At 42.0% G+C, this 142,447-nt stretch overlaps 4 protein-coding genes and 2 long non-coding RNA genes across 16 annotated transcripts; 2 read left to right on the top strand and 4 right to left on the bottom strand.

Annotated features, from left to right (window-relative positions):
• Nucleotides 1–24,629: 24,629 nt before the first annotated feature.
• Nucleotides 24,630–38,112, bottom strand: LOC135296433 (uncharacterized). Its single transcript, XR_010358545.1, has 2 exons — nt 32,796–38,112; nt 24,630–30,944 (listed from the first exon to the last, which is right to left on the bottom strand). It is a non-coding gene; the product is annotated as an uncharacterized LOC135296433 (long non-coding RNA).
• A 3,261-nt stretch (nt 38,113–41,373) lies between these two features.
• PRDM13 (PR/SET domain 13) lies at nt 41,374–48,371 on the bottom strand. The gene is made up of 4 exons (XM_064415772.1): nt 48,231–48,371; nt 46,458–46,589; nt 46,239–46,359; nt 41,374–42,839 (listed from the first exon to the last, which is right to left on the bottom strand). Exons 1-4 carry the CDS (start codon nt 48,369–48,371, stop codon nt 41,374–41,376), a joined length of 1,860 nt encoding a protein of 619 aa, XP_064271842.1.
• A 12,122-nt stretch (nt 48,372–60,493) lies between these two features.
• LOC135296432 (uncharacterized) lies at nt 60,494–66,168 on the bottom strand. The gene is made up of 4 exons (XR_010358544.1): nt 64,580–66,168; nt 62,927–63,121; nt 62,377–62,481; nt 60,494–62,247 (listed from the first exon to the last, which is right to left on the bottom strand). It is a non-coding gene; the product is annotated as an uncharacterized LOC135296432 (long non-coding RNA).
• Nucleotides 66,169–66,282: 114 nt separating this feature from the next.
• CCNC (cyclin C) lies at nt 66,283–83,666 on the top strand. 2 transcript variants are annotated; one of them, XM_064412789.1, is made up of 12 exons: nt 66,283–66,440; nt 67,334–67,440; nt 70,916–71,000; nt 71,246–71,315; nt 72,767–72,818; nt 75,394–75,449; nt 76,706–76,741; nt 78,148–78,239; nt 78,953–79,020; nt 79,302–79,381; nt 81,159–81,277; nt 81,936–83,666. In XM_064412789.1, the coding sequence occupies exons 1-12, from the start codon at nt 66,409–66,411 to the stop codon at nt 81,988–81,990; spliced, it is 852 nt and encodes a 283-aa protein (XP_064268859.1). In that variant the 5' UTR covers nt 66,283–66,408; the 3' UTR covers nt 81,991–83,666. The 2 variants fall into 2 exon arrangements, with proteins under 2 accessions (XP_064268859.1, XP_064268860.1); XM_064412790.1 differs by lacking the exon at nt 70,916–71,000 and having other exon boundaries at nt 66,423–66,440.
• Nucleotides 83,667–85,222: 1,556 nt separating this feature from the next.
• On the bottom strand, nt 85,223–87,655 carry TSTD3 (thiosulfate sulfurtransferase like domain containing 3). Of its 2 annotated transcripts, none has more exons than XM_064412791.1 (4): nt 87,501–87,655; nt 87,225–87,380; nt 86,772–87,008; nt 85,223–85,548 (listed from the first exon to the last, which is right to left on the bottom strand). In XM_064412791.1, the coding sequence occupies exons 1-4, from the start codon at nt 87,601–87,603 to the stop codon at nt 85,511–85,513; spliced, it is 534 nt and encodes a 177-aa protein (XP_064268861.1). In that variant the 5' UTR covers nt 87,604–87,655; the 3' UTR covers nt 85,223–85,510. The 2 variants fall into 2 exon arrangements, with proteins under 2 accessions (XP_064268861.1, XP_064268862.1); XM_064412792.1 differs by having other exon boundaries at nt 86,849–87,008; nt 87,501–87,652.
• A 1,992-nt stretch (nt 87,656–89,647) lies between these two features.
• USP45 (ubiquitin specific peptidase 45) lies at nt 89,648–139,347 on the top strand. 9 transcript variants are annotated; one of them, XM_064412777.1, is made up of 18 exons: nt 89,648–89,797; nt 97,885–97,994; nt 101,887–102,056; nt 103,573–103,676; nt 104,067–104,167; nt 112,574–112,719; nt 113,944–114,039; nt 116,129–116,259; nt 124,013–124,100; nt 127,439–127,520; nt 128,499–128,590; nt 130,570–130,626; nt 131,952–132,095; nt 133,354–134,023; nt 135,682–135,779; nt 136,171–136,257; nt 136,696–136,849; nt 138,225–139,347. In XM_064412777.1, the coding sequence occupies exons 2-18, from the start codon at nt 97,895–97,897 to the stop codon at nt 138,356–138,358; spliced, it is 2,454 nt and encodes an 817-aa protein (XP_064268847.1). In that variant the 5' UTR covers nt 89,648–89,797; nt 97,885–97,894; the 3' UTR covers nt 138,359–139,347. The 9 variants fall into 9 exon arrangements, 6 of the variants coding, with proteins under 6 accessions (XP_064268847.1, XP_064268844.1, XP_064268845.1 ...); XM_064412774.1 differs by lacking the exon at nt 89,648–89,797 and adding an exon at nt 90,422–90,440; XM_064412775.1 differs by lacking the exon at nt 89,648–89,797 and adding an exon at nt 91,518–91,536.
• The last annotated feature ends 3,100 nt before the right edge of the window (nt 139,348–142,447 follow it).

Below are 142,447 nucleotides of genomic sequence, written 5' to 3'. Positions count from 1 at the left end.
CCCAAAATCCTAGAATGGCTTGGGTACCTTGTCCTGAGATTCAATGTCTAAGGAGGCAAATCTGCAGGCTTTATAAAATACAAGTTACTTGTTTGAATGCTGTTGTGTGGGGTTAACTGGTGTCACTACCACCTTCACTTGCTCCAGAAACTCTGAATTTGAATGTCAGGAGCTTTTGTGATGGATTGGTCTGTAAATAATTAGCACTGCTTTGTTGAACACTAATTGAGCAGCTGTGCTGGATGAAGTCTCAAATTAGATGTTACAAACTGAAAAGGACCAAATTTTCTTCTTACTCCAGCCTGATCCCAGAGCACCAGAGCTGTGAAATCAGAGTATGGCATGGCCTCAAGGGCCAAATTCACCCCTGGGTGAATCCTTTATGAGTCATGTGTTCATAAACCAGCCTCACAGGGTGAAAAGCTTCTGTTTGTCAGGAACAATGATGATAACTGGTAGTCTCCTTATCCAGCCTTGGATTTGCCATGTGGCTTACCAAGAAAAACAACCAAGAGGGGAATGGATAGAAGTCATGCAAAGTTCACTCAAACAGCAACAGTATTGTTTTGAGTTTCTCTTCTGAAAAAGAGCATACCTGTAGATTCCATTGCTCCTTACCTTTTTAACACTGGGATTTTATGATGCTGTACACAAATAGGCCATCTTTTCTCCACCAATTTATATCTCTTTACATGAGAAAGAACTCCCACCACCTTGAGGGGTGGGTGAGGACACTTGCTACTCTCGTAACACTCTCTCTTCACCTGTTTCTGAGATTTCCCAACTTCATTTTCCAAATTCCAACCCCTCCAGTTGCCCTATCAATATCAGTTCTCAATTGCATTCTTATGCCTTTCTTCCTTCATTGTCTTAGCATTGATTTTCAATTACTCTCCAGTTTCCCAAAATATCAACCACATACATCTACAACCCCACTGCTTCCCCTGTATTCCTCCTAAAAGCAATCACTGCACACAAAGCTGCATGCATATAGCCACTATTTTTCTCCCTTCTCTAATCTCAACTCCTTCTAACACACAATCATGTTTTCAAATGAGATGGATCATTTTTACTTCTGAACTAGGAAAACAAAGAACAAGATCAGCCTTCCACTTCAGCTTCCTGAGATTAGCTTCTGACTTCCTTCCTGACAAGAGTCCAAACATAAAGCATTCAAGGAATTTCCAAGCAGTTTTTCACGTTCTAAATACCTTTCCAAGCTTCTTTTGGCTGAAAAGACTATAAATTCATGAGGATGTTAGCCATCCCATGGCTTCATTTGCCAGTGAATAGTTATTTGTGAAAGAAAATCCCATTATCATGTACTGTTCATTACTGGACTTCTATACCTCCTCCAGCACCTACCAGCAATTTCACCTCCTCAGCATTGGATTTCTCTCAAACTTTCAAACATACCTTCTCTTACTTTACCACATCACACAGAGTAGCAGTTACTGGAGCACCTCATCCCCTGTATCCCTTTTTGTCTCCCTCAATCCATGAGATTCCCCTCCAGGTTTTATTCATTTTTTTCTTCATTGTTTTCTACTTTTCTTCAGGAAATTATCACCATATGCTTGCTCTGTTGCAATTCTTTTTTCCCAGGTGGGATCTTCTTTTGGCCACTATTACAACCAGTATAGCTGGCTAGGACTAACTTAGCATGGCCTTTCTCATGTCAACCTAAACTGAAAGTGCAGCCTCAATCTCTACATCTGTCTTCTTCCAGCCACTACAATATCCTAGCCAGGTGCTATGGCATTCTGTCTGAAATATTTAATCTTTGTCCTAGATGTTACATAACTGGAACTCAGTTCTTGGACTTGATTTCTTGACCACAGCATGACAATGCACAGATAAATGACACTTGGGTTTTATATCTTATTCAGGTTCTAATGAATTCATAGCCTGGTCCATATGGCTTTCTCCTGACTATACTAGATGCTTTCAGATTTGTGGGAAACTGTGAGATTACTCCTGAGATATTTTGACTGTCATTCCCATGTGTTAACTTGCTGCTGCTATTTCTTCTGCTACATGAAACTTCATTCTTAGTCTTCATTCTTTGACTTTGATTGATTTAGGGACCAAGATAATTTTACTTCTCTCAGCCTTGCTGCTTCACACCTGTTTCCTTAATGATGCCAGTAAAGACAGTCTGAGGGCAATGGCTGGTTTCCCACCCTTTGCCTTATTCTGCCCACTGGTGGCACAATGGCCTGATCAATGATATTGCCCCATTCTAACCCCTGCTCAAAATTGATTTATTCCATGGCACTCACTTTCAACAGTTCAATTTGTTCATATTAGAAGTCCTGAAAGAAGAGGAGTGATGGAGAGTGGGGGAGGTGAAGGAGTTAATGCTGTTTAACCAAGAAGTGGGGAAGGGGAGGCATCTCACATGAACCCACTGATGATTTGAAGCCTCATGTATTCCCTTCTCTCAATGCATACATATTTTTTAGACTGTGTTCCCATAAGAAGAGAAAGCATGCTATACTCTACCCACAGGTAAATGCACAGCCAACAATCTGGCTGTGTTTATTACAAAAAGATGTGCCCACATGGACACATAAAGAAAGAATGCTGTGCCATTAAGACTACCATTATCCACCCTGTACTGGATACCCTGAAGTGACCAACCTTCCTATGGCCACAGGAGCTGATGGCTGTCACCCCTGCTGCAGTGCATGCTGTGGAGTCTGGAGCAGGCACACCCTGGAGCCTCTCCACCTCTGGGGTTTGAGCCATGCCCACTTACAGCCATGTGGCTGTTTCTGGAAAAAACATCAGAATAAATGTTACTCCTGAGGATACCTAATGGTGTAGCTCAGGCAGAGCTACATCAGCAGCCCAATGATAACTAACATAAGGCAGAGCAGTTTGCTGGGGTTTAATTCAAAAGATCTTCTTTTAGTAATAAAGTCAGGAGCTGGAGGAGATAGCTGCATGAGTGACAAATAAGAAAGCAATGTTATGCAAAACAAAAAAATCTTTGTAGTGAGAACTTGGAGCAACAAGCCTCTTCAGCATCTCAAACTGTGCAGAATGCACTAAAGCATTTACCAGTTTAGAAAGCAAGTATCACTGGAAAGCTGATTTTCTAGGCAATATGTTGTGTCTTCTGTAGAACCCAGCTGAGCTAATTAAGACCATAGTCAAAGATTTTTTTCCCAAATTGGAATTAATATTCCTATTCTCTTTCATTTCATAGACCTGAAATGACCAGCAGCTCTTCATTATTTTTATTCCTATTCTTATCTTTGTTGTCATCTTCAGATATGTCCTCATCTGCACAATACCAAACTACAAATTAGCTTTATTTTTGAGACAGAAGTGTTCCTAAGCTTACAGTGCAAAAATCTATACACAACTTTATTCATTTTAGAAAAATATCACTTATCCCATTAAATGATGTCACATTTTGTACATCTGAAAGAAATAATAAATATTAATCCATACTTTCTTTCCGTGTAAGAAAAAAGTGAAGAATTTCTTACCAACATGTAATTTAAACATGTTCTCTTTCAGTTTAAAACCATAAGTCTTTGTCCTGACACTATCTGACTGTATAAAAAGCTGCTCTCCCTCCTATTTATTAGCCCCCTTTAAGTACTGGAAGACAGCAGTGAAGTCTTCTCAAAGCCATTTCTTCTCTAGGCTGAACAACCCCAGTTCTCTCAGCCTGTCTTTGTAGGAGAGGTGTTCCAGCCCTCTGATCATCCTCACAGTCCTCCTCTGGACTTTCTGTAAGAGTTCACATCTTTCCTGTGTTGAGGAGCCCAGATCTGGATGCAGCACTCCAGGTGGGGTCTCACTAGGGCAGAGTAGAGGGGCAGAATCACCTCCCTCAACCTGCTGGCCAGCCCTCTATTGACACAGCCCAGGGTGTGGCTGGGAATCTCACAGCTCTTCTGGGCTGCGATAGCACTTTATTAGATAAATTCAGCAGTGCTGGGTTAGGTGGAAAGGCAAAAAAGCACCCAAAATGAAAATTACCTGACTAAATGTCCATCGCTAGATTTCTTTCTTTGGTGATATTTTCCAAATGCATTTACAAATTTCTTTTATACACTTATTACTTTTATAATTTCTTTTTTTCAAGACTTAGGAGGAGTAACCAATCCTAAATTTTCACATCATTAGCATGAAGTCCCAGCCACACTTGCAATCACTGATGCCTCCTTTCTCAGTTGTTCTGTTTGAGTGTCTTGCAAAGTAATCTCACCAGAATCACCACTTGAACATTTTGAAACAAATCTGTGAGAGATAAATCTGAACATCCTCAATTGCACATGTATGAGGGTCCAAAAGGAATATTTTATACCTGAACAATTGCAACATACAGTTAGAATTTTTTCAACTGCAGCATATTTTGTTGATGTGATTCCCAGCTTGCAGGACAGAAATCAAAGGTGTTAGCAAGAAAAGTAAACAAGTCTGGAGCATGTATTTCAGTCAGAAAAACTTCCAAAGCACAGGCATGCAATTTTCACCCATTTGGAATTTGGAAAAATCCCATTAAATCCCAGTGGCCACAAATTCCTTCAAATTTGACTTCTTAGTATTTGTTCTTGTGAATTTTGTTTAAGGACATCCCCATGAGCCTGTGTAGTTAGACCAGCTTCATACATTTTTGTTCTGTAGTCAAATAAATGTCAGTCAGCTTTACCAGCTGCAACCATATAATTACTGGATTGTTGGCTGGACCTGTAACAATAAGTTAGGGTTCAGAACTGCATTTACAGAGTGACTTGGGCTGGCAGATTTCTGCTGTAGCCATGCCCACAGCAATCACAGCCCACTTGCTTCTTTCCTTGAGACTTTTAACTAAGCACACATACCAAGGAGCTATTTTTCATAGAGCTGTCATTCAAGAAGTTGCTTCACCAGCACTCTTGGTTCCAAGTCATGACATCTACACAAAACAGGAATACAGCGCCATGTGGAAACATCACAAATGTATGCACAAATGGTTGTTTACAGACATTTCTGCTTAAAATGCCCCATTTTGTGCATATTATTGTGGAAACTGTGTTTGAAAATAAAACTTGTTCCTACTTCCCTGGAACACCCATCCCTTGATGGGACTGACTGCTACATTTTAAAACTCTTTTTAGATGAATAATGTTCAATAAAGCAATTATTTGTGCATGCTTTTGTGCTCTTTCACACAGTACTGTATTATCTCAGTTCAAGACGAATCTTGCCAGTATAAAGGCCAAGACAAAGCAGGTACTGAGTAACTTAAGTCTTCTCAATGTCTTTTTGTCACCAGGTCCCCTGACCCATTCAGCAGTGAGCCCAAATTTCCCCCAGTCTTCTTTTTACTGCAATGTACCTGCAGAAACCCATTTTGCTCCTGTCCCTTGTCAGATCCAGGGAGTTGGCTTTCCAAACCTCATTTTTGCATGTTTAGACCATGTTTGTATATTCCTTTCAAATCACCTGTCGTTTCTTTCAACTCTTCCTTACATTTAGCTTGTAAGCTCCAACAGCTCCTTGTCCATTCATGCAAACTTCCATTACTGCAAAAGATAAGGTCCAGCAGAGCATGACCCCACTGGCTCCTTGATCATGAGTGTCTGGAAGTTATCACAATTATTGTGTCCTGCAGATCTCTGGGTGATTTTCTTTCTCAGAAAAACAACATTGCTCAAGCAAGTGCTATAGTCTTTATTACAGATTACTGTATGGGCATCTTTGAGTGTTGTACACGAGGAGCCAGACTACACCATCATTAATAGATATTTGGGGATCACCAGGAACGCTGATGCTAACCTTGTACACTACTAAACATGTAGAAAGAAGTCCTTTCCCTGCAATTGAAATTTCTCAACGATTTGTATCTTAGAATTTCTCAACCATTTTAACATTCAACACACATTTATACTCATGTACTACACAAAGTTGCTGGTACATCTCATGGTACTGCTGTGAGATCCTGGAGGAAAGGATGGCTGGGTTTGGTTGTGTTTTGAACAGATGGCAGAACACATAATAGAGCCATTGACTGCTACTGGATAATATAAATGGACTTCCCCAAAAGATTCCAACGCTGTTTTTGTTCCATTCTAAATTAAAAGAAGACTATTCTACTATGTGCCAAGATAGATCAGGTCCAGACATTATTGGTTCACATCTGCATACTGAATAGCAGGGAAAACAAGCTGTATAATCAGTAATCTACTATGAAAAGGGTCCTTAACTTACTTTCTTAACTGATATATTTATTTCTTCTTTCCCTATTTATTACTTGAGGTTCTCTGAAGAACACACTGTAGAAATAAATATTGCAAATATTGATATTTTCTACATGTAAATAATTCCATTATGATGGGCAAGTAGCAACTGTTTACTGGCACCAGCACATAATGATGCTTGCACAAAATACTGGACTTAGTGTTGAGTCCTTCAGTTGCCAGACAAGGTCTCAGATCAATATGTGATATCTGTGGAACACATGCTAACTTACTAGAGGTGCAACTAATTCCTATTCATTCACAGGCATCATATGTCTGGGAATGAAAACAGAAAATATCTAATGTCGTAATGTAATAAAAATGACATAATCTGTCACATAATAAACAATAACAAAAAAAAAAATCCCTCTGAATGCCTTAAACATGGTCCAGTATGTGAGGACCAGTAACTCACTGGGAACTGCAAACTGTGGACACAGGAGGGGGGTCAGCTCTGCACTTTCTCCCACAGAGCACTCTAAATTATACATATGTGTGCATAAATCCATCAAAACTGAATCTCAGATAAACAAAAAAATATTTCCCAATTGGCCTATCCTGGTCAACATTTTGGTTTTTAAATGCTCTTTTCTTTCCAAACAGAATTTTACAAAAATATCTCTGGCTGTAATTTGTAAGGAATTATTTCTAGACACATGGAAGCTAATTCAACTTATTCCTCATATTTAAAATAACTTCTAACATTTATAAAATTTCTCCCAAATAATGTTTGAAAGTAAAATAGCACTAAATCTGCTTGATGAGAAGAATTAAGATATTAATAAGCATTTTTTAATGGTTACATAAACATGTATGTTTTTTGTTGGTTTTTCTAGGACTTGATTCTGAAAAACAGCACCTTTAATCCTTCATGAACAAAACTAGAAAATATCTTACTGATATCAACCATGGGGACGAACCCTCTATAACAACCTGTGGCTTGTCTGCAGACCTTAATTAGTCAGAGAGATCATGATATAGAGCCTCTTCAAAGAGGGTAAGAGTGGTATTTCTCTATGGAGGAGCAGAGCAACCCTTTGTACCTGGTAATTTAAGGAGCAGCAACAGGCTGATCCGCCGGCAGCGCAGGGCAGAGCATGTGCTGTGGTTCTCAGCGGAACAGCAGGCCCCTAATGAGGTCCAGGAGTGGATAGCAGCTGGTAAACTCAGCGCTCAAGTAGGAGCCTCAGAGAGCCTTTATTTGATAACAAAAGGCTGCAAATTGCTCAAAGGCCTGAGCAGGCAATGAGAACATGTTCATATGGTCAGCCAATATACAAATTTCCAAAACAAATATTACAATATACGGGTTTTCATTGCAGCAGGACGTGGTGGAGTTTGTGAGGGCCAGGCATTTCAGAAATAAATCATACATTGACTTCTTGCTAAATTGAGCCCTCCCCAGAAATTAAACCATCTTTGCTCTCCGTATTGTAGCAACTGGACTACATATATACATCTATGTGTTTGCATTTTCAGCTTAAAAAAATCTCAGGTGAGCCATGAATAGAGTTAATAAATCAGAAATTATTTTATTACTAATACTATTTTACTATTTTTCACTGCCACTTGAATCTAAGAATTCTTGAAGTGTAACAGATGGAGAAATATGAACTATTTATCAATTATAGGATTTTGACAAAGGATATCATAAACCACAAGTTCAGATATCAACTGTTTAAACAAGGTCCAAAGCTGAAATTTACTTATATTTTTTATGCATCTGACCTTACCCATTGTTTTCTATATAGTATAATTCCACAGGTGTCTATATCTATATCTAATCTATATCTATATCTATATCTATATCTATATCTATATCTATATCTATATCTATATCTATATCTATATCTATATCTATCTACATATCTATATCTATATCTATATCTATAGAGTATAATTCCACAGGTTGATAATTTTGTGGAAGCATATTTTATAAGCACGTTTCAGTAGTAGTACATGGCTGACAAGAGACAAGTTGTTATTGCTCCCGCAAAACCCCATGGAACTCAGCCCCCACCAGAAGATTACTACTGCTTTCTATTATCACAGCAAATACTAAAGTAATTTGTTCATTATTTTCTGAAAACTGTGTAAGCAGGAGCTAGAATCAAATTCTGAGTTAAAAAAGTATGTGTTTCTTATCATTATAATAAAAAGAATAACACAATTATAGGCGAGTAACTTAAAATAATTGTCCATGAAGCTGCAGTTAATACAGACAAATGCACTTGAGGAAATTTGGTTGGTGTTTTGTGTTAGAATCACAGCGGTGAAAAAAAAAAGTCTTCAATATTTCCTAAAATTATTAACTATTAATAACATTAATCTGCAACAAAAAAAATTCAGTAAGTTTTTACCTAAAATTTGAGCTTTGTTTTTTTTTTTCTTGGGCTGTGAGATTGAAAATAACATCAAGCATAGACGCAGATATTTTCTTGTACTATTGCTAGTAATTAAAATTTTAAAAGCACCCTATTTCATCAGGTTTGGAGAAGGAGATTCAGCAACTGGCAAGTCATCCATTAAGTATAATATAGGAGCCTCAGGAAATCAATTTCTCCATAAAAAGTCTCCATAGTGGAGACTATGAGAGGCTTTTCTCCATTAAAGTTTACATAGTGATTACACCATCTTCTCCCAGCCACGCGAGTTACACTAACCATTTTTTTATTTACCTAGGGATAATGGTAAATAGAATATTTTTCTAATATTCTTCTTCCCTCAAATGATGAAACCGCAGAGTGCAGCACTCTTCATAAATGAGGCATTGAATTCTCAAAAGTAGGAGTCCCCTAGCTCTGCAGCAGCTATGAGGACAGTTTAAAAGCTGCCACCCAAAAGCAGTGAATAACCTTGGTCCCTGCACCCAACCTGAGCTGGCAGTTTCAGCCCTGGACACTCGTGTCACTGGAGGGTGGCAGCACCACAGGAGCAGAGCTCTCTGCCCTCACCAGCTTGTGTTGCCCCTGCCCTTGGCTTGCAGCAGGCTCAGGGGGCAGGGAGGGCACCCCCAGTAGCTCCCCCAAGAGATAAGGCAGGCTGCTCTCTGTCCTGCTCCTTTTCACTCGGGAGGTGCCTGCTCTCCACTGGTTTTGGCAGGTGCCATTTAGGATGAACACATTGAAAGAATAAGTGTACGCCAAACAGAAATATTTTAAATCTATGTAATAAATGTGGTTGTTGGGTTCGTTTCTCTTAAGTAGAATCTGCTGGGCAGAAATGTAACATAATAGAGTATTTTACAATCATACTGGTGTGAGAAAAGGAACCCCAAGGCAGAACATAATTTAATTAACTCTATTGCAGGAAATTATGATTATCAGAACTCATTGAAGTTAGGCCAGTGTGTAATCATCTACAGCTTTCAGAAAATACATGCTGCTTTAACTTTGATGAACTTGACTCAATAGCACACCCTCTGAATAGGTTCTCATTTGTGAATATTCATTATGTATTCAAAGAGCTTTGGTACAAAATAAATTCTCAGGACTGTACAACCAGACCCCTGCTAGACTTGTAATAATGTTGTCACAAAAGCAAGATGTTTATCATGTTTTCCTCCTTATAGCTACTTTTTAAAGCAGAGACTGGAAAGATTTTATACTGTCTTTAACAACAAGTGCCAAGCAATGGATAAATTTGAAAAACAAATATCCAAGAATCTATAGATATAAAAAAATTACCATTTGGGCCATGTATTTTTTACTTGGTGAATTTCAAAGCCTAAGAAATTCTAAAAAGGCAAAGAAAACATTAACTTGACAGGTTACATTAACATACACTCACGAATATTGGTAGCCCAATTTGAAATGAAAAGCTGACCCATGAAGCCCTTTCAGTAGACACGATATATGTAAATATCCATGCATGACCATGCTGCATGAAATAAATGAATACAGATTTTCCTGCAGATTACACAGAGGTGAAATTTAAGTCTTTTAAAAGCGCACTATGTAGATTAAATGGGATTAAAAATTTTAAAATTTAAAAAATTAGGGATAAAAACTTTTGGTTTAGTTAAAATCCGTATTAACAATTATTGTTTTGGTTGTCTGAGACATAAAATGCCAAGAAATGTAATGTAATATAGATTTTTTTTTTTACACAAGGTAGATACAAAACCAGAAGTTACTTTAATTGTTGAGACAATGTAAGCAGAATTTGGCTTAAAAAAAACTGCATGGGAAAAATGAGAAGCAAAATCTAAGGATTTTTAAATTAATACATGTTTCTGAATTTTCTGTCAGTATGAATATAAAGTTTTGCAATTTAAATAAAATTACAGGATGGAAGAAAACATGTATCACACTTGTTATTAAAATACAGTGTTTAAAATTATATGATCGATTATTTTATGGTTATAAATATGCACTTTTTATGAAAAAGTGTCATGCAATTGTTCTATAGGCAAGGGTAACGCCACAAATGAACTGTGAGTTTCATTTTCATTATGTTGCACCTGGAAGTAATTTCAACCACCTCACATTCAAAACCTACCAAAAGTCTACAAAAAAATCTTGACATACTCTAAGGAAAAAGAAAAAAGAAAGAGAAGTCTAAGATTATTTTGGTCTTTTAATAATGCATTTATCAGTTTCATTGTTTTTTGTCAATAGTGTATAGTTCTGACAGACTGCTTGTAGCACTGGATGGGGACAGGAAAATAATGCAAAGAGAATGGGTCCCTGGAGGAAAGTTTGAGATAGGGCTAATTGCCAAAAAGAGAATCCAGGTCTGAATTAAAATGTAGAAACCTGGCCTTTTAATGGTGTACTCCCAATTATTTTAATATGGCAAGATTTCAACCCTGGGGAGAGGGAGCCATCACCATCAATGCAAGGGAAGAGGATTTACTACTTGTTTTATCCCTCATGTTTTTTAAGAACAGAAATTGTTATCTGTTCCATGTGGGATCTCCTCAGCACTGCTGCTTTTTGCTAGACTTGAAAAGTAGGAAAAACCTTGTGCACTTTCTGGGGTTATTTTTGTTTTTCAAAACCTTTCACCGGGGAAGCCACTGAGACCACAAGGCCTGCAGCAGACCACTGATGATCTCATGTGCTTCTTTTGCCTTTTCAATCGATAAACCAGTTTCAGATCATCTGATGTCAACAGAAAGCAGCTTTTTTTGTTTGGTTGGTTGGCTTTGCTGCAGGCTAGACCCGAGGACCTGGCTGTGCGAGAGCCTCTCGCGCTCGGAAGGAGCCTCTCAGGCCTGCTGCGGCACCGGCATCTGCTTTGTGCGCGGGGATGTGCAGAGAAGCTTAAGTAAGTGTGGGAAAGCAGCAACTGCAGATCAGGATTTGCCATAAGGCAAGACCTAACACATAGCTCTTTCTGGTTCATCACAAACAGATGGAAAAAAACACATAATAGACTCCAGTTAAAAGTCTTCTGTTCTATTATCTTTCTTATGAATATACCACTGAGAAATTAGCAAAGTTGTTCAAGAACACAAGAACACTCACAGAGAAAGTAGCTACATAATTGCAGAGCCTTTTTTGTGTTAACAGTTTTCACACAGATATGGGAGACATAATAATTACAGAATATGTGTCCAGGGTAGTTCACAGTGAACACGGTAATTTTTACAGCCCACAGTTTTTAAGCAACACGGTGATCTTTAGAGCACAAAGGAAAATTAGGCTCGTCACACTCACAACCCAGAGCATCGTATGCTGAGCAGGGGGAGGTCCTTCTGCAGCAAAGAGCCCTTTTCTCTTTCCTTTTTTTCCCCATGTGACCTTTAAGGGTGGTGGGAAGAGAGCTAAACAGCAGGAAGAGACTCGTCTATACCTGTGGCTGCTCAGTGCAGCTCAGGTAAAGCCCCTCCAGATACAGGGAATGGTATATAATGGTCTATATATAATGGTATATATAGTATAATATAATATAATATAATATAATATAATATAATATAATATAATATAATATAATATAATATAATATAATATAATATAATATAATAATAATATAATTCATACCAGCTGGGATTTTTCCTTGTGCCAGTTTCAGCTCAGTTTTATTTGCTGTGTTTGATATGAAAACCTTGGAGTTAGAATCTCCTGAAGGCATTGCATGCTGGCAGCCTTTTCTGGTGGGGGGAAGTTTGGGTGAGAGGGAGCAGAGTTTTCCCTACTGCAGGTCAGGCAAGGTGGAAAGTTTTGCTGCTTTGTTCTCTGTGCTGTACCCTAGCATTTCAATAAGCTGAGAGGTGTCAGCTGAGAAATAGGTTCCAAGAAGCTGGAATGTAACCAGTGTCCCCCGAAAACACTGATTACATAGACAAGGCAAGTCTCCTCTGTCTCCTGTAGTATAGAGCTAGAATTTAGAGGGAGAGTCAAAATTAATTAAAATAATAGAGGGACTTTAAATTGCAGAATGCAATTATACATTTAACATGGTTTTATGTCCTATAACCTGAAACCTCTACACTCTAAACATCCACATCCCAATCAATCATCCAAACAGAATAATCCACCCATCAGTTACAAAGGAAGATTAATAAACTACATCAAGGATAGGTGCCTATATGTGACAAATGTACCTGTATCACATGGCAGGTGACCTCCACATACTGCCACAAGGTAGGATGAGCTCTGGCAAAAGTCTTCATCCATTCCCTGTGAATTTTGACTAGCCTGTTGGTTGTGCACAGAAGTATCTTCTCCTTCTTTGCTTGCAGAAGGACCTGGCACAGCCTGTCTCTCTGCTGGTGACAAGCAGGAGTCCTCCTTGGCACTAACAGGAACTTTTTCTTCAGCTGTTTAAAACTGAGTATGCCAAGCCACTGTGGACTTCCTCAGACTGCCTCATGTGACACTTTGCACATAAGTTAAAAGCACATACTTAGACTATGTTGAAAATTAGTATATTAATTCACTTTCTCCTAAACATACGTGCCTTCAGGCTAGCATCCTACACACTGCTTCATACTTGATTCCCCCAGGTGCACTCCACAAGGCCCCAGGTGTGGATGGAAGACACATTCACTCCTAAGAAAATCCTGTGCTGCATTCTGTATCCTTAATACACATCTAAATTAGCAATCACATTAAAGGATTTGCCCTCATTTTGTCTTTCCTTGTTTATTTGGAGAAATCAAACATGCATCAGTGCTCTCATACACACAAATGAAGAGCCTCAATGTCCCTCCTCTTGTATCCACCTGCAGCCAGATTAACTATTTTGTTCCCAGTGACGTTACTATCACTGTATGTGAGTGGAAAAGAGAATTTGGCCCATTCTCACATTCTCAGTCTTAATAAAAATAATTCTCATTTACAGACAAACCAGCCTCCAGTGGCAGTTAGAGAGAAGCAGAGATGTTTGTCTGCCTGGCCTGGTGTCTAGGAAGAGAATACAGACAAAACAGAAGTTAAAGTTTGATGCCACATGACAACTGCTCATTTATTCCCCTACATGCTTATTATACTGCACTGGAAACAATTAAAGCAAACCTGCCATGGGAGTGCTGCAGTTGTGGTGTAACTCCGTGCCAAGTGGTGGAAATAACAACACTGGGTGAGCCATCTACTGCTGAGCTACAGAAAGGGCAGTCTTTGGCACGCTTTTGCCTGAGGAAAGGGCCAGCAAGCAGATGGAGAGATGGGCTGAGGCTCTGACACGCTGTTAGCCAGCACTGTGGCAGCAGCCTCATCCAGCGTGGTGTCCTGCTGCTGGCAAGAGCTTCAGAAAGTCACTCTATAACCCAGCCAAGGCTGACCAACTCACCACCACAGGAGTTAACCTCCTATGGCTCAAGAAAGTTAAAGAAGGAGGATAGTAAGATAACACTGAGTATTTAATAGCAGGCAAAGCACCCCCAAAAAAATGCCAGAAGTGAAAACAGCAACTTTGAGAATCTGACTCTACAGGAAAATGAGAAAATCTCAAAAAAAAAAAGGGTTGAAAACAGCCTTTATCCGACATCCAAGGACAGGCCATCCATGAGCCTAACAGAGTTGTGCTTTCAGCCATCCACTGCCCTGGAGCACAGGCACAGCTGGCAGCATGGGCACAGCTGGCAGCACGGGCACAGCTGGCCTTCCAGCCCAGGCACACACAGCACATCTGGCTGGCAATAATGCCACCCTGTCAAATGGGAGTCTCACACTCTGCACTCCCTGAGCTCTGCCCATTGTCCTCCCACCAAGATAATAACCATTTGTGTGAGCACAAAATCTGGTAAGTCTCCCACAGCGCAGTGTCCCATGGTTGGCATCTTCCAAAGATACCAAGAAAGAAAACAACATCTTTTGTGGAAGTAGGTGGTAGGCTTTTTTTTTTTTTTTTTTGCCATCATGAATTCTTCAGAGCAAACAAAAATCTAAGTCATTAATCTCTTATGAATATCAGCACCATTTTATTACTTTGATATATGGCAATAATTCCAGATTCTGGCTGCTATTGGTATTACATCTGAATGTACAGCCTTAGTACATTTCATTACTGCTTGAAGAATATCCACAGACATAATCTTATGTATATTAATTTTTTTGTAAATGTACATGTCTACACAGGTTATCTGGTCTTGATATTTGGATATTAATTCTATTTTAGTGTAAAACAAATTAACTTTTAGTTATCAACACTTCAAAATATTGCTGTGAGTTTTCAAAGAATTGAAAGAAAAATTGCAAAGCCATCGACAAGAACTTCTTTATAGTCATGCAAGAGACTCACGGAATGTTCTGATTTCTGATATTTCCTCTTAATGTTCTTTAATATAATTACACACAGTTACAAAGAGGGGACATCAAGAGAAACTGCTTGAAATAATACAAATTAAATATTCAGATCAAGGAAAAAAGTTGCTAGCTGATCCTACAACTGCTGAATTTCCTTAAATCCTTGTTTCCCAAGAGACTGATAGAACGTAATGAAAATAAATTATATGTTGGTCTGATTAAGCTGCAGTTATTAACTGAAATATTGTTCATTAGAAAATAATCTAGCTTCTACTGAGCAGCTATACTTGTTTCAGCAGGTGATAAATGAATTTGGTTCTAAGATACAATCTTCTTTCTAAGGTATTCCACATCCAGTATGCTAATTTCTAAAATACAAATTAATGTTTGTATTTGCCCACATTCTCTTTTTGACTTAATAGAGGGTCACCAAGGGATCTAAGGAATCACCCTTCGTATTTGTGCTTTTACTTCTGCCTGTGTGGCAAATAAATGAAGAAAGACCCTGAACTTGGCTGGCAAGTTTTCTTAATATGCAAGGTGGAACCGAGACACATTGGTACAGAGGTATGAATGAGGAAATTCTGCTTTATAGAGGCTCAGGATAGTCTTATTTGACTTTCATTTTCATTTTTCTTCTAAATATGTTATTGGTATTCTTTTGTAAGCACAAGACAAGCTTTTTAGTAAGTATAGAAAGGAAAGTATAACTGAAACAATGAATAATGTTCAACTCACCATCCTTCCATAAAGTCAAGCACCAGCTTCTTTGAGCAATTCACAAATTAGCAGAAAACCACCACTGAAAGCAAACTACACAAACACAGAGCTGCACACAGGTCTGTGTATAGCTACATTTCACTGTAAAATGTGTTCCAAATCTCTTCTTACACAGTGGAATGTAAATTTGCAGCATCCAGTCACTGAATTTGCAAGCACCAATAGCTCTGTGCTATCAGCAACACCACTCACAAGTTTTATTTGTATGATTAGAAAGAGGGTAATGTTTAATACGAGCACCAGACCCTTCTGCTTTTGGTAACATACTGTGACCACTGAAACCATACTAGGAATTAGTTAAATCTCTTTTTGAAACAAGTGAACCAGAAGTAACATCTGTGAACTTAAAGAATTTCTGTTCTTATCCAAGTATCTGACATTTAATCTTTCTCATTTTGCTTTGTTAGAAAATATCACCTACTCTGGAATGTCCTTTGCATAAGAAGCCTCTTATAGAGGTTATAACTTAAAGAGGTCATCATTCATAAGCTCTTTCTAACAACAGTCTACAATTCTACAATAGTCATTAAAAATCATTCTTCTCCTTGGTTTCATTGTGCATTTCAGCCCCTCTTAGGTTAATAAACCTACATTTTGAGGAAACATTTTCTCATATTTTGTCACAATTATTCTGCTAGCATAGTATTCCTGCAGCGAGGTAAAATGCAATCTTTTACATTGGATTTTGGTGTTGTCACATTTACATGTACCATCCTGGACCTGCATCTTGACAACTGATCCTCTGAAGAAGACAATTTGTGTGGAATTATGGTCTTAAACTTGCAGGTCTCTGGCACAGCCATGAAACACATTCATCTTTGCCTATCAATAGCAGTTCCCCTTACTGCAAGAAGAGCAACCCAAAGATATGTTTTGACTTAAGCAGCTGCACAGCACTAGGGTAGCATTAGTCGGTACCCAAGTTTTCTCTATGTTAGTCCCTAACTTCGGCCAATATTCCAACAATAGTCAGTGTTTGTGAATTTATTACATAATTTTGCTACTTTCAGAGAAACTAGTATTACATGTAGGTCTGTTGCACTAGAAATTAATGTTCTTTCTTGCAAAGGAACAAACAAAAGTTTGTGCGGCATCACAGAATAAGCAGAATTGGGAGGAATAAACAAGGATTACTGAGTCCAGCTCACAGGCCTTCACAGAACCATCCCCAAAAGTCACACCATGTGCCTGACAGCATTGTCCAAACACTTCTTGAACTCTGTCAGGTGTGGTGCTGTGACCATTTCCTGGGGAGCCTGTTCCAGTGCCCAACCACAGTGTGGGGAAAGAACATTTTCCTGATAGCCAACCTAAACCTCCCCTAATACAGCTTCAGGCCATTCCCTTGGGTCCTGTCACTGTTCACCACAGAGAAGAGATCAGTGTCTGCTCCTCTTTTTCCCCTCACGAGGAAGTTGTAACTGCAGTTTGGTGTTCCCTCAGCCTCATCTTCTCCAGGCTGAACAGCACAAGTGTCCTCAGCTGCTCCTCATACAGCGTCCTCTCACGGCTTCCCTTCCTCACGGCCCTGCCTTGGATGCTCTCTGATATTTTTATATCTTTCATATATTGCAGAGGCCAAAGCTGCACACAGGTTCATAGTACCAAATGAACCTGATAAATATGCAACTTTTGCCTTCATCAAAAGTTTTCATATACAAATACAGCTTCATTGTAGAGTCCAATATGTTTCAAATTGAGAAAACAGTGGATCATTCAATAATTTTTTTTTCTAAAAAAGCTCAAAATTCCAGTGTCATAATCAGGTTTTTTAATGCTTCCTACAATGTTATGTTGACCTTCTTATCAATACAGAATAGCTGAACATGAGTCTCTACAAACCAGGCCTTCCAATGAAGGAATTTCTATGAAACAGTGAAAGGCAAAATGCTTCTTTTCTCTTTCAATGGCTTGCTTTGTCTCTCCAGCACTCCAGGATTCCTCTTGTTCGTTTTAGTATAATCATTTTATTTTTCAATATTTGTACCTCTTAGGCAAAACTAATTTTTGAGTGCTCTTCTATCTTCCTTTGGGATATGATTCTGAGAGCATAACATCATTTTGAGTCCAGAATGTGTTACACCTCAAAAATCACCTTGCAGAGCATACATTATTATGGGTGGCATCTTCATGTGCTACAGTGAGCAGTGCAATAAAATACCCTGAATAAAATCAACAATTTTTTATATAAGACTCTTAATGTGAGCCTTTACTACAACCTTTGTCTTAACAAAAATACTCAGTTTCTCAAAAGCCTGTTTTGGATTTATTTTAACCTTGCTACACATCAAAGTACAAGGATGAAGCTTTGTTCTTGCTGTCAAGACAACCACTGCCTCTTCAGCAAAAGGGGAAAAAAATCAAAGACTTGTAGAATGCCAGTTGAGTTTGAACCTGAAGGCCACAGTCTCTGAGCACACCTGGTACTCCCCACAAGAGCAGGATACTCAAGAAAATTGAGGCTTCAAACGAGCTTCCATATAACAACCTATAATTTCTTTTCAGGGAGTGGGGAAAAAACGTTAAAGGAAAATTTGACATGACAGTCCCTTTGCTGAAGCACAAGGAGGGGTTCAAGATGATCCTCAGAATGCTGCAAGACAAAAGCCCTCATTATACATAATAACTGCTTACCAGTACCCCAGATTGATAACAAGCTTCCTTTGCCAATTTTGTTTTATCATTATATGAAGAGGTGATTAAGTTATTTGACAAATCTTTTCCTCTGAAATATGGACTTATTTACCTCAGGTAGAACCAAACAAAAAAAGTAAAAAAGGGGGTTAACCAGCATGGCAACTTTAAAATGCCTGCACTTGCTCAAAACTTGCCTACAATGTGCAGAAAATATTCAAGGTAACTAGTGGTCTGGTGAAAACTATCAAATATATGTTGTGATATCACAGGGCATGCCAGCCTTCAGGCACCATTTTGTGTGTATTGCCTGCTCCTCTTTTACAGATTGAGAACTTTGCCCTATTTGATGGTTCCCAATCCTCCCTGGGTCTCCAGAGCAGCCTGGTGTGGCATCAGCTGTTGGGATCTGCTCAGACCAGATGAGGCTGCATGGGGGATTCACAGCAGCCTCTCAGCGTGACACTTCTTTTCCCCTCTCTGGGTGTCTGGAACAAGAGTAGCCATGCCACAGGCCACACAAAATACAGTGCAGATGGTTGCAACAGAGCAGCTGGCCATTTACCCTGGTCCTGTTTGGTTTACTGGTGCAGACATAGCCAATCTTTTCCACTTTATCATTTCAAAAGACATTTCTCCAGTACTCAGGATGTTGTTATTCCCTTGTTGCTCATTTGCAATCTTTCTCTGGAGGGGCAGAAGGTCTAAGCCAATTACCTGGGTTTCTCTGCTGCTGGAAACATTTGCAAATCTCAAATCCTGCAACAGGAAAATCATGACTGAGAGCAAAAGACATATGTCGAGTGACACTAGCTGAATTTTCTGGGCTGAAATGTTCATACTTTAAGCAAATATGACTGAGATTTATTCAGCATTCAGACACTGCTGAAGTGAAAATGAGGCCATGAGAGAAGGTCACTTGATAAACAGCCCCACTCCTGGTGAATTCAGCAGGAGGTGCTGCATAAAGGGCAGTTACCACACAGTACCAACCCACTGTGCAGTAAGAAATGAACTACCTGAGTGCCAGCAACTGAAATGGCATCAAGGTGGGTGAAAAGCAAAGGTCAGGCTGATGTTGCGGTGCTCTGACAGTGTCCAGCAATAAGGTGTGTAACTCCCTGGTACATCTGTATTCCAAAATAGAAAATAAGAGGTGTGGAAGAAGAATCCTCATTTGACAACTAAGTGGGGCATTGCTATTTCCATCTGTGAGTGAACATATGACCCTGACTGTGGCCAGAGCTGTCTCCTCTAAGCTCAGCAGATCAAATGTACACTTCTCCTTCCCCTACAAAATGCATGCCCAAGCATCCTCAGCGACCTTTCCAAAACTCACCTTAGCCAGCAGGCAACCACATCTCACCACGCTGCATAAATGGAATCATAAGTTTTCCAACTCATTTGCATGATCTTTTGGCCAGCTGAAAAAAACTGCTATCCAAAGCAGGTGCTGGCAATAATTGATTCTTTCTAAACCCCATGGGTTGAGTGTGAAAATGGTACTACATATGCTAATTTCTCACAATAATATGTGCATGAACTATTCTCTTATTTTGCCACATGAGTGCTTTGTTTTGAAAATCCCACGCTGTGTGGTTTCACACAGGCTGTGCTGTGCTCTTCTCCGTATGGTGATTCAGGGCTAATCTTTTACAAGTGGCAAATAACTATTTACTCCTCATGAGCCCGTCACAGAGAGGCCATCAATTTCCTGTCCTCTTGATAGCATCCCCATCCTTATCCAGGGGCAGCAACTCCCACTACCTGTCTACTTGCCTAACTGATTAAAAGAATTATGTTGACCCCAAACAAATTGTTCTCTAGCAGGCTGCTTGCTGTGTTTCTAGAATGACATGCACATCAACAACAGTCATTCCAGCTTTTTCATTCTTTCCAACTGTTTAAATTGCAATATAATTCTTGTTTTTATCATATCTACTGAGTCCAGAATCCATCAAAATATACACTTTTTTCCCAGACTTTTGTTTTGAAAGAATTGCATACATCTTTCTTATAAATCAGGACTAAAATATAAAAGATGCACTGGCTGTTTCATGAAAGTGTTTGCTTGGTAACTAGTTGTTTCTCAGCTCTCTGTATTAATTAATTCCTGTTTGTTCTGACTGAATTCTGTAAAAGTATTTGGCTTATTGTGTGGGAGCATTATATGAGCAATACACTCCTGTATTCTTGTGATTCCCTTGTGAAATACATTTACCACGGTAGCTATTGAAATTATGGGTACATATACTTCTTGTTTTGGATGATGGGGTTCTGCCATGGACAGATTCATTCAGTATTTGTTGATTTCCAAGAAGTTTGTCTTGATCGCAAATTAGGTCAAGTTAGGAGATGAGCCAAAAATGACAGAGGACATGTTGGGGAAATATATTCCAGGATTTAGTCTTCTCATAGTAGAGACCTGTCTCAGTCATTCAGGTGCTCTCAGTGCAGAGAAAAAAGTTTGGAAAAGTTCAGAAAAAGCAAGAAGTTGCTTTTTCTGTTGGCAATCACCTGTTGGATCTGGCCCTAAACACTCAACAACTTGCAAAAATTACTGTACAATTGAGGTTTTTGTGCTTGTTACAAACTTCTTACTTTAAAAACTATTTAGGTTCTTTTTTCACATTCAAATTTTTAACAAGACAATTCAGAGTCCCACTCTCCCCACAATAACAGCAGTTCAATACAGCTTTTAGAACATGGGTCACAATTCTATTTCTGATCTGTGAAAGACACATTAATAAGCTCTTGGCATTCAGAGGAACAATCTTTTCTCTTTCTTTCATTTTCTTTTAGTTTTTGGTGTTCATTGGAACTTTTTTCCCCCACCTTTCAAATTCTGCAGGAAAAAACCTTGGAAGAAAATTAAAACTTCTTTTTGAAACACACTGCAATTTGTTGATATTTTCAAGCTTTTCAGTATTACTCCATTCACAAGTTGAATGTGTGTGCTGTTTAGTATCAAACAATTGTTTTAGTGCCATTTCAAGTGTCTGGCTGTGTTAATGCCTGCTAATTAAATGTTTCAGGAAAAAAAAATACAGCCTAAATTTCACAAAACTTCATCTACATCTGCTTCTTCTATGAAAAGATGTCCTTGGAACAACTCCAGTATGTTAAATAGAAAGTAAATTATTACAAATAAGACAGTAATTTACCTGCAGGCTTTAGCATGCACTACTGTGTATTAAATTTACCATTCACTTGCTGTTGACAGTCAAGAAGACAAGGTTCTCTGTGGCATGAAAAAGAAAGTACTACTTTAGGACTATTTAGACAGGTTATGTTCCTATGCTTTCGGTGTTTGGTGATAACCAAATATTTCTGTCCCATCTTCAGAAATTTCAAGGTGGGATAAAGAAGCTGTCATGTTCCCCACTCTCTTCCAGCACAGTAGGTCATTCCAAGCTGTGGTGGCAGATTCCTGCAGTTTCCTTCAGGATGGGCTCTGAGAAGCATCACCATTGCTATGCAGCCTTTGAGGGAGATGATGTGACAACAGCCTGTCACAGACAACACATACATTTACATCTTATCACTTCAACTATGTGTGTTAATCACACAACTTCTCAATACTTTGCAAGTAATAAAGAAGCTAAAGATATAAACATATAACAAGATGCACTTGACAGAGAAGTACTATGGAGCGTTTATCCTGTCTGAACCACCCATAGCGTGAAGCACACACTACCACATTTGTTTTGGACTCCTCAAGGCTGTGATCCACTCACCCGTTACCTCCCAAACTCACCACTGAACACTTTCAAGTTATAAAATCTTCCTAGTGGATAGAGACAAAATAGGTTCACACTGAGATTTGGAACTAAACATATGAAAACATGAAGAGGGGGTTTTTTTCCAATATAAGCTAAGCAGAATTTTTGCAATGCATTGTTGCCTCAATTAATTATCTTTACACATCTATCAAGATAATACATGTAATGCATTTGGATGGAGAAAATTCAGCTCTTTGCTAGATACATATACATTATCACCAGGAACCTATTACATATTGTAAATCCCCTGATCATTACATAGTTCTCTTGGTTAACCAATAACTGAATAAAATAAGTGGATTGCTGAAAAAAAGAGAGATTTTTTAATTCAACATTAAGTAGGACTGTTAAATATTTAGTGATTTTTTTATAACATCTGATATGACAAATCCATTTGCCTATATATTTTGAGATATAGGTTTTTAGTCCTAACCTCAACAATGGCAATTTCGTTAGCAGCAGAATCAGACCAGGTTTCTCAGAGCCTCATCCAACCTCGCAGTTTAGATCCATAGTTGTGAGAAACTCCATTCCATCAGCTCATTTTAGCTGCTGGAAAGACTCAGTTCTAAGGTGAGACCTACATGGCTAAGCACTTAAGCTCTGGCTCTTGCTGCTGTGAGACAAGGTTTAGGGAAGACACTCAGGAAAACCAGAATGCAACTCAGCTCCCTTGGGACAGACACCTCTGTGTGGGCAGCTTGCCTCTGCTGAAAGAAAGGCTTCAGTGCAAGAGGGGGAACAGGCAATGGGGGACATGCAGAAGGCACCATAAAGAAGTGTAGGGAATAAAAGTGAAAGTAAAATAATTGTAGAGAAATGGGGAGGATGGGAATGTTTAAAGAATGGAAAAGAATCAAAATCCATGGAAAACCAGACTCTCAACCATTGCGGTGACTAAAACTAAACATTTTATTCCACCTTTCTGTGTTTCAGATCTGGGACTAGATTTAGTCTTTTAAGAAAGTGCCTTGGAAAAAATTTCAAAATCTATAAAACCCATACCTGTAGGAAGACAGTTTAGGACCCAAAGTTTGATCCTGGGTATTGCAACATTTAGAATTTATTGCTGCTTGTTCAAGTGAAATTTCAATTTATTGTACCTACTCATATCACTTGTCTAGCAACCACAACATGAGAAATCTACACTGACAAAACAGACCTATCATTGACCAAATTGCTTACTGTTCAAAAAGCACACGGTACAAAACAAAGTTTATGTGATTTAAAGAGCAATTTTCAGACCCCAAACCTGGGGAAATTTTCATGAAAACACCAGAAGAGCCAAGTCAAGCTTCAGTATTCTCCACTCACCCATATTCCAAATTAAAACCAAGAGCTTTTAAAATTTGGAAAAAATAGCACTGCAGCAAGACACTCTTCTTCTTGTCCACTTTCTTGGGAATAATGCTGCCAAAACCAAATCAAACTTGTGAAAGACACTGAAGCAGGAAAAAACATTTGGAAATTTCCCTTTTTTTGAAGGAGAATATGGGGCATTGTTGGTAGCAAACTTTCTTCCAGAAATATGTGCACTAAATTTGTCAGGCATTCATCTCAGCTGCTGATAAGTTCATGACAAGCTGACAGATGCAGGTGTCCTTTTTGCACCAGTCATTTGCTGAAGCTGTAATACCATGCCATCACAAAAGTGGTGACAAAAAGACTGCTGGTTCTGAGCACTCTCACGTGATGTGGGTCTACATTTTCTACACCTCTTTTCTACATTTTCCACACCTCTTTTCTACATTTTCCATCTTTAGCAATATCCTTCCAGTCCAAATAGGATTAAGGCAAAAGTATTATCACTCCCTGTCAGTTATCTGGCAAATTTCTGTCATAAAGGTGGCTGTGGTGCTACATAAACACTAACTTTTCTCCTTCTGTTCAAAAAACAAAGGTATTTTTCATTCTGAATATGAATTCTACCACAGCTTGCAGATAATACATAACTGATACAGCAAGACTAGCCCTGCATCTTTTTCTTGTAGAATTTTATATGTACTTACACAAAAGATGGCAGAGAATCAAATCTCTAGCGGAGCCCAAAGTAACTGGAGAAACAACGCATGTCGCTTTATGTTGTCTGCATGTTTTCTATTGTATCACTCTTAAATCATAGCAGTTACAGGTAATTAGTAATTTCTAGTTTCTATTAACATTAAAAAACAACATCAAGAACAGCTCCCTTTTAACAATGGCACATTTCAACTAGTTTGCCCAGGATTCTTGTTTCTATGGCCTGGGCTTGACAGACTAAGAATACACCCAGCTGGTTTTCAAACCAACACTTTCAATAGTCTGAGGCTGTGTGACTTGTCATAAAAACAGCTGCCTCTGTCTCCCCAACCAGCCAGGAATAAGCTGAAGAGAACAAAACCTTGAATGAAATCACCTCGACTTTTCATGCAAGGACAAAAGGTGGTCATTATGCATACCAGGAAGGTTCTATTATAGCTGGTAATTACATATAAATTGGAGAGTTATAATAAAAAAAATCATTTCTCTCTTCATTTATTTAAAATGTGATTTCTACAGCCATTATATAATTACTGGTATTTTTTCAGTAATGTTATTAAGAACAAATGAGCTAGTGTTTCGGAAAGAATCACAAAGATGCAAATACTGAAAGTTCCTTATTAGAACTGGTAGTCCAGCATGAAGCAAGTGGCAGGAAAAATATCTCTTATTGAAAACTGCAAACTGAACTTTTTCAGTGTTGAAAAATGATTAATTTCTATCTTTCTGTTATGAAGAAAGAAATTATGCCTATTATCTCTGACACATTATTTCAAGCTCTCAACTTTTCTCAGTTTCTCATTTGTTCAGAAAAAGTCTGTGAACTACTGACCTCTAGCAACAAGCCTAAAAAAAGACATAGAAAGACCACAAAAAAATTCTGAAAAGAACAAGAACAGCTCCCTGCTGTCACTACTCATGAAATAAGTGTTATTCATGACACTTAGTCAAGCACTCGTTCCTGTGTACAATCTGAAATTCTTGAGTATAAGCAACAGTAGCAACATACTAGTGAAATAATATAAAAATTAAAAAAAAAGAAAAAAGAAAAAACATCTCTTAGGGGATACACAAATCTCCATGAATTACAGCCTAGACATATTTTAGAGAGCTAATTTAGGTTATATACTTCACCACAGTGCACAATTCTAGATATCTTGGAGGCTGAAAATCAGTACTAAATATTATTAATGTAGAGGAGTAATGCAGGAGTGATACAGAGAACAAAGAAGAAAGACTTGTATTTCAAGTCCCTTGCATTTCAAGAAAAAATTGCAATCAGGTGTATAAATATCATCGTGTCAGCACTGAGTCCACCTCAGTGGAAACTTTATTTCTTTTAAGTCAAATTATTTTCTATTACTGGTAGTGTTACCATAAATGGATAAAAGCAGCCAGAAAGCACAAGAAATGCAGAAGTAAATATCCAGTCCCCCAAGATGTTTAGTGACGGCAGACTGTAAAGCAACACACATCTCCTCATGAGCCCTGAGGCTCTGATGTCCAGGGGATTCCTGCTGTCCTGAGCTACCCTGGGCCACAATGGCAGCAGAAGGCCCCAAACAAAAAAAGCAACATAACTCAAAATGTGGAAGAGCAGATAGAGACCCTTTCCAGTTCCAATGGCAGTCCATCAAAATTGTGTCTCCTTTCTCTGGTCCATGCTGTCACACCAGATGCTTCTCACTTCTCTCCCAAGGGCAGAAGCTCTTTCTCTCCCAGCAGGAAGGTACAGGTTAGATCTGATCTAACAATGGGAAACAAAGGATCAGTACTGGGATGAGGGGGTGGGAAAGATAACTAATTTTTAAGGCAAGGTCATTTTCACTTTTTTAAAAAGAATGCAGGTGATGGGGAGGCTTTTGTTAGTATAGCAAATATACTTTTTTTAACACATTCATTCGACTGTTGAAAATCTGCCACTTACTCCACTGATGATGGGAAGAGTCTCTATCCTTAGCTGACTGAGATTATTAAAGTGGCTTCTTCCTGGCTAATTGTTAAACATCCTGGTTTAGCATAATTTTGTTGCCTTGCTTTTTCTCTTGTGGATAAAAACTTTCTGTGAAACTGTCACTTATTTGTAATGGCATCAAAAAGCTTGGAGTAAAACTGTGTACATTTTAATGATTTATCAGAATAGTTTTTATCTTGTATTTTAAAACTCAAAGTTTAAATTTGTCTGTGATTATGTCCCCAGTATTTGCTGTAGAGCACAGAAGTTGGTCTTACAGATTTACGTGTGTTAATCAGAAAAAATCACAACTTGCAGATCAAGTTCTGTGATAGATATGCTAGATATTACAAGTATGTGAGTACCTGGAAAAGTATTCGCAGACCTCACAGGTCTTCAATAAGACCTTTTTCACTGGGTTTACACCACACACAACACTAATTTACAAATAAATGTCTTTTTCTTTGTTTGATCACAAAATGCACCTTATTTACATGTCTGGCTTTGCACTGAAATATCTACCAGTCTTCTTTAGCTGGAATAAGCAATACCTGGTGTTTTCAGTGTGACAAAAGACATTTACCTGTGAGTAGAGCTGAGAGAGAGGCAGAGACTGAAGTTTTATGAAAGTGAAGCCTTTAATAAGTGAAGCCTATAATAACAAAGTCATAATAAAAAAGAACCATGAAAGGTGACAAATCATAAACAAAATAATGTGTATCTGAATATGAAGAATGGGGTTAAGATAGGCCATTAAAAAGTGTTAATTCTTGCTTTTGAGCCCAACTGCCAGGCTGTAGTTTCAGGATGAGTGTTCAGAGGGAATCTTTGCATGATCACTCTATTCCCTGTTTCAGTTTGTGCCCATTGCCTCTTGACCTACATCTGGCTTTTCCTTCTTTAGCTGCTCCTCTTAGGCATATGGATGCATTGATCAGATCCTCCTGAGCCTTTTCTTCCTCAGGCTGAACAACCACAGCTCTTTTATTCTTTACTATGCAAGATGTTCCACTTTCTTAATCACCTTCATAATCTTTCACCTGCTGCATTCCAGCAAGCCCCTGTCTCTCTTGCACTGGTCTTTCACCAAGGCTGAGTAAAGAGGAAGGATCACCTCCATGCTGCTAATGCTGTGCCTGATCAAGGCCAGAAGGTGTTGGCCATTTCACCGTGAGGGCACACTGCTGGATCACATTCATTGTCCACCAGAAGCCCCAAGTTATTTCCTGTTAAACTGGTTTCCAGGCAGTTTGTCCCCAGCATGTAGTGATGCATGAAGTTGTTCCTTCACAGTGGCAGGAGATGGCATTTCTTTTTTTTTTTTTTTAATTTAATGGGACTCCTTTGAGACCGTTTCTTGTGCCTGCCAAGGTCCTCTTGAACTGCATCACAACCATCCGGGGTCACTTGGTCTGTTCAGCCGGAAGCCTGAGGGAGACCTCATTGCAGTCTACAGATTCCTTGTGAGAGGAAGAGGAGGGGCAGGCACTGATCCCTTCTCTGTGGTAACCAGTGACAGAACCCAAGGGAATGGCCTCAAGCTGTGTCAGGGGCAGTTTATGTTGAATATTAGGTTCTTTCCCTAGAGGGTGGTTGGGCACTGGAATAGGCTCCCCAGGGAAGTGGTCACAGCACCAGCCTGACAGAGTTCAAGAAGTGTTTGGACAGTGCTCTCAGGCACATGGTGTGACTTTTGGGGATGGTTCTGTGAAGGCCTGTGAGCTGGACTCAATAATCCTTGTTTGCCCCTTCTGACTCAGCTTATTCTGTGATTCTGTGGTTCAGATGATTAATTAAAATGTTATTGATTAACATTATTGGCCTCCTCAGGCACATTTCCAGTGACTGGCCTCCAGCTGGACCTTAAGTTGCTGATCATAAGCTTTCAAGGCCCGCAGTTTGGTTTTCCATTTATCTAGTTCATTCTTTATCAGTTCAATAAATATGTTGTAAGAGATGGTATAAGATGCCTTGCTGATCTCAAGATAAACAGCCATGCAAGAAATTCTGTTCTCATTCTTCTGTGATCATCATAGCTCCATTGCATGTACCAAGTCTCCAAATCTTGAGCAACCTGGCCTGAATGACCCTGCACTGACGCTGCTGTGTGCAGGATGCTGGACTGGATGGCCTCCTGAATGATGACATGTTTTGTTACAGCAGAAACAGCTGAATTGCCCCAGGCCAAGAAGAGGACCCAGGGCTAGGTTCTTCCTGCTGTGGAAAAGAGCTGGGATGGGATACACAGGGAACCACCATGAAGGAACAAGCTTGCTTCTCCTGTTGGACAGAAGGAGGACAGGAGAGAGGAGGGCAGTGAATGCTGCTGCGGGGAGGGTCGTTTCCACATTCAGCACTGAGACACTGCACCAGCCCAGCTTCCCCAGCTCAGCAGGCTCTACACCAAGGGTGGAAGCCCCTCACAACAGCCTCACCAGCCTGATGCTGTGGGTGAGCCCCCTGATAACTGTGAGATGACTGATAGCACTCCTTCCCAACTGCTAAAGAACATTTCCTGGTGGCAGAATGAAAGGAAAGCCAGAGAGTAAATCTAGAAGGAAAAAGGCAAAAAGAGGCAAATAAGAAAAGAACTGCTAATGGTGCACACTTAACAGTTTGCAAGAGTTAGAGGATTTTTTATACCTGGCAATTATTTGCTCAAAGATGTTGGGCTTTCAATAACACAGAGTACACTGGGGTGAGAATGCACTTTTTAGATTGTGCGAAAGAAACCCAAAGAACATGAGAACCTAAAAAAAAAAATCTTCAAAAAGACTAGATTATTTTTCTTAAAAAGTCGCAGGCTGGTGGTTTCTTGTTATCATTTAACAAAGCTGAGATTGTTGAGTCAGACATGCAGTACTGTAGTGCCTATGGCAACATTCACTCAGAATCCACTTATAATAAGAAACACAAAATTGAAAAAGTATCTCTTAGAGGATCCTCATCTATATTTCTAAAGATTGCAGAACCAGAGCAGAAGTTTTAAAGGGATTGTAAATAATGGCACAGGGAATTGAAAAGCAAAAGCAGATAAAATGTTACCCTGAGAAGTCCATAAATTGCAAAAACAGGTAGCTGGTGAACAAGTTAAGGCAACTTCTGATATAAAGATAAAAGTCTGTGCGAACATGACTAAGTCAAGTTGAACACAAACAGATAAAAATGAGAATTTAATAAATGAAAAAGTCAAGAAATCCCTCCTTACTGTGGTAAAGTAAGATAAAATCTCAAAAAGATAATATTTGTGAGAGTTTGGGGAAATGGAGCACTTAGTCACTTGCTTGCAGACTGAAAATAAAACAGATATTAAGAAGTCCTGTTGGTCACTGCAGTGCTTCAACACCAATCAGAAATTAAACTGCCACTCCCTTCCCTCGCCCCTTCTGATAAGAGAGGTACAAAAGCAGAGACTATGGGTTGAGAAAACAACCTACTGAAAGCAAAAAAACAATTAAATAAGAAACACACAGTAACAGCAGCAATATTAATAATAAAAGCAACAAAAAATAAGGTATTATACCCTTAGAAAGGTGGTCACCATCTCAGCTTAGTCCCATATGGACAATGCTTTCCTTTCAGCACCACATTCTGTATCTGTCTCAGAAAAATGGGCAAGGATGGATGGAGGCAGAAAAGGCTGGAGTCTGCAAGGCTGATGCTGACAGCTTTCCCATTGGAGAGAGCGAGGCAAAAAATGACACACCTCCAGCAGTGTTCTTACCTCTCCTTCCCAAAACCATGCCCCCCCCAGCTGATGGTACAGGGTAACAACTTAGCCACATCCACACTAAGCTCTGCCCCCTCTCTGCAACCAGAAGAATCACTTTAGTATTGCTGGGAGGTTGTTCATTTGAGTTGTCCCTGGAAACGCCTCCAGGACTACATCATCCTCCTCTACGCACACTGCGTGGCACTTTTGGAGGCTCTCAGTCACGTCCATAGTGTCTCAAACACATCTCACCTGTCCTGTGAGGTCCTCCTGCACACTGGGCAGCTCTCCTTCTCCTGGGGCCTCAGTAGCCATTGCCACACCATGTGCATCCTTCACAGCCTATACAACAGACTTCATTACAGATTACTTTTTGTTATAAACCAGGGGCTAGGAAAGAGGACCACTGGAAACAGGATAGATCAGGGGATCAGCAGCCTTTTTGGCACTCTCCCCACATGTTGAATTATTGAAAAGATCTACAGAGCAGCAAAGATTGTTCTACAGGACCGGCTCATCCCAGCAGAGGAGGCTCCTGCAGGGATGAGGCACACTGTCACATCTCATGGTGTTCATTTGTCATCTCTCCAGCATGTGTCCTCAAGCCTGGGCTCCCTCTCCTCAGAGGAAGCCCGTGAGCCTGGCTCCACATCAGTAGTGCTCACTGTTACCCAGGGACATGGCCAAGGCTGGTGGGGAATCAGGGGCCTTCTCTGATTAGTGTATGTTTGGTTGAATCCTGAAGCTAAGGTCCTTCCCCAGGGCACTGATTCAAGGGACAAGACACATGTCAACATATACGACATACTTTATTTTTGCCAGAAACCTCTACTGCAGTCTGATAGCATAATTCTTACTCAAGAGAGATCATGGACAGAGAGCAAGCCCTCTTAATACCTCCTTAATATTCCATTATTATGTAATTCATTTAATGGAGAGTGATCTGCCTCTCGGTGTCAAACACCCTGAAGTCGGTCACTTACAGACAGAGTCGGGCTTAAGTCCACAGAGCTGAGGACAGGAGACACAGGGAAACACAGCAATATCTGGAGATCTGTCTCAAAGGAAACAAATCCCACAAAAGTGAGATCTCTTCTTCTCAGCTGTTAAAACCTGAGGACTCATTGGCTAGGCAGACAGGAAAAAAAGCTGTTAGAACAATCTCAGTCAAGCTACCCCACTACACAAAATAAAAACTGAAAAAAATAATTTTCCTCCAACTTTTCATAGGAACTTTGCAATGTTTTTTCTACAGGAATCCACAAAGCAGAATGAACATCTCTTATGGGGACAAGTAGGAATGAGCGCAAAACAAAGCTTGGAGCTGCAGAAGGACAAAACTGAAAATTAATCATTCAAGCATATGGTGCTCCATTATTGTGCACACTTAAGACATCTTCCTGAATGGGCTAATTTTGAAGGTATCTGAGAAAACCAGAAATATAACCAAAAAAAGTTGTTATGGCAGTGCTGTTTGCAATGAAACTCTCCTGGGTATATAACAATTTTGGAGAAAGAAGGTTAAGATTGTTTAGAAAATTTGAAGATCCTACCCTAGACCAGAGCAAAATTGTTATTGGACATTCTGGAATGTTTTGCAATAAAAAATGTAAAATGAGATCACCTGGCACGAAAAAAAAAGGCTTTAAAAATGGTTTGGGCATAGATGGAAGGGGGAAAGTGCAAGTTGACTTTAGATAAGTCTGTCGATGTATTAGCAAAGCAAAGGAGCCAAATTAATATATCCTGCCTGTCATGACTTAAAACCTGATCCAGTAACTCAAATGAGGACTGCAAAGGAGTTTCACTTCTTCAAAAGACCTAACTCCACTGAATAGCTAACTCAACTTAAACTTTTACTAAAGAGCTAAAACTTCAGTTAAATTCTACTAACTAATTCTACTAAGCATTAATTCTGCTAAGAGGGGCCTGAAGTAAGCTGTCAATGATAAGGATTTCAGAAATCTTTCACGTATGACATCCAGGGTCTAACCATATGGTGCTGTAACTCCTCAACAACATCTGCACCAACCAGCTTTAGCTCTACATCACTACTGGTTGGTTTTCTCGTACGTTTGTTTTCTTCTTCTTTAGTCAGGTTCTGTGATACTTTCCCTGTTCTCAAAGGCCAATCAATCCCCTGACAAGAACTTGGTCAGAGCACAAGATGATTTCCATTATCAACAATATAATATGGTCCAGCATGAGTATGCTGCAGAGTCAAGCACTTTTTACGTCACCAAGTACAGTTGTTACTTACATATAGTACATCCTCAATATTTGAGCAAGTTTCATACAGAACACACACATTATTCTTGTATGATTCCTTTGTTTTTACACTTTAATCTTCTTCAATGGGGAAAATAAGATGGTTGAGGTTTCATAAAGCAACTTGCAAAATTAAAAATATATCTATTTTTTATTACCAGGAAAGAAATCAGAGGTGGGAAGTAGGAAAAGGGGCAGATTTGAGCCAGACAAGGCAGGCAAGAAATGGGCTAGAAGATGGGGAAAAAAGACAGATAGGAAGTCATTTGTGCAAGACCTTGAAGCAAGGAGTCTGAACTGTATGTGGGAAGCTATAATACAAGAGATTTTTCCATAAAAATTCAAACCAAGACAATGATATTTAAAAGCTTTAATAAGATATGAATTTGAGTAACAATTTAATTGTCTTTCTGAGAAAATTACTCAGGCAATCCAACACTCTGGACTATTTTCCATATTGTTTTCCCCATCTGTGGAATAACTAAATAATTATGCCATTATTGTGTTGAAGCCTCGCTTATTAGGAATTACAGCAACATCTGGTTATACTGACACTGGCTGTGGTTTAGTGATGAAACTTCCTGCAGTTGCTTTAGTAACCTCTTCTAGCGAAGGATAGATAGGATTAAACATTCTCTCACTCTTTTGGAAACTCATTAGTCTCTGCATTACTAATGCATTAATTTAGTAATAATAATTCTTCATACTTACCAAGGTACTGACCTCAGGACCTGACTTCTGGGGTGACATTTAAGAATGTCCTAGTGAATACATACTAGTTTTCCTCTGTGTTTGAGCAGGCTTTTATTCTCTGTTGAATTTCTAATCAGGACCTGAAGGATGCCAAAAGGTATTTCTCCAGTCCAGGAAAGGCCTCTGGAAAGGCTGCAGTGGCATTGCCTCTTTCATCCTCAAGGTCTTGGATGAGGCAAATAAGCTCTAACTTTGCATATTTCTTCATCTATCACTTCCTGAAGGTGAAGTCAGGATCTAAGCTCTAGACAGACTCTAACAAAGGTTCCCACTGTCAAGGGATAAAGCAGCCTATTTTGCATACTGTTGCATCTGGAATTTTCCAAAGAGCCCTGAAAACTTAGACACCAAATGTCCATTGTAATCCCTCAAGAGTGAGACACCAAGCTCCTTGAGTAATGCTTCAGCCAACAAATCCAATTATGCTGAGGTACAGGTGATGTGACTGGAGCTGACTGTACTCTGACAATGGCTCACGCTGGATGGGGGCAGGAGAGCACAAGGGCAGAATAACATTGGAAGCCATGTGGCAGTCTGTGCTCTGATAGTTGTGCACTGACACCTCTGCAGCTCTCTTACCTCTGGCAGCTTTAGATGCCAGGCTGCAGACAGGCACTCTAACTACCCCCCAATAGGTCTTTGGGCTCACCTAAAGTGCAGGTCTAAACATGCACTCTTTTGTAGATGTTTGCCTTTTTAGTAGCATATTTGTACCTGGTACAATAAAGTCCAAGAGTGCTTACACACAGACGTGGATTGGGAAAATTGCCAGGCTTTTGGGATGCTGCTGACAGTACAAGCTCTAGTACAAAAAGATAAGTGAAGTTTGTCTAAACTCCTATTACCCTCTACTTTACCCATTCTTTAGCTAAAGGTACCTTTTAGAACTGACTGTAATTCTGTCACTCAGTTGCTTGTTAGGTTTGACATCTTTCATAAGCACGATAGCAATTCTGAAAGTCTTGGAAGGGTGCAGATGAGACATCAGGAAAAGCATGCACACCACAGAAGACTGTGCCAAAACAAATGAGTTTATAAAGATCAGTTTGCTATGTAGTCTATCTGAACATTGTACATGCCATGTCTTTCACCGTATATTCTTCAGACTATAAATAAATCAAATTGACATATATTCACAATCTAGCACCATCTGCTGCATAAAGGAAGAAGGCATTTTAAAAGCAAAGGATCTGTTTGTTTCCTTACATGATACATCTTAATCAATTAAATGTATCCCTTGTTTTATAAATGTGCAACTTGACTTTAAATATGACAAGGATTTTACAAGAATAATTTCAGGAAATCCTTCTAAATACAGATTCTCGTTTGCTATTAGTTTCTGCACCACATTTAAATTCCTTTCTTTCCAAAGCATTAAGCTGAAACCAAGAAGCAGGAAGGTCTCATCTGAAGTGTGGTGAATCAGATTTTTATGGAAGAGATGCATATATAATGAGAGATAAGGGTTATGGTTCTCATGCAAATTCTTCTCAATTAAGATAAATATTGAATGTAATATTTGAGAGAAATAATTGTCTGCATCATTGTGAAGGCTTTTATTTTGCTAATTATATTTTTCAACTCTTTTCCCTTAAAATAGGTTTGGGGTTTTTACATTAGCTATGACAAAAGCATGAGATATTACTCCCAACAAATTTCATTCTGGAATGAAAGTTTTACATTCATATAACTCTTTCCTATTTATCCCTTTATTTTAAAAAAATTATGTATCCTTCTAAAATTTTAAGGTAGTCTATTTTTAAACATTTTGAAAGATCATGGCAAAGCACAGAGTCATACTCTAAAACTTATACAGGCTACCTCAAGAAATTAGGCTTAAGCAACTTTGTTGCCCCATATGAAACTAAAATTAACTCATTCAGGAACTTAACTGTCATTCATTTGTTCTATAATTAATCTGCCTTCTTTGATATTACCACACAGTGTTATAAAACCATTGAAATAATTTAATATAACAAACCTGTTTACAATTTAGATCTCTTAGACTAAAGCAGTGAAAAATTGGTTTGCTTTCTCCCTCTGCTTTGTCCAAAAGGCATTATTCTTAGCTATCTGGCTGTCAGCAACACTAAACAAAGGGATGTTAAATTAAGTTTCTGCTTTATAAACAAAAAGGGAAAAAAAACAGACCACAAAATTTCAGTGTGTTGTTGCAGTGAATTCTGGCCTGTGCAAAGCTGAAGCAGTTTTCCTTATGGGCACTGACAAAGACAACTGTCACTGTGGGCCACAGGGCACTGTGAGCTGCAACCAGAATCCTGCCTGAACTCAGACCAGAGGCTGAAGGTCCCCGCAGTCCTTTGTTTCCATCAAAAAATGTCAGTTTTGCTTGTTTCTACAAGGAGGGAGGGGCTCTCTGGAGAAATAACAAGCACAAACTGGAGCCCAACCATTAGCTGTGCAGCTACTCCAACACAATTCTAAGTTGTGCTTAGCTGTAAATGTGCATTCCCAACAGGACTCTTTAGCCCCGTGCTGTAGCTAGGAGGATCTTAGTGGAGTACCTCTGAAAACCCCAGAGTGTTCAGCCTCATTGATTTTTCAAGAAGTATACTAAAAGAATACACTGTCTGCTTTTTTGGTTATTTATTTTGGGGAGCTACTGCATTGCTTAGACTACTGAAAAATAGGTAAGTGCAAGTCTTACACAGAAAAACAGGACTCAGAGCTAAAACATACTTTTAGTCCTCCAATTTCTGAATAGAGCAAAAAAAATTGCTCATGCTGTAAGAACCAGTTATATGCTCCAAAGCTAAAATACAAGCCTCTGCTGCTCTGACTCACCAGCTGGTTTTAAAAAACTACAAAGGACTAGAAGGACTTCACCTCCTCCCATTCTCCCTAAAGTTTTCTCATCACAACTGCTTAGCTATCAGCAATGAAACTGAACAGCAGAAGAGTGATGAATTTTTCCTTAGCACTCTGAACCTCACTTTACTGCTGTTGTCTTTTTAAATCACACTTACTCCATTTCAGATCAGGACTTCAAATTACCTGCTACTAAATCACTCTCATCGGAAGCAAGCAGTCTACAGTTTCTAAAAAAGAATATAAATGCAAGCCCTTTCATTACTCTTGAAACAGGATAATACATTCCAAACAGAACAGATTAAAAAATCAAAACTTAAACATCAAAAAGCACCACTAATATGGAAATCTACATAAAAAGATTATGACCATCACTCATAGCTTCCCATAATGTTTCAGAATATCAGCTCTAAACATAGATGAATATCCACCTCAGATCTAGTGATCTGTTTCTTCAGCTACTATTTTTTCAGTTGTTAAGAAACTTTCTTCTGTTTCTTGCAAAATACAAGTTTATAACGTTACATATGCTGTAGGGAATCTTTCCTCATTGGATTGACTTTGAATATACCTGAAAGCATTTTTGTTCCTTGTAGATTTTATCTGATATGGTCCAATGAACTCCAGTGAGCTTGAACATGACCTTGATATGCTGAACTTTACCTTCAGGTGAAAATTCAGAAAGTAACTGTTCACAGTCAAGCGCAGAATTGCTCTTTTCAGACAGAATTCTTGATCTTCACCATTCCCTGACCTGAAGCCAAGTGCAGTTAGCTTTTCTCCCATCCTCATGTCTCCTCAGCACATAGGAAACATGAATCCAAGCCTTGCTGCTCACTTCCTCAGATGCAGGTATGAGGATTCTTTTTTTATATTGAAATTACAGCTTACAAACACAGTGACTATTACAAAATATACTTTCAAGCACATAACTTCTTGTGAACAAAAAAAAAAATAGTCCCTAGAAATATCTTCAGCATCAATGTACCCAAACAAACTCATACGTTTTTCTGGATCAATAAATCCTTTATTTGCAACACCAGAATTGCAGCTGTAGAAAGGGACCCTTAAGAGCACACGTTTTCATACCTACAGCTGAGCTTTCTGATCCAATTACATGTGTGCATGTGTGTGGATTTAAAATATGAGTTTAATACTAAAATCTTTGCAACTATATTCCTCCAAGTGTATAGAGCCATTTCCTTGCTTAAAGTGATCAAGTACTCCCTGAGTATTGTACTATCAAGCAGTTCAAAATCTAAACTCACTTGCATTACAGCAGACTATATCTATCCCACTTACACGTTAAAGAGCCTGGCAGATTTTAAATCAGTCCCACTAACCTCACTGGGGAGAGCAGGTGTTCCACACCTTTGCAAAAGCAGATAATTTTAGGGGTTGTTTAAAGCTGTAAACTCAAGGCTATGTTCAAACCCATTTAGCAAGTTTAGAAGAGCAAACCATGGTCTGTGAGACCCTGCCCTACAGCTTGGCCATTCACAGCACCATTCATCTGCCATGTGCATCCTCAGGCACTGGATACAACAGTAATTACAGCATTAACTAGTAAAACATATTACAGAGTTTTGTGCCAAAACCAAGTTTGGCTGAAAACCAAAATTACCTTCAAGATCCTTACAATCTACTTCTTGGCAATTCTATGCATGCCCTTCCAGATGCATCCAGATTTCTTGATGGTGCTTCTAAGAAGAAGCTAATACAGGGCAAGTCAATAATCATCAAAACTGCTTCCCAAATTTAAAAATGGCATGTTACTGAAATCAATTGCTTTTGCAAAAATAGCCGAGGTTGAGTGTGAATCTTTGGAAACTGAAAAACCAGTTTACAAAATGCCTAGGCTAGTTTCTAATAATGTCCAAAAGCCATCTCAATTTATTTATTCTTCTTGGCTCTTCATTTCCAACCAGCAAATAATGTTCTATTCTTCTCTCACCAAATGCACCCTTCATTATTCCCTGTTCAACTTGACTCAAAAAAACATGAGTCCTCCCATAGAAAATAAAATAGAGAAATCTTGTCATTTAATGTCTATGGCCCTTGACAAGCATCTCAATGAGTAATATTTTAAAGGAGTTCATCTTTCTTCAGTCTTAGCACCATTTTTTCTGCCTTCGCTTTCCACATTTTCCCTGCAAATGTGGTTCATTATTTTCTCCTTTATTATAAAAATGCAGAGGACATACCTGCTTTACTGCAGCTATCAACAGCTACAAATTCAGAAGGTAAAACCTGTGGGGTTTTAGTTTTTTCCCCTAGCTTCAAATGGTAGCCAGAGAGAAGCAATGGTAGACCTAGAGGCGCTAAGAGCACAAAATCCAGCGGGTACTGTGCCCAGGCTGGCTGGCACCAGCTCCGCACCCACCCTGCGCCCTGAAGTTTTCTCACCTCCCTCCAGACCCAAATTTGCCCGCAGGGAGACCGACAAACGTGGGAACCGCCGTGACCGGCACACGACTCAATGAGCCCAGGAGCTGCAATCGGCCAGGCCGCAGGCCCACGAGCCCACGGGGGACCCTTCCCGGAGTGTTCCGGAACCTTCCCGGCCCTTCCCGCAGCCGCAGGTCGCACCCCACCGACGCTTCCCGGGGCATTCCCGGGGCATTCCCGGGACACCCGGCCCGGCCTGACTCCGCACCACCCTCAGCACTGCCGCCGCGGGGCGGGACCAAGCCGCAGGAACCGACCAATAGGAGCGCGGGCCGCCGCGGGACTCAGCCAATCAGCGCCCGCGTTGGCAGCGCGGGCCGGGGCTGAGGGAGGGAGCGGCGGCGGGGCCCGGGACCCTCAGGCCGCGCCGCGGGAGCGGGGGAGCAGCGGGAGCGGGGGAGCAGCGGGAGCCGGAGATCTGCCCCCGCTGAGCCCTGAGCTCCGTCCACAGGAGCGAGGGGCCCGCCGGAACCCGGGGCTGCGGCTGCCGACCCGCCTGAAGTGCTGCTTTCCCTGGCCCTGGTTGCATCCCGGGCTTCCGACACCGCCCAGGTCGCTGAGATTTCGGGAGAACGTTGTCGCCTCACCCCTGGCCTGACAGGGACAATAAAACAAAATAAATCAAAATTGAATAAAACAGCCCAAAATGTGGTAAATTTTAATAAAATACAGTTTAACGCGGGGGAAAATTAACCATGACACCAAGCAGGAGCAGGCAGGCTCCTGACGCTGCTCGGGAGCTCCGGCGGGCCCGGGCCGGTCCCCGGGGCTGGAGCACCCACGCTGGAGGTGCGCGTCCGCGAGGAACGCCGCAGGAATGCGGCCCTAAATATATATATAAATAAATTTTAAAATATATATATATACACAAATATATATATATACTATTTCTTTTCTTTTTTTTTCCCTCGGCTTTGGTTATTTGAGGTTGGTTACATTTAGTTCAGTTTTGGGTTTTTTCTTAAGTCTAAGACTGATTATTATATTAATTAATTTCCACAAAATTACTTTCTGGAGTACTTTTTTTCTTTTTTTTTTTTTTTAACGAGGGTAACCCCAGTATTACCATTTGATGGAACACTTCTATTACAACTCACCAACTCTACAGACATGAAGATATTTCCCGTGTCACAGCTGAATTATTATACCCTTTCCACGACCTCACAGCACACGATGCACCCCTCCCCGACAGCAGCTCCACGGTGGATGCTTTCCTTTGGGAAAGCAGCAGAAAAATGTTTTGAAATAAAGAACAGGTAGGAGATATTCCAGGTCCTGCTGATGGTGCTATGAATGACAACTATTTTCAACTCTGCCAAGAGGTGAAAAAGATCCCCCTCTTTGCAGGAGAGGGGTTTTCCATTTATTTTTCATGTCAGAAAAGACAACTTGCGTCTTGGGATAAAATGAATCGAGTAAATGGGTACACAAGCCCAAATGGAGGGGGGGAGGGGGGAACAAAAAGAAGAAAAAGGAAAAAAAAAAAGCCGACAAACAAACAACGCTACTGCATCAAACCTTTAAAGGAAATTTAAGATCGGCATTTGAATTCCCGCTTCCTATTGCTGCCAAGCATGGTATAGCCTTAAGTGAGCAAACGAAGGATCAGTTTTGTGACTGAAATTCTCGCAGATACTCAAAGTAATTTGTTTGCATTTCACATTGCATCGCCTACACCCCAGACTGAAATAAGGCTCGATCCTGAAAACTCAGTCTTCGAAGTGTATCGAGCACTCAAAGAGATTTACCGTCTGCTTCAAAGTGTGAGCTACGCCAAACCAAAAAGCGGGGCTCCCTCCTGACTCTGCCTGCCCCAGGGCACACGGAAAGCCCAGCTCGGACTGAGCGGGCAGACCCGCACAGCTGGCCGGGCACAGCTGGCGGGTCACTGTCGGTAGCGTTGCATCCTTTTGCCTGGTGAGTTGTAAGAGATGCCAGGGGAAACAGAATTTTCTGACAGTTTTTTTTTTTTTTTTTTTTTTTTTTTTTTTTAAGCTGAACTCGTTTCAGGTTTTCCATACCAAAGAATACGATTTTTTTCCCCTCAAATAAAAGTAACAACTATTCCAAAGAAGAGTGTCTGCAAAAGTGGCATGTTTGACCGAGTGCAAACAGATAAAAACAAACTAATAATGTCCAGCTTTTAACAGCTCTGCCTTCGCCCTGTGCAAAACAAAATTTAAAAAAAAAAAAAATTGAAAATCCTAAGCATAAAGAAGAACAGATTGGATCTGGGATTTTTGCCCCTCGGTTTTGCTAAGTGAGAGAAGGAAAATGCTCAAGCGACATATTCAGAGGCAAATTGTTCAGAGTTTGACCCAAAGAGGCGGTATACAGATGGGTCTGAGCTTCCAATCATCGGAAGCATTGTGAAGAAACACGAGATCCTGCTGACAGCACCTCAACGAACAACTAGGCAAACAGTAGTTTGTCAGTAACTTTATTTCTTTTTTTAAAAAAATCGCATGACAAACTGGAACCAAGACCAAAATACTGTATCCACTGTACATCGTTCATTAGAAAACAAACATACACCACATTTGTATTCTACCAAACAGAGAGTGTATTTCCTTTAAAATTATATAGTGCGTGCTTTTAGAGTCATGCTTTTCAATATTTATTTTACATTTGTTACTCAAATATTATCTGCTATAAATAATTGCAACTTGATCAAATGGTGCACCTGTTATGCGAACCTCTTCCATGCTGCAAGAGCGGCATTTTGTTGCCCGCTTTTTTCTGTCTTTCCACAAAGCTGTTGGTATTGCTTTATTAGGACCCAAGCAAGCACGGGTGAGGTGTCAAATAAAGTGTACAGGTGCCAGAGGCGCTTGCAGACCCGGGTCTGCTGCTGAGCCCCACGGCTCAGACCGCTGGAACGAGTGATGGGAGAGCGCATAGAAAAAAAATCGTTTCCAAAAGGCACAATTTTCTCGACACAAAGGTACAATAAAAATATATGGCCACTGAAATGCGGGCTCCTATCGGGACGCGGTGCCTGTCCAGCGGGATCCCGGGCCCGCCAGGGTTTCGCCCTCCCTTCCCTGTCCCGGCACCGCAGCTGCAGCACCGGGGGCGACGCCGTGGAGGGATCCCGGGGACGCCCGCGCACCCCTGCCCGCCCCGCCGGCGGCTCTGCCCGCCTGCCCGCGCTCCTGCGCGACACGGCCTCCCGTGGGACCGCCCCGGGAGCCCAGAGTAGTGGGAGGGGGGCTGCAGTGCTCCCCTCACCCCCGCCCCGCCCCGGCCGCCTCCCGCATCACTGCTCGCGGTGCCGGCTGCCGCTCTCCGGCTCGCTCTGGTCGTCGGTGAAGCAGACGTCCACATCGCTCTCGTTATCAGTCTTTTGCTCCTGCTCGGGCTGCGCGTAGCCAGAGTCACTCTTGTCCTCGGCCGCCTTGCCGAGGCTCTGCCCCGGGTGCCGGGATTTGACGTGCCGCTCCAGGTCGCGGCGCCGCACCAGCACCTTGCCGCAGTACTCGCAGCGGTAGGGCGTGTTGCCCTCGGCGTGCAGGCGGATGTGTTTGTTGAGATTGCTGGGGTCCCCGAAGGGCCGCAGGCAGACCTTGCACTTCAGCGGCTTGTAGCCGGTGTGAGTCCGCATGTGGATCTTCAGCCCGTACTTGCGGGAGTACAGCTTCCCGCAGTACAGGCACAGGTGCCCGGTCTTGGGTTTCCCTCCGGCCGCCCCGGCCGCCCCCGCCGGCAGCGCCTCCAGCCTCCCTCGGCCTTTCTCGGCCGCCAGCTCGGAGAGCTGCTGCGTGTGCATGGCGATCTCCCGGTCGATGCTGGCCAGCGAGCCCAGCTCTGCGGCGTGCAGACCCGCCGCCGGCCCCGCGAAGTACGACACGGACTCGGGGTACTTCAGGAGGCCGCCGAGGTGCAGCTTCAGCGGGTAGTAGGGCGCGGCCCCGTAGAGCAGCTCCCCGTTGTAGACGGTGAGCGGCATCACCGGCAGCCCGCACTCCCCCGCGTACGCCTTCAGCCCCTCGAAGGGCGGCAGCGCGAAGCGCTCCAGGGCCCCGCCGGGCAGCGGCGGGTAGCGGGCGGGCGGCAGCGCGGCCGCGGGCAGCCCCCGCTCCACCTGCCGGAAGGCCGAGGCCTCCTCCAGCGGCGACAGCAGCGGGAAGGCGCGCAGCCCGCCGCCGCAAGCCAGCCCCGCCGCCGCCGCCTGCGGGGCGGCCTCAGCCGGCAGCGCTCCGCACTTAGGCGGCGCCTCGGCGGCGGCGCGGCCCGCCTTCAGTCCCCCCAGCAGTTTGGAGAAGCCGAGGGCGGCGGCGCCCCGCGCCTCTTCCCGCAGCGACCCGGCGGGGCGGAAGGCCGAGCGCGCCCCGGGGCACAGCGCCAGCCCGTTGCCGCCCGCCGGCCCCAGCAGCGGCCCCGGCCCGCGGGCGGCCCCCACGCTCATGTCCAGGGCGCGCTCCTGCTCCTCCTTGCCCGCCGCCCGCTTGGGCAGCGCCGGCTTGGCGAGCGGCGGGGAGGCGACGACGGCCTCCCGCTTGACGGCCTCCCGGGGGCCGCAGCCGGGCGGAGGGTGGCCGCGCACTGAGGCGGCCGGCAGCTCCTTGGGGGGCAGGCCGAAGGCGGTGGCGGCGGGCCGGCCGTGGTCGTGATGGAGGAAGGGCCGGCCGTGGCTCAGAGCGCAGTGGAAGTGGACGTGGGCCTTGAGGCTGTTGGGGTATTTGAAGGTCCTCCAGCAGTACCAGCAGATGTACCTCTCCTCCCCTGCGGAGGCAAGCGGAGGGACCCGTCAGAGGCGGCCGCGCATCCCCGCGCCTCCCCGCGCATCCCCGCGCTCCCTCCGCCTCGTCCCGCCCCCGCCATGCTGTGCCGCGGAGCGGAGCGGGCGCTGCGCGGTCCGGGCTGAGCTCCCGCGAGCGGGGCGCCGTAGGGCCGGGGGGAGCAGCTGCTGCCGCGAGTCGTCTGTCGGGGGGCCCATCTGTTGGCGTTTGCAGAGGAGGTAGCGTATGTCAGGGAGTCGGCTGCACCGAACAAAGGCCAATCTAATGATCGTGAGCCCCTCATTACGCGGCGAGACAATATCCGATATGTATGGGCCATATGTAATCGTTCCCTTTCAGAGGACAATGCCCTTTGTACCCCGTCCCATTTCGACTTCTCTCAAGCGGAACAGACCTCGGTGGCCGCGGCGGTGGTGGCTGCCCGACACCTCAGAGGCTCAGACTCTGCTTTCCCCCTCCTGCCTTCCTTGCCAGGAGAGTACTCCCAAAGAGGAGCATCTCCCCAGCCCCGACGGTGAAACGCCGCCTCTGTGGCCACCTATCTGTCTAGCAAGTCCTTCCTTCCTTCCTTCCTTCCTTCCTTCCTTCCTTCCTTCCTTCCTTCCTTCCTTCCTTCCTTCCTTCCTTCCTTCCTTCCTTCCTTCCTTCCTTCCTTCCTTCCTTCCTTCCTTCCTTCCTTCCTTCCTTCCTTCCTTCCTTCCTTCCTTCCTTCCTTCCTTCCTTCCTTCCTTCCTTCCTTCCTTCCTTCCTTCCTTCCTTCCTTCCTTCCTTCCTTCCTTCCTTCCTTCCTTCCCCCCACTTTCCCATTTCCTTCCTCTCTTCCTTCTCTCCTCTCTTCTTTTTTTCTGTCTCTTTGTACCCATCTTTCTCTCTTTCGTTTCTCCCAGTCACCATACTACGCTGGTAAGCCCCTGAATTTCCCTTTCGGCTCTTGCCCATCCTGACCGTCCCCAGCTGACCCTCATCCCGCAGTTTCATGCACCGAAACACCTAAGGTGAGGCCAAGAGCCGCACGGAAATGAGAGCCCGCTCCAGGCCTGGGGCAGCTCCTCACGTTTCAGGGAACCCCGTGGGGGATGACAGGGGTGAGATCTTGCACCGTGCCCCTCGTCTGCCGGGGCACCCGGGGAGGGCGGGTCGCCGTGGTGGATGCGATGGCCGTGACCCAGTCTCCCTGTCACCGGCTTTTGAGGGGGATCAGTCGATGTCTGCTGCGGGTGGAAAACGGAATCTTCGCTCTCCGCGGGAAACTCGTGTGCGAACTCGCGTGGAAGCATCGCACGCCGTTGCGTGTATCTCGCCGCGTGTGTGCTCGCCGCCTTTCCTCGCTGGCCGTGGGGAGGCGGTCCCGGGATCTGCAGCATTGTGAAGGCGCTGGGCGCTGGTTTTCGCCCCGTCGAGGTGGGGAGAGACGGGACTGTGTCTGCCCGGGCCACGGGAGAAGGAACCACGGTGGCAATCCCACTGCCATGCATGAGAAAAAGGGTGAAGGATAAAATGGAATACAGCCACAGACCGCCACGGACTCCCTTCTGCTATCTTCGTTTGCCTGTGCAGGTCTCTACAGCAGCGCGGGTGTCCTCGGCAAAAGATGGTCGGGACAGGCTCCCGATCGCCACCGAGCCCAGCTCGGCGCTTCCCCGGCTCAGCTCCAGTTCAACAAGAACGGCTCCAGGGAAAAGATTAAAAAAAAAAAAATCCCACCGCACACCCCCACCAAAAACCATCTCTTTCTCACCACGGTGACCCAAATTAAAGGGGTCAAACACAGAAGAATTCCACATTTTTGATTTAGTTTGGTTTTTGCGTTTCGTGTTTAAAAAAAAAAAAAAAAAAAGAAGCAAAAATCTCTCAATTTCTTCTGCTGTCTCTTTTCAGTTGGTGGGGGTTTGGGACTTTAGTTTGATTTTTCGGCTTTTTTTCAGCATATGGTCATGAAAAGAAGAGCACTTCAGCGTGCTGATATACTTTTTCTGAGTCTGTATTAATCAGTCTGGAAACTGTGGGACTGAAGACACAGCAGATCCGTAAGGTCACTTTGCAAATCAGCCTTGCTTCGACGGGGCGAGGAAGACGCCGCACGCTGGGAGCCTCTTGCAGACCTGAACTCTCATTTTTCCCCGGAGTAGCGCTGGTACCCATCCGCAGCAAGGGCTGCTGGACAAGGAGCAGGGCACAACACAGCCGCGAGTCCTCCTTGCTCCCGAAACTTCGCCAGGCTTTTCGAGGGGGTGACCCTCGGCAGATCCATGGCCTCACTGCCCTTCGACGTGGCGAGGACAGAAATGTGACCAAGAGTTTCTTCTCCGGGTGTAGTTTTCGGACAAGGAGGGATTTGGGCTCTTGCCCACGGCCCGGTGTGATACGATAGCCAGAGCCTGGCCGCCCCGCAGCCATCCCTTCGGGCCGGACCCCGCACACCTTGCGGAGCGGCCAGCCGTGACGGGGGCACGGGGCAGCTCCTGCCCGGATCGTGCACTCGCTCCCTTCCCGGGGACATTGCCAAGCTGAAGGATCTTCTGCGTCAAGCAGGAGCGGCTGGGGTTCCCTCATGCCCCGCGGAGCGGGCTCAGCCCGAGGGGAGTGCCCACAGGCGGCGGCCGCCACCGACGCCCCAGGGAGCGCCCGGACCCAGGAGCAGCGGAAGGGGGTGGCCGCCGACAGAGAAGCCCGACAAGTGGACGCTGAAGTGTTCCGCCTTTTTTTCCCTGCCTTTTTTTTTTTTTAATGTGCTGCCACCTTATAATTTTGTTAACACCGGTGTAATTCCAGCTAAAATTAGGTTTGCGGATTGAAACAAGCCGTTCCAGGCGGGTGTCTTCCCCTTCCCAACATCTTTGCATATCCTGATCTCTGTGTGATTTGACACCGACTTAACCTTTTACCTAATGTATTCTAATTTACAGGGACTGCCCAGAACTGTCCAGTTTTGGCTTGACTTTGTGAACCTACCCGCAAGAGAACCTGAAAAGAGTCTCTGAAACTCTGAGGACGGAAGGTAAACCCGATGTTTTTAGAAACAGCATCGAGTGAGCTGAGCTGACTCAATTTACTGTCTCGCATACCAACTATAGCAATGTTTCACAGAAACCCCCTTTTCCTATCAAAGAATCATTAAATCGGGCCGATGAGGGAACAACTCGACGCACGGGGGCCTTTCCATACGCTGCCGAGTTAATAGATCACCCTTTAAATGTAAGCAGATGGAGTCTTAGTTTAAAGGACGGTGGGTTAAATTCACGGCAGCTGGACTGGCATTTATTTTTCTGAGGGCCCAGGTTTGCCTACCGCAGTTTGAGTTCTCGTCAACGGTGTCAGCTAAAGAGGGTTTGCTTAGTTTCATTTAATTTGGTTGCTCTGAAATGAGTGCCCGCATCTGTACCTTTCTCGTCGTGCGTCGGCGTGGCCGTGACGGGGATGTCAAACCACTGCGCCAGAGGGTTGGAGTACCAGACGGTAAGCTCCTCTCCCGGCTGGACATCTCGCAGCGCCCGGTAGAAAATCTGGAGAGGGAAGAAAGGAAACTTCTTCAGGAGGCTTGAGAGGGGAGGCAGGTGGCGGAGAGAGGTGCCATGCCAGCCCGGAGCCGCGAGTGCGGTACCTGTCCTCCTGGCAGATCCGCAACAGCCTCCAGTGTCTGCTCTTGGGAGTTTCGGGCAGCTCGGATTAACCCTATCCACTCCAGAGCTGAGCTCCCGGCTTCATCCACTAATTCCCCTCTGACCATCCGCACCTGGAAAACAGGCGGCACTGCTGTCATTTTCACGTGAAACGAAACACGAAAAGAGCAAAAATCCTACCCGTCCCCCTGCCTGCCTGCCCGCTCTGCCTGGCCCGTCGAGCTGCATCCCCACAGTAGGCAGGGTGCTGAGCATCGCAGCTGCAAGCAGCGGCGAGAGCATCTCCTTTTGCCGCCTGTTTAACGCTTCCATCCTCACCCACCTTTGGGTAGGACAATCCCCGGCTCGCAGGTGCCTTGGCAAAGATGCGGCTGCCCTAGCGGGGTTTGCAGCTCCGCAGCGTAAGGATGGAAGAACCCGTGCCCAGAGAGGGTAGCATTGATCCAAACGCACCTTGTCCAGTTGCAGCTGTTACATTTCGCTTAAAGCTATATTAAATACCCAGGTACGATTTTTAATTTTTTTTTTCTTCGTCTCTAAGTCCGTGCAAAATCATTGCGACATGCAGGACTTGTCGGGAGATGGGGAGGGGGAAAGGGGAGAAGATTCTGCTTAGCTACAAAGTCCCTGTAGCCCCATACTTCATAATCTGCTTGCCCATACAAAGAGAAAATGAAGTGCCCATTCCCTGAATGACCGTGCAATAAAAGTCATCGGAACAAAGCAGTCTAAAGCGAGAAACCAAGGGAGCCAGATGAGAAATAAATTTGAGTGGGCTGGCAGAGCGTTTAAAAACAATTAAAGTGCATTAAAAATCAGAGCGGAACGCGTGAGCCGCGGCTGCCCGGGGGGCGAAAGGAGGGGTCTCATCCGCAGCCCCCTGAAGAGCCTGATGGACGGGGCGAGAGCCTTTCACCGCCTCCTCCTCGCTCCTCCGCTCGGACACGGACTGACCCCGGAGCCGTGTGGCCGTCATCCCTCCCGCTCCGGCCGTGCGGGCTGATTGCGGCTCCGGGGGAGCGGGTCCTCCCGAGGCTCTGGGGGAAGGTCGAGCTGCCCCGGGCTGCCCCGACACCTGCGACCTGCACCCCGGCGCTGTCTCCGGGGTAGCCCCGGTCCTCTCGCCCCACACTCCCTTCAGGCCCAAGCCAAAGGACTCGCGGCCGGGAAGAGGGATTGGGGGGCACGAACCCGAGCCAAACGCAGAAATAAATCGGTGCGTCTGCCTCTGCCCTGCTCCTTCCCGGGACAAAACCCGGGGACTGTGACAGCCTCATGCCCTCGCCTCGCCGGGGCTCCAGGAGCGAGGAGCCGGCCGTGGCAGGTCCCGGCTCTGCCAGGGAAAGGGGCAATGCCCCAGTGAGCGGAGCCTCGGCGGGGCGGGGGCTGGGTGCCGGGACCAGGGGCCTCCGACATCGGGCACGGAGCTCAGGCGACGCTTCCAGCACGTCTCTGTCCAAGGCGGGGGAGCGCCCACTCCTCCGGGAGAGCCCCCGTGTCCTCTGGCCTCGCCCCGGAGGTCGGCGGGCTGGGGAGGAGGGGGAGAGGGCACGAGCGGGCAGGCTTTCCTGGCAAAACCACGGGGAGACATCTCAGGACGTTCTGGAAATGCTTCCCTTTGCTTTCCTGGCTCTCTCTAAGAAGGAAGGATCGAAGAGAGATGGGGAAGAGCAGCCTCTTCTCCCAAAGCGGGCTTCCCCCGAGTCAACGAATAACCAAAGTCCAGCGGTGCAGGAGCGACCGTAGGAAAATACCTTTTTTTTGGGTCCTGGCTCCTTGCGGTCTGACAGGTACTTGCCCAGTTTGAAGGTGCCCGGCACAGGACCCAGGCGCAGCCCAGCCGGGATGCAGCTCTCCGCGCTGACGCTGATGGCCGGAGCCCTGCTGGTTTGCATCGCTGCCGCTGGGTGTGAGCGCTCGGGAACCCCAACTACTTAAGGGGGCCGGAGTGACAGCGGCAGGCGGCGGGAGGATGAGCACAGGCGTATCTCCGCCCGCAGAGTGACGCGGCGCTGTGTGGACGTCGGCTTTTCAACGGGAGCAGGAGGGGTACCCCTTGGCAGGGGGATGCTCTGGGGCGCAGAGTTTGGTGAGAGAGTTTGGCTCCTCGAGCAGCTGCGGAGTCCCATCCAAGAGGGTCACATGGAGCCTTTCCCTAACCCTCCTGCATAATCAGGCGGAGTGAATGGCTGGCAGACAATGGGCCAGGCGACCTTCCCATTCCTAAAAATCCAATTTGTCAAGGGCAAAGAAAAGGCGCTGGTGAATCAAAGGTCTGGAGGGACCATTAATCCTCAGCATGGGGTATTGTCCCCGAGACAGTTACGATATTTTAAGTGACAAATCCACTGTATAATTTCTCCATAAATTTTACTTCCTTTTATTGTTCCTCGACAAACCAGTTTTGGAAAATAAGTGACTATTTTAAGTCTACTTGGCTGAGCCTTTTGAGGTTTAATATACTTCAAAGATTTTTAATTCTCTTCCCTTGGCTTTATTGTAAAGGAGATTAAACAAAGAGATGGGGAATGTTTTGAGGACTTGTTAACTTCTATTGATTCCCGGCGTGTGCCATACAGAAATTGGGCAGGTACTTGATGGGAAAACACCAGAAAATACCTACACTTTTTTTTAAGAACGACCATATTACCATTTCAGTGGTTTGGTTTCAGGCCAGTAATCTGTTTCAGAAGAGCTTTGATCCTTAAGGAGGATGAATAGCACAAAATATGAGCCGCCGTAGCCCCTGTAAAACACAACCCGCTGCACCTGCGAGCGCTGGGGAAGCTGCGTCTGTAGTTCCTGCGATTAAGAAATAGAGACAGGAGGAAATAGAGACATACAAGCACCAGGAAACAGGCAGTCCCGGACAGCAGATAACACAGATATCTAGCAAACAGTGTGCAGCTGGATTCCTCCTTTAATACATCCACAAGTTCCTTGCCCACACACTAAATCTCTTGCACCGAAACCGCTTTAGGAGGTGGTACCTACAAAAAGCAACCATAAATAAAGCCAGAACGAAGATATTTGAACAGAGTGTGCGCCTATGTCCCCCCTCTTCATATAAAAATTTTAATTAAGACACAACGAGGTGCTAGGATTAAGTCATCTTATAATTCAGGCTGGATAAATGTCCCAGGAATTTTCTAGGAGCAGAAAAGGAAAGGTCCGCGACTTTTTTCCTTAAGTGCGTGCAACAGTTCAGATGTGCCTGTCAGACCAAGAGGGACACTAACAAATTCAATTTTCCACTTTCCCTTTTATACTCCTATCTAATTCCTGCTGGCGGCTTTTCTCTGCTCCATACCTCATAATATTCCAAAAAGAAGATTTCTAAACCTTTCTGCTTTGGAGAAGTTGCAAAGTTGCACATGAGATTTTATCCACTGCCTTCGGAAACAATGGCAGAGATGGAGCCTCTTTTTTTTCCTGTTTTTTTTCTCCTTTATTTTTCTATCTTTTTTTTTTTTTTTTTCCCGGGGCGTTTTTGTAATAGTCAGCCCTAATAAATTTCAAAAGGAAAGCAAAAAAGCTACGCTTAGAGGTACATCTGCCAACAGATGCCAGGTAACTGAGCGGGCTCTTCTCAAGTAACCCGCTTTCTGCAAGATAAACCTTGGCACGTCGCTTTCGATGCGATTGTGTGTGGGAGCTTTGCTCTGGATTTATTCGCCGCCGCCACGAGTGGCACCGTGGGAGCAAAGGCCACAAGGATGCGCAGGGCAACGAGAGCGGCTTCGAACCGGCACCTCTCACCAGCCGGCGGTCCCAAATTCTTCTTTCCTCTCTCCCTGCCCTTCACGGCGCCGGGAAGCACTGAAAGCTCAGCCTGGCAGGTCTGAGCTGCTGCGATGGCATTTGCCCTCGCTGGCCCGTTCGCCGCGGCGATGCGCTCCCGGTGCGGCCGGCCGCCTTCCCGGGGCACCGGCGGCCGCCGCCACGGCCGGGGCGAGCCCCGAGGTGTCGGCGCCCCGGCAGAGCGGCGGGAGCCGGGGCTGCCGGTGCGGCCCGTGCCGGCCCGGGCGCTGCCCGCGGGCGCGGAGGAAGCGCGGAGCTCCCCCGGACGGGCGGCACCGGGAAGGGACGGGGCCAAGGACGGGACGGGGCGCTGGCACCGCCCGCTCCGGGCGCTGCTGGCCGGCGCTGAGCCCGCGCAGGCTGTGAGTGGATTTGTAGTAATGGTCCGCATTGGTGCCGCGCGAGATAAATGTCGCGCCTGCCCCACCCCGTGCCTTCCCCTGCAGCATCGGCGACCATCGATCGCGTCTCTCCGGGGTGTAACGCCAGGCACTGCCCCGGGAGCAGGGATGGGTTCGTTTTCACTGCGGCAGCGCTGGGAAGAGGAGGGAGGAGAGGATGTGGGGAACTGAAGATGACCCCTTTGATCAGCGGCATGAATGGGGGGAAAAGGATAAACAAGAAGTTGAGAGCAATAAATTTAAGCCATGAACATGTCCCTGTAACCTCTGGCCTGGCCACTCGAGGATGAGACCGGCTTGAAATTCCGCGAGCCGCAGAGGTAGAGAGAGAGCCTTTAAGGCGACCAAGGTACCCTACTGCTCCGCCTCGGGAGCCGCTCCCTCCCAGGCCTTAATGAGTCAAAAAGCGTGAACGACACGCGAACAATTTTATCAATAGGACCATGTAAAGGCCGACTGTGAGGAAAGTTATTTATTAATATAGCCGATTGTGGCTGGTTCCCATCCACTCAGAAAAGAAAAGCCCTTGCTCTGGAAGCATTCACACCAGTTCTCCAATTTTTATTCTGTCCTGTGGCTCAAAGTTGAAGTTCCCCAAGTGAAATAAATTGTCCACAAAAGAGGAAAGGAACCACATTTTCTTTTATTTTTCCTTCCCTAAAAAGGAAGGGTGAAACCGATCTAATGTGCCCACTGGAGCAAGATGCAGCATGAAAGGCCGGGTGTTAAAAGTAAAAGCAGCCTTTGGAGCAAATGGGATGGAAAATTAAATGAAATTAAATAGCTTGAACGACCGTATTGTCCCTTATTAAAAAGACACATTAATTACATGGTTTCAGCTTTATTCAAAGACAATGTTTAGACTCAATCAAAACATTCCACTATCGCTCTTTATATACTTAAACCGGGCTACTAGAGGCACCATTAAAGAGAGATCACTTTTGCCCAGAGATGCGATGAAAGTTATTTTCCTTGGCGGCCCTTATTTATGCCCACCGCTGAACTGCCGGTGCCCCTGAGTAACACTTTGGCACACTGTTCTCCCTGATTTAACAGGTTGCCCCATAATGAGGCATGAATGTTAAGGAACAACAGTCATCCAAAGAGGCACAGTTGCAGAGAGCAATGTCCCACCAGGGAGCTCCATTCAAACCATCAAACCGCTCCGGCACAGAGAAGGTTCAACACCACATTCAGACCAGCATGAATGCCTGTATACAGCGCCCGGCTCATTATGCCGCAGAGCACCGCAGCGGAGGCTGGAACAAAATGCTGCAAGTTCATTCAGCAGGCCATACTCCGGCGGGGCGGCCCAGCCGGCGGCTCCCGGGGTGACCTTTTTCCCAAATGGCTTTGCCCCGACAGGGCTGCCCTTCCCCGGGCTGCGGGACGGGACGGGACGGTCCGAGGCTCCCGTCCCTGCCTGAGCAGGCCGCGAGGCTCCGCCGCAGGTGGATAGGGCACGGGGCGGAGGGCAGGGGGGAGGCTTGCTGGGACCCTGAAACACGGAAATCCACTTTAAACCGAAGAGACCAATATGGTCTGAACGTTTCTTTTGTTTTTTTTTTCTTCTCTTGTTCTTTTATTTTTAAATTAAAATTTTACCCTTTACCCTTTTCTCCTTTTCTCTTTCCCCCCTTTTCTCTTCTTCCTATTTGCCCTTCCCTTCCCTTCCCTTCCCTTCCCTTCCCTTCCCTTCCCTTCCCTTCCCTTCCCTTCCCTTCCCTTCCCTTCCCTTCCCTTCCCTTCCCTTCCCTTCCCTTCCCTTCCCTTCCCTTCCCTTCCCTTCCCTTCCCTTCCCTTCCCTTCCCTTCCCTTCCCTTCCCTTCCCTTCCCTTCCCTTCCCTTCCCTTCCCTTCCCCCTCTTTCTCTCTTGCAATTTCCGAGTATCTTTTCCTCGATCTCGCTCACCTTCTCTAGTCTTAGCCGCTCTTTCTCAAACCCCCTTTCTCTCTAGCAGCCTTTCCTCTCTTCTCTTCCCTCCCCTCACTTTCATTCCTCCCCGGTGACGCCGCCCGCAGCAGCCGCTGCCGCCCCGCCGCGGCGCCGCCGGTGCCCGGTGCTCGGTGCTCGGTGCCCGGTGCTCGGTGCCCGGTGCCCGGTGCCCGGTGCTCGGTGCTGCAGCGGGCGGTGCCGACCGGCGGGGCAGAGCGGCTGCGGCCGGGCCCTCGGCCCCCAACCAGCTGTGCGGTGCAGACGAGATGCGGGTGGGATATTAAAGCAGCTTTTGAATAGTAATTCAGGTTCTATGGGAATCCGGGCAGATGACAGGAGCTCGATTTGGTATTCGTATTGTTAATCGCGAGCGTCAGCCCAGATCGGATCCAAACACGTTTTGTGCTCGTTAAAAATTCCAGTGTAGGGGCTGAGATTTTTTTTTCTTTTTAGCCCAACTTCAATTGGAGGCGAAGCTTGCCGCATAAAGTATTCAAAGTCTGTCTAAGTTGCCTTTTAACCGTACTCCCCTTCTCCCGCAACCCCCACCGTATCTCTTGGTTCTTTCGGTTGACATGGTGCAAATAAAAGTCAGTAAACTTGTTGCTGAATTGCAATGTTTCGGTGTACCTTATAAATTCATACCTTTTCTCCCTCGATCGCCTCAGAATGAGCCCCTGCCTCAATTCGATTTTCCTTGCTGTTGGGCACATTTAGGAGAAAGTCTATTTGTGAAGTTCATTTCTAGGCAAATGTATTCAAGAGCTGATTGGGATGAATAGGACCGTGTGTCAGCCGCCCCTAATTGGGATTAAAGCACTTCGGACCATATGCAGAGAGTGACAGAAATTCTCAGGTTTCATTGTGCTCAGACTTCCACCCGCCTGGACACTCCCCCTGGAAAAGGGGGATTTATAAAGATTTCAGGGAGAAACTGAGGAAATAAAGGAGACTCAGAAAATGACCACTCCGATGTGTCTCTGCGGGGCTGCCAGCGTGGCAACTGCCGGGGACAAGGACTGGCAGCGGTGGGCAGTCGTGAGAGCCCTGGCTCCGGCTTTCCCTTCGGAGGGAAGGGCAGCAAGCCTCAGGTTTCTCGTGCCCAGCTTGATTTCGGGTTTAGAAACACTGGGGGTTACACGGGAATGAAAAAACCCATGAAAAAACTTCCTTGGGTGATTCTAGCCGAATGAAAGGGTTCCCAGGGAGGACGGGAGGCAGAGAGAGGAAATGCAAGTCTCAGACACCAGGCCAGGCTGACATCAGGGAAATGATTTTTTTTGGGATGCCGTCCTGCTGCAACAGGGATGGCCGAGGGTTGTATTCTCCACTGGGGCCTGCCTGGTCTAGTAGAAGATGCCACGGCCCAGACTGGATTATCTTTAAAGGTTCCTTCCAATCCAAACCACTCTGTCAGTATGTGTTTTTAACCCAAAGCTGCTTCACGTCCATGTCCACCTATTGCCCCGCCTGTTCGTCTGTCTGTCCGTCGGCATGTCAGCCGTGCTCTCGCAGCCCCAGCACCGCAAAGCATCCTGCCGCTGCTGCGGACTCTGTGCTCGTGGGGCCACAGCGAGAGGCAACCTCCAAAGCCCAGGCCTGGCCTCCACGCTGGGGCTGTCCCGTGTGTGAGGTCGTCGGGAGGCAGTAGCCCAAAACGTGGTGGGAAAATGAATAATTAGGTGAGCGATTTCTACACTCTACAGTCAGTGATCAGAAAGACGATGTTTAATCCCATCACAGTCAGACAAAAAAGAGCCGGTACCGCTACCGGCTTTTGTTTGCAGAGGCTACTGTGTGCCAATGTGATGACGGAGAGCTGGTGGCCGCCTCCTGCTCTCACCCTCTCCACTCTCCTCTGTAGGCAGCCATCGGCCCGACGGCCAAAGCACCCAGCCGGAGGCACAGCCCGTGTCCCCGCGGTGCCCAGCAGAGCTCGGCAACGCCGGGGAGATACAGACACGGCTTTCTGTGGTGATGCTGAGCTGGGTGTCCTCTCTGTGCGGGAGATGCTCTGGCGTTACCTGAGGGCTTGTTAGTGGCGGTGGGAAAGGTCCTGCTTCCGCCACCGGATCGCGCTGGTCACTTATGCGGGCACATTCCCACATCCCGTGGGGCTGGTCGGGTGGGAAGAGGAAATGGGGAGTGTCCCCTAAGGTTGCTAATGGTGCCCCATTTCCAGCTTTGAACAGGGCTCGGTGTGCGACATGTGAGGCGAGGCTGGCCTGGAAAGCAGCGCTGTGACCCTTAACACCAGATATTGCTGAAGTCTCAGATCAAGGACTGAAGTCGGTTCTCTAGGGTGGGTTTGCCCCTGCATAGCGCTCCCGGAAAGTGGAAGGTCTGGTTTAGAGGAAGGACAGTGACAGAGCCCTCTGTTCCCAGTCTCCTCCCGCACCGGCGGGTGCCCGACGTTCGCATTCTTGCAAGACAAAGAGCGGAGGGCACGGTGGTGCGTGGCGCTGTGCGGGGACGGGGCACAGCAGCCGTGCCGAGTGGCCGCCGCTGAGGCCGGTAAAAGCCCTTGACATAATTTCACAGCAACTACCGTTGGCTAAGGGCCGGAGGAAAAGGGAAAAGCCCAACCCCGATGTGCCTCCGCCCCGAGACAGCCGCGATATTTAAATAAAAAAGGAAAGGGCATCCCCGCGCCAGCCGGCAGCCCTGCCCCAGCTTTTGGAGCGGGGACCGGGCGGGTTTGCCAGCACAGCCCTGCCGTGCCAAACCTTGGCCCCTCCGTGAGGACAGAAACGCGGCCCAGGGCCAGGGCGGGGGAACCGGGGCTCTGCCTCCGGGTGCCCAGTACCCCCGAGGTGCCCGCGGGAGGGATGTCCAGGAGGTCCCACTGCCTCCGGAGGCTGCTCCTCCGGCTGTAGGCAGAGCTGCACGCAACTTTGCACAGCTACAGCATCCCTAAGTGTCACAGGTACCTCAGAGGCAGCCAGGATGCGCTTTTGTCTGTACACACGTACCCGAGAATGTTTACGTGTAAACACACCCAGGGATTTATTTATAAATTGATATGCTCGAGTCGCTGTGATCATGTTTTCCCCATGGTTTTTGTGGTAAGAGCATAGGGATGAAGGCCCTTCCCCTCCTTCCTGACCGTCCCTGAGACACAGGGCTGTTATTTAGTGAAAAGCATGTGGAAAAGCCAAAGGTTACCGAACGTATACAGGACCGATGTCTTAGGAAACATCTGCAAAAGTCTGCGCGGCGCCGAGCTGCTCCTGCGCTCCGGGGAGCAGCAGGGTGAGGAAACAGGGGGTGCTTCCCTCCGTCCCCGTCCTCCAGCATCAAATATCTCCCGGAATCCAATTCATGGAGCTGTATTCTGATCTGAGCTCTCTCTGAGTCAGGCTTTGTAAAGACAGAGGTTGTAACACTTACATCAGGTTCCCCCCACCTCTAGGCAGGCAACCTAGTGTTGACTTTTCATTTCAGCCTAGGCTTTAATTGTTTGGGGTTTTTAAATATACAGTGGGAGTACCCTTCTCCGAGCATTTCCACAGACTGTCTCTATCCGTTCTGACAGCTTGATAGATTCCAGCCAGACCCTGAATCTCTTCCAGGGATGAAATTGTGCAGCGACAGGAGAAGCCAAAGCACGCAGGCAGAGAGCCCATCCCGCAGAGCTCCCCTCCTCATCCTCAGAGGACTTCTCTGCTGTGCTCAGCTCAGCTCAAGGCAAAAAAAAAAGAATTATGTGAATTTGTTGCATTTTCCTGAAGAGCTTATGTATTGGGGGAGCGGGGTTCATTTATTTTAAAATCAGCCGTGTTTACAGAAGAATTGCAGCTGTAAAACAAGGCACTTAATTTCTGTAAATATTCTCCTCGAGGGGCACAGTTATAGCGCGGTAACAGCAACGACACAGCTGGAGCTTGCTTCGTAGGTGGATGCCAAAGACCTCGGGAGAAGCAAGTGCCATCCGTGCCGGGACAGGAGCGGGGACCGTGCCCGCTCCCGCGGCGGATGCCCTCGGTTCGGGAGTCGGGAGGTGCAAACGGTGCTGGTTTCGCCTGCTGGGCTCCCGCCGAACCCAGCGCTTGATCCGAGGAGAGGCAGGGGAAATAAATCACTGGCACGGAAGAAAGAAAGGGATGCAAAAATGGTAGCTGCTGGAAGGAAGATCTCTCAGTGCAGTGGCACCAGGGAGCAGGGCAGAGCTTGCTGGCTGGCTGGTAACAGTGTAAATGGAGAAAGAGATCGGTTCTGCCAGCGAGCAGGAGAAAGGGCTAGGAGAGAGCTGACTTCCTAATGAGCGCATATAATGTTGTTAAGGGTTTCAGCGTTTTATGCTGAAGACGCGACTTTTCAAGACACGACTATCAGCAAGAAGAAAAAAATAGAAATTTAGCAAAAATGCAGCCATCGGAAACTGTTCGTTACACTCTGGTAAACATTCCCTCGTGGTAAAATTGTTGGTGGGGGCGGGAAGCAGAGCAAGAAAACGCATCTTCTAGTATGTGCAGCTCTCTAATTAATGAATTTGACAAACTGAAAGGTCTTTCTCTGGTCCCTGTGACTTGACTTCTTTATTTTTTTTTCTTTTTCTTTCTTCCTTTTTCTTTCTTTTATTTTTTTTTACCCCAATAAAGATACTAGATTTGATTTACATATGCTGAATACAGCAGGTTAAACCCAGACAATCTAGGGTTTATCAAGTACATCAAGAAGAACAGCTCTTTTTCTTCTGTTTATTTTGCCATTGTATATTCCGACGCTGAAATATGCATCATTTTTGACAGATTTGGAGTTATAAGACCAAAGAAACTTGTAGGTGTCATCTGTCAAAAACAATTTTTCATAACAGCCTGCAGATGTAATGTTGTTCTTTCTATTCATTGTTTGTGCTATTAAAATCTAAATAAAATCTAAATAAAATTATTCAATTTTTTTGCCCAATAGCCTGTGGACCGTTGCCCTCAGCTTCCTCAGTGTCATCATCTTTCAGTCTAAATATTCAAATAAGCATTTAGAAGAAGACGACAGATTAACCTCAAAGTTTCTGTCTCACTCTGTGTCTCTCACACGGTAAAACAAGGGCACACTTCGGGCAAAGACTTACAGAAGGATTAGCTCTTCCACAGCTAGGAGGGAAAAATCTTTTTTATTTTTGAATATTTCTATCACAGCTTGGTATTTGGGTCTTTTTAATGAGCTGACCTCCTTAAATTATTTGTGGAATGAACACTTAAAACCGGATTTGAATCAAGCTTTGCTTGGTTATATCAGAGTGGAATTAATCCCTTCTTTTGTGTAATTGTTTTTAAAGCTGAATTAGGATGTCCACCGTATAGGTATTCTGCCTGAGAAAGGACTTGCCCCTATTTTTTCTAAACCCCCGTCCCGAAGTATATAAAAAACAAACAAAAAAATCGACTGCGCACACGGAGTTACCGCTGAGAAAAGGTTTTCAACAGTCCGTGTCAGCCAGAGCAGCCCCCCGCGCTGTAGGGCTCACCCCAGCTACAGAAACAGCTTTCGGATGAGTGTGGGACCGGACCTTCTGCAAACGCATGCCCCCACAGAAAAAAACACTTGACTTCCAGTGATCCCTTCTGAGGCTTCCAGGCAGCCCCCGGGGTGGCTGCAGCCCCGGGTACCGAGCTGCCACCGCCGCACCAAGCTGCCCGCACCCGCTGGCGCTGCGGCTTGCGGGCCAAGTGCCTGCCCTGCCCGATCTGCGGAAAACCCTGCAAGTCCCGACAACTTTTATTTGAGAAAGGACAGCCCCTTCGACAGTCTGGGTGCTCCGTACCCGATGTGCTGAGATTTTCTAGTACTTAACCTTGCAAAGAAAAGAGTTGTTTTTTTTTTTAATTTGGGGAAATCAAAAATACGCTTGTCACCTGGGATGGGCTCCCAGAAGAGGAAATATCTGGATTTTCATCACAGCCCACCTGAAGCTGTCACCCCGCCCCGTTGTGCCAGTGGTCAAAGCGAGCCCCGCTCTCCGTGTCTCTCAACTCCAATAAATATCAACCTTAGCGGCGCTGCCCCCGCAGTCTGTCCGCGGGAGGAGAAGCCGGCCCGGAGCCGCGGGGTGCGCAGCGCAGCCGCGCACATTGTGCGGAGAGACTGCGGGATGCTCTCAGGGGGCAGGCTGCGGTATCCCTGTCCTGCGGCCCCGCCGGGCCGGCCCCAGAGGCAGCTTGTGTTGGAGGCCATTTGAACCTGGGGCGAGAAGACAGCAGTTTCTCAAATTCCCTTTGGGAGCCCACAAAACCGGGTGGAAAAGATGTGCATGAGATATATATGCGTGTTTCTCATATATGAAATATGTCCGGGGGAACAGAGACGCGGAATTACATAACGGGGCAGGGATACATTTTCTCTCTTTGGTTGTATAGATTTTCTTTACTTATATAGATCCAGAAATTCCCTCTGAGTTTCTGGCTTGGAGAGAAACCGTTCGTTACCAGATAGAGCGAGGCAGCGAAGCCTGCCCTTCTGAAAGCATCTCTCAAGCGTGATCCGGTGAAGATGCAACTAATTAACTCGCTTCTCTGTTTTCCGCTCATTTCTCTCCTGTAATGTCAGAGGCTTGTTGGGGAAGGGGGTGGGTTTCTCCTCGGGCCAGGCTCTGCTGTGCTCACCAGGAGCCACAACTCCCTCCCGCCTGCCGGGTTGCTTCAAGGTTACCCGATACCTTCGCGAAGTCGTGCAGAAAATCCAGCTCCCGAGGTCCCACAGGACTGAGTCAAGCAAGAAAATTAGTGTTCCTCATGTTATTTGAGTTAATAAAAGCAACACAACTGCTGCAATAGTGGGAGGCTTGGGTTGAAGGTGGAGGAGCTGCTCTCCAGGGGATAATGCAGGTTTTTGATGAAAACCTGGAGGAATAGTGAGAAAGGAAGGAGAGGTCCTGAGGAAGTGGGCAAAGCCCCTGTGCAAGCCTGGAGTAGCAAAGGAGGCATCCCTGCTGTTTCCCAGGGGGGTGGGCTGCAAGCCACTTCCATTTCACAGCAGTATAATTTCCTCTGGAAGGGCCAAGAGCTCATTGCAGAAATCTACACCCTCGAGGCAGACTCACTTTCTCCTTCTCAACAAGGCATTCTCCATCATTTATTATCAGTCCTGCCAAACTGGAGAGGTCCCAGACAACTGAGAGTTGACCAATGTGATGCCCAGCTACAACAAGTGTCATAAGGAGGATCTGGGGAAGTACAGGCCTTTTAGCCTGGCCTCATTCCAGGGAAGGTTATGAAACAGATTATCTTGGGTGCCATCACTTGGCACGTACAGGACAACCAGGACATCAGACCCAGTCAGCACAGGTTTAGGAAAGGCAGGCCCTGCTTGACCAACCTGATCTCCTTCTATGACCAGATGACCCATCTACTGGATGAGGGAAAGGCTGTGGATGTTCTCTACCTGGATTTCAGTAAAGATTTCAATACTGTCTCCCACAGCATTCTCCTGAGGATCTGGCAGCCAGTGGCTTAGACAGGTGCTTTGATGGGTTAGGAACTGGCTGGCTGGCTGGGCACAGGGAGTGGTGGTGAATGGTGTTGCATCCAGTCGGTGGCCAGTCAGTTTCCCCAAGCCTTGGTTTCCCCAAGGCTCAGTTTTGGGGTCAGTCCTGTTTAATATTTTTATAAATTATTTGTACAACGGGATCAAGTGTACCTTCAGTAAGTTTGTGGATGACCTTAAGTTGGGTGAAAGTGTTGATCTGCTGGAGTGTAGGAACACTCTGCAGAAAGATCTGGAAAGGATGGATTGATGGGTCAAGGCCAACTCTATGGAGTGCAATAAGGCAAAGTGCTGGGCCCTGTACTTGGGTCACAAAAACTCCAAGCAGCACCACAGCCTGGGGGCAGAGTGACTGGAAAGCTGCCAAGTGGGAAAGGATGAGGGTGCTGGTCAACAGCTGGATGAACACAAGCCAGCATGTGCCCAGGTGGCCAAGCAGGTCAATGGCATCCTGGCCTGTATCAGCAATAGTGTGGCCAGCAGGACTTGGGAAGTGATTGTCCCCCTGTCCTCGGCACTGGTGTGGCCACATCTCAAGTCTATGTTCAGTTCTGGACCCTTCATTACAAGAAGGACATTGAGGTGCTGGGGTGTGTCCAGAGAAGAGCAAAAGAGCTGGTGAAGGATCTGGAGAGTAAATCATGAGAAGAGGTTGATGTTCAGCCTGGAAGAAAGGAGGTTTAGGAGAGACCTTATCACTCTTTACAACTGCCTGAAAGGTGGTAGAAGTAAGGTGGGGGTTGGTCTCTTCTCCCAGGCAACTAATGACATGATAAAGGGAAATGGCCTCAAGCTGCTCTAGGAGAGGTTGAGGTTGTACATCAAAAAGAGTTTTTTTCATTGAAAGGGTGGTTAAGCATTGGAACAGACTGCTCAGGGAAGTGGTGGAGACATAATCTCTGGAGTTGTTCAAAAAAACAACTGGGTGTGGCAGTTTGTGCTAAGGTTTTGTTGACATGGTGGTGTTTGGTCAAAGGATGGAACTCAATGATCTTGGAGGTCTTTTCCAATCTTAATGATTCTATGCAAAGTTGTTCAGGGTGCAGAGAGGCACCCAGGGTTGCAGGTAGGATAGAGAGGTCTCCTGTCCTGGCTGGGCAGCAGCTGTGGTCAGCCTCCTGACTTCTCAGGAAGCTTTCATTATCCATAACTGCTTAATACTTGTTTAACTGAATGTTTGGGAAGAGGTGAGAGAGAAGCAAACTCTCCCTGTGAGGTGCAGGCTACCTAAGAGACCCTCAGCCCCAGAACAGGTCCGCAATGGAGTGACCCTGGCAACTTGGTCTTTCCCAGAGGCAAAGCCCTCCCTGATGGGACACATGTCCCGTGTGAATGGGTGACTGGCCTGCAGGTTGATCTGTGTGACTCCCAGGGTTTGAAGGACAGCCTGAGGAACCATCTCAGCATCAGGGCAGGGTGAGCTGCCCAGGATCCAGACACACAGGCTACTCCCTGCATGGAAAGCCTGAGCCATTGGAGTGGAGGATGCACTTCAAGCTGACCAGAGGAGTAAAAAATAATCAAAACAACAAAACATTGATATGATACTCCATCCTGCGTATGCTCCTGCTGCATGTTTTACTGAGAGGAGGTGGAGTTAAATGCCAGTGTCTGTGACCCAGAAAGGAAAACCCTTTGAAATAACAGGCTACTATGTGGGAATGCTGATTTTTAAAAATTATTTTAAGCAAAGGTCAGTAGGAGGCGGCTGAACCATCTATCCTCATCAAGAGGTTGTCACAACAGACCGGATGGTTGTAATAACACTTCTGTCCCTTCTTATTTATCTTCATGCTGTAAACCAAACCCTCAACATTCTAAGGTCTTTCCCCCATCTAATGAAATTATTCTGAATGTTTTTGACATAAAATATTAAATGGTTTCTTCTGCAGGAGTCTGCTTTGTGTGTGGAAGTGGAAGTGTCTGTGATGGTGCTTCAAATAAAAAATTCTCCCATATAAATCCTTTTGCTCTGACACTGTCATTCAAAACAACAGAATTCTTACATTCAGATACATGCATTACTGAGCAGCTGAACTTTCATTTCATATGTATAAATTTTATTTGTGGCTACTTGCTGCTGGTTTGACACATGGAGTCACATCCAGGGTTACCACTCCTCCAATCCACCTCGCTTGTTGCAAAATATAGCCTAAAAGACCACCATTATTGGGAAAAATATCGGACAACTGTCACATTACCTAACTTAGTGAAATCATAACAAAAGCTTCCATTAGAAGTGACATAACATAAGCTGGAAGGGGTTTTCAATTCCACTTACACTTCTTTTCCTCGTTCCTTCCCTGAAATGTCTCACATTCTCAGCATGTTTTGTGGAAGCTTGATTAAAGTCAGTAAATCTGGTTTTGTACCATTCATTCATTTCCTGAGGGGATATTAAACAGCAGAGGGCAAACAAGAATGCTTATTGTCAGATCTGTGAAAAGATATGTACTGTTTTCAGTTATTAGATGAATATGTAAACATGTGAAAAACCTGAGAGCATCAGCAAAGACTGTTTTTGTGTGCATCCGAGGAAAAGAGATAAAGAAAATATTGTATTTCCAATTGTGGGGGAGGACCCATGAACAAAAAACTGACCATGTATCATCCTATTTATCATGCTATTTATAAGATGTGGATTGGAAGAAACATATTTTGGGGGGAAAAAAATATATCCAACTATCCTGTGTGTATTTATATCTAGCAATGGACTACGAAGTATATTCAATATGTTTGTGATAGTTTTTATTAGGGGGGCAGAGGGGGACGAGATCAGCAAGAGCTGACAGATAATTTCATCTCACAAATATGACAAAGTATAATTTCACCTGCAGGTTCTTGGCTGCGATTTTTTCATCCTATGTCTGGATGTCCCTCAGAGCAGCAGCCAGGTCTGGGGCTGAGCAGGAGACATCAGCACACACAGCAGCACTGAACATCTGTTTCATGAAGTCTTCATTTGCTTGTTTTGACACACACACACACTGAGGACATGGTAAATAAAGCCATCCTCCACACAGCTCCTGGAAAAGAAAGGTTCAAAAGCAATGTCAAGGGAAAAAAGGCTCTGTCCTGTCTTTCCCCTGCCATGCCTCTGCCCAAGAAAGCATCTCCCAGCTGGGCGTCCAGGGAGATGGAGTCACAGTGGCATCCACACACGGCCATCAGCCCTCCTGCACTGTGGGTCCACACCAGCTGCAGGCCTCCTGGCCTGGCAATGGGCACCCCCAGCTAGAGGAACCTCTGCCTTTTTGCTCAAGAGATGCTGCAGGGCTGAGAATTACAACCCGCCCCCAAGCACTGGGAGCCCCCTGGGTGCCATTCTGCAGGGAGATCTCCAGCACGGCAGGGTGTCCCCTTGTAGGGCACTGGAGGATCTCCAGCATGGCAGAGTGTCCCACTGCAGAGCAATATGTAGCCCAAGGAGTCTTTTTTTCACTCTGGTTTTGGGTCTGTGGAGCAGGGAGAGTTTCCCTCTCCATAGCTCTGTTGCTGGTGTGGTCTGCTGCAGTGCTGTGAAATGGGGTCATACAATATGAGGTCTGTCCTGCTGGGAAAGAGGCAGTCTGGGGGTGGAGCTGGCAAGAATCTGCAGTGCCAAGTGCTCCCATTCCAGCAGTATTAGACAGCCCCTGTGATGCCAGATACAGGGCAAGCAGAGATGTTTCCCATGCCCAGTGTGTAGTGCAGCAATGGCATTTATCATAGCTGTGGTATATATCCTGCCCAGTCCCTACTAATATCCTGCCATACTACAGTGTAAAATCATAGAATGGTTGAAGTTGGAAAAGATCTTTGAGATCATCAAGTTAACCCAGCACTACCAAGTCCACCACTAACCATGCTCCCAAGTGCCACATCCCCATATCTTCTAAGTACCTTGAGAGATAGTAAGTCTACCATTTCCCTGGGAAGCGTGTTCCAACACTTGACAACCCTTTTGGAAAAGAAAGTTTATCTAAAACTTCCCTGCTGCAACTTGAGGCCATTTCCTCTTGTTCTGTCCTTCTCTGGTGGGAGAAGAAACCGACACCACCTTGCTACAACCTCCTTTCAGGGAAGCTGTAGTGATAAGGTCTTCCCTGACCCTCCTTTTGCCCTGGCAAAACAACTCCAGCTCCCTCAGCTGTTCCTCATAAGACTTGTGCTCTAGACCCTTCACCATTGCTTTTCTTTGGATAAGTTGCAGTGCCTCAGTGTCCCAGAACTGGACACAGCACTTGAGGTGCACCCTCTCCAGTGCTGAGTACAAGGGGCTCAGCACTGCCCTGGTCCTGCTGGCCACACTATTTCTGACATAGGCCAGGATGCCATTTGTCTTCTTATCCACCTGGGCACACAGATGTCTCATACTCATCCAGCTGTTGACTGTGCAGAAGCACAGATCACCACCACGAAGTAACAAAACACAGGCACTAAATCAGAGCAAGAGAAAGGCAGGAGTCAGGTAGAGGAAGATGGTGAAAAAAAGAGATGCTCACTTGATATGATAACCAGAAACCTGGGGTTTGCTGCTATTTTGGTTGCTCTAGTGTGTTCAGTGAGGCAATGACAAGCTTCTCTGTTATACAGCAGCCTCTGTCTCTCTCTCTCTCTGCTGATTCCTTGGTGCTGTGCTATGCTGTGTGTGATGTGGTTGTGGTTGTGGGTGGCTGTGATCCAGGGCATTTGCTGGCAATTTGGTTCAACCCTTTGTGACATTGACACAGCAGAGTAAATTGCTTTTCCCATACCCTACAAAGTCTGGATATTTTTTGGAGAAAGGTGTCAGGTCGGAGAGCCCCCACTCAAACACGACTCCCCACAAACCCAGCCTGTGGTTTCCCTCGTGTCTCCTTGCACTGGGAAAGGAAAGGTTAAGAGTTTACAAAATATTTTTTCTCTACCTCCCTCCTCCACATTCCTATGTACAAACAGGGTCTGTAACCTAGAGTCTCTCTGGCATGTCAGAACAGTGTCTCATTCTGCCAGGAAAGGCATTTAGAAACACCACTGGCTCCATCTGTCCTGGTTCCAGCCAGGACAGGCTCAATTTCTGATGTAGCCACGAGGGCCAGGGCCAGGACCTAGAGGTTATTCTATGCCACCTCATGCCATTTGCCAGGGACAGGGCAGGAAAAAGGCTGGCTTGCAGGCTGGGATAGCACTGCAGAGGGAGTGGTTGGGCATTGATGGCGGTTTCCATGGGGTGAGGGACAACTTTTGTTTTCTTGTTTGCTCTGTCATTAGTGTTGTTGCTGTTACTGTTCATTTCTTATCTCGTTCCTTTTCCCAGTAAATTGTTCTTCTCTCAGTCCATAGTATTTACCTTTTGTGCCTCCAGTTCTGCTTTCCAGCCAGCCATGGAGGGGACAAGGGGATGGGGAAGTGTGCGAGTCATGTGAGGTCTGGAGTAGTTTCAATGTGAACATGACATTTAAGAACATAATTTCTAAACCATGACACCATTTTACCCTCTGTGCATCTTCCCTCTCTGCTTCATAGCTCCTAAAAAGAACTTAAATTTCCCTTTAACTTTCCTGTTCCCAAGTGTTCAAGTGTATGATATTGACACATCTCAATTCGTGTGTTGATACACCTCAGATCCCACCAAGAAGCTGAAAGCCACCACAGGAAAGAGCATGGAAAGGAAGCAGGGCCATTTACTTCTTGTTTGTAGTTTAAACCTACAATTATTAAGTAAATTCCTCCAAAGGCTCTCTCTGATGAGGAAAATTCCAGCATGGAGCAAGCTGAGCCATGAAAACTTGGGAACAGATATGTTAAAGGGAAATTTAGGTGAGGTGGAGACAGTACAAGACAAGTATGCTCTGGATCTTCCTGGCTACTTCCAGTAAGGACCTTATTGGGAGAAGCAGCCAGTTTTGCACTGACAGAGGGCAGGTTTGGACTGGAAACAGGGATGAAACTCCTTCCGTGTGAAGGTGGCGAGGCACTGGACAGGTTGCCCAGAGCAGCGGTGGCTGCCCCATCCCTGTCAGCGCTCAAGGCCGCGTTGCACGGTGCGCTAAGCAGCCAGGCCTAGCGGGAGGTGTCCGTGCACATGGCGGGGCTGGACCGGGTGGTTCGGAAGGTGCCGGCCCCCGGGCCCATCCCGGTCCGTGTCCCTGTGCCAGCCAGGGGCCTGCGGGGCCGCCGGGGCGGGCGGAACCCGCGCGCGGGGGAACGGTTCCCAGTGCCGCGTGTTGCCGGCCGGCGGCGGCGGCGGCCGCCTCCTCCTTCCTGCTGCCGGCGCGGGGGCGGCGGCGCTGTGGCGGCGGGGCCGGGGCATCGCGGGCCCGGGCGCCTCCTCCCCGCTCCGCTCCTTCCCATGGCCGGGAACTTCTGGCAGAGCTCTCACTAGTGGGTGCCGCGGCCGCGGGGCGCGGGGCTCGGGTGCTGCGGGCCGCCGCCGCGCTCTGCCCATTCATTGCCGGGCCGGGCGGCGGGCGCGGCGCTGCAGGGAGGCCCGGGAGCGCCGGGCGGGCGGCGGGGCCTGCTCGCCGCGGGACCCTGGCGGAGCCGGCGGGGCTGCGGGAACAGCCCCGCTCAGCCGCCGCTTGGGAAGCGTTTGGGCGCTCCGGGACACGGGTCGCGTCCCGCTGTGGGTGCCCGCGGCACGCCGGGCTCCAGCGGCGGAGTGCCGAGCCTGGGTCCCTGACACGCTGTCCCCAGCCGTGGGACAGCCGGGCCTCGGCCTGCGGTGGACATTGGGAAGTGCCATTGATACTGGAACGGGCTGCCCAGGAAGGCGGTGGGGCCACCGTCCCTGGAGGTGTTTAAGGAAAGGTTGGACGTGGCACTCTGTGCCGTGGTGTAGTTGACGGGTGGTGTTCGGTCACGGGTTGGACTGGATCTCAGAGCTCTTTTCCAGCCTGATTGGTTCTGTGATTCTGCCCTGACACATGCTGAGCGTCAGGGTTTGAGTGGTGCCCGTAATGAAATGGCTGCAACATAAACCCTGTTAGTGACGGTCAGGGTCTAAGATCTGTACAGCCAGCAAATGTCCGTTTGCTACTGGTGGAGGCTAACCTCAGCCTACCCCTGGTAGTTCATGTTTTGTTGTTTAGTTTTTGGTTTTTTGTTGCTTTGTTTTCAGTTGTCTAACTTTTGAAAACCCTGAAGAAGAGTTGCTTGAGATTGTTTGTGGCTTTGTTAGAGGCCACAAGCTCTTTATCCCCGAGCCTTAACTCATAGTCTGTTTGTTCAGTATAATGTTGATAAAGAGTTGCTGAAATTATTTTCCCTTCCTCTAGCTTACAATGGATTTTGGATAAACAAGATCTATTGAAGGAACGCCAGAAAGACTTGAAATTTCTGACTGAAGAAGAATATTGGAAGCTACAGATATTTTTTACTAATGGTAAAGCTTTTTTTTTATTTCTGCCCTAAAATCTGTGCAATGTGTGCCATGTCTAAATGGAAGTTTGAATTGCTTAGAGAATGTAATGTTTTCACTGTTGTATTACATATACTTTCACAGCCTATTTTGACAAAGATGTGGAATATAAAATAATTTGTTGTACTAACGCAATTCTAGAAGACCTTTCAGGCTAATTAGCTATATATAGAACATTTTGATCTGTAATAGGACAAAACAGTAAATTTTCTTATTTTCAAGAGGTTCTTATCAAAATATAAGAGGAGGAGAAGCAAGCAGAAACTTCTAAGCTAGTGTGTTAAAGGCTCAATGTCAAGCATTAGTACTCAGCCTGGGCTTTTGGGGGGTTCTTAGGGTGGGGTAAGTATTTTAGGTGATCTGTGCCATCCTGTTAAACTGCAGAGTTTGGAAACTTGTTATTTGTGTTTGTTCATTTAGATTCTCTGAAACCTGCAACACAGCCGTGTTTTGTCTTCTGACTGATTTCCCAGTACCAGGTGGCTCTCAAATTGTCAACAAGTTTCTGAGAGCTGTTGGCAGGCAGCCTGTTCTCCCAAAGAATTTGGGACTTGTGTGTGAAGTTGTCTAAGATTTACTTGATCTTGCAAAGCATTTAGCTATCCATAGGAATGGCCATACCTGAGTATATCAGATTACAAAGGCACTTAAAATTTTCTCTGTGCAATTGTTCAATATTTTAAAATCTCCTTACACAAAGGGTATTACTAACTAGTAACTTGTTTGCAAGCAGCTCTTTATGTATTTATTGCAGAAGTCCTTTAAAGTACAGAATGCTTATTTTTTTCAGCTATCTGGCCAGACTTGTGGCAGAGAAGTGAAGTGACTTTCCCAGAGCCACTGGAAGATCTTATGTCAGTACTGGAATGGTATCTGTGAAAGATACCGTTGCTTCTCTCTTAGCTCAGTTATTTTTGTAACAATTGCATATGCCATAAACATGATCACTATGGATACCTCTTTGTTATTGCTTATAGGGCATCAGGAAATCCAGCTAGCAATGATGTACCCATTTGATCCATTCCTGAAATTTCTTGAGGTTAAAACCAAGTGTCATAACCTCATAATACAAAAAGAGACAAAAGGAGGGTTGTGGATGTTTCTAAAACTGTATTCATATGCTACTTTTCACTAGTATTAATTTGAACTGTGAAATAAGCTTTTTAAGTGTTTCACTTCATTGTTTTTCTTGTGTAAACAAAGCTTTACAAAGTAAACAAGTTAGTTTGTTAGTTATGGTTTGTGGTTCCCAGGGTCCTTTTCCTTGGCGCTCTGTGCCTCTCCTGAAGGTAGGTGAGTGACTGGGGGCAGCTGGAGAGCAGCTGTGCCAGGATCTCCCCTGTGCCTGTACAAACACAGCCTACTCTGCAGGAGTCAATGGTGCTGGGCTTTCTGCCCCTCTCTAGCAGAGGGCAGGACACTCAGGGCTGCTCTGTGCTCAGGCAGAGCTCGCTGTGTTCAAACCCTTGATGTGCTGTATCCTCGCCTGCCTCTGAGCAGAGACCCTGCTTTGGGTCGCCCCTTGAATCCCATCTGCACCACCTGAGAGCAGATGAGGCTCGGCCCCAGCATGTCACATTCAGTGTGTGTCAGCCCAGGAGATGGTTGTTCCCTAAAGCAATTAAAATCTGCATGGAGAGGGGCAATTTCCTGCTGCTTTCTCATTGGAAAACAAGTGCAGTAGATCACTAACTGATTGTGTGGTTCCCTGCAGCCATGAAGAGAAGGAAAAAGATATCGTCTAAAGTAGCTTGAAAAAAATCAACTGATGTTTGTTTCTCTGTTTGGATCACGAAGCTTTAACTGGTTTTGGTTGAGAGGTGTATCAGTTGTTTTCCCTTTTTGGTTTTGGGCAGAAGCAGTAATGTTTGTGTTAGAGACTACTCAAAATACTCAGATTTAAAACAACCTTTATTAAAAAACCCCAAGCTATTGAAACTGCTTACTTTCTAAACATACAGCGATAAATGATCTTACAGTTTCTTTTAAAATATTAAAATAATTACAAGCATTGGACTTTTTCCCAGTGTATACAAGCTTCCATTTCATTAAGTCTCTCTAGGCTCTTGTCCATTTTTTTCTTCTAAACCACACTTGATTTTTCTCTGACAGCAGATGGCCTAACCATTCCTGAAAATCCCATGGGAGTATGAGACATATTTGGAGAATTCTGTTTAGCCTAATACTTGAATTTTTCTGATGCCCTAGTAGTAGGACAGCTTTTTAGCCCCATGGTGAAATTAAAGGCAAAAATTCTTTCCAACCTCCCAAGATACTCTGATCAAATGTTTAATATTTGTACAGACATTGCATACTGGGTTTAACACCCTTTTTGTAAGAATTGCTTGTCCTACTGTCACTGTCAAACTAGTCCCAGTTTGGTATTCTTCTCTAGAAAAAGAATGATATGACACAGGCAGGGATTTAGTGTTGCTTTGGGCCTTGCCAGTGGGTGACAAATGTGTACCCTGGCTGTTTGCAGGGAATACATGATAGGAGCATGGGCAAAAAACTCTCTCTACTTGAGTGTTTAAGTAGAGAGTAAGCATTTAGTGGTGACTGACAACAGAATTGTTTGCTTTTCCCACCAACGGTCACTGTCTTGGTCTTGCTGTACATATTTTAAATATCTACGTAAATGTATTATAAAATATTATTTTTGACGTTTCTCATGAGGGAGGAAAAAAAGAAGAGGGAGCCTTCACAAGAGCCGAGCCGTTCTCAGAATAATGGCGGCGCAGAAGTGTGGGAAAAATAACAAGTAACAACCTTATGTTTCACTGTGCCATTCTTTACATCCAACCCCTGCTCTTAATCCCAGCTTGATGCATCTAATTTGCTTGGCACCTTTCCTTTGCCTGGGAGGCCAAACAAGAGCTACCTGCACAGATGACACCAGGGTTGTTTCTTGGCCAACTGGCAGAGGACCACCGTGATGGAGCAGCTGACTGCATCCTCTGGTCTCCCACCCCCTCTCCCTAGACTAAATATGTCATTTTTTTAACACCTGCTGCCTCAGCCAAATTTAATGACCGTGTTTGTGTTGGCAGTTTTACATGTTTGAAAAAATACCATCCATTTTGTGTGGCACTGAAGAGCTGAGGATTTATATTTCCTGTGTCTGAATTTGTTTTGCTCTAAAATGGAATACCTGAGCTTTACCCTTCCGAGATTTGTGGTCATACTCACATTGTACACAATGAAGTCAAAGTTCCTTTTCCTTTTTGAAGGTGTCCCCAAGCTTCAGGAGGCAGCGGTTCTTCACCTGCAGGTCCGTAGGTTTACAGCAGCATCTTGTCTCTCTAGAGCAGCAGAGGGAGAAGACTGTGGTGCTGCTCCTTAGAATCCCCAGCACTAGCTGTGTTTTGAGACCCTTTGCTATTTGGTATCAAATTGTTTAAAAAAACTCAACTCAAGCTTTTGTTCATTTTTTTTTAAGTTATCCAGGCTTTAGGTGAACATCTTAAATTAAGACAACAAGTTATTGCCACTGCTACAGTCTACTTCAAGAGATTCTATGCCAGGTAGGACTGTTTACTATGATGGTACAAGAATAAAACATTTGCTAGGCACATTTTGGTAGCCCTTTAAAATTGGAGTTCTGTATTAAAAACAGTGCCACTTTTGTTTTCTGGATGGTGTAAAGCTTTTATGCTTTAATAAAGTTAACTTAAGCTTTGCTTTTTCAAAAGGAAGTGTGGTGCTCTTAATAGATTAATCGTTCTATATGTATGAAACAACGTATTATAATTTTGTTGTAACATTTCAGATATTCCCTAAAAAGTATAGATCCAGTATTAATGGCTCCTACGTGTGTGTTTTTGGCATCCAAAGTAGAGGTATGAAGTATTACAATTTTTTAATGTAACATTATGTGATGTATGAGAGAAAGAAAACGTTTAGGACTTTCAAATTTTTTGTCTTTCTTCATGCTTTGGGGGTTGAAACCTTCTCTTTTTTGCATAGATTTCTATAGCATTTAAGAAAAGGAGACAGAGAAGGCCTTCAAAAATTGTCTGAATTACTAACCCTGAAGTGCCTCTGAAAATTGGAAAAATATTTTAAATGGCTGTTTCACTGTCACACAGTGTTTAAATATTTACATACACTGTATCTTAAATTGTGTATCTCTTAAGCAGTGTCTCCTTTCTGGTGTGTTTCTCCTTATTTATGTTTACTCAAACTTTAAAACATAATTGGATTTTTTTTCCTAATTATCTTGTTCTATTTCATATAGCAAGGGATCCTCAGAGTTTACCACACTTTCATTACTTGGATTAAAAGTGTGTTGTAGCTCATGCTCTGTCCTTGGGAAGTTATCATAAGGACCTGACCCATTAGGGGTTGTGGTGAGAGGGCTCCATGCCTCCACCATCGGTACTTCCCTTTGAATGTGGCCAAGAGTTAGCATCAGCTGGGTGCTGCTGTTACTTCTCTGTAATACAGCAAGTTTACAGCTGTTTGAGAAGTGTCTGTGTAGTGGAAAAAAGTCCAATTGGCCACTTTATTATATGTCAGCACTAAGTTTTACAGAAGGAGCTCAAATACTGGTAGAAACAGTCCTACTAAACTAGTGGTGACATGTGATACTGTTGTCTGTACAAGTACTGTGACACTCTTCAGTGTTGGGAAGACATCAAGGAAAAGAGAGAAAGTGTTGGAGAGAGTGATTTTTAATCAACCTGTTAAATGAGCCTTTAAGCAGGCACAGACATAGAGTGTATATACATAGGTGTACCTTAAATTAGAAATCTGTGTAGCCTTCCTTCCTGTGTAGCCTTCCTAAAGGTTCTGCAGCTTTAGAGGGCAGCACTATTGATTCAGCTATGGGCTTCTCTGAAAGAACACTCTATACAGAAAATTTTCAGATTGCTGACTGTCTCAGCACAGGAGCTAAGACTTTACAAAAACAAAACTAAAAAGAGTAGTTAATGGCAGGTTTCTAAAGACAGTTTTCTTTCCAAATGGGATAAGGAAAAAAATAACCTCATTGAAGCCCTCTTCTCTATTTTATGAAAAGAATGTTAGCCAGCTGAGGTTTTGGTACTTTTGTACCTTTTGTAAATTATTACTGTTCCTCATAAACAACCAAGGAAACTAATCAATGAAATAGTTCTTAGGTAAAGAGTTTAACCCTGTTTACCTTAAGGGGAAAAAAAAGGGGTGGGGGGAAAAAACCAAATACTACAAAAAGAAGCCCAGTTTAGTAAGAAGCCATTATTTTAATTTGATAACAGTGAGTGTATGGTGTTTCAGGTGGTTCACCTCATTTACCATTCTTTTTCTTCAGGAATTTGGTGTTGTTTCAAATACAAGATTGATTTCTGCTGCTACTTCTGTATGTAAGTATCAGTAATTTTCATTACACCCTAGTTAAATATCTCTGTAGGGAGATCAGTTGGTTTCTTTGCTTTTTTTTAAAAGGTAGTTTTTTATCAAATCGTGGAGGATTTGATAAAAAGAGCCAGTTTTATAAGAGTCAGTTAAAACCATTTAGAATTATTAGATTCTCTTTCCAAATACAGAGACAGAATTGTATTAGTTTTTGGGTGATTATGCTTGGAACTTATGCCAGGCGTAAGCGAAAATGAAGTAATAAAATAAAACTATTGAAATTTATAAACAATCTTGAGTAGTAAATTGAATGCTGAACTACTCAAAGATACAATTGGAAATTTACATCTTTGCCTGTTTAATAAGAGGTATGGCTCTGTGAAAGTACCTGTTTTAAGAATTTTTGGTAGGCTGTATACCTTCAGATTTTTTAAAATCCTTTTTACCTCATCATAAAATTAGTCTTTGGTATTTATTTCTAGAAATACATTTTATGACCAATTGTTCACAATAAATTCAATAAAATTACACTGTAGTTACTTAGTTCTCTATCTCTCCCACTTGCCTTTGTATTACCCAGTGTATGTAACTTTCATGTCATCCATCAAACTCTTGAAGTGATGTCTTCCTTAGCTGAATGCAATTATCTGACCCAGAAGGTCCAGCTGCTCCCAATGGGCAATTCCTGGCAGTGCTCTTCCAAATGTAGGTCAGCGCTTTCAAAATCCCTTGTAGCTGTTGAGGGGCCAGGTGACTGGCTGCATCTGCAGCCTCCAGATGCAGAGAGTGTATCAGTCCATGGCGCTGGCCGTGTGACAGTTCTGCCACCAGGAACTGAAACACATCTTTGGTGCCAGCATGACCAAGACCAGTACTGGATTTAGCACTGAGAGTTGCTATTTTTATATCGGAAACATCATTGTGTGGAAGTTTTGATGCATAAGTGTGACGGTTAGATGGATTTTGGTAAATATGAGACAGCTGATTTTACTTGGATATCTAGTTCTTAGCTGTGCTGTTTCTCAAAATTCCAGTCTCAGGACCTTACAGAAGGTTTTCCCCACAGCTCTTCCTTCAGATCCAGAAGTCCTGTCAGTCCTGATAAGGACTCTGCATTTCATGGAAGTGGGGGCAGGCAACAGGCTTTCTCCAATTATTTGTTCTTTTTTTCTACCTGGTCTTCCTTTACCACAGTTGCTTCAGTAGCACACAGCAGTTTTTGGGAGTTCTTAATACCAAAGTCAAGACAAGTAAAAGTGAAAACAAGCTAACAAAAGGACTGGCGAATGCAATAATGACTGGGTTAAGCGGTTTGCTTGCTTTTATCTCAGTAGCAACATAAAGTTAATAACACTTGTTTCCTTTGTAAGGAAGATGATCTTAACCTGGTTTTTAACAACCTCTTCCAAAGGTTTTTCTTCTGTTAACACATCTCACTAAAATGACAGCTCCATGTAGTGGTTGTGTCTGCAGCTTGCTTTGTGGGAAAAAATGCTTTTTCTCCCTATCTTCTTTCTCAAATTGGTATTTTTTTACCATGTACATCTTCAGTTTGCATGCATCTTGAGAAACTTCTATTAATTTTTCTCTTTCTTGAAGTAATTAAAATTTCCAACCAATAGCCCCGTCTTGGTGTCCTACAACAAATTTTCTAATGAAGTTCACCTTAGGTCTAAATGGTGAATTCTTTGGTCCAGAGGACTGATACTGTCTTTTCTTTGAACTGAATGTCATACTGATTTTCTGGGAGTAATATCAATAGTATCATTTAATAAAATACTGTCTGTCATTAATATAAGGAATATTGTCAACTTCCAGGATGTTAAATGTTACTTGTTTTCCTTGGATGACAAGGACTTAAAATAGCTTTTTAAATGTTTGTGTGTACAAGTGTCAAATCCACATCTTCAAGTGTTCTTGTTTTTCTTTTCCAGCATTCTAACATGAAATCACTCTGGTTTTGCACATTAGCATGCTTCTTACCCATACACTAACTGTACTCATTCTCTTTGCAAAATACACAAAGATTAATTAAATATCTCAATTGGAGACAATCATTACATTATGGACCTGCAAGAAGTCTGCCTGAGCTCCCTTACCCTGCCCTTGGGCTTGCTTTTCTAAGACTTCATTAGTTCCTTTAAAATCTTGCATGTTGAAGGATCAAACCTATGTAAAAAATCCCAGATGAAAATTCCATTTGGATTTAGTGTTTGTACTGAGATCCTGAACATCAGTAGCTGGAGAGCTGTGTGAATGATGACTTGTGGGAAGTTAGCTGTCCCTGAGCTAGTTGGTGGTGAACCAGAAGACTTTATGGTGTCCAAAGCAGCAGTCAAATGTCTGGCTGAGTATGTGTGCAAATCTGGGTTTCAGGTGTATTTCTCTTTCCTTTTCAGGATCTTAAATCTTGTAATTTATCTCTTCTCTTTGAAATAAAGTTTTTTGTTTTGAAAGCTACAAACTGAGAGTTGTGTTGCCAGGTAGATTTGAAGGGCTACATACAGATGAATTAATAGAAAGGGAAAGACATAAAAGTACTAATTACATTATTTTTAACATACTTTTTTCTGTTTACTGTAGTGAAAACTAGGTTTTCATATGCCTTTCCAAAGGAGTTTCCTTATAGGATGAACCATGTAAGTATGCTATTTGAAATACAACTTGATCAAATAAATTAATATTTGCTAGCAGGAAATGATTTCTTTTAAATACCAAGAAAGACATATTCTCATATTCATGTGTCAGGCTTATTCATGATTAGTTTTGTGTAGAATATTGGGAAAGTTACTTTTAAAAATAATGAAAATCTTATGTAACCTCCTTTCCTTAAAATTTTGACAGGAAAGACAAGTGGGGTGACTGAAATGTAGTTTTTCTATAGCAGGATGAGAAAAGAGATTTAGGTTTTTTTGAATATTCTTGGTTACAAATACATTGCTCCAGGGAAAGTAAATGGCCTTTACACCTGGAATGCTTCCAAGCTTGCACACATGAGCAGTTGGCTTACAGAAAGCAGTTTTATTTTTGCCTGTAAAATTTAATGGCTCTTGAAAAATTGTTCTTAATTAGTACTTTAAATTTACCAGTGGCTTTCAAGGTATTCTAGTCACAATACTGAGAAGTTCTGTAGTTTTTCTTAAAACCAATTTTTACCTGTGCTGTAGAATTTTGAAAGCTAAACATCTAAATAGTTTTAGATTGGCTGTAACAAATACCACTTTTTTGTTGGTTTGCTTTTCACCCAATCTAGAAAGCCAAATGATACATCAGAATATAAAATACCTAAGATCTTATAATAAAACTGCACTGCTCTTTTATAGATAAAGGCAGGTGGAAATACGTTTTGGAGTACTGCTTTTGTCTAGCCAAAGTTGTCCAGTCTTTTCCTTCATGTCACCAATACATCACCTTCTGTATTGACAGTGAGAGCTGGTTTAATTGCTACAGTTGCACAGAAAATTTCATAGGAAATTAAATCTGAAAATGTTTTGAAAGGCTATTTGACAAGTTAGTGAGCTGATAAAGATGCTCTAATTCTACAAAAGAACTTCTCTGTTGCTGTGAAGTTTTTATGCACTGGGAACAATTTGCTGCTACCAGGTATTGAAACAAATCAGGCAAGTGCTGCCAATGAAGCAGTCCTTCACAGCAAACTTGATGCAAAATATTTAACCTGTTTGTTACTATGACTGGAGTTGAGTTATAACAGTGATAAGGCAATAGCCAATAATAGTTCTGTTTGGTTTTGTAGTTTCAGATAAAATGCATTTAGGACTGTTGGAAATAGTTGTTGAGAATTCCTGTGCATGTATGATGTTAAACTATGTGTCAGTTAATTCTTTCTGCTGCCTTAAACATACTGCTTATTAACTGTGATTTTGCTTCTTTACAGATACTAGAATGTGAATTCTATCTCTTAGAATTAATGGTAGGTTGGGTTTTTTGGTGGAACTGCTTCTGTTTTTGTGAGAGAGGTAACTGTATCTAAGTCCTGATGCAGGAACTGGGATGTCAATGTCCTTTTTCCTAGATGGAATGGCCAGTTATGACCATGAAGAGTTGTATTCTTTCTATGCCCTCTCCTTCTTGCCTGGAAGAATCTGAGGCTACACATACATATTCTAGCAGAAGGTGTGGGTACTATCCCATTCAGGCTAGTCTGTAACAACCTAATAATTAGAGTAATCTTCTAGGAAGTGAGATGTGGGTTTGAATCCTGTGAGGAAGAAACTGAATTCAGGCCTCCCATTTTCTGAGATGGTGCTGTAACTATTAGGCTGTTGGATGAAAGGAGCACAGTGGGACATTTTCTTCCAGATCCTTTCAAAGAAAGGAGTCATACCTGATTTTTGTAAGAGTAGCTATCCCATTGCTGTGTTTGCTCAGGTAGCTGAAAGGAGGCAATCCAGGCTTCTTACAGGGCTTGGATAAAGTAGTGCCTAATTTCTGCATATGGCTTGGACTTGGATGGGTTAATCACTGAACTAGTACTACTGTACTAGAGCAGTTCTGCTCAAATGCAGAGAAAAGAAGTGAGAAACCAGGGAGCAGTTTACTGAGTTAGACAGCAGATGAGAGAATATGTTTTGGGAACTGAACACAGAGATCAGATGAAAGGTTTTGTTTGTACCTACAAGTAATTTTAATACAGTTTTTAGATTCCTGTTTAGATTTAGTCTTTGATACCTCTGCTATTCATGGCAGTAACTCTTGAGTTTTGTATACAGGAGTTTTAGCACAAGCTTGCATTTACAAGAAGTTTACGTTTTGGGGATTCACTTATTTTTCCAATGCAATATATAGTGTATAGTGCAGTAATGGTGTTTCACGTAAGTGTTCAGCACATGTAACTTAATGTGGCTTTTCCCTGTAATATCCACACATTTGGCTGCTTTTAGCAAGAGGATTATTCCTTCCTGTTTACCTGGACCTGAAATGAGGGGATTTGAGAGCAATGGAATTTTTCTTATCTTTCTTTCCAAACCAGCATCAATTATTTTGGCATGTTCTCCATGTATGGTATTTAGTAGCAGACTGTTTTCTGGCAGCGTTTTGTATTTCCAAGTGGGAATTACGGGTTTGTAAGCAAATGAGGTTTCAGTGTGCTGCAGATGTGACTTTCTATGTCTCTGAGGGGAAGGACTTTGACAGACTGGCAACTGTGCTGTATAATGGTATTCTAGAGAGAGCACTGCCCTCATTAGAGCAGGGCTAGGTGTTAGAATGCTACTCGAAAAAAATCACTAATTGACTTGTAAACAAAATGTTTTAATACGAACTGACAACGTGCTCTGCATTGAAATCTAACTTCTGTCCTGATGACATTTTTCCTAGGACTGCTGTTTGATAGTATATCATCCTTACAGACCTTTGCTCCAATATGTGCAAGATATGGGCCAAGAAGACATGCTGCTACCTCTTGCATGGTAATGAAGACAATGGAAATAGTTCCTCCTTTCATCAAGAAAGCAAGTGTTTAACCGTTATGCTTCAAAGGTGGTTAAGCTTTTGCTGAACCAAGCAGGCTTAGCCATTTTTGAATAAAAAGGGTGTCCTAGTTAACCTGTGCAGGTATATGTCCCTGGCTTAGCTTATTCTGGCTTTAGCCCTGTAATGATTTTACTTTGCAGTGGTCTAATTTTTATTTTTTAGACTAGCTCTAGTGGCACAGTTTCAACATTACTGAATGGTGACTTTGAGTAGAGGAAATTTCTTTCTGTCAACATTGTCATAGGAGGTAAAAGCAAATATATAGGGTTTTTTAGCTGTTTTAGCAGAACTCTTATTCTTCAACTGTTTCAAATACAGAAAGACAGTAGAAGTACTACTTTTATGCTAGCCTTTGCTTATTTGTGAAACAGATAATTACTTGATGGTATACATACACTTCCACTGCAGAAAGACATTTCTGTACTAAAAGAATGATTCCAAATAAACTTCTGCTGTGACTACAAGGGAAAAAAAGGCTTTAAGAGATTTTTACAAGGGAAAAGATCTCTTTTCTTGATATTTTGCCCTGCAGCCTCATTGCTTTGACCATCTAGAAAATGTACAAAATATTTGTAAACCAACAGCAGTTTTTGAAGGAATATAGTCTAAAGATGAATAGGAAGATACTTACAAGTTCTTTTTTGCACAGGAGGATAGTGAATGACACATATAGAACTGATCTTTGTCTGCTGTACCCTCCTTTCATGATAGCTCTAGGTAAGTAACAGGTAATGTCTCCTGTCATGTTTACCTGGATGCATTCTGTGCACTATCCCATCACAAACATTCCTCAGAGTGCCCTCATAAGGTGCTTCAGGCTGTGTCTCAAACAGCACTGACATTGTAGCCTTGCAACTTAAAAAGCCTAAAAGAAAAGTCAGATAATTAATCCTGAGTTTTCTTTGTTGAACTGTATAGCATTTATAAAAAATAGAATATTTCTAACTGTATTTGGAGTGTTATCTTTATTCAATATCCATGTCACCTGATCTTTGCAGCTTGCCTACATGTGGCCTGTGTTGTCCAGCAGAAGGATGCAAGGCAATGGTTTGCTGAGCTGTCTGTTGATATGGAAAAGGTACTCTGTTTTTTATTCCCACCACTTGTTATGGACTGACCAGAAATGGTAGTCATGGTTATCTTACACATCTGCAATACTGATTTGAACTTAAAATTCACTGCTCTTGTTAGATGCTGTTGCAGTTAGGCAGATCCCTTTGGAAGGGAGACAATGTCAGGTTATTTGGTTATCACCCTGCTCTGAAAGTCAAGATAAAACCATTGCATAACAGAAGACCATTGCTGGTATTGCTATTTTCCAGACAGAAATATAAACCAAATATCTTTTACACTGTTTGCCAGAAAAATAATTCCCAGCATTTTTCTGTCACACAAGGTTGTCAGTATGAGTTCGACTTTTAAATTCAAGTGCATGTGATTTTCTGATTCACTTTTCAGCATCATGCCAGCAACCCGTTCTCATTTTCTCCATGTACACGTGCAGAGTGTAGCATAGTGTAGAACATTTTTGACATTTTCAGGATGCCCAGCACCGTGACTTCAATCACTGCTAAGCAGGGAGACACCAAGATCATTCAGTTGAGTTCCCTACTAATGCAAATTCTGTGTCAAATAATCCCCTTTATTAATTTATTAGGTTTCAGGGTGCAGTTGTCCTTACATGAACAATGTTCTTCATCCCCACTAGTTTCTTTTACTTTTTAGGTTGGCTTCTTTAAGCTTTATTTAGCTCCAGCAAGCAAATTGAAGTAGTACTCATATTCCTTATCACACTGTTTCACTTAGCACATTTTTTTCCAGTGTTTTTTTGAAACTGAGTGTCTGGAATTAACTAGCCTGTTATAATTGAGAGGTACCATTTCCCTCTGTGCCTGTGGTATTGCCCTTTATCCCACTGCTGTTATGGCATTGTGTTTGTATTCCAGGATTTGTCTTGAAATGTAAACACAATGTGGATGCTATGCAGCATGGAGAGCTCTGTGAATTATGCTGTCATACATTCAAAGGCAGGGTGATAATAAACTGGCAGCAAAGGAGAACCAACATGTATAATAGATAAAATTACCATAAGCTTGATACTGAGTATCTTTGAATGTTTACTTGTATTGGATCTTGTGTCAGTGATCCATGGACATGGTGAAGCACCAACTGTGATTTTTCATTTCAAGGACAAAATATATTGCTCTAGCACTTAATCAAAGATCATGTATTAAAAAGAAGAAAGACCTCTACTTTATTAATTTAGAGAATGATGACACGTATAATGAATGAAATATTCTCCAGCTTTTATGTAGAATATTGCACTAGAAATTTAAAGGGAAGATAGGAAGTCCAAACTGGTATGGAATGCTTACACTTCCAGAAGCAGAATATGAAGTGTCAACAATTCTTATTATATGTGTATAGGAATGTAAGAAGTATTGAAAAACTCCTGGGCTCTTTCTTGGAAGGAAAGAGTTCAGATGAATGTTTTGTGGTTTTGGGCTTTTGTTTTCCCACACCATATCAGGGAACCCCTGATATGTATGGAACATTGATAATCATCAATTACGGTATTGATAATGCATGGTCAAATAGCTGCAGTCATGCTGCCCAAGTCTGTGTTTTCCCAGGAGCTTAGTTATAAGCTGTGACAGTAGTAATTAAAATGCTAATTAAATGCTTTTTTGGGACCAGAGTAAATGTGAGGCAGCTCTGTTCATAATGTGAAAATTGTGTTGCTTAGTTCCAGTTTGGGGCCCGTTTAGTTAATTGCACACTGAAACAGGCTATGTATGACAAAGGTAAAATCACTGTTGTGTCTGACCTTAGGATCTCTTTTCTTTCTAATACAGATTTTAGAAATAATCAGGGTTATTCTGAAGCTGTATGAGCAGTGGAAGAACTTTGATGAGAGAAAAGAAATGGCTACTATTCTTAGTAAAATGCCTAAACCAAAACCACCTCCAAACAGGTACGGTACTTCCTTATTGCACCTTTCCTATGGAAAAACTAGACTGATCTTAAGAATGTGTAAATGTTTCATTCAAGGTACAGTGTATGTTTTTACAGTGCAGATATTTCTGATACAAAACAAGGCTGATTGTTCAGGAGCTGGTGGGAAGCGTAACATTCACTATCTTACGGAGAGTGTTAATGTGATTAGAATGTGATCAATACAGCTCAGCAACTCTAAGGAACCCCAGTGTGAGGCTCCATGGCCAGATTCAATGGAACTGGGCCTGCTTGATGTCGTATTTAATTACTGTGATTAAATACCACTGCTGGGAATCTGCACATGCAAATTCCTGTGCACATGCTTATGTAATGTGAACTTTGCAGTGTTGACTTCAGAAGTAGATTCAGCAAGATTCAGCAGGCAGCTTCATGGTCATATATTGAATTTATTATTCACATAAATATGGTGAGGTTATTTATACATGCTGAGAATAACCTTTGGGTTTTTTATGAAACTGAGCAGAATATTTTGACCTATTTATGTGTATGTTGAAATATAACAAAGTAAAAAATATTTATTACTTTCAAAATACTGTATTTTTTAATTAAAAAAAGGATAAAAATGTAATGTGATGCTTCTTATTGAACAGACATGTTTTTGTTTTCTTCAACAGTGAAGGAGAACAGGGTCCAAATGGTAGCCAGAACTCTAGCTATAGCCAATCTTAAGGCATTCCAAAGAATTTCTTTATGGACCACTTTGACTCAAGACATCCTGGGATATTTCCTGTGTTCATGAAATGGACAGAAGGTTTTAGTAACATCTTGGACAAAGAACTCGAAGAATAAATAGCTTGTTTGTGTCAAGCATCTTGAAAGCTTTTTCTCTAAAACTACATCATTTTCTCTGAGGCTGGAACAAATGTGCTAGGATTTTTCAGTGTAAGGAATCAAACTTTAAACCAAGCTGCAAAAGATTAACGTTTTTCACTCAAAACAAATAGTTCATTATTGGTTTTATTTGTGTTGAAGTGAGCTATTTTTAGAGCGACAGTAACCCGAGGCCTAAGTGTAACTGTCTTAATGACTTGTGTTGTTTTCATTTTGTTTGTGACTGAAGGAAGATAGTGCACTCTGTGTTGAATCTATCCATTACCTTCAGTTTTGTTGATTAAAAAAAAATAAATACAGATTCTGCAACAAGTAACACACAGTCCTTCAGAAACAAATGCCTAGAAAAGCTTGTAAAGAACATTGTTACGGTTTTAATGAAAACTGCAGGAAAGAAAGTCAGTTTCTGTTTTTTGGTTTAAGAAAGCTATATTCCTCTGTACATCTACTTGGTTGTTTTTGCCACGATACAGTAGCCCAGCTTGCCAGAGAAGTGCAATATGTATAGTGATTCTGCAGTTTTCTGAAACATTTCAAGTATTAGAAATTAAGACAACCCAACATACTAGGATTTTTGTTTTTTCAAATAAATGTACTGTATGGTACAATCGGAATATTTCACAATCAAGTACAAGTCTGGATATTATTGCTATTTTTTATGGTGGATTTTTTTGTAGAGAAGATATACACTGTTAGTCTGCCTTCACTGTTAGTGTGAATTTGTGTGGTTCATTAGAGAGTTTATTTAAGAGGATCAAGTGTTTGGTGAGCTTCATACTGGCTAACTTTAATTGGGATGTTAGGAGCAACTCTAGAATAACTGAAATGGGATTCCTTGGTTACCTTTGTGCTGGAGAAAATGAGATTTCTTCAAACAGAAGGCCATATCCTGCATTCCTTACTCAGGCAGATATCCCACTGAAGACAGGAATTGGCCTTAATTGATTACTTGATTTTTTTAGATAACTTTGTTTCTAGCTAATTTCTGTACAACTTTATTTTGAATGATAATGCCAACTTGCCCAAGTATAAAAGTTGAGTGATAAAGTTCAGTAACATTTTGTTTTGTTTTGTTTTCCTGAAACAACACATTTCACTGCTCTGAAATCCTGGAGGGAAATTGAAAATGTGTGATCTGTGATGTGTCTTGGTTCAAAAAACCGTCCCCTTAAAAAAACCCCACCTGTTTTTGCAAATAACTGTCTTTGTAACTGGCTGGTCATTCAGTGAAATATAACTGAAGTGTTTTTGTATGTAGCTCATTAGGCTACTAGCATTTATTTCTGTTCAGGTTATTTCCATAAACCATTCTGTGAACCAGCCCCAGACACTTTGGTGAGGTGGAAAAAATATACATTTTGGTCTTTGCTACTTGGTTGCCATTTGGTCCATACCTTTTATAGACACTTGACTGATGAAGTGTAATTTGGCTATTTTGCTTTCATTTCTTGAAGTCTAAAATGTGCGATTTGTAACGTGGACTTGGGGAATAGAAATAAATCAAAGCAACTTGACCTGTGTTGTGTGGAGTAATTAAACAGGAACTATTCTTTAGGTAAGCATCAGTTTTCTCACATATACTTTCTGCCAGGAAAGTTCATGTTTTGGATTGAGGAATTAATTAAGAATTCTGGCTAGATTAAAATTTTTCTTGCTGCTGAAGAGTCTTTGCAGACTTGACTTCACACCTTAAAGCACAATGGGACCTAAATCTTGGAGCTAAAATGTCAGGCACTTCTTGATGGTACCTAGAAGTTTCTTAAGGCATTTCTCTACTGGGAAGATGAGGCTAATTTTACCAGCTTTGATTCCAGTAAAAACAGTGAAAGGCAATAAAGTGCAGTCGAAAGAGCTGGATTCAGTGAAGACAGTTTTAAAAAGATGTAGTTTTGAACAACAGGAAGTGGAACATAATGTGAATTCAACAGTCTTGTTACTAAGCATGTAGAAAAAAAAAATCACCTTTCTTGTGTTTCACGTCAAAGGAGAGGTGCATAAAAATGTGGTATCTCATTGAAAAGAGAGGTAGCTAAAACTCTTCACAGATTATGTGGCAACAGGTTACTCTGAAGTGTCAAAGCAAACACAAGCCATCTATGCAAAAAGACTTAAAGAAAAATCCCAAAGGAACCAAACTGGATCAGACAAGTTATTTAACTTAAACCCCGTCATTTGGAAGGCAAATTAGAAAGGATCACCTAATTTGGTAAGCTACAAATAGTATGAGCAGAAATCTTGGAAAACCCTACCACGATTAATAAAAAAGGAAAATAAAAAATAGGTATACAGTAATTATCCCATTATAAAAAAAAAAAAAAACAAAAACAAAAAAACAACCCAAATCTCCTCAGTTCAAAAAAGACAGTAGATCTAGAAAAATCACAGGTGGTGTGAAGACTGATAGGTGACAACTGCTCACTTCTGACAGAAGGAGCCAGAGCAGCTGATGAATACATGGCAAGTTCGGAAGCAACAAAAGGAAAGATTTCTCACCACTGCTGTGTCTGATAGGAGTTTCTGATGAAAATTTACAAATACCCATATATAGTAAGACATGCAAAGCCTGAAACACTCTGAGTTGTAAATGAGAGTAATCTGGAGATTGTCCCACTACATACTAATCCTGGTTTATGCTCTTCCTCAGATGTTTATTACAAATTGCTGCCATACAGAAAATAATGGGCTAGATAGATCTTGGCGTAACATAGAATAACTTGCTTATTTTTTGTGGTTATGTAGTTTTAGGTGTTCCCAAGAAATGTTAATTTAGCTACAGAAGGAAGCATTGCCTGCTCATGACTAAGTACTGACTTAGTTGATTAGAGTGGCTTGCTTTGTTCATTTGTATGCTGAAGTTTGGTGGCTTGATCAATACAGCTAAGCACGATGAATTATACATTTAACTAAATCATTAAATCCTCTATACATTCTGACCTCAATGATCTTCAAAAGGCATTGTTAGTCCTGGTGAGGCCTGGCACAACAGAGCCAGCAGTAGGTTTCTCTTGTCCCCTTCACATTAGAATATCTGCAGTTTGACTATTCTAAACCAACTACCCCACACAGGTACTTGAGAAATAATAATTTTATTTGTCCTATCATCATTAGTTTAAACAGTCACAAACTACATCATACAAAAAAAGTAAACATAATCTGCACTTAGGTTCTCTTCACATGCATTCATCAAAACCATAACCCAAAGTAAAGGTTGAAAGGTTGAGCAAATTTAATGTCCTCTGTTTGTGTCATAGTCTTTGGGTATAATTTAAACTAGACAGTTGATATGTATGGCTGTTTGAAGGTGAACGTCCATGTGGGTGGGGCTGTCATCTTCATTTCTTTTCTGGAGGTTCATGTTTTACCCAGTCGTCAAAGCCACCAGCATACTGCTGAACTCTGAAAATATGCAGAAGATACCTTTCTCAAGAAGAGTCTTTAATATCGTCACTTAAAGAGGACACAGCAAAACAAACCCCGAAACCAAAAGCAAAAAATAAACATCCAAAACCCACGAACAAAAAAAAAAAAAAAAAGAAAAACCAGATTAAAATAAAGAAAAAACATAGAAATTTTCTGCAATCACATACATTTGTACCTAGCTTCAATGAGCCAGATGGACATTCCTTTAATACTGCCTGTTTCCATGCAGTGAGTTCTGTAACCCTTTTCTTCCAAATTACAATGTTGGAGTTCAAACATCAACCAAGAAATAGTAACTGGATCAATGAAACAGTTGTCAGTTCTTTTTTAAAAGAGTGAGAAGAAACTCACAGCAGTGGGAGATATACACATCTATTTATTATTGTCACCAAATAAACCCTGAACACTGGTCTTTACTTCCTTGCAAACCTACATGCTCTACAGGTCTGACATAAACCTGTGCTAAACTAAACTCTGTAAAACAAAAGTCCACTTTGCAAAGCAATATTGACTCCTTCAATTGGGCTTCATGAAAAACAGGTAATGGAGGATATTTTTCAGTCTGAAACAAGAACATGCTTCTATACTTTTGACTAGAAATAATGAATGTCCCAGTTCAGTGAAAACGTGAGCAAATAACCAATATCTTAAATTTTATCTGCAATCTTCAAGACAGCGAGCACCTTCCAAAGATAGGTTTAACAATCCTGCAAACCAAATGCTGCATTTCACTCTATCATCATCTCATTGTTTTGTCAGCTATTGCCTTCACTGCTTTACTGCTGGCAAATAATCCAAAGGAAGCAAAGGCATCCTTTGTCAACAGTGAGCTGTAAAGGTAGAACTGCAATTCAACAAAGGGTGTGGTTTCTTAAACTATTTAAGACCGTACTACTGCCAAAGCAAGTAGTTCTCCACCTTTAAAATCTTCCTGCATCTCAAGCCTAGTGCTTATGGAGCTCTTTAAGGAAGAAACATCTCAGCAAGGGAGCCCTGAGAGGCACAAGGACCCTTCAGTGGCAGCGTGGTCTTGCAGCAGTTTGTGTCACCAGTGGCACATGTGCAGAGCTGCTAAAGGGTCGTTTCAGAGGGTGGTACACCTCACTTTGCTGCAAGACCCATGGCATCCTTCCAGGTTCAGTGGAGACAAGAGATGTCTAACTCAAATACCAGTTCATATTCCACATGTAAATGTTTACCTTTGTACACAGGTGAGTATGTGTTCTGCTTCATGGGGGAAGCAGCATTAATCCCATCCTTACACACAAAATCGTACCTGCTGAAACCCAAGGACATGGCAAAACCAAGTGCTTGTTTACTTCTTGTTCCTGCCAAACAGGAGAAAACCACAGGGTCTGACTTGGATGGCATTTTTTGTTTATACTGCTCCTTGAACTCCGTTGGGTCCATTTGTAGAGCTTCTATTAATTCACCCACTGGAAATACAGAAAACAAGCTACTATTTATTCTCCATCCAAAGACAGGTTTACATTGCAAGATTTCTAACTCCTCTGGAGGAAAAGTTCATCCTCATCACATGCCAGCAGCTTTTCAGCAGCATTCCTCTTTGCTCAGTCACCACCAGCTGACCATTCCAGCCAGGAGGAACACGGAACACCCGACGCCTGCAAACAGCGGCGTTGACAACTTACGCGGTATGTTGATGGACTCGGGGATTTTCCCAAACCTGTCGATCTCCCACCTCTCCCGCACGTCGATGTGAAGGACGTTGGCCTTCTTCAAGTCTTTGAGCTCCTGGTAGGAGAGGTTCGGCGCCGCGGCGGCGCAGAGGCTGCGGCAGGCGGGGCCTGGCGGAGGCGCAGCCGGTCAGCGCGGCCGCGGGTCCGCTCGGGGCGGGCAGCGCCGCCACACGGGGCTGTCCCGGCCGCCCGCCCCGGACAGACCCATCCCCGCCCGGCCCCGCTCACCGGGCGCTGCCGCCCGGCTCCAGCCGCCGCCCGCCGCCCGCAGGGCCCGCGCCGCCCGCCACCAGCGCCCGGGGCCCATCCCGGCTCCCATCCCGGCTCCCATCCCGGCTCCTATCCCGGCTCCCCGGCGATGGCGGCCGCACAGCCAGGCCCGGCCCCGCCCGGCCCCGCAGGCGGGGAGGAGACACCGCCTTCCCGCCCCTGGCACCTGCCCGGTCACACAGACACCGCCTCCGGCTTCGGGACATCCAGCAGTTACCCTGCATTGCCTGGGCAGGGCAAATGCTACCAGCCAACCCAAACTGTGGACTCGCCTGAAAGTACCAAAGGCTGGGAGATGAAACAGATGAGGAATTTTGATGCCAAATCAAATTTAAAACATCACAGCCTCTGAGTGTGTCGAGGAGAAAAGGTGATTTTAGCACTGGCCTGCACCGCTTTCACCACTGTCACTGTTCCCTTACAGCCACAGGAGATGTGGTCCAGGCACCAGTCTCATTTCTGGTGACCAGTGAGTGGATGCGAGGAAATGGCATGAAGCTGCATCACAGATTAGGTTAGATATTAGGAAAACCTTCACCCAGAGGGTGGTCAGGCACTGGAACAGCCTCCTCAAGGAAGTGGTCATGGCTCCAGACCCACCAGTCTTCAAGAAGTGTTTGGACAATACTCTGAGGCACATGGTGTGTAATTCTTGTGGCTCTACTGTGCACAGTCAGGAGTTGGACTCAAACTTTGTATGTCCCCTCCAGCTCAGGATATTCTATAGTCGATGATCCCTGGTTTCAGTTTTGAATGTTTTTGTTTTGAACTGAAACCCTAGTTTTAGTTTTGAAGCTGCCAGTCTTCTAGCCACAAGCCAAGACATATATGAGTGGAGAAATGAGGGTCTGTTCCACATACTTTAAATCAGTATTCCATATTTACTGCATACCTTTGTAGATGTGTTACGTACCAGCAATTCTAGTCTTTAAGAGCAGGCATGCTGGATCTTCTCATAAAAGATGCACTTTGAGGAATAGGTTGTTGAATCTTTACTAATAAGAGTTTTCCTTCTCAAAACGAGAACAAAATATTTCTTGGTACTGTAAAGTGTGACAAATTGAACTTGGCACATATAACTGGTTCACTAGCTGCCCTTCTGCCAGCCTCTCCATATGGCCTCCTTGACAGGCATTTGCAAATTGTCTGTCTGAAGCAGTGTATCTATACACAAGCAGGTTTATTGCATTTTCCATTTCCCACAAGGTAAGGATAGAATACACCACTTCTAGAAATTATCTTCTGAAGGTTAATTTACTGTATATTTTATCTGTAGTAAAATAATGACCGCAATTAATCTCCACTTACTGCATGTATCACCATAAGGACCATAAAGCATTCAATGTGAAGCACCAGAACACTTGTCGTATGAAATGCACATTCACAGGAAGAAGCATTTTCATGGTTTTGATTTGACCCCGGATCATACTATGCACAAAAAGAGAACACACTAACTTGCTTGCTGAAATAGGAAACATTCACTAGCCAGTTTGTGAAAGACTCAGAGAATTTGAGATCAGAACAGATAAAGCTTAGGAAACTCCTGCAGCTTGGTGAAAAGGTGGGAAGCAGCACATCAAATTCTCCTTTTGTCTTCATAGCTGCACTCAGTCAACTCTTCAGCAGCTTCCTTAATTTTCCCTCTTGGGACTTTCCATTTCACCTCTTCTTCACCTGACTTTCCAGTTCTGTACAACCTCCCACACTCCAACCCAGTGGCACCCAACCCAGTTTTCCAGTAGCTCCCTCCTCGAGTGCTGGACATCCTTTACTCTGCCTGTCCTCGGTGGGGATATACACATTTGATGCTGCTCTCCTTCCAGTCCCTCCCACGGTGTCTGCCGGGCCCAGACCCTGCTGCATAACCTCTGGGCACGACTTTCCACAGCCCTGCGCGCTGCCCACGGGCACAAACCCAGCGCAGCATCTCCAGCTCTTTCAGCAAATTCAGAAGCGAAGGTCACCCAGCCTTTGCCCTGAGTTTCCAGGGTGCCCCGCAGCCGGACCTGTCGCTACCTGTTGCCTCTCAGTGGGCCCCGCTGCGCTCCCGGGCGGCCCCGCTTCCCCACTGCCCTTCCCACCCGGGACACGCGTTGTGCGCTGGAACCAGCACCAACGCCGCTGCCACTCGTGCGGAGCCGCCCGGGCTGCGGCTGGGGCGGGGAGCGGCGCGGCGAGGCCGGGGGCGGAGCGGAGCGGAGCTTCCTCCGCCGCTTCCTGCCGCCGCCGCGCCCGCCGCCGCCGCCCGCCGCTCCGTGAGTGCGGGGCGCGGGGAGGGGGCGGGCGGCACAGCGCGGGGGGCGCCGGGCCCGTCCTGCGCGGCCGGGGCTGGGGTCGCGGAGCCTCCGCCGAGAGTCGGGCCGGGCCGATCGGCCCCGCCATGGCGGCGGCCGGGCCCGCGGCCTGCGGAGCCGCGTCCCGGGGGGGCCGGGCGGGCGCGGGGCGCGGACTGGGGTCGGTGGGACGGGGCTCTGCCCCGCCGCGGCCCCGGGCCGGGCGGGCCGCCCCTCCCCGCTGTCGGCGGCGCCCGCGGCAGCGCTGTCCGGCGCTTCTCCCGCCGGGCTGGTGGCCAAGTGCGGCTCGTGTCGGGTCGCCGGCGACGAGCTGCTGGTGGCGACCGCCCGCAGTTCGGTGTGGAGCGGGTTAACGCTGCCGAGACGTGAGAACGGCAGCGCCGGGCCGCCGCCGTGAGCCGCAGCGCGTCTCTCGGTGTGTTGGGCTGAGGGCGGTCGGTGGCAGCGCCTGTGGCCGGGCTGAGCGTTCGGCCCGGTCACTCGGCGGAGGGCGCGGGGCTGCGTGTGCCGGCCTGCCGCCGCCGCGGCCTCAAGCGCCGTGCTCGGCGGGCGCGGAGCCGTCCGCGCCCGGGGATTAAATGACAGCCCGATGCCGGTCTTTACGGTTAGCCTGAGACGTGGTGTTCTAGACCCATAGCTGCAACTCTCCACGTTTTATTTATTACTGGGATTCTCTGGTTTTGTTTCTTTTTTTTTTTTTCTTTCCTTCTTTCTTTCTTTCTTTTGCTGTCATTTGTCCTTTACTTTAGGACTTTGTCCTGCCCTTGCTGTACCTGTGTTGCTACTTGCACTATTAAACGGGGTATGCACAACAGCATATTAAACATAGGTGCAGTAGAATGAAGACATCAAGTAGAAGCTTATGGCAATAGCTGCAGGTGTAGCACTGTATTCTAGTTGTGTGTCATCTTTAACTACAAGTATTTCCCAATTCCATTAAATAATCCTCTCATGCAAGCATAAAGAACAGACTTGTACTTAAAGGATTCTTTCTGCTCTCTAGCTTTTAAAACAGAAGCATTGTAATGGCTCAAGCATGTGCAAGCTTGAAGCAGATTATGCCTTTGTGAAATTGTTCTCGTGTTTACTACATTTGTAAATATTTTGTCAGATTTCTTCATGAAATATTGAAGAACTGGTGCTCTGTAGCTTTATTTCTGTGAGATTCACAGAAGTGCAGCTAGTGTCTCAGGGGTTCCGTTTTGAGCATCAGTTGTAGATCGAGGACAAGTTGTTCCACTTCAGACATGCCATCAAAGCAAACTGGGGCAGTCTGTGTGGAGGAAGAAAATGGAATTAAATTTTTTGTTCTTGATGGCAAGACTTGGACTTTCAAAGAGCTCAAACTAGTAGTTAATTACTGTTTTATCTGTTCTACCCTCACTGATCAACCAACTTCCACAACACCCTTCCAGAATAGATGGGAAGTTGTGGGCAGCCATTGTCTTCCTTTATTTTCTCCAACTCAGCCCTTTAGGCAGAGGTACAGCAGTAGCCTTAGCTTAAAGTATTGTCTTGTGTGGGTTTCAGCCTTCTGTCTCACACACATGCTTCAACCACAGTTCCTTTTTTATTTCTTTGAATTCACAGAATGAGCATTTCTCCAAAGTTCATCCTTTGCTCATATTGCCCTTTATTTTCTGTTGCGACATCTTGGGCTGCTTTTCCCCAGTTTTTGGCCACATGGTTGTCCTGGCAAGGTACTGTGAAGTTCACTGGTTACTTTCCAGCTGTTTCAGTTCTTGTGCCCTCAGATTTTCTGTCACGATGGTACAGTAATGTTGTTTGTATCATGGGAATGCACAGTCTGTCATCTGACTGCCTTTTTGCATGCAAAGTTTTACCTTGCAAGCCAACATCATTAGTTATAAGTTATGGCTCTTTTTATGGTACTTAGGTGGGGTTTTGTTTTATAAAGGATGAATTTTCTAGAAAGACCTGTGTTGGACCACACATGCATCTTCCCAGATGTTTTTCCCTTTTGATATATTATAAAAAAACCCCAAACATGTAATGTGGGATAGAGAACATAAACAAAAGTTGCAGTTTGCTTTATGGGGCTGGATATTGCCAGGTATATCTGAAATTTTCCATAAAACTTTGCTGTAAGATACTAGCAAAAAAATATGTCATCAAAATGCTACTCCTTTTACCCACTTAGAGCTTTAATATACTCTAGTCATAAACCCAGTTACAGAGTCTTTTCCGTTTTGCTCCTGAACATATCTGGCTTCTGTTCATCCTCAGAGGTTATTTTTCTGTGGCAGGTGATTTTAGAAGGAAATCCAAGGGGGATTGTGGAGGATACGAACATGAAAGTTGGTAGAACATGCTTAGCATGAGCAGCTGGCTGAAGTGCATTACTGAAAGTGAGAGAGGCTATGAGATTTTTACTGTCACTTGGAAGGTTGTGTCTAGCTTTCCAAAGCCTCCATCTCACTCCTTGCTCCAAAAGTACATCAGTGTCTCACCCTTTTTAGGACTGTAATACAACGTCAGGATTGGCGTTTGAGCTCCAGTGACAGTGTAGGATGTGTGATGTGCCTTTGGGCTAGGAAATCTTGGAGATGATGCTTTCAGAATTTCAGATGACATTTTCCAGGGGAAGAAGCTTCGCTGCCACTACCAGTCAGCAGTTCTGGTCCTTTTACTGCTCTCTCAGGCAGCGGGGGCTTGTTTTCCGCCAAGGTTTCGGTGGCTGTCAGAGCGCTGAGCCTCCTGGCCTGCTGATGGCTGACACTGCCCAGCTGCTGACCATGATGGATGTGGTGCCTCTTTTGATTGGGTGACACTTGGTCTAGTGGCGAGCAAGGCAAAATGCCACAGGTAATGCTCGAAGAGAGGTCCGAAATGTATCAACTTGCGGCTTACATCAAAACATGTAGCAGTTCTGTGGAGGATCTGGCATTACTGATCCATACAGGGACCTTTCACAGATGTGTTTCAAAGCATCTTTGGACTTAATCTGCACATCTGTGGAGGTCCTTCACCCCTTTGGTGCAAGGCTGCTGTTTACAGCTGGGCAGTTCTGTTAAGTCGTATGAAAATGCTAATTTTTCCCAGTATTCAATGTGTGCTCTGCCCTTTCGGTGTGACCCGGGTTTTTCTTTGCATTAGCAATGTAAAATGATACAATTTTAACTTGAAAGTTTGACAAGTAATGAGACAACTGGAATTAGGCTACCTCAGATGAATTAAGGGATTGAGGTAAATGTATTTACCCCAGCTTCTTTGAATTCAGGTGCTCACTGATGAAGTAATTAACAATACTGGTTTCACAGCTAATGGACAGTCCTATGGGGAGAATATTGCCCATATCCAAAATAGTACCTGGAAATTTTCTGTAGACTCACTTGGCTACATTTCATAGGGTCAGTAGGCTTAGATAGGCTGGTGGGTTTTGCATAATTTTTATCTTGTTTGCATTCTAGTAATGCAACTGTAATCCTCCTAGTTAATTGAGAATCAGAAAAATACTGTAATAGGTATTACACAGATAAGAACAAAAATGTGTTACTTGTTTGAAAGAGCTCGCACCCTAATTATAAGAGGAGGGGAAAAGTGGATCTAGGCAGATGGAAGCAGTGATATGATATTAATCAGTGCAGCAGGTTATTTCTCTAACATGCTGGTGGTCTGGTCAGTGTTTCTGGTCAGCATCATGGTGAAGGTACATGAGAAGACTCACTAAGTAGGCGAAGACCCCCTAAGGTGACACATTTCAATGTTTAGTAAGTGAACTGTAGACATTCTAGAAGGAGGGACTCATCTTTCAAGTGAGAAGTGCAAGATGGTAAGATGGGAAAAGGTTTTGGGAAGTGGAGACAGTGAAGACAGTTTGCTTTTCAGCTCTCTTGCATAAAAATGTTGTGAAGAGGAATAACTTGTTTGGTTGGTTGGGTTGGGTTGGGTTGGTTTGGTTTCCCAAGGAAAAGTGATTTTTAGTTCATGCTAGCCTTGTAACTTTTATTGGTCTTAGCTCTACTGAATTAATGTAAAATGTAAATTAAAAAAAAACCAGCAGTTGCTTATTTTAGAAACAACATTCAACTCTTGTAAGTATCTAAATATATACTTTATGAAGAGGGTAAATTTCTAAATATAGGAATATTAATGCTGTTAAATATAGGCTGTATCAAGCATATCTTAAATTTAAAATAGTCTGGGCACACCGTAGATTTAACTTAACAAATTCAGCAAATTGATTTTTGGCACTATGTCAAATCTGAAGCTTTTAAAATTAGATAGGCAGATCATTCTGTTGCTTTTGAAGTGGTTTGTTCTTTCTAGAATGGTGGAAATGAGCAGTTGAGTGAGGAGGTTTTGATCTTAATCAGCTTTTTGTAGGAAGATTGACATTAGGAGTCGTTTAAGAAGTAAGAAGACAGCTGAGAATAGCTAGTGATAGTGATGATTGCACTTCAAACTCTTGTATACTGAGCTCAAAGAATCCGAACATGTTTGCCAAGGATTACTTCTTAGTTTTGTGCAAAATAATTTTTTAAAAGAAAAAGTTTTAGGGTTTTTTAATCTAACTTTTTTTTTTTTTTTTCCTCAAGGACACTGCATAATTTCTACTTAAGATTTTTACTGTGTGCCAAGTAGAGATGAGGGTAGGGCTAACATAACCCTCTAAGCTCAGGTTTTTCTACCACAAAAATCAGTGTCTTTTTATTTGTCAGATTCATTAGTCAAATATTGTATGCACCATGACTTGATTTTATGTGTATGAAATGAAAAACTTAAATGTATTTGTTTTTCCATCACCAAAAAAAACTTTGAGCGATGATTCATGGTGACCTCTTTCTGCATAGGAAGAGGAGGAGAGTCTGTCCCCTTTAGGATACTCCACAGCTGGTGACTGTAGACAGAAAATTCTCATTGGACATATTAAAAAAATATCAGAATGGTTTGAAAGAGGCAAGTCATGGGAATACTTCCATGGTTTTTGATCTTCAGTGTGTCAAGTTAATTTTGAATTGTCTGAATTGTTCTTTTTTCTTTTGCCTGCTTGTCCTGAATGGCTTGTGCCTATGGCCAACAATAAGCTATAGAGCATCCCTTTTGTTTTTTTCTTGGCTATATTTTATGCTTTCTTGAGTCTGTTCAGGATATTCATTCCAACAAAATGTCAAATCTTTTATTTCCCATAAACTGAAATATTTTTGAGAGGTTATTTCTGAAGCATCCTAAGTTTCTTCCTCATTTAACTCAAATGTAATAATCAAATTTCTAGCATAAACATTCTGATTTTGACATTGTGTTGATTGATGTTGATCATGCTTTTATTAAATGGGTCTTTAATTGGTAATGATTCCAGTCCCTGAATGTACTGGAAAAGGGCAGGCAGTACTCCATATACACTTACGTTGTAGATCATATGGAGTAGCTCATTGCTCTTACCCTTCCATCACACTTCTGTGCTTTTCAAAATCAGGCACAAACCCTGGATGTCTAAGTCCTTGATATGCTCTGGTTTTTCCAAGAGCTCACAGGTCAGTAACCATTGTCTGATGGATGTCCATCTGTGTGTATGTGCATGAAAAGTAATTAATCTAATGGTCCGTGTTGTCTTTTCCTCTGCCTGCTCTTAGTGAAAGGAGACTGGAAAGTGTCTGGGCTGTGCAGTGTGGGTGCAGCTTCTTATGCCGGTGTTCATTTCTAATGCCATGTTGATTAGGTTGGGCTTGAAGTGCCGTGCTTTCAGTCATTGTGGGTATCAGCTGGCACTGTTTTTTCCACATGTCCTGAGGATGTACCCTAGGATATGGGTACAGCAGTGGGCTGTGTTTGCCCTGATCCAGGTCGTATCACCTGTGCTGTGGGCTACAGGATTTCACACATGGGAAAGGCTTGTATTTCAGCTGGTTGGGCCCACAATTATTCACTGGAGCTCTCTGATACAAAGATGACTTTCATTGGGGTGAAGTCTGTGCTTTGGACAGTCTTACATAATCTGTCCAAAGAGATCAAAATTGTTATGCTGAAATGAACTCATAGATGGTTTATGTCAATGTTGAATCACCTAAACACAACTATGTTCCTTTAGGGAGGACATTTTTGCTGTGTTTGCTATTGACTCTTCGCATAATTTAGTGTAAGGTCTTGTGTTTTCTCACAACAGCTCTGTTGGCCCTACTGTTTGATGAATGTCTTGACGAATCTTGTGCTCAGTTAAGTGGCAGTGTGAGAAGTGGTGATGGTAGTTTCATATGAAACTTGGGTATATATGAGAAGCTGCCAAGGCAGAAAGACACAGCTGAAGTTGTTTGAGCCTCCTCATGTTCTAGGGATGCCAGGTTGCATGGCTGTTGATGGACATTAGGTGTGCTAACATCTGTTGAACATATATAGTCAGGAGCTGGAATATTTAGACCTTTCTTAGTGTATGAACAGGAATTGTGAACCCATGAAATCAGCAAAGCTGAATTCAGTGACACCGTTCACTTGCGTGTCTAGGCTTTATAACATAAGTATAGGAAAATTTGAAATCTGTAATTTAAGAACATCATGTTATTTAATATAGTATAAGCCAATTTCTGTGTAAATGTAGTAAAAAAAAAAGTGCTGTGTTTTGAAGGCTTGAGGAAACATGAAGCCATTAATGAAGGAAGCAGTGACTAAAGATTTCTTTTATACTATACAAAAATGTGACTTGTCCAAAGCAAATCTCTAATGGGTAGGTTCATGCAGAAAACCTGTAGCACCAATAGTGTGTAGGGCAGATGTGTAGGAACTTGGAACAGGAGCTTGGTGGTGCAGATTGCCTGCTTTGCTTCAGGGAAGGCTGTTCAGGTATCAGTGGTGGTGGTGTTCTAATATCAATATTGATGACTGTTCTGCTGATTGGCTTAGTGGGTAAGTAAGGAGAGGGAATATTGAATTCAATATACTGGTTGATTCCTGTGTCTCTCAGAGCTTCAGAAATACAAATGTCTAAATGTATGTACAAAAAAGATTAAAAAAATCTTAAATAGACAAACTTGTTAAACCTTGGCGAACTTAATTAATTGATCTGTAGTAAGAATATACCCTTTGCTATTCCCAAATGTAGGGCATTTTAGAGGTTTCCTATACCTAAATGCAGTAGCACAGTTGAAAATCTTTGGTCCTGGTGGCTCAGGTGACATTATTAGCCAGTTTCTGGTACACAACAGGATGTCATTTTATTTCTGAACAGAATGGCTCACATGTGTGCAGTGTGTGAGTATTTGATTATTTTATATTCATATGCATTGTATGTGAAAACAAAAATCTGGTTGTATGAACCACATGAATTAAAAGACAAACTGTAAACTAAGCCCCAGCTGCTGTCTGTATGGTGCACAACTACAGTGCTTCAGTGGATTCACATTTGGATTTTGATTAAATGACTGGTGTACTGAAATCTCTAATTATTTTTAAAGTTTACTGGCAAATATCTATGCTTTAATTCTGTTCCTCATAGGACTCCTTCATTAATGACACAAATTTCCTATGAGAGGCTTCATCCTTATGGATTCTTCAATGTTTAATAGAGGGATCAGTTTGCAGTCTAGTCAGTCATCCCGTGTAGGATAGAACACTTTTATCGGATTTGGAAGACTTTATTATTTTCTTACACTGTTTGAAATGGCTCAAAAACCTTTAGGGAATGTGCCAAGGGTAAATAATGACCGCAACCTTTCATAAGTGATATATTTTAAGGAAGAGAAACATTTATTTTGATCAAATTTTTCTGTTATGTTGTGGTTGTAATAACTTACTTCGCAATAACAAAAATAAAGAAAATCTCAATACCTCAAATATTTAACACCTCTGCCTAGAAGTGAGTGTGCATGTGTCCCTTTTTCCTACAGCTACAATTCATAGTGTCCTGTAGTCTTAACTGGTGTGATATTTCTAAGACTTCATTCCTGACGCATTCATAGTCCTTGTTACACAATAGCTGACATTAGGCCAAGCCTAAAACTGTGTGTGTGATGTTTGAATGTTTTAGAGTTCAGACTTGCTGCACTCAGTGAAACATTTCAATCAACAATAACATTACCTCTGTTTGTCTTTCCTAGTGAGCAACAGATGCGGGTGAAAGATCCATCAAGGACCAACCCTGAGAAGCCGAAGAGAAGCAAAAGGCCTAACAGGCCACAGGATGAGGACTCTTCAGATGATATTTCAGGTGAGTATGTAGGGTGATGTTTGTCCTGAGGTTGAGTGTGGATAGATAAAATGTAGGAGAATAGAGATAGTGGTGAAGGTAATCTGGCCCCTAAGGAGTTACAGCTGTGCCAATTACCAAGCATTAAGAACAAGCCTGCCCTTAATGGGCCACAGCTGGATCCAATTAAGAGGGGCATTATAAAAGAGCAGGTTGGCTGGTGGAGATGAAGTTTGTTGGCTGTGCGGAGGAGGAGAAGAAGAAGGAATCAGTGCTGTGAGGAGCTGCCCATGAGAAACTACCAAGAAGGTGTGAAACCTTTGTAACAAGATGGTAACAATTGGTGACCCCGACGTGATCAAGGACCCAGGATGGTGCTGAGTTCCCCCTGAATGGCAATGTGTGCAGCAGGGCACAAGCTGTGTGATAGAAGTGGTAAATGGCATGGCCACAGCAGCAGGGGGTGCCTTAACAATAGCATGGCCCCCAAGGAGTACGGGGGGAAGTTTGCTAAGTCACTGCTACATGAGCACTGGAATAAAGGCATCATGGAGCTCTGAGAGGCAGAGTCAGAAGTGCACAGACAACATGTAAAAGAAGCCCTCTAAAAATGTATAGTGGGCATCTCCACAGTAACCTGATGTGATTGGGAGTGGGCTGTAGGGTGAAGTGCAGCCAGAGATAGAGCCCAACGTAGCATTGAGAGCAGCAGGGGAAGCTGCCTGGTCCGGACCTGACAGATTTCAACACCTGAAGTACAGGTGAGCCGCTGGGGACACAATGAGAAATAACATATCGAGTGCCAAACAAATTGTTTGACATATGCAGAAAGAAATTAAAAAAAAAAAAAAAGACTGTGAAATATAGTGTCAAAAACAGAGCAAGGCAGCTGCAGATTAAGCTGGCACCTGGAAATCACTTCATAAGACTTTAAAAAAATGGAAAACAGAGCAAGACAAGAGAGGCTTGCAGAGATCAACTAATACAACAAAATCTGTAGAAAGAAGAAGAGAGTTATTAAAACAGCAGTAAGAAGAAATATAGTGTCAAAAAGGGGGCAAGGCAGCTGCAGATTAGGCTAGCACCTAGAAATCACTTTTATAAGACTTTAAACGAATGGAAAACAGAGCAAGACAAGAGAAGCTTGCAGAGATCAACTAATACAACAAAATCTATAGAAGGAAGAAAAGAGTTATTAAAACAGCTGCAAAGACTGAGGAAAGAGTAACTATTATTTAGTGTGGTGTATTTGTTTGCTAATGAAACATGTGCATTTTGTTTGTGATTTGCAACTATGAATCTTTGATTAGGCGTAAGTGTAAAAGTTTATATTCCATAAGTGTACGTACACTTGACAGATGCTAGATCAATGTTGTTCAAAGTTCTATGGCTGTTGATTTGTTGCTATCTTAATATATAGGCTTTAATTTATTCTTGTGAGTTGCCTTATAAAGTTGTACGGTTGTGGATATTGTCAATATTCTAGAAATATAAATATAAAGGTTTTTGATTATATGTAACGTTAGTTTGAGTAATGAATCAGTATAAAAGTTTCTGATGATCTGTAATGCAAGTTTGGGCAACGAATCAAAAACTTTGTAATTAATAGAAAAAGAGGGAATTGTGGATAGATAGAAGGTAGGAGAATAGAGATAGTGGTAAAGGTAATCTGGCCCCTAAGGAGTTACAGCTGTGCCAATTACCAAGCATTAAGAACAAGCCTGCCCTTAATAGGCCACAGCTGGATCCTATTAAGAGGGGTATTATAAAAGAGGAGGTTGGCTCGTGGAGATGTGAGATGGAGTTTGTTGGCTGTGCGGAGGAGGAGGAGAAGAAGAAGGAATCAGTGCTGTGAGGAGCTGCCCATGAGAAACCACCAAGAAGGTATGAAACCTTTGTAACAAGATAGCAACAGCTGAGGGCTAATAGCTTCCCTGTTGACTGATGAGAACCACAAATTATTTGTACCATGAAATGCTTTTCTTGATTGAATTTATAACAGAAATATCCCCAGTCAAGTGTTTATGACATGGTCAGTTGTTACACTACATGACTTCCCTGAAGGGCTGGAGAGTTGGTTGATCTTCAATGACAGCTTCTCTATGTGAGGTCAGACACTCGTGGCAGGAGGCTGTGTGGCTGAATAGGGAGCTTCCAGCTGAGCTCAGAGGGAAAAAGGAATGGCAGAGAGGGTGGAGGCAGGTTTGAGCTGCCTTTGCAGAGGTCTGGAGTGTGCAGGATTAGGTAAAGCAACTTCAGAATTTGATCTGGTGAGGAGTGTAAAGAGCAAGATGAGCCTTTATGGATATAGTGGCTGGAAAATGAAGACTAGGGTGAGTTCAAACCTGCTGTGTGAGGGGGCAGGGGTTCTAGGGTCACAGGATGTGGGAACTAGCCTTTGCTTCTATCTTCACATGTAAGCTCTGCACCTCCCTGGCTCCTGACCTTAATGGCAGACTCTGGGATATAAACATTGCCCAGTGTAGAAGACTGAGAGCTGTTAAATGAACTGAACGCACACAAGTCTGTGGGGTCAGATGGAATGCATCTGAAAATGCTGAGAAAACTGGTTGATGTCATTGTGAAGCTGGGCTCTGCCATCTCTTTATGGCAACAAATTGAGGAGGCCAGCTGACAAGCAGGGGGATAGGTCTGCCATTCAGAGTGACTGACTGGCTGGAGGAATGGGCAGGCAGAAACTTCTCCGTGTTCAGCAGTAGCAAGTGGAGAGTTTGGCACCTGGGCATAACCACGTACCATTACAGGGTGGGAATTAAGGCAGCTTTGCAGAAAAGGTCCTGAGGGTCCTAATGCACACACTGAATAAAACCAAACTGTGCTGTTTGTGCCTGCTGTAGGCAGGATTGTATTAATGAGAGTGCTGGCAGGCAGGTGATTTTTTCCATCTTTTCAGCACTTGTGGGACTTCATTGAGAGAACCATGCCCAAGTTGTGGGCTCTCTCTTACAAGAAAGGATGACTTGTCAGTGAGGTCAGTGATTCACCCTGTCCACATTTTTAAAGAGATTGAGAACGTGATGTGGGAAGAGGGGCTGAATGGAATGTCTTTGTTTAGCCATAGGAGTGAAAGTATAATTTCTTTCATTGACTGTCTGATGGTAGTTACGGAGAAGGTGGAACCAGATTCTTGCGGGAAGTCCACAGTGAGAGGACTAAAGGCAACCGACCAAAGTTAGTGCACGGAAAATTTGGCTAGGTGTGAGGAAATTTATTTTATATTCACTCTGAGGGTGGTCAGACAGAAACCTGATTTTCTAGTGAATTGGTGAGGCCTCAGTCCTTGAAGATAGTCAACATTCAACTGAACAAAGCCATGAGCAAAGAGATCTAAATTAATATTTGGCAGTGCTTTAAGTGAGGACTTGGACAAGATGGCCTTCAGGGCTTACTTCAAATTTAGCTTATTCTGTGATATAGTGGAATTTCTGCAAAAAAATATGACAGGGAAGAATGGTTGATATTCACATTCAGAATAAGCAGTTGTAGTAGGGATGCATGGGTGTTTGAAGATTTTTCTTTATGGGTTGAAAAGAGGTCAATGGCCTGTGTTGTTGTATGCAAAAATAGATTTATCTATTTATTTTCAAAAAATGGGGAAATTAGTTTTGTACAAAAGCAATCCTTGTACTTTTGTATGAACTAGTTTATCTGGTTTTAAGAGGTGGCATTTATTGACTTGAAGAGAATTTCCATTATGGAAAGACTAAAAGAGATTCCTTCATAAAATTCAGTATGTGGGGAGCAGCTGGCTGATCTTTCCTACTTTAATTCTTTGCTGTTCTTTTTCCTGGTGCTGAATTAATTGAAGATTGTGGTCTTTCAGTGTACATGTGCTGTCTTTCTTAGCTGTTATTTTGGATGGATAAAAGCGAGTGTGTGTTGTTCTCTGTAGGGCTGACCTGCCAGCACGTGGGCCAGGCAGTGGACGTGCATCATGTGAAGAGAGCGGTGGCGCAGAGCGTGTGGTCAGTGTGTGCGGAATGCCTGAGGGAGAGGCGGCTCAGCGATGCTGAGCACGGCGCGCCTTCAGACATCTGGCTGTGTCTCAAATGTGGCTTTCAGGTAAGCACGTGTGCTCAGTTTGCAGAGGTGGAGTTCCTGAAGGATGTGTTTTGGATCCTTGTCTGTTTGGCACCTCATTGCCTCCAGAGGAACAGTGTGACGCAAGTGCTTAGTGTGAGAGTCCCTGCCTCAGCTTCCTCGGGAAGTGGGGTGTGACCTTATGTTCCTGTTCATTTTTGGCAGTGTTTAGGGTTAGCTTTATGTGTCACAGTGTGGTGTGGCATCATGATTAGTGATGGTCCTGCCTTTCTCTGTTCTTATCTGCATCTTCTTGCCACTTACAGAGAATTGGCTCTGGGAACTGTGTGGCTGCCTCCGTTCAGCTGGCTCCTCTGGCAGAAGTTCCCATAAATGAATGAAAAATAGGAATGAATGAAAAACCAAACATATATATTGCTGAATGAACTTGTGCTGTGGACACCCAATTGCTAGATTTGATTGAAGCCAAGGAGAAAGGGAGTGAGAATGCTGCTCCTGTGGCAACTAGCCATTAGAATGGATCAGTTATAATGTCAAATCATGGAGTTCAAAATGGCAGGTCCTGACCCCAAGGGCTTTCACAGATTTTTGCCCTGGGAGTGAAGTAAAGAAAAAATTTTACAGCACAATTCAGTTTATGGGCAGTATCAGGCTTGGTTCAGCCAATAGTTGGCTGAACCAACTATGAACAAAGCATGTCATGATTTTCCTGGAATTTCAGTAGGTTTGACTATAGAAAACTACTTTCAGTGGGTTTTACTATAGAGGCCAGCTCCTACCAGTATAATATGAACAGATTTGATTTTGCAAAGAAACATGCTGTTCACAGGGTTCAGAATATAGTTAACTAGATCTGAGGAGGACTCATCTTGTTTGAAAAATTTCTGTTAAGGAGGGCTTCTGAAAGGAGTTAATTTTGTGTGCTTCATGTTCATGCTGTTAACAGCTTCTAAAACTTAGGCTTATTCAGAGACCATTCTGAATCTAAGTCCCACTTTGTTCATACTTGAACCATTGCAAATGTTTTCTCTTGAAATTGCTATACATAAATAGTGTGTTCTGAGCAGCTTTGTAATACAAAGCACTTCATGTACTTTTTTCATTTGCTGTATGGAATGCATTTGACATTCTTGAGCAGTGAGGGTTAACCTATGCTGTTAATATCTTCCTTGATATTCTGTGGACCAAATACGCTACATAGTTGTCTCATTCACAATTACTAGAGCATTCTTTCTTTTGTGAATGGTATAGTTTTTTGTGTGCTGATATTTATTAAATACTTATCCAAAAGCTAGGAATTATTTCTATTCAGTTAGAGCAAACTTAATAATTCTATGTATTTCCAGTGAATTTTCCAAGTAGAAAAGATGAGAATGTTAAATCCTCTCAATCCTTACGAATGCTAAATAAGTAGGGCAGAATAGCTCCTTGTCTAGTTTTGAAAAGTGGAGTTTTTGTAGTGTATTTACTAATAATATAGTCTTTTCATTCTTCCCTTTCATTCCCCCTCTTACTGGGTTGATGTGTCCATTTTTAGGGATGTAGTAAGAATTCAGAAGGCCAGCATTCTCTGAAACACTTCCAAACTGCACGCACAGAACCTCATTGCATCGTTATCAACCTCAGCACATGGATCATATGGTAAGAGTCAGTCTGCAGGTGTTTGTGTGTGCCTGTACCTAAGGACTTCACATAACTGAAAGCAGTGTCTTCTCATGATAAAGAATGATTCTGACAGATAAAATTAATGCTTTCTGTAGAGGAAAGGTTATTTAATGCTTTCTGGAGGCAATATGTGTTTGTCCTTTTTGTTCTCTGAAATTATTTAAATCTGTAAGGACTGCAGTGAATTGGGACTGATATAGAAGAGCATATATGAGATGAGGGAATTCAATTCTCTTCAATTTTTTTAGTGGGAAAAATTGAAACTGAGAGCTTAAGTAATTTGTGTAAGGTAGTTTTGGAGGTTTGCTAGAGCTGAAATGTGCATGCAGATAGCCCTGATTCAAATTTGTTTCTTCTTTTGTTTAGGTGTTATGAATGTGATGAAGAGCTGTCAACGCATTGCAACAAAAAGGTTCTGGCTCAGATAGTTGACTTCCTTCAAAAACATGGTGCCAGGGCTGAACCAAGTAAGTTTGCACAGTTAGTTTTATCTGGAGTTAATAACAAGCATTTCAGATTTTGAGTCGTGTTAAAAATAGAATTGCAAAATTATGTACAATGTGAGTATAATTGCAAAGCTACTTGGGGAAGTAATGCCTATCAAAACATGGTGTCACTTTTCTACAGTATGATTACATTTTAAAAATATTTTGGACACTATAGGATGGTTTTTCTGAATTTTGTCTTTAACAAAGAAAATTTACCATAGAAGAATTGTTATCTTACATAAAATAAGACCATATGAATTAATAAATTGATCATAAATTAACACATAAAAATATATAAAAAGTATACATTTTATATTCCCTATAAATGAATTTAATTTTCTTGGTATGGATCTATAACAGCTTAAAATTTTCTGATTTAAGCTTGTTCTCCACAGTTAGCTAGATTTGTTTAAGTGGATTTTCTTGTACTCTGTTGGTTGGTGTAGTGTCCATTTTTACTGTTTGGTTTTAATTGATAGAATGGTCATTCCTACTAAAATAAGATAATATTAAATTATTGTCTTATATTATGAGCATTCTACACCTTCTCAATATATGTGATAGTGGATAGAGCTTTGTATGTGTGGCCCTCATCTGTCTACTCTTGATAATGTTGATTTTATTAATTTCTGCTGTAACAGACTTGTCAGCATTTCTGGCTTGTGACTTAGAGAGTGCACTGAATTCCACATTTGCTTCTGAAAACCCACCTTAAGTAAATTTCTAAAACAATTGGTTGCATCCTTTAACAGAGATAATCAATCAGTTAGAAGTGTGAAAGGAGAACGGTTGCCTTACAGAATTACACTAAATATTCTACTAGCTGAATGTGCATAAATCCTACTGGTTTTAAGAGACGTTACATATTTTTTGAGGGAAAAAATGAAGGGCTGCTTATAAATGCGATATTTTGATCTAGTTACAGGTTGTATATTAAATTATTCAATTTTAATAAATTGATATATTGCTACCTTTTGCATCTTTTTTTCTTGGAGCAGTGAATATATATTGAATATACAATGTGGTTTCACTTCTATTCACAGCTTAGTTTCCAATTTATGTGTAATAAATGAGTGTTGCAACTTTCTTGCAGATGAAAATGCTATGGTGTTTTTTTTTCAGTTAATGTAATGAAAGCAATTCTATTCCATTATTGTGCTGCTGGATAAGGCTTTCTGAGTGATACAGCTCTGTGCCTCTGGTTTAGACTCTTAATTTGTGAAACTTTGAAACATCTAAAGCTTTCAGATTAAGAAGTTTAGAAGTTTTCTGTGAATGTCTTAAATTAAGCAACTAAAATTCCAAACTAACTCAGGAAAAGTAAGCATATTTATAGCAGAGCAGGGTGGCATATGTTTCTGCTGTATATGCATTTGTGTTTAATTTTGGTACTCTGTTTCAAAAATGCTTACATTTCATGTAAATGTTTGCTGATATAACTGGAAACTTTGCTGTAACTGGAACCAAAATAGTATTTTTTTTTGTTTAGGGCTTAGACCTTGCAGTGTGCATGTCTTGGCAGCAAGAGGTCTGAGAGTGCCGGGGCTGCTCCTGCAGGGCAGCTGTGTCTCCTGCTCCATTCTGGGAAAGGGTTGAGGCTCCAGTGCAGGCTTGGATTAATGCATTAAGCGTGTGTGTGTACTTCCAGTGATGTTTTAAAGGTGAAAGTCTGTGACCTTCTCCACTCTCTCTGCTGAGCAGTTTAGATTGCATTCTGGAAAGCTCTGGGAATGTTGGCCTAAAGACGATTTGTCGGGTTTTCCTGAGTGGCAAGGAAAAGACAGAAAAGGTCTTTGCCCAGGACTGTTGCTTTAGGCCAGGCTCCTTGTTGGAAGAGGCTGGAAAACAGCCGTGTATTTATAAATGACTGGTGTGCATGACAGGGAACTCCCAACCAGAATTAGCACTCTTTGATAAATGACAGACTTGGTACTTCCTCTACAGAAATCTATCTAAGATTTTTTTTCTTTAAATTAGACTACCTTTAGGTAGTCTGAAAAAATAAAATCTGAAATTGAAATGCAGTTCATGCTGTTGTCCAGAACACAAAAGGACATGATATATTACTGTGAAAATTTACTGTGCTTTTGTTTTGCTTTAATTTTTTTTAGTGTAACATTTTATTTCATGTTCCATTGATATTTTCAGTGTAGATATCATTCTTTAAATTATTAGTTGTTGTAGAGTTTTAAAATTTATTTTGTGTATTCACTCCTTAAAAACATAAGCTAATTTAAAAAAAATGAAAAATAACTTGTAAAAAACAAGTAGTGCAAAACTGACAATTAATTCATATTTTTTGCTTAAAAATCAATTTTGTGCTTTTTTTTTCCGCATTGCATTTCCATTTCTTTCTAAAAAAGCAATCAAAGTGAAGACAGTTCTCATGGCAGAATGTGGCACTGTAACAAGAATTCATCTTACGTCTGGATTTCTTTCTGTTGTAACAACTGGTTGGCATGGTGCATCATTAAAATTCAAATTGCATTGTGTAGAAATTTCTGTAGAAATGCATTATGAACGTGGATTAAGTAGCAAATGAGGGCTGCTAGGATTTTTTTTCAGTTCTCAAAAGTACAGGATTCATTTAAAGATAAAATGATCGGTTGAAACATGTGAGAGGGTTATATAGATTTCCTAATTAATGCATCTTGGAAAATAAACAAAAGCAAAATGCTTGTCATTTGGTACTAATGTGGTGGAATAGTGTGGCAGCAGGATCCCTGCTTTTCACTCGGCCTCTCATAAAGATTCAACTTCACTTCAGCTGTAAAAATGTGCAAATTACATTACTACTACATGACTGACTTTTGTAATTACATTAAGCGATTGAGATAAATCCCAGTGCTGGGTTCCCAAAAGAATGCTTGCAGCTGTGTGATTTTCACATCTGATCCTATGGTTTGTTGTACCCAGCAATGCCTGCTCTTTTCTTTTTTTTTTGCCCCTTTTTTTTAAGAGGAGTCTGTTTGGTTAAGAGGTCATGTTGGGCACAAGCTGGAAGAAAAAAGCAAGATTGCTTTCTAGGGTGTACCACCCAGAAATTTGTTTTGTGGAGAAGGTTAGCAGGCCGTGATGATTGCCACAGAAAGGCAGGTGCAGTATTGTCCGTGTGGCACACTTGTGAGCTTCACATGGACATAATGCACATGTAGTACACAGGAACCATGCTGAGACTTTGCAATCTGTGTGTCTGCTCATTTACTGGAGAAAACAAATTGTTTTGCAGTCTTAAAAGTGAATCTTATGCGTATTTTCCTTTACAAAAGCCAAATTATATGTTGGTGGAAACATAAGATCGCATACTTTTTATAGAGCAGTTAATTGAATAGGTTTGTGTGGCAATAGAATGGGAAGGAAGAAGATATATTCTCGAATGTTGTAGTTAAATTTATTGTTGGGAGGGACAAGCAGAGGAAAGAGGTTTTGCTAATAAATTCAGCTGCCTGGATTTGCCTGTAAGTTAGAAACTTGATTTTTGTTTTGATGGCTGTAATTAATGTATAAAAATAGGTATAATTTTACAGTACATGTGAGAGTTGTAGATTTGTGTGGAAAAACAGGTAGTGTGATGAATAACTTGGCAGATTTGCATTCTGCTGCAGATATTAGCAGTTGACAAAGGATCATATTGAAAAAAGTGGCGTTCTTTCTTAAGTGACTTTTACATGTAGTTTGTAGTCATAGAAGACCATTCTATCTACTTAAAATTAACTAGCAAAATAAAGCAGATTATAACGATTCTCTGGATCTGAAAATATACTTTGGCAAAAGACATTTTAGTTATTGGTCAGAATTTTTCTTTCAAATTTGCTTACTTGCTAGCAAGTTCCTTGCAAAGGAATGAAAACTGCATCATTGGCAAAAACATTTTTTTAACTACAGATTCCCACCTTTCCTGTCCGTGTACTTATTTACTTGTGAGGTATAACACAAGTCATCTCAGCGCAGAGGATCAAAAGCAGTCCTTGAATAGGTTGCTCTTCCACACTATGCAGATGTCTTTTCTAGTTTATAACATTGTGGCAAGACTCAGAGAAATAAAATTACAGTTTATAATCTTTGATTTGTAGGGTTGTAACACTACTAGCGAAATTCCGCTTTTAAAATGTAAACTTAATGACCATTTCAGAAGAAAACCAGGCTGTTTTTCTAAAGGTTGGATTCTAATTGTTGTACAGTGTTGAAAAAAAAAATTAAAATTTTAGATAAAAAAGAAGTGCCAGACAATTTAGTAGCATTTCATAATACAGCATATGTGAACTTGGTAAAAGACAGTCTGTTCACCTTGCTTTTACTGTGAAGACCTTCAGCTGAAGTACCAGAGTTACATTCAATAGAAAACGCTTGACCTTGGAATAAAAGTGTGTATTCCTAGAACCCTTATTTTAATTAAAAAAAAAAAAGTTGCATTGAAAAATGAGCAATAGTGCTTACTCCTCTGGCTGAAAAAAAACTTGATGTCATTTATCTTCTTGCTTTCATACCATCTGCAACCCCAGACACAGCTCAGTTTCAGCAAAGGCGGTACGGAAGTCCACGTGTGCTGCAAATGTTTGAAATGCTGGCAAAACAAATTGATAGGGAACCCACAAAAACTTCCCCTTTGCAAGCGGATGTGTCAGCACCGTGTGGTTTTGTACACCTGGTGCAGAAAGTGGCTCTGCTTTGTGGAATGAATTGTTGTCCATGCTAGTGTTTGCCTTAGGAATCTCAGTCACTGCCCATGAGGCTGGTGCTGAGCAGCTGTGGCACAGAGCAGTGTTCCTGCCTCTGGGGAGCTTATGGGATTGGACCACAGGTGAGTTGAGGAGCCACAAGAAAAGCTGAAGAAAAGAGCAGCAAGAAAAGGATGCTTTGCAGACAAGAGCAGAGGAGCAGCTTCTGCTGCCCTTCTTCCCAGAGCTCTGATGGGAAGAGGGCTTTCTAGCATGGGGGAGAGCAGAGTGGTGTTAGGAAGCTTTGCTGAGTCTGAGGCTGTGTCTATGTACAGAAGCAGGTGGCTGAAGGTTGGAGGTGGATATCGTAGTGGGACCAGAGGGGGGCACTGACCTGGAGCCTATGGAGAGGTGGTCAGTAGGGTGTGATGATCTGGATGGAGAGCTGGGCAATGGGTTTTGGCAGAGTGCTCAAGTAGAGTGTCTGTGCAGCCAAATACACTTTGTCAAAGGAAGAGAAAGTTCTGGTGATCAAGGCACAGCTTAGGGGAGAGTTTTCCTTGTATGGCTGCCTCAGAAAGATCACCTCTGCAGCAAAACAGCAGGAAGAGTCTGACAGAGAGGCATGGTCTGAATGTGAGTCCCAAGCACAGTAGCTTAATGGTCACCATGTCAGTTCTCTAAAATATGAGTTAACTAGTGACAGAAATCTGTCTGAATTTAATGACTTCTGTGCTTTTCACCCATCCTGCTCTCATTAATATGAACAAGGTCCTTTATAACAAGTATCACTGTATATGGACAAATGACTTGGACTACTTCTTTTATTCTGTTAGGCCAGGAGCTGAAGGTCCTTGTGGGCAGCTGCAGATGACAGCTGTTTTGATGGAATCCTTCAGCTGGGATCCTTGTGTATATCTGCTTAAAAGTCACTTTTCATATCCAAAAGCACTCCCGTTAAATTACAGAATTGCAAGATTGAGTCAGCAAGGGTCCATGAAACAGTTGTTCAGTGCAAATTCACTTTAAAAAATTACATATTAGCTTTTTGATTAATAGCATGCTTGTAGCCTTGGGTTAATCTTGCAGGAGGACCCTCCAGCCCCAGTCTGTAGAAGTATTAACTATCACAGTCATTACCAGCATGTTCTATTAAGACTGACCAACTCTTCACATGTCAAGTAAACATTCAGCTTCAGGCCTGTCTGTCATTTATCTCTGAGTCGGGGACATTGAGCAGAGCTAAATTAAAAACTGCTGTCCCTCCTCTGTTTCTGTATGTGTACTTAAAATATCTGTGTGTTGTAAGCAAGGCAGGACGTTTCTGGCAGGACTTTCTCACAGATACAAAAAACATAGTAAAATGTCATGTAGATTGTGTTTTTAAAATTATTAAGAAATCAAAAGGCAGTAATTAAAACCTTCTGAATGAAAGGAGATTTCTAACTTTGATACCAACATCCAGGCATTTTTCCAATTTGCTGCTACTTCTCCTTATCCCTTTACGTATATCCTTATCCCTATATATATCCTCCTAATTATCCAGCTTTGTGGCAATCGGATGTCTGGTTCTCATTTCTTGGGTTTTTAATTGCATATTCATCTAGCTCTTATCACAAAGCTGGATGCTTTGGCTTTGTTTTCCCTCCCTTAAATAATTTGTATGTAAGGTTCAGCAAATGGAACCTTGCTACTTGTGTGAAGCTGCCATTTAACCATGAAGTGAAATGCTTTTATCGAGTTTGCCCTGCAGATATGGTCCGCTGTGGCAGTGCTGTCCATATTTGGTGGCTGTGCAAGGAGAGCCAGGTGGTGCTGCAAAGCATAGCACAGTGAAGCGTGGACAGATCTAGGTTTGACATTTGTCATCCTGTACTGCTAAAGGGAAGAGAAAAATCTGCTTTTCCATATGCTTATGCTTTAATTTTTGCCTGCAGTTTTGTCCAGATGGCCCTGTGAACATTGTTTACTTTAAGATGCTGTCCCAGATGTTTTTGAATGCCGATGGATAAATGCAACAACTGTGGTATACTAATACACAAATTATTTCCACAATTTTGGCTCTTTTTTCCATCTTTTTTTTTTCTCTTTTTAACCATCTCTTTTCCCCAGCACTGCTTTGGATGGCCCACTTCTCTGAGGGGAAAACATCTCCAGTTACAATATTAGACTTCTGAGAGAGGGCGGTGCCTTTGAGTTGTAGATAACTTGGAGCTCCCGTTCCCATGCTGTGGTTGTTCTGAAGCTCTGAGGGTGGATGAGCTGCAGACACTGTAGCATTGCCCTTCTAAGCATGCCAGTTAAAAGGTGTTGCTTCATGTAGCCCATAAAACAGTGACTGTTCAAGGGTGTGAGCAACTCGCTTGTTGTTTATTATAGTCAAAATCACTTTGTCTGCTTTTTCAAGGAGAATTCCGTCTTTTACTTTGCCCTTGTACTGTCTTAATTTTCCACCTGAGTGGAGAGTAATTTAAAGCTGTGTAAGCACTGTTAACAAGAACATTTAAAAAATATTCTTAAACAGCAAAGCACCTCTAACTCTGTTTTGAAAAACTCTGATACAATTTGGAAGAATAGTTGTGCCTCAATGGCACTGTAGGGTGCAGGCAGACTGCGTCAGAAGCTTGTTGCCAGATACAGTAGATATTTTAATGACTTCTTTTTATTTAATTATATTATTTTTTTCATTTTCTAAGCAAGAAGGTATTTAGGAGTGTACGTAAAAGAACCTTTTGGCATGAGAATTTCATTAACGTAAATAGGTCTGTTAGTTGTTTCTCAAGAACACTTTAATGAGACTTCAATGTGAAACTCATTAGAACAAATACATGAATTCATATGTCAAGACAGAGATTGTAGCATCACAGTTCTTGGCATCTATTAAGTCCATAACTCGTTTACATTGACGTGCATTGTTAATCAATATTTAAGACACTGCAGATGTCAGTAATGTTCACATTTAGTCCTGCAACCATGACAGTATGAAAGTTGCTAGTAGAATTCAAGGCTAAATATTGTTATCTCAAGTCTTTCCATTACCTCTAGGCTACAAGTTAATGACTGTCTAACTTTGCTGCCCCTCATCTATTTAAATAATAAGGGAAACAAGGAATTATGTGGATGTTATAGCATCGTTTTATCAATTTTTTTTTTACTTGAAATTAAAACACTAGCATTGTATGTATGTGGATTGCATTAGTAATTCCTCAGGCTGTGACAAAGGGAGGTGACTTGAGGAGCAAATGTAGGGATAATGAGTCCACTTGGACTGTTGACAAGGCAGTTGGAATGGAACACTGTAGTTGATAAAGACTTGCAGCGTTCAGTGGTAACTTTGGGCTGCCTCCTTTCAAATGCACCAAAAAACAGCCTTTGGGTGGTGTTTCTGATGTGTATAATGAACATATATCTCAGCTGCCTATTGTTAGTAAATAACTCATTTTACTTTATTTATTGCTTGTCTCATTGTGAAAGTTACAGTCTTATAGGTCAGTATGATTATTATGGAAGGTTTTGTTGGATATATGTAGCTGCTGAGGGCGTTTTTTTACCCCCCAGGGGTTTATCTAGTTTTTTGGGTTTTTGATGTTTTTAAGACTGTGTACAGCAGCTTAGAGTATTATCAAGGTATCTTCCACGTATGTTAAAATTAATAAACATAATAGGAGGACTTAATTGATTATACTATGCAGTTATGTGGTCATATTAATCTATAATTTAATTATAGGTTCATCAAAAATCATACGTCTTCGTGAAGAAAACAGTGAAGCTGGTGAAATACTGAAAGGAAAAAGCTCTGGTAATGGTGCATCAGTTCCAGTTAAAGGAATAAATAATTTAGGAAATACCTGCTTTTTTAATGCTGTCATGCAGGTAAGATGGAAAGATCATGCCACTTTCTCTTAACAGATTTCAGAAATACTAAATCTATATAAGCTCTGGGCTTCTGAAAAGGTTTTGAGTATTACAAGTCTTCATTCAGCTTTCTGAAAGTCCTTTTCAAATTCTTTCTACTCTTTGCTATCCAAGGAGTGTTTCCTGTTATAATAAAAAAAGAATTCCTGGATCACTGGTGTTTTGCACAGTAACGAAACAAGTGAAAATGCCAAGTGTTTTACACAGTGCATATGTGTGTGGGTTGTACTGTAGCATGTGGTTTTATTTGGAGTTCAACATTATTAGTCATGACTAATGCAGAGTATCTACCATACTGGTGATGTGAATAGTGGCACTGTGTGCATAATGTAAATGTCTGCACTATTCGTTGGGATGATTTTAAACCCCTACAATGGATGCAGTTATAAAATTACTGTTATCAGTTATGGTTTTTTTCTGATTATGATAGGAGGAATGAGCTATACTAATACACATCTGTTGATGCTTAGTGTACAAACAATCCAAAATCCTCAAAAAAACCAGTAGCCCTTGTGTGTTTTATATTGCCCCATCCTGTTGCTTGTCAGCTGAGCAGAAATACTCTGTGTCTGCAGACAGGAGTGAACAAGTGAAAGAAAACTGCTACAAAGGTGTTCTGCACTGGCACACTCCCCTTGTATTTATGATGTTGATTGCAAAACCCATCAAGCAGATGTTATCTGCAAATTATCTGTCCATACTTAGGGCATCGTAGAAACCTAAGTGATCTGCTGTCAGAGTTGACCAAAAATAAAGAAACAAAGCTGAGATATGTTGAGTTGGTTTCTCTCCTAAATTCAGAAGGATAATACTTTTCATTGTGCCAAAGCCTTTGTGCTTCATGGGGCATGATGAGAGGGATTGTAGAGTTTAAAAGAGGGAAATGGTTTCTGATAATAATGTCTTCATCATAAAAAAAAAAATCAATCTCGTTCAACATAAATAAAGTTATTGCTAGTGAATTATTTTGAAATTACAGAAAAAGAAATAAATACAATTTTAGAAACAGTCAATTCAGTGATTTTTTTAGTGCTCTTTCTAATGGTCAGATCTAAACCTCAGTTATACATTATGAAGTGTATCTGGTTTGGTCTGCCGCTGAATCTAGAATATATAACTAAATAAACTCTGTAATTTAACATTCAGCATGTTTCTCATGGTGTTTTTTTTTTTTTCTTTAAGAACTTAGCACAGACTCACGTACTAAATGAACTGATGTATGAGATAAAGGAGAAAGGAACAAAGTTAAAAATCTGTCACACTTCAGATTCTCAATTGGTAAGTGTGCCCCGAGAAATACAAATTTGGGAAAATGTGGGAAGAAGCTGGAGGATGGGAGATCACGTCTTCATTAAAGGCACACTGTTACTCTCCCATTTCTTTCACATTTTAATTGTTCAATGGGTTTACATTACCTGTGAACTGATTTCTTTTACAGAAATCATTACTCAGCCCTGGAGAAGGAGGAAGAATTGCTTGCTTTCACATTTTTTGATGTTGAAATCTCAAATAATGCTTTACCTTAAGAAAGAGCATCTGGCATATTTTTACTTGCCATTTAATTTCTCTGGTATGAATGTATGATACAGGAAATAGTCTGAATAGTTCTGCTCTAGAAAGTATCTGTGAAATATTTTATTCCAGTCCATCGCTACCCTTCATTGATAAGGTCTGTAAAGTTTATTACATGCTTCACAGGCCAGGGGATTAAAATGAGAGAAGCAAAATTTCAGTGAGGCACAAATTTGTCCTCAAGCTCATTGCAGGCATATGGGAAAGTGTCTCCTGTGGCTATTATCCAAATAATATTCTGCTGTTCTGGTCATGTCTTGGAGACTTGGGGTTTCATTATATGTTGTTGGCAATAAAGATAATGCCCCTTTCCCTCTGCTAGCTGAGGCAAACAGTTTACAGAGGATTTTTTCTTAGTTTTTTCCTCTTTTTTCCTGCTGTTTGCTGTGAGCTTTCTGGTGGCAGTGAGGGTAGAGGAGTGGTATTCTGTTTCAGATATCTCCGAAATGATAATGATTTCACTGTGTTGCTGTAGATGATGTTCATAGCCTCTCCAGTCAAGAACAGTGTGAAATTCACTGCATTGCTGTCTTTATTTCCTCCAGTGGCAGTTCAGAGTAGCAACATGTTTCACAAAGTTATCCTGAGCCACAACATAGGTCTGGAGCTTGTTTTTGCCCAAAGGCTTAGCAGGCCAGTGGGGTGTTGGCTTATGCTTGATGTGTAACTTGCACAGCCATAAGGTTGAAAGATCTATTTTTCATTCCATGACAATGCTTACAATGTAAATAAGGTTTTGGAGCAAAGACTGTGTTTTCTGGTCTTTGTATGCCAATGCAGAATTTGGCATTGAATAAGAGGGCTGCAGTAGTCGATAATTAATAGCAATGTAGAAACCTGCAGCTTCTTGCTTGGTAAGGGGCCTTTTCCCACCTTTTGATAGTGCATATAAAGCAAATATTTTATATTTGTGAGTATCCATATTGCTTATGTTTTGTGTGGCTCTGCTTTCTGGATGAGGTGCCCTCTCCAAGTGTTTATCTGGCACTTGTCATCTTTTTTTCTGAGAGTCAGGCCAGCTAGTAGGGAGCACTGGGGGCACGTACGAACCTTGGAGCGTGTTAGGGAGAGCTGGTGGTCTGTGGTTGTTGTGACACATGGTGTATAAGCTGTGCAGGACATTAAAATTCTGCTTTAAAATTGGCATGATCCTTCCAGACCCAGAACCTGCTGGCTGGGCTGAACGTCATACCAAGAGGGGCTGTGCAGGATGTGCCTTGTGCCTGTCTCCCAGTGCCACAGGGCACGTGTGGGGTCTGCCGTCAGCTCTTGCTGTGAACCACTGCACCTGGTTTGTGGAGGAACACGTGTTTCTGTGGCTGCCAGATGTGTGGGAATTGCAGTGTGTGGCTCACAGATCAGAGAAGCCGGATGCCCCATTCCTTGGGCTGGGTAGCACAGAGCCACTGAGCACAATCTGACGCTGGCCCATGGAGGTGGTCACCTGGGTTGTCTCTCCAGATGAATTTCAGTACATGTGGGGGTAGGAGTAAAGCAGGTAATGCAAAGGTTGCCTCTTTTGGTGAGAACCAGACCAGCTCATGGACATGCCTGTTTCCAAAGCTATTGGTTACCACCAAGAATTGTTTGGTTTTGCAATTATTACTCCTGAAATAATAAACCTCCTCTTAAATTATTTCAATCAAATGGTTGACATCAATGTTTAAAAAAAGCCACCCTGAAACACTCTTAAGACTGAAAGTTACATTGCTCTTTATCAGTATCAAGTGACTTGAAAGAAGTCTTGTGTCATTACTTTTGAAATCTGATGTGTAATTTACCTTTGTTTTTGAAGGATCCTTTGGTGGTAAACCTGTCCAGCCCGGGACCTTTGACTTCAGCAATGTTCTTGTTTCTTCACAGCATGAGGGAGGCTGGAAAAGGTCCTCTGTCTCCCAAAGTGCTGTTCAGCCAGCTTTGTCAAAAGTATGTATTGTGTCCTCAAGCTCATCTTTCACTTACGTTTTTAATTTTAGTTTCTAGTGATGTGTTTCTAAGTGTGCAATGTTTGTTGTCCTTTCTAAAGAAACTTAAATTTTTACCAGGCAGTCCAGAAAACAGCTCCTGCATGTTTTAAAGTTGAAGGACTCCTTGTTGCACACTGGGGTTGTACCTGCTCTCCGTGTAACATGTGGTCCAGTTCATAACCATGGGCACTCAACGGGCTCCAAACTGAGTGTGAGGGGGCAGAAGAGGGCATGGTAAAACTGAAGAAAATAGGACTACCTTCCAGGTTTTGTTGTTTGTTAGCATAAAGCTGTGCTAACACTACAAGGTGTACATAGGTACTTTGTATAGAAGAATAAGGTTTTAAATGGGGAACTTCTGCTATGATGTCTAGCCTTGGCATCAATTCAAAGTTAAAAGGGTCTAACAAGTAAGGACTTGAAGCAGTACTGAAATGGCATATGGCTCCAGATTGCAAAGAGCTTACAAGCCCTAAAGAAATTCCTGTTTCTTGGCGTGGAAAATGTTTACAGTGGTGCTTTGTAGGTACTTTCAATTATGATACAAACAATCTTGCTTTTAAAAACACCTGTTGAAGACCTACTTAAAAGTTGATACAGGTATTTAAATGTTGACTTACTAGTAACAGAATCTGTAAAAGCAGAGTAACTGGAGGATGGTATATATGAGTCTCATATTTAAAAAAGAATAATGTTGTGTGGTAATTTATTTGCTACAGTATTGCTGCATGGAACTTTTAAGCATTCTGCAGCATGAGAATTAGGAGGAAAGTTGTAGCCTCCTACCGTGGAGTTCCAGGACAACCTTACTGAGTAGGAATGGATTTAAAATATGGTAGAAAGAAACAAAAGCTTTTAGAATAGAGCAGGGACAATTTAATTCTGTAAAGAAGCCTGCCATTGCCTTTTCTTTATCCTCAAAATTCAGCTTCAGAAATTTAATATTATATTTTTTTCTATTGTACTTGTCTTCCTTTTGATTCTTTTGAGCTGTAAAAGGAAATGTGTGTAAAGTTACCTTACAGCATTTTTGAGTCAAGCAGCAGTGTTATTTGTTTAGCGTTATTTACCTGGAAGAATAATATATAGGGAAGAAAACTGTGTTGTTTTCTCACTCCTCCTTGTGTTTCAAGACTGTCTCGAAAAATGTGAGTGTAAGAATTAAATTTGGCTGAGAAATAAAAGGAAAATTATTAAATAACACTAGTAGTTTTTTCCCAATTAGTACTAAGGATTGAAGGGAAAAAATTATGTAAAACATGTTTTGAAGCCCACAACAGGTTTCCTGAAGAGATGACAGGATGAATGTGTAAAAGGAAGAACTACACTGACAAAGCTGCTGGGGAGAAGGACATGGGGAAGGGCATTGCTATTGTAATAGTAATGTTTTGGGTTTATATTATATTACATAAAGGTTTGCTGACTCCAGTTGCAACCTCTTTTTTTTTTAAATTAATTCTTTCCTCATCACAGATCTTGCTGTCTCAGTGCAAGTATACAGTATGTCACCATACTTTTCTTCAGTAAAGCATTTATGAAGGAGGTTGTACAGGTAGTATAGGATAGAAAAGGGTGCAGACAGAGCCTTGTTCAGCTGCAGCTCTGGCTTGCACCTGAATGGGATCCCAAAACCCGCAAGTGGATACATGTTCACTGCTCAAAAGCAGTAAGAGAACTGCAAACTGGTTCTTTTAAGAGTCTGAGGAGATTACAGTGTGAAGTTCATAACCTTGTGTATGAAAGGACATTTGTGGTGCTTTTTTTTTTTTATTAAATAATAAAAGAAAAAAATTATACCATGTGTTAATTTTATCAAATGGTGGAGTAGCCAGGTTGAAGAAGGGAAGAAGAAAGAAGTGGATGAGTCTTTCTATAGCAACTGTTCAGTGTCTGGTACTAATTCATCCACTGTTAATTTTGTTAGTGTTGCAGCTGTCAGATGTTTTGCAAGGACAGATTGTGAGCATAGCTACAGGGCCCTTCTGTTGGTTTTCCACTATGCTGAATATCAGGACTGCAGACTTCTGACTTATCTGGAGACTTTGTGACTAACGCAACACTGATGTATTAAGAGGACATAAATTTTATTTCCTTTATTTGTTATGATTGAGTAATTTTATTGGTGGAAGAAAGCTTAGTGTTGTGTAGCAAGTAAATGTTGAAGCATGTAAGTGGTAAGTCCAGAAAGGAGGTACAGAATTTAGCTGCTTCAAACCTCCATTAAATAATTATTAATAGTGGTATTTTATTGCTACATTACCATGTGGGAAAAAATACTTCCGTAACAAAGATTTTATTGGTGTTCATGAAATCTACATAGGTCTTCGTTCTCCAAGGACCATTACTCATCCTTCCTTCTCATGTGCAGAAAGTGGAACTGGGGACAGAAGTGGCACTGGCAGAATGAAGGTCATGTGTAGTTAGGACTGTTGATATTAACAGAACAGTAGTTTCAGAGGGAAAACCTAAACAATTCCATATTTATCACTTCTGAGAGGAAATGCTAAGGAAAACTTAATGTTATACAAGATACGAGTTAAAGCAAACAGATTTTTTCTCATTAAGGAGTCTTTTTGAGCCTTTTCTTTTTAAATAATACTGCTGTATCTAAGAAGATATTGAAAAATAATCTTAGAAGATATTTTTTTGCTTGTTTATTTTTCCCATTTGACTTTTACCCTGTAAGTATAATAGCAGCAGAACACACCTTGTAAGTATAATAGCAGCAGAACACACAGTTTGTTTCCTTGACAGTAGTTATGGATTATTTTGTGTCCTTGTCATGGCTCCTTGTGCCTTGCTGGTGGTGCTGTGTCATGTTGAGGAGCTCTGACAGAGGAGATTACAGCTTCTCTGGGCAGTGGCAGTCAAGAGATAGAAGACATCAAGAAACTGCATTCTCAGTAAACTTTGTCAGTGTTTTCATAATTTTAGAACAAGTTTGTGAGTGCAAAGTAGACAAATTGCATGTAAGAGTGTGTGTTGGCAGCAATCACCTGTACGTGTTCCTGAGCTATATGTTCACTTCTGTTTAGCAAGAAGACCTGTGTAGCATTTTGGAGAACACAAGTATTTTCAGTGTGTGGTATTGGTGAGCTGTGTAAGCAGAGTTTGTAGGCAAAATGAAGAAGAAAACCAGTAATTTTATTAGGTACATTGGCAGTGTATTCTCTGTTAAGGTTAACCAGAATTTAGGGAGGGGTAACAAAAATAGGAAGCCTTTATGCCAACAGGGACTTGAATATTGGGAGTTCAGGCAGGAGAGAACGTGAAAAGAAGACATAACAAGAGAAGGCAACGAATGATAAATTAGCTGTGCTTCTTTAATTGCCCTCATAAGAGTTCAAGGAGGTGTCTCTGAAACTGAAAGGCAGCAGATTTAGAGCCAGGGGAAAAAAAAGGCAGTTTTTTTAGCATTTTATAGGGCTAACCTATAGAACATGTTGTCAGAGCAGAGTGCTGCTGGAAATCTTAGCAGAACTTAAAGGAAGAAAGAATGGATCTGGTGCGTTGCAAGAAAGTAGAGGTATTTCATTTTCTCTTTTGGGGGAAGATGAGACAAAAATGATGAAATGAATTGGTCAGTACATCCAAAGGAGAGCTAAGTGCTGTCTATCCAACACAGTTGTGCCTGGTGTTATCTGTTACTTACATGAGGAGGCAAGCCCATGTTTGGCTGGGCTCCTCCCAAGGACCTCCTGCTGAGCAGAACTCCGTAGTGTATGTACTGCATTACAGGATTCCTGTGCATGTTGCCTTATGGAAAAAAATCGAATAGTATCTTTTGTTTTCTGCTTCCAAGTGCTTATTGTTGTTTCTAAAATTTTCCAAGGTATTAGGCTGTCTTCTGCACAAAGATAGTAATTCTTGAAAAGATGACTTAGGAGAAGATTTTTATTATAGACAGTAAAAGTATGTCAGCTCTATGCAGTATGATTGAAGGACTTTAATTATATCCCAGTTCTGCTTTTAAAGCATAGCTTAACTTCCCTCCAATGAATATAATATAGGAATTAAAACTATTAGTTTTTTTTCTTTAAAATACGATGTCACTATGTAGTTTTTGTTATTACAGTCTTCTAGGAAGTAGATCATCATGAAAAGTATTTCTTTAAGTGACAGTCAAGCAATTATAACTGGTCTCCACATGAGCAAGGAGAGGCTAGTAGATAAGATGTCACAGTTGTCCTTCACCACTTCTGGCCATTAGCAGGAGTTCAACCTGTTCTGTCATTATCCTGCTGACACTGTACAACAGGTTGTATCGCATTGGCACTGGCTTCCATATGTCAGCACATCTGTGAGTGGCCAACTCAACCAACCATCTCCAAGTCCCCCACTTTTGCCAAGGATATTGCTTGAAGCGTATTTTCAAGGAGACGAGAGCACACATCTTTTAGTTGTCAGATTTCTGTGTATCAGCATGGATTCATTCCTTTTTCTTCTCTCATATTGCTTTATACATGTAGGAAGTTCCAGTAAATGCATTGTGAGATGTAAAATTCCCTCCTTTCTTTTTATTATTATTTTCCAGTTTCCTCTTGTGGTTCCTCCCCCCACCCCAAAACAAATGCATTAATTTCAAATATTTTTACACAAAACATGAGATATTTAGAATTATATGCAACATTACATAGCATGCTTTGTACATGAATGACGAATTAAATACATTTTAAGCAGTGTTAATAATGACATAATTTGTCAGTCCAAGTAAATGACCCAGCCTTACAGGGAATCTTTACAAGTCACTTTCCCTGCCAATTCACTTCGCCAAAGTGGTAGCTGTTAGATTCCCATCATCCTTGTTTCCATTAAAATCAGGCATATAAATTTAGTGCAGGCCCTGAGAAGCCTAAATAATCTTGTACTTGTAAATGCACTATGTTCTAATAAAATGAAAAAAAAATCAAACCAAAATAAAAAACTTACATGGCTGAGTTAATTTCCTCCTCTCTAATTTAAGCTAGTAAAACTGTGTGGAACATGCAGGTAAATTATTTTACTTTGAAATACAAATTAGTAAATTAATTTGCTCCTGGAATGACTTCTGTATATTCATCAGTGGGAGGTTACACTGCAGTAACAAAAAGTATGTGTGGGGCTTTTTCCTGATTTGCATTGAAGATTTAGTTCTGTGAGGTGTCTCTGCAATGAAAAGAAAACCCCTCCTGTAACAGTGATGGAATTTTTGCTCGCTCCTTTGTCAAGTAATAATTAATTTTCTTCCCTTTTATTGTAGTCTCGTAGAGGTCCTGCTTTTGTTGCCAAAAAATAATAAAAATCCTGTTAGTAGCAGGATCCAGAGCTGCTACTGGATATATGTGAAGGGTTTTCTTGCTATACTGGAGCTATTAATGTGCCTATATTGGAGGAGATGGCTGTATATACTCATTGATTCTCACTGCCTCAGGAAAACAACAAATTTATCATAAATTAATGATAATACTGTGGCTAACTAACCAGATTCTCAGAATTGAACTGATTTTGGCATCTGGGTTTTTTCAGATTCCTGGACATTCAGTGAGAGAAAACTGTTTTGGTGAATTGAAAAGTGAAACTGTGCATGCAACTGCATATGTTATTTATTTTTTAATGTATATTGAGTGTTTAATTGGAATCAAAATAAAGGTTCAGTGCTTTTCAGAAAGTATTTGCAATTTATAATCAAATTTATTAGAAATAAACCATGTGATTTTAATAGACGAAAAGGTGACATTTTAGGAATATTAAAATATTTAATTTTAAAGATTATTTCAGTTTTTTAAATTTGAAGTTAATTTTTGAGGTTGACTTGCTTGTGAAAAAAATTCGCTTTCAAAAGAAGGCTTGATAAAGTCACCCTCTCTACTGATCCCAGATTTTATAGGAAGCCTCACAGTACAGTGGCATTATTAAAATATTTTTTAACTAGGGATATTGTCAACTTTGTTTCAAAAACTAGACATGAAGCACAAATGTGAAAGTATCTTATTTATAAATGTGAACATGTTGTTTTGCATATGCAGGTCCCGATTTGCTCCGCTTAATTTTAGGCATTGACCTTAGACATCTGAGTTGTCACCTTCAGTCCTTCTCCAGTTACAGCCCCAAGTGCCTGCAGGGAGCAGTTCAAAGCTGAGACCCCTGTGTCACTGTCCTGCCTGTAGCCCATGTCTGCTGCACCCCGGGGTTGGCATCTTGACACCTTGCCCAGCTTTACATTTTACTGTTGTGGGCACATTGCACATCTGGGGTGTTTTCTGATCACCTGTAATTTCTCCTGTCCATGAGCACAAACTTCTAAGGCAAATCTGAGCAGCTTTAGTGTATGAGTGGGATGGAAGCCTCAGTAACCCTCAAGAACCCTGAGCAGCTGAAGAGCTCTGCTGGGCAAGTGAGATCATTGTGCCAGGGGAAATACCAATGTGTATTTATACTTCTGTGTACTGGCTAGCCATAGCATGCCATCCACAGCTCAGAGTGAAAACTGGTTCAATGAGTGCTTAATAAAATTGAGGAGCTGAGTGAGTGGTTGGTTTTTCTGGCTGTTCTGCCAGTTTGATGAAATTCCTGTTTGAGCCGTGCTAATCCAGTTGTTTCCTGTGCTAGGTTTTGGAAGGGGTGCACGTGGTTACACCTGTGTGTGCTCACCTCAGTCTGCAGCAAGAGTCACAGCTGCCATTTGGTGTCATTACTGGAAATTCAGAAATCTGCCTGTGTCAATCCTGAGTAACTTGCTCTAGGGGACCCTGCTTGTGCAGGGAGGTTGGGTTAGGTGACCTCCAATGGTCTCTTCCAACCCCTTGTGATTCTGTGGAATCTCATTTTAGATTAAGTAGTTCAAGACTGTAATTAAAGATCTAAAAGGTAACCTGCCTGGAAAGACAGGTATAGTTTGGCCAGTCAGTTACACTTAATGTGAACAGAGATGTGTTAATAGTGGATACTATTCATTCATTTGGGGTTGCAAGATCCTGAAGATTCAAACTATTAGGAGCCTTCTGGCTGTGGTAAGGAGAAGGATCTAATCTTAAGGATCACCTTAAGGATATATCCATGTACTCATAAGTTTATTTTTTCTAATTTCTATGTAATCTATGCCTGAAAAGTGTGATATTTAGATGCTGTGCATAGTAAAAAAGAATTCAACAGTTCTTGAATAGCAGTGATTGGTGCTACTGAGTTGCTGTCTCAGAACTCGTGCAACATTACCCCCGTGCAGTTGCCTAGAAGATCACCAGTATAAACGGCAGCGTAGTCAGAAATAGATGTTTTTCCTCTTCTGGCTTCTGAGGGTGATGTGGATGCTGCTGGTGGTCTAAAAGGATTGTTTACGCACATTTGAGATTTCTCCTCGGTTGAGAAAAGGGTGAGATAACAAAGGAGGTTAAGCACTTAGAAAATCTTTTTGTCTCTCTCTTCCATGACATTAGGAATATCTGGTGGTGCAGAAGTACTGGTGTAGTCTGTCAGGAAAGGGCTGCTACCATGGATGAGACTCTACTGCCAAATCTGTATTTTAGTCAAGCCATACTCCACAGAGCCAAACTGCAACCCAGGTTAAAGTGCAGCCTTGTTGGTGAAATTGCCTGCTGCACCAGGAGCTTCCTCAAGCCCCATGAGGTTCTGCAGGGATTGTACCTATTTGTACCCCAGCAAAGTGTCTGACGTTGATGTTGTCTTGTTAAGAATCCCCCAAGATAATCTAAAATTCTTTACTGTTTCTTTCATAGGGCTCCTCGATTTAAGGGGTTCCAGCAGCAGGACAGCCAGGAGCTTCTGCACTATCTGTTGGATGCAATCAGGATCGAGGAGACAAAAGTAATGTCTTTGTGTGTCTTTTAAAAGTGAACTACTAGTCATTGCTTCAATGTTCTTCATGTTCCCAGAGTTTTAAAGATGTACTTCATGAAGCAGGAGTGTCTATTTTCATTGTCTTGAGGAAAATGTATTTTTTAAAAGATACTTAATTATGTCTATATTGATTTGTTAAAATAGTTGATTAGAATCAAAGTTTCAGTTAGTAGGAGGAATATTATAAGTAGAACGTGACAACTTCAGGAATACAAGTAGTTTGCCTTGAAAAAAGGAAAAGGAGGGAAAAAAGGACATCTGAGACACGAAGAAAGTAAAGGTAGAACCTCGGTGTTAGCTGACAAAGTGGATTTTTAAAGCTCTGGATCAAAAATTAGCAGTTCTTAGCTATGGACCCACCCATATTTTTAACCAAAATTTTTCACTGAAAATTGTGGGGGGAGGGGGGAAAATCTTGCAAAGTTTCTTGTGTCTCTTGAAAGTGTGAAGAACTCTTTGCTTTATAAATAAAGTTCTGCTTGTGATTGCTTAAAATCTACATCCAAGTATGTGAAGTATAGAAGCAGTTTGTTATATTGAAAACGTCCCTGTGAGGGTTTTTTTTGTTTCTTTTCCTTCTTTATTTGTGCTTCCTGTATTGTTCATGCAAGAAAGAGAGTGTTTGGTTGCTATTTTAACCATATCAGATTTACTCTGTCTGACATAGTCTTGGACCCTTCTTTTCAGATGATACTTTGTGGTAAATAGCCTTTTCTAGGCCTCCTCTAAAGGAAGGCCTTAAATCTTGTACTGACCAGAGTACTTCCTCTTCCTTTTCATTTAGTAACCCAATGAATGTGATCCTGAGCTGAATTATCTCACAGATAAGATGTAAATCTGTGTCTGAGCCTGGTTCCTGGTACTACAGTAGAGCTGAACAAATCCCCATCCTACCAGAATACGAATATTTATTGGTCTTGTCAGCATTCTTGGTTATAAACAGAACTGAACTGCAAGAAGAAACAGTCAAACCTTGACACTCACGCTTAGAAAATGATGTCTTGAACACAGCACACAACAGAAGCAGCTGACTTCAGCTGGAAAACAGTTGTTACATTTTTGTAGCAGAGGGAAACTTTATTATTTTAGTTTTTGATTTCCATGTAATAAAAAGTGAAAACGATGTTTTCTTGACAAAGGAGGAATCAAAGAAAGCAGGATTATTACAACAACTAAGCTGCTTGTCCAGGAGGTGCTTGTGCTTTCCCCTCAAGTCAGTCTCCTGTCAGCTTCACCAGTGCATGTGCCATCATTGCAATAACCTGCATTAGCATTTGCCTTTTAAATAATTTATTATTAGAGAGCAGTGACAGCTACAATACCTACCTCAGAAGAGTGATGGAAGATGGTAAGAATTTACAGTGATTTTTGGGTAGTATTTCTGCTACTCCATCAACAGGCAGAGAGACGTGGGTGCCACCCTGCCCTGCAATTACATCCCACTGCTGCCCTAATGGTGCATGACTGCAAACACATCTTTATCACCTCGGGGTGCTCTGCCACCGACAGTACTAGTAAAAGCTCTCTCCTCCTCCCTCTCTGTTTTTTTGTTTTTTTTTTTTTTTAAATTATCCCATGTTTCAGGTCTGTAGATGGCAGACAACCAGCTGGGCACAGGCAGCAGCCCAGCCATCCCTGCTGCCCTATCCCTGTTAGGATTAGTTGTTTGTATACCCTTAGCTTTGATGAGAAATACATATAATACATAACATTAGTTATAGGAGCTAACCAAAAATCCTATTATACTTTTTCTTCTTCTGTGTGGTTTTGTGTTTGTATCTGACACCAGTGCTGAACTTTTTCATATTCCTGAGGAGAAAAGTTAGGAAGGGTACACAAGTGGACTTTTCAGCTAAAAGCTTGGCCATATAACAATAAAGATGACATAGCGTCTGCCGTCTCCAGCAATGTGGGCTGGAGATGGTTTCACACCAGGGCCTGAAGTGGCTGAACCCTGCTGCTAATTGATTAATGTCTGCTGCCATTGTCCACAGCACCCTGCCCATTCAAAGACTATGTCTTTCTTTGACCTAAATAAATGGTTCAACGCGCTAATCCCAACAAAAGGGTTGCTTATGGCCCTAAACCCATTTATGGTGCTCAACTTCATGAATTACCTATTGATTAATCCTTTTAGTATATTGTTGGCTTTAAGATGAACAAAGCTGAGCTCGGGGCAGCGGGAGTTAATTCACAAGCCAGGTCACATACTCATAAGGTCGGAGTATGACTTGGTCTGATGGGTGCCTGAACTGGAAACCAAACCTCTGACACTGTCTGTCATCCTCACACTACAGTGATATGTGGCTTGGAAGTGTGCTTTGCTGCCTGGAAACTAGAGCCATCTATTAATCTTTTCCTGTTAGCACAGAGGGTTTGAGTTGCTTTTAGAAGGTTTGGTATTTGTCTCTTGGAATGGTACTTTGCTCTAAGTGTGACTTCAGTATTTAGTTGTAAATGTCATTTGCACACCAGCAAGGGAGACTCTCTAGTACGTGTTACTAGAGTCTGTGGATCAGAGAGACAGGACATTTGCCAGGAAAAAGGAAAGCATAGGTCATGCATGGTAGCTAGAGTCAGGGGACCTGATTCATCCTCCTGTTTCCCTCTCTGCAGCATGTCAGAGGTTGGGCTTTTCTACCAGCTCTGCTGCCAGGAATACAATGCAAGCTCTTCACTTCCAGGCAGTTGAGAAATAACAGGGACAAGCACCCCCTGTCTGGAGAGCTACAACTCATTAATGAATTTGCTTCTTTCTGATCCTTATTTCAAAACTGTAGTTTTTAGGGTGATTTTTTTTTTTTTTTTTTAGTAAATATTGGTAACATTTACATGAATTCGTAAGAAGTTTTCTTTCTCTTCTAAGATTTTCTAACACACCTCTGGAATTGGCAGTGTTAGAAAATAAACAGAAGTGATAAAAATACTGCCCAAATGCAGTCACTGAAGTTTGGCTAGTGAAAGGCTCTTAGCTGCCTTACAGATAGTTTGTATCCTAGTCAATCAGTGTAAGTCCATTCACAGTGGGAAAAATGGATAGCGTTAGTTCACTGAAAATCTCATCGTTTCTTGGTAACCTGTGAAGTGCCCTGTGATGGTTCCCTTTTAAGGGAAGGAAATTTTTGGGTGATTTTCTACTCAAGTTAAGCTAATGTAGTTTTGACATTGTTAGTGAATAGCAACAATAGTTTTACAATATTAAATTACGTTTATTTTATGGAAATAAGACAAAATAAAGTCGAATCATATATGACTAGTTTTAGAATATTTACACTTAAAATACTTGGTTTTATTTTTACTTCTAGCGTATACAAACTGGTATTTTAAAAGCATTCAATAACCCAACTACTAAGACAGCAGATGAAGAAACTAGAAGGAAAGTCAAAGGTATGCAACTCTTTATTGAAAACTTCTATGACTGCACTGGTCTTTAAATACCATTTTCTTGTGAAGTAGCTATTCGGAAGAACAGGAGATCTGAAGTGCTGTAGTGGCCAGAGTTTATTCTGTGTTACTCTAGTGCCGCCTAGTGCGTACCTAAAGCATAGAGAGCTTAGTGTGTGCTAAGACTTGCATCTATGTATCCAGGAGAAAGCCTCCCCAGGGTTAATCCATCTCTTAATAATAGGTAGAATTTAGTTTTGTTTTCTAAAATAGCCTGCTCTGTATTTGTTACATACTCATAATTACTTCATACTCAGAGAGGCTGCTTTCCATAAATGAAACTGATTTCTGTCAGTTGACTGGTACTGTGAGCACTCTAAATGCAATTACAAAGTCAAGATAGTCAGCTGTTTCTAAAGAAGGTTTTTTTAAAAAAAGAAGAGGGTTTTGTGATTTTTTTTCATGAGTTTGTTTATTCAGTAGTTCTGATTTGGGGGATTTTGTTTTAATTAAAATCCTAATGAATGAGACCTTTTGTAAGTCATCCTTCCCAAGTCTGCAAAATTAAGGCATAAAGATGTGTTAGAAAATGATTTTGTTACATTTTAGAGCTTTATAGTTGAAAAAACCATTTTAAAAGGGTGAGAATATGTCTGTTTACCCCAGTGTCTATATCAAGGCAATGCAATATTATTTATTCAAAAGAAAACAGATTTAAAAAGCTTCTTCTTAGGAGATACAATATTATTACTCTGTTACAGAAGATGGGGAAGGAAGGATAAAAGGGAACCTTTCACTCAAATATTTTTAAATGTTGAGATAACAGTATATGATGTATTAGTTATTCTATTGTGTTCACAACATTTTGAATATGTTTAAAATTGTGCTTTCATAATATATCTTGAAAAGAATTTTGTTGTACTTATAGTGTGGCATTGGATGTGTTATTTTTCACATTTAAAAAAGGCAATGTTTTTTCAGCATATGGAAGAGAGGGTGTGAAGATGAACTTCATAGATAGGATCTTTGTTGGTGAATTGACTAGCACTGTCATGTGTGAGGAATGTGAAAATGTAGGTATTCTGGAATTTGGTTTGATGTGGAATAGATCACATACTGGTTTGATTACATTGTCTTGAAAGTATAAAATTGTGTTGCCAATTTTATACTTGTTTGTTTGTTTGCAAAAACAAGACTTTATTGAAAGTTTCTTGTTTGAAATTATTTATTCCTTCTTTAAAGCATTATCCTTCTAAACCGAAGAAGAGGGATCCTTTGAATTCAAAAAGGATCCAAGTACTGGGCTTGATTTTACATCTGACTTAAGGCTGGAGGTTCCAAATTCTATAATTATATGTGTTACACGCTAGTGTTATTTTATATTTTTGAAAGACCTATTTTAAAATATAAATCCTCCTGCCTGCTCTTCTGGGATACACCTGAAAATTGGAAATTACTTACTTTGAATTAGAATGAGTGGGAAAATGCTAAAATTACTTCTTTTTCTTTGAAGTATTTTTTATAATTAACATAATAACCCTAATGAACAGTTTATTCCTTTCATAATTAATATTACTGACATTCCATCATAAATGCTTTCCATGGTCCTTATAATTTTCTTTTAAGTTTGACAGAGAAAAATCTTAATTGCATGACTTTTTAAATTGAATGTTACATTTGTGTTTGGCTTAAAACATTCTATTTCATATTATAGAGATTAAGTAAATTAATCAATCTGAAAAATTAAGCACAGTCCTGCAGTGCCAGGTAAACTTCCCTGTGTGTGATGTGCAGATTACTCTTCAGTGTGCTGCTAGTACCAATGAAGAACTTTGACCATATAAAAAATAGAGGTTGTATGTATTTTGCATGTCTCATCTATTTTTGCTGGCTTCTTATATTCTGCCTGCACAGGACTTGGGAATTTGCTAGCTGTAGCCCTTTGAGGAAGAGTTTAGTATTCATTTTCCTTTGCCTGCCCTGGCAAGATATTTTTGATACAAGTTTGTTCATGCAAACCAACACTTTAGAGGAGCCCCTGTTTGAACATCGCTCACCAGGCAGGCAGGCAGTCACCAGAGCTGCCTGCTTTTGATCTCATTTATTGCTTTACTGGAACCTAAACATTCCTGAGTCCCTCGCTCAACAGGTAATTTAAGCTTGCAGTCCATACCAAATGTCACAGGTGGAAGATGGGGTCACAAATACAAGAGAAGGGACATGGTGACAGTAATTGATGGCATGGCTGTGACTTAAATATACAACATGATTTTTACTTCCTTTTTTAAGGTTTTGTTTTTCACAGTCTTTTCAGAGGTAAGATAAGTCAGTTTTGGAAGGAATTCGAGAACAGCAAGGGAGAGAGCCTAAGGAACTTAGTGATAAAGGCAGATGGAAAGTGCTGAAAGAGATTGTCTTTAGGTATGCTTTGGAAGATGTTTCCAGCTTATACATGGCAAAATGAAACCTCAGTAGAAAAAAAAAGAGGTTGGTTTATTTCAAGTCCCTTTTCCCCTGTAATTGGATTTATTTTACCAATTAGTGTATGGTGTCAAAAAATCTAACAAAGCTTTTGACTGTAACCAATAAGACTGACTTAACCTTAACTGAGAGCATGAGGTTAGAACCTGTCACTTAACTGTCATTAACCAGTCTTTGCTGCATAACAGCTCAGACACCTGTGCAGAAGTGTCCAGAATCAGGAAACTCTAAAAGGTACCTTTCTACAAAAGGGTACCACAGGGGCCCACTTGAAAAATCCATCTGGAGCTCAGAGAAAGTGAGCACCACACTGCTTCAAGTCAGTTCATGCCCAGATTGATGGCCTTGCCTTTTTACCTCTACATGCTGAAGTTTGTGTGGTGTTAGAAAGAAAATTAGAGCTAACTTAATACGTTTTTTAAAAAGTTAGTGGGAAGTTCTTCATTGTAGTTTCATACATCTTGTAAGTGTTGTATAGTTTTTGATAATAAATTGATTGAATAAAGGGAGCTATGTACTAAACCCATATACTGTTCTTCATGTTTAAGTGCATTTTCTCTTTTTCTTCAAGATTTCAACAGTAAAAGAACCTTTCATTGATCTTTCACTTCCTATAATAGAGGAGAGGGTAAGAAACAAATGTGTAATACATAACTTGCTTCCAGTGGGTTGGTTTCAATAACCTATGAAGACATTTATCCATATACACATAGTTTTGATTTAAGACTAAAAATGTACCTTTGTCCATAAATCTGTGTACTATTATCCATCTATTCATTATATGATTTTCTTTATATATGTATATAGGTGTACAATGTCGTAAGTGCATATATCTTTAAATTAGTCCAAACTTGCATCAAATGCCTATAGTAACCCACAGAATATATAGGTCTGAGATTAGCTTAATTTAATGGTATGTACTTATATAAATAGAATTATTATAAGCCTTTTTTTTTTTTTGGAGGTCCAGAGAGTCAGATTCTGACCTATTGGTTTGTATCTAGAGAACGTGGGTCCCTTGGGCTGATGTTTACCTACAGGATGAGACACTTTAAAAACAGCTATTTGAATTTATTTATTCTGGTGTTCTATGCATTTTGTGGATTGCCTCCATTAGCTGCAGAGGAACTGTGTTCCTGTGAAGGCACAAGCTATTTTTTCAGGACTTGGGCTTTTCATTTGAGATTAGTGGGTGTGGCTTGGTAGTGGTTCTTCCTCTATCCTGCATATATTAATCTACATTTAAAGGAGAGTAATTAATGTAATATTTATTTCTGTATAAAATGTATTTTTCTCCAAACACCAGTTTTTTCATAACCAATTCTTCATTTTTGTTGGTGCACTGAGTGCAGATGCCTGTGGGAGTTAAGGCTGTAAGAGCATTTTGAGTATCTGTGCCCTTGTGCTTCCTGGCTCCCATGTGTTCATGCGTTCTGTTTGAGGGTGATTTCACTGCTGTTCAGCAGTGGCTGCACTGGCTTGGGGATGGGCATTACTTTATAGCCAGCACTTCCCTTTACAGGTGACATGTGCTGCTGCCAGTAATGTGATGGAGGGGTGTGGCAGCTCTGTTGTCACAGGCTGCACCAGGGACTGACTTAGGAGGACCTGTGTCCTTTTTGATAGTCACATCTCATACAGCTACACATGTGCTTATACTATGGTAGAATAGATTATTTTGTATTGTATTACATACAGAAATTTTGTATCGTTCCTCTTCCTTGTGGCTTTCAGTTGTACCTTCAGAGACACTGACAGTGAGTTTATGATTAAAAAAAAAAATTAGAAAGTAGCCTTATATTACAATTCAGGGGACCATTTAATTGGTTTTATGTAGGTCGCTGTTTCCTAAAATAAAGGAAAAAAATCCACCTACATTTATCTTTTCTCTAGGTTGCAAAAGAATACAAAATTTACATGTTGCCTTCCCTAATTTCCTGTCTAATTTCTTAGGTTGCAAAACCTGTGCCCTTGGGAAGAACAGGTAAAAGTAAAAGTGTACAGGAGGCAGATCTTGGTCAGTATAATTGTTCTTCTATCAGTACTCTGAATAATCAACCCAAAATTGTGAAGAAACACACTTTAACAAAAGATAAGGTAAGAACTTGACTACTTGCACTAAGCAGTCATCCTGAGTTGACTCAAGTTTCTAGGGTGACTGAGAACTTCTAGGGAATTTTGACACGTCAGTGGGGTTTTTTTAGTATACATATAGCTGACGTAGACTTGTTTTAAAATATTTAGGTCATCATCAGAAGTGTGAGAAATGACAGTCATTGGTAACCATTTAGCTTTCCATTACAGGGTTTCATTTATAAGAAAAAAAAAAATGATCTGCAGGCTAGTTTCAATTCATGTTGCTTTTGGGACTATTGCAAGGGTCTGTGCTCTGTTGAGTACCATAAAAACTCTCCTGGATCAAGTCCTAACACATTAAACATATGTGAAGAAAAAATACAACATATAAAACTCAAAATATAAAAGAATGATAGGAGAAGAGAATGAGACAGAAGTAGAAAAAGGACATGGACATGAAAAAGGAAAAGATGGAAAGAAGTAGTGCAGAAACTGATTGTTACAGAAGAAAAGGCCTAAAACTCAAACTGTTGAGATTAATGGAAGGATTCCCATTGGTACCACTGGAATTTTGATCCAATTCAAATAAAGGAAAATAAAAGGGAATGAAAGTTACTAGTTTCTTTTGGAAAGTATCCAAACAAAAGAAGGCAAGAAAAGAGTAATGAACATTTGCAAATCACCTAAAATTATGGCAGCTTTGTGAGTTTGGTTTTCTAAATCTATAGGAGTAGTTTTGTGTGGAAGCAACCTTTTACTTCTTCTTGCATTCTTGATTAAAAAAAAAGTCAACTTCAGGTAATATTGAAATCAGCAAACATCCTCCCAGTGATGCCTTAGTTAATTCTATAACAAACCACCTGTAGGTGAGTTGAATTTTTTCTGGAGCTGCTCATCAACTAAGGCCTCTAATGGGAGGTCAGGGGAGTAACTTAAACTTGAGGACCTTTTAGAAGCTTAAATTAGATTTAGTGAGTACCACTTCAAATGTGCCATCTACAGCTGTCACAAAGTGAAAGTAATTAGTTGTGGGAGGTATTGATCTCACAGTAAGTATAATGCTCTTAGCTGACTGGGATGTAGGTTTCTAATCCTAAGTTAGCTGATTTCCTTAAGATCTTTTTAAACTATCTTAAACATGAGAGATGGAGAATATAGAACAATATAACCCCCCAGTAATTTGCTTTGCATTTGTCATGTTTCGAAAGATTTGTTCGCTTACAAATCTGCTTCCTGTTTCTCCCCTCTATTACTGAATTAATAATGCCATAATTTACAGAATCAATTGAACCATGAGAGACGGCTTGCCAGAAAAGCTTCCTCAAAGGAAGAAGAAAGAAGTCCTGTTATCATGCAGGAAAAGGCCAAAAAGCTTGAGCTGGAAGGTAGCTCTGGCATCCTGTACCCCAAAGACCCCTGTGCGGAGGCGGCTGTCAATGGAAGCCAGACAGAGGGCAGTGAGAAGGAAGCCAGCCGCTCCGAAAGCAGCTTTGATGCAGACAGTGAAGCCTCAGAAAGCGAAAGTGCTTCGAAGCAAACAACTTTGAGCCCACCCAGCAGCGTGTCTGGTGTGCATGTCAACCACTTAAACCCTAAAATGCCGCACAACAAGCCAGGCGACAGCAATGAAGAGATGATTTCCAGTTCCATATCCAAGCTTAGCTTCTGTGATCCTGTCAACGAAGATAAAAAATCAAGCTGTGGAGATCCAGCACTGGGTTTATCAAATAATTCCATGTTCTCAGTAGGCAAATCCTCACTATCACAAAACCCTCAAAATGCTTTCCAGACACTTTCCCAAAGCTACATAACTAGCTCAAAGGAATGTTCTGTTCAGTCCTGCCTTTACCAGTTCACCTCTGTAGAGCTCTTAATGGGGAACAACAAGCTTTTATGTGAGAGCTGCACAGAAAGGAAACAGAAGTATCAGAAGAAAACCAACTCCACAGGTAAAGCGCTTGCACCTCTGGACAATTCCCAGCATTGCCTCCCAAAGTCTGGGTGCTGGCTGCTCTTCCATTGCTCCAGCATGGGTCTCCCTGCTGTAGTTAAATAGAAAATGTCTCCCCAAACAAAACTTGCTTGTAACAACTTCAAACTTCATCAGGCGATGGCAACAGGACTAATTTTTATATTAGAACATAATGGGAGATGTAACATAGAATTAATTTTGCATCTTTATTCTATCCAAGATAAAAAGTTCAAAGATGACCGTAAACCGAGTATGTGCATTTCTTGATGCTAATCTTTGCTGTTATTTCTGTTCCTTACAATCCTCAAAGCTTTGGAATATATGCTGTAATATTCGGCCCCAGTAGCTTACATACTCAGGGAAGTAATGTAATTGTGTGTGGAAAAGAGGCAAAAGAAGAGAGGTGTAATGAAGAGAGAAAAAAAATCCAAATATTTGTAAGAATGGAGATGAGAGAGAAGGAACTTTTTGTGAAAATGTTTTCCTCGATGCTTGTATAGCCCAAGCAGACCGTTAGAGTTCACTGAGTAAGAAAAACAAATTTAATGAAAAACCAACATTTTAGAAGAACTGGAGGATTGGGTTTTTTATATATAGAATTTCAGAAGAATAAAAATATAAGCTCTTCTGATAATTTGTAAATACAATAAAGGGAGCTCATATCATAACAAAAAATTGCTTGTTTGCTGTGCATTTATAGATATCTGGAGAGATACAAGCTAAGCATGAGTAAATTCAGAAATATTATTTGTGTTTTCTAGTCATCCCTTTAATCATCATTGGACTGTAAGTGCTATATAAATAACGCCTTGGTTCTATGGGCACCATGGAAAAGCAAAATCAATTCACAACTAATCGTTAATTTTTTCCTTCTAAAACAAAAGATATAAGAGGTCACCCAATCAAACATTAAGTGCTCCTTCATACCTCAAATGAACTATTTTCTTTTGAACATATGTAAAACCAGTAAATTAAGTTTTTCTGCAAAAACAAATGCTGATGGTATGTTCTCTTGTACTGTGGAGCTTTTCTGTGGAGCCTTCACTGTGCTACTGTGTTCCGTGCCTTCTGCACCATAGGGGGTTTGGCCACATATCCCAGTCCTGAATGCTGAAGCCAGCAGGTTAGGAAGCTTCCTGAAGTAGACGGCCCTCCTCAGACCTTTTTCTTAAATAACTATGAAGTATGCAGTCATGCAGAAAGAACTGAAGAATGGAAAACTAAACTCTTAGTGACTAGGACATTAACACAGATAAAGAGACTTGTGCCTTCCAGTTTTTATCTGGGGAGCATCCATTTGTTTTAGGTTTTAACAGGAAAGTTTGGTGCTATAGTTACAGAAAATGTAGATATTTCAGTGTGCAAGCTGACCTAGACAGTGGACAGCCTTCCAGCTTCAAATCTGATTTGCACAAGACTGGCTAAAATAATGCTGAGATTCACAGATTATGTTTACTAATAACTAGAAAAATGAGAAAATATTTTTCTTACTCCACAACATTTCCCTTGTGTTTTATTTAACAAGTACAAAACCATCACAGCGTAGATCTATTCTGTCAGATGTTTAGAAAGTATTTAAAAAATTCCATATGACTGCCATCACTTTGCATATTATTTTGATATTCATAAATACAGAAAAGAAAATGGAAGGTGTCTACACAAATGCTCGGAAACAGCTGCTGATTTCTTCAGTTCCTGCTATTCTTATTCTCCACCTGAAAAGATTCCACCAGGTAAGAGGCCAGACCCCTCTTGTATATTGCTCTGCCCCTCTGATGGACATCAGTTCTTCAAGTGTCATTGTGGATCCCAATACTGCCTCTTTAGATAGAGACCTGGTAGAAGCACTGTTTGAAACATGCTGATGTTTTTTGTAATTACTCTTAACACCTTCAGAGTGCATTTAGCCATCCTGATGTATCCAGGGAAACCCCTTGCGTGTCTGTCATGTTACATGTAGCACTGTATTGGAAACATAACAGAGAAGGTTTAAATCAGTTAAAATCTTACTCTTGGATTTGGTTAAGTTTAATAGTATAATGATACACCTTAGCTTTAAAAAGTTACCTTGTAAAAATATTTATTTTACAGTTGTTTTTTTTTTTTTTTTTTTTCCATTTGAAGGCTGGTTTGAGTCTACGGAAGGTAAACAGGCATGTGGATTTCCCATTGATTCTAGACTTAGCACCATTTTGTGCTGCATCTTGCAAGGTACAATTTCAAGTCTTTATTTTTGTTGTACTTCAGCAGTTGGTGTCCTGACCACAAGTTAAATTGGATTGGTGATGGTGATGATTTTTAATCAAATTGTAGAGTGAATTTTTCAGATAGTGTTCTGAGATCAGACCTGTAACTGTGTGCAATCCCATTCATATAAAGAATATCATAGATGTTAGCTAATATTAGTTAAGCTGTGGTGCCCTGGTGATGTTGGTGTGTATAACAGCATAAAGGACAAGTTTTATTGCCTCTATGGTAACTAAATTAGTAAGACTACTGAGTACTTGTAATAGAGATATTTTGCTGTTGGAAATGCTGTGGATGGCTGTTTGCCTCTTTTGGAATCATACTGCTGATAGCTACTTAACATGCCAGTAAAATTTATCATGAAATAATTCACCTTTGTTTTCTGTGTTTCTGGGAATGCAGAATGTTATGGATGGTGCAAGAGTGCTGTACAGTCTTTATGGAATAGTGGAGCACAGTGGCTCAATGAGAGGCGGTCATTATGCGGCATATGTGAAAGTCAGGACATCCTCCAAGAAATTGCTGGAGCATATTTCTACCACTAAAACTGTTCTGGGTATGTACAAACAGAGCTTCTTTTCCTTTACTGTAAACCAAAGGTAACTGTCTACAGGGATTTATAGCAAATAATTTTTTAGCTGAGAATAATTATGGGTTTTAGACAAGTTGTAGAAAGCCCATCCCAGGATGCGCTCTAGGCCAGGCTGGATGGAGCTCTGAGCAGCCTGGGCTAAGGGAAGGGGTCCCTGCCCATGGCAGAGCTGTTAGAACTAGATGATCTTTGAAGTTTCTTTCAGCCCAAACCAAACCATGATTCTATTAATTATTCTTTGTTGTTGTTGCACACAATGCATATCCTACTTCTGCTATTAATCCCATATAGAACTGAGTGAATAATGGAATTTTGATTCAGCTGTTAAACAGATAATTGGGGGACAACTTTCCTCTCTTTCCTACTCAAAGTAATACATCCTGATGAATAGTTGTGCCTGATAAAATTTAATTATTTTGCATATTTGGTATCTGAAAATGGTTTAGTACACCAGTCAAATCCATTACATTAAAACAAATTACATTTTCTGAATATTTGAGCATTTTATGTATCTTAGGTATTTTAGGATGGGAGTTTTTTAATACTTAAAAATCTGGAATACTGTGGCTTAATGTGAACAGCAAGAATCTTTTTCATGGAAGATACAAGATTTGGTGTAGGGTTTCTGTTGGCATTTTGAGAACAGCACACTAGTTCTTTCTTATTAACTTGCTGGATATGCAGAACAGATGACTGGGGATACAAGCATCATAAAGTCACCCTAGGACGAGAATTAAATAAGTTTCCAGGACAGAATCTGTTAATGAAAAGTTTCCAGCAGCAATAATACATTAAGCTGTCAAAGTTAGGTAAATATATTTACTGTTTCCCTTCTTGGCGGAAAGTGAGAATCAAAGCATTATCCTTTCTATCCTATGTATTATCACTTTGTATTTGAAGCTCATTGCCCAGAAAGACAATATTTTACATTATCCATTAAATCAAAGTTTTCTTCAGTCTTATGCTTATCTTGCAATGATTATTAGAACAGATCAGATCTTTTCATGTTCTTAATTTCACACTGGTCAGCTTTTAAAATAAGACCTTTTTTCTATATCAGAATTGGTCATGTTCTAGTATAACTTCCTGTTGGAACTCAGCAAGCTGTCCTGGAAATGTCTTAGTCTTTCTAAAAAAATATGAAAAAAGCCATGGCAGCATCCATTCCATCTTCCCCCAATTTGACATGTAAGTTTCAAACTGAATAGCAGACTCTATCTAAATAATGAATTACTCCTGTACGTTAGAAGTTTCTCTTGCTTTTTGAAAGAGGCACTGTATTTGCTTCATGATGCCATGAAAGACCAGAAAAAAATTTTCTTTTGCTTCTGCATTTCAGGTTTAAAAGAAGCCATGGGAGCGTCAGGAGGACAGTGGGTGTACGTTAGTGATACCCATGTTCAGATGGTTCCAGAATCAAGAGTACTAAATGCACAAGCATATCTACTTTTTTATGAAAGATTATTACTATAATTCTTAACAATTTAAGTTCAAAGAGGGTAGTGTTATTTAGTTTATCTTATTTAAAGCTGCAGTGGTAAGAGTACCTGTAAATATTGTGCCTTTATCTTGTAGAGAATTTATCATATTTTGATTCTGAAGTTCAGTTAAACTATTATAAATATCTGAATGATTCTCTTAAAGTATGCACTTTGCCAAACATGTAAAATTCCTGGGTTCATTAAAATGCAGTATCTTTAGAATGTAAGATGATGTCCTATCCTACTGAGGTCTAGGGAAAGTTTGTTTTTGATTATAATAAAGATAAGCTTTTGCCCATAGTTCTAGAACAGTTGAGAATAGAAATACTGATAGCGCTAAGTGCCTGGATTTGCTGGTGTACAGTAACAATACAAAGTGTTCAACTTCTTCTGATCCAGTCCAGACCCTTCCCATCACAGGGTTGGATGCCAGCTGTTAGGATTTCTGCAAACAAGAGCCTGTCAAATAGTGTCGCTTCCATGTGAGGTAATTGGAAAGCAGAGTCCTTCCAGAACGGAGTGACAGCAGCTGTCTCTAGGTAGTGCTTCAGTGCATTTCCCTGATAAGAGCTGGGAATAGCTTGGGAAAATATGGCTTCTAAATAGTAACAGTGAATCCTCAGATACCCAGTACCCTTTCAGTTGTCTCCAACTGGCACTGGTATAGCAATGTACTCCTGTTTCAATATAAATATGTACTTGGTGTGCATAAGTATATCCTCTGAGATATATACACACACCATAAATCCATCAATAGATATTGTCATTTTACCTTCTAGGAAAGAGAATTGCAAATAATTTCTGTATTTAGTAATTTTTCAACTTCACAATTATGACAATGTACAGCATATAAGCTTGTGTATGTACAGAGTTTAAGTGTAATTCAGTAAATTCTGTTACTTTTGGTTCCAAACATGAACTTGTTTATCTGTTCCTGAATACTTTTCTCACAGGAGTAATAAACTATAAATTATTTTTGCACTGTGTGTGTGAGTTGGACAGTAAATGATGACTTTTGCCTTCTGATATATGTCTGGACTTCCTTTTGTCAGCAGTGGGGGACAGCATGAGTCCAGGTGGCAGAACAGGTTTCTGTAAACTGTGTGACTGCCCTGTTTTGAGGTGGTACTTCCTTTGGTAATTTCTCATTTCCATCCCAGAGGGTAACAGATACATTCTAAGCTGACCTGATGAGTACTTGAAGTTATGTGGTAATTAATTTATTTAATAAGCAGTTACCTAAGTACAAATTACTTCTCTAACAGTTCCATCCTGTATAACTTGCTCTTTGGTAGAGAGAAAAATGTTAATATATGCTTACTGTTTTCATTTATGGTAATGCTTTTTAAAGAAAAAACATGCTGTCCCTATTACTGTCTGTACCACGTTGTCATATCTACCTGCCTGACTCTCCTATTCTCTACTTCTGTTTCAGAGCTTCATCCCACTTGCGTTCCCTCTTTTGCATAAGAAAATGGCACAGCCTCTTAGAATTGCATTTGCTCAAACTGCTGAGGTGTATCTTAGACCTGCACATTCTTGTGCAGGCACTGGGGATTGTTAGGCCATAAAACTGATAGTCATAATGGAGTGAACCTCTGGTTGCACAGCATTTTATTTTCAAAAGGAAAAACCCTCTGTTTAGATCAAAATTAGGCTACCTGTTTTGGACAAAACAATGGTTTTTTTCCTTGTACAAATTAAAATTGTCTCAGTCTATCCAAAAGTAGTAAAAATCAGAGAAGCCAAGCAGCCAGCTTTAGCTATCTGCATTCCAGCTAACATCTTAACCTAAGTCTACAGTAAGTAAGAAAGAAGGATACTGTTGAGATGAGAGTTGGTTAAAATACCATAATTCTCTTCTAGCTCCTTATCTTCCCATACCCATCTACCTACACACACTTTCATCCTCTTTGTATGTAGCTGATCAAAACTCAGAATTAGTTCCGGGCAACAGTGGGAGCACATGGCAACTAAGTATCACTTGTGTGACACAATCTTGCTAGGAGGAGCATGGGGTGAATCCTCCACCCTAATGCACTCAGAGTGAGTAGCTGACCCTGACATTGTTCTCTTTGTGACTTCTGGAAAACTACTGAATTTAGGTACCTGTATTGCTCTTCTCTTTAGCCTAGAACTACTTCCCTAGACTGCACAACTAGGAGAGAAACAGAACGGGTTCTTAACCTGTTACTTCCTACTTTTAATGCTGTTTTCAGGAAATTCCTGAGGTGGTCTTTGCTCCTTTTTAACTGGAGTTTGCAAGCTCTTTGCTAAAATTTTCCCAAGTGGATATAACTGCCTAGGATGTCATAAAAGATGCTGGCAGGATTATTTTCTCATTAACAGCCAGGGAACATTTACTTGCATTTACAGGTATTTTATACAGCATAGAGAGAAAGTGCCATGAAAAAAAGCCAATGCCTTTATTCGAGGCAGCCATCAGTGTTGTTCCTGGCTGAGGTGTTCTGAGCTGAAATAAAAAGCTATGTTGGCAGGAACTCTGTAAGCCTTGAGTCAGAATCAGGTATAAAAATATGATAGAAGGAAGCATTCTCTAAAAAGGAAGGCAATACTTGAAGTTATGTCTTCAAAATGAAAAAAATTATGACCAATGCAAGATGTCACACACAATTTTAGATGCAAGTCACAGTGTCCTTTACACAGACCTAAGTTATTCTGTGTAAAGTTTGGCTCTAAAGAAACTACATAAATGTGTATATTGAAGACTTAAAATTCTTTATTAGGAATTGGAAAAGAAACTTTGAGCATTCTGGGAAAACAAGAGTATACATCCCATATGTGCTAGAATGTTAAATATGATTCTCGAGTCAAGGAACTGGCAGTTTCCTGAACTACCAGATGTGTGCATGCTATTGAAAAGCTGTATGTTTTCAGAATTTAAGTGAAGGGCTTGAAAGTTTAAGACTCCTTAAAATGTCTTATGTTACCAATGAACAATCTCATCAGGCTGACAGCAGTACTCTTTACAGAGCTTCACCATACTTTTGTGGTCCCCCACCCTGAGAAAGCGCCTGGGTCTTCATGTGGCAGAGCTTCAAAACAGCTTTCTCTTCATCCCACTATTCTCCTCTCACAAGGGCACCACTGCTTTCTTCATCAGCTCCATTTGTTCTTTATGTTTTTGGGGTCTCCATAAGTCTCTGTGTCAATGTCTTTGCTTTCATTGATCCTTCGGCATGATATGGTGGTTCCCAATCTCATCACTTTGGGAGCTTGCAAAGCTCTTGCAGGAAGAGCTGCTGTAGCTGTACTCTGCTCTGTCCCCACCACCACACTGGCTCTGCCTACAGGCTGCAGTGCTGACCCCTGAGAAAAGCTGTGGCTCCTGAGCAGCTCTCTGCTGACCAGTCACAAGACAGTGCCTGTAGAGCAATTACAAAGGATTCAAATTAAATAGTTCCTCACTCATCAGTAAGTAATGGGAATACTTCACCTACGGGAAGTACCTGATTTACATATATGGACAACTGGAACCCTCTACAAGTTTCCTGAGTACAGAGGCATCAACAAAGACCACTGCATCAGCTAAGGAGTTAGTACAGATTATAAGAAAGAGCTTTGTTATCTTTGGATTTATATATCATTTACACCAAAAGTGGCAAAAAAGGATGGGGAGATGTACTATACTAACCTGTCTACAATATGTGTACAGACATCATGTCTGCATTAGTCTGTTCTCCTAAGAGATGGCTACAAATAGAGGTGAAGGAAAAACAAACCCTGAACTTTGCCGCCCAGAATGTACACACTGTAATCACCTTTGTTTAGAAAATTAAATCCATGCAGTCTGCCAACCTTCCTCCCCTTTCCCATCTGCACCCTCTGTGTGCATCGATGAAGTGCTCTTGCCTATGGATTTCAAGTGGTAGCAGGTGAGAGTGGTTTATAAATTCATTAAAAGGCTGAAATGTCTTAACTTCACCATTTGCTTCTCTGTACGCTTCTTTTTTATACTAACACAAACTGAATCATAAAGGGACATGGAATTAATGCATGTACATTCTCAACCCATTACAGAAATCTTATTTGAACATATTGGTAACAAAATAAGAAAGGA

The sequence above is a fragment of the Passer domesticus genome, chromosome 3, assembly GCF_036417665.1.
Source record: "Passer domesticus isolate bPasDom1 chromosome 3, bPasDom1.hap1, whole genome shotgun sequence".
NCBI classification, from domain to species: domain Eukaryota; kingdom Metazoa; phylum Chordata; class Aves; order Passeriformes; family Passeridae; genus Passer; species Passer domesticus.
The sequence above is the reverse complement of the archived record's forward strand: the minus strand, read 5'-3'. Positions and strand labels throughout refer to the sequence as shown.

Excerpts from the sequence above, each read along its gene's own strand:
- TSTD3 (XM_064412791.1), bottom strand. The coding sequence starts at position 87,603 with ATGGGAGCCGGGATGGGAGCCGGGATGGGCCCCGGGCGCTGGTGGCGG. Across the intron at positions 87,381-87,500 it reads GAGCCGGGCGGCAGCGCCCG|GCCCCGCCTGCCGCAGCCTC; the intron begins GTGAGCGGGGCC and ends CGCCTCCGCCAG. Across the intron at positions 87,009-87,224 it reads CGAGTCCATCAACATACCGC|TGGGTGAATTAATAGAAGCT; the intron begins GTAAGTTGTCAA and ends CTGTATTTCCAG.
- USP45 (XM_064412775.1), top strand. Across the intron at positions 104,168-112,573 it reads TGGTGCCAGGGCTGAACCAA|GTTCATCAAAAATCATACGT; the intron begins GTAAGTTTGCAC and ends ATTTAATTATAG. Across the intron at positions 134,024-135,681 it reads GAAGAAAACCAACTCCACAG|AAAAGAAAATGGAAGGTGTC; the intron begins GTAAAGCGCTTG and ends TCATAAATACAG.
- CCNC (XM_064412789.1), top strand. The coding sequence starts at position 66,409 with ATGGCCGGGAACTTCTGGCAGAGCTCTCACTA. Across the intron at positions 67,441-70,915 it reads ACAGATATTTTTTACTAATG|TTATCCAGGCTTTAGGTGAA; the intron begins GTAAAGCTTTTT and ends TTTTTTTTTAAG. Across the intron at positions 79,021-79,301 it reads TCCTTTCATGATAGCTCTAG|CTTGCCTACATGTGGCCTGT; the intron begins GTAAGTAACAGG and ends TGATCTTTGCAG.
- PRDM13 (XM_064415772.1), bottom strand. The coding sequence starts at position 48,371 with ATGCAAACCAGCAGGGCTCCGGCCATCAGCGTCAGCGCGGAGAGCTGC. Across the intron at positions 46,590-48,230 it reads AGCCAGGACCCAAAAAAAAG|GTGCGGATGGTCAGAGGGGA; the intron begins GTATTTTCCTAC and ends CCTGTTTTCCAG. Across the intron at positions 46,360-46,457 it reads CGGATCTGCCAGGAGGACAG|ATTTTCTACCGGGCGCTGCG; the intron begins GTACCGCACTCG and ends TTCCCTCTCCAG.